The following is a 121,896-nucleotide window of genomic DNA, read 5'->3' as shown; positions in this document are numbered from 1 at the left end:
GATCAGAACAGATATATATCCATTTCTAGTTGCCATCATCCTAAGTGGAAATGCAACATTCCAAAGGGCCAACTACTTAGGATATGTCAGAATTGTAACCCACAGGATTTTGAATGACAGGCTGATTCACAGATTTCAGGAGAAGGGATACTCACATGACAATCTGATTAGGCTGAAGTTAGAGATCATGAATCTGGATAGAAACACCTTACTCAATAAAAAAATCAGGATGAAGAATGAAAGAAAGGAACTGGCGTTCATCACAGGGTTTAACAACCAATATACGGATGTGGAATGCATTATTAAAAGGTACTGGCCCATCCTGAAGGAGGGCCGTGTGCTAGCCAATATCCTCCCGGGAAAACCAAAGTTTGTGTATAGAAAAGCACCAACCCTTTGGAATCACCTTGTACACAATGCTATTGACCCCCCCTAAACAAGTCCAAATCTTTTCTGAGATGAAAGGCTTTTACAGATGCCGTAGATGCCTACCTTGTAGGGTCAGCAAACCCCAACCAAGAAAGAGGGAAATATTCAAATCCACAGTAGATCAGAAAGAATACCAGATTAGACAATTAATAACATGCCACAGCACCCATGTTACCTACATTATTGAATGTCCTTGCCATCTCCAATATGTGGGTAGAACCACACGCCCCCTCTGTGTTAGGATATGGGAACATATTACCAACATCAAGAAAGGGTTCCCTAAACATAACCTGTCATGTCACTTTGCCGAATTTTATCATAGGGACCCTAATGGACTTATCTTTTATGGTATCGATCAGGTTAAAGATCACTGGAGAGGGGGTAATAAATAGACACTCATCACCAAGAATGAAACGGGGTGGATATACCGGCTGAGGTCCCTGGCCCCTAGGGGCCTAAACCTGGATATAGACCTCAATTGCTTTATAGCTAACCCATAGAGGGAAGCAGTATTTACTCCTATGGAGGCCTTCGATCTGCCCCCTTAATAGTTAGGGGGTATCATAGTGTCTCCCCCAAATGATAGAATTACCTATGAGCCATTTAATATCGTTGGGCCTTACCAATGAATCATGGGGCTATGGGCCCTTAGACCCTTATAACTAGCGATCCTGTGTTCTAGTCTAAGCCTGTTTTTTTGGGTGATAATGACATGGTAAATTATAGAAGGACATCCTGAGGAGTGTATGACTGAGATCCCTGCATTTACCTGATCTATAGACATCCCATATATGACCATACCATTTTCAGGAATTATGCACAATTGTGATAATACATGTTTATTGTTGATTTCTGAATGTTTTGACCATACCTATACTATGGGAAGGATGGCTAATAGATGGTCGTGCACACATAACTATAGGGCATAGGGCCTGTGCTATAGGGATTAGTGTTCTGAAATGATTTGTAGATTGCAAAATGAAATATTTTATCTCCTCACATGTTCATTTTATTTGAACATATGAGGTGTTTATTGTAGGAGATCAGTATATACTTTTACATCTGTTTAGCCGCGGTAATATATATGTTATTAGTTACCATCACCCTGAGTATTATTTTTTCCACACATTTATTCATGCTCTGTTTTTTGGTTTTCATCCTAGTATTTACCCGACATGTGTACGCAGTTTATGGGGAATCTCCCTTACTCACTTGCAGCAGGCTTTCTGCATTGCCTTATGGTCGTGTTTATAACATGCAGGGTAATACCTGGCTTTACAGATACGAATTCCCCTTTCTTTCTCCTTTGGGGTTGTAATGATGTAACTCACCACTGGAGTGAGTTTCTTCGGGTTTAATACTAGCATGGGTATGGCTTTTATTTGTTTTTTTATTGGTTATTAATTATTAAATAATCATACTATTTTTAATGCTCTGTACTTACATTTAGAGTTGTATGATGCCTTTTTTATTTGACTAACTTATGTCTGTTATATGTATAGGTGAGCAGAGATGCATTGGTCCGATTTTGATATGTAATGGGATTATATCCTTTTTAGATGGGTGTTTCCCTTTATCCCCTTAGTTTCCATGGTGGCTGCTATATGGGGGTGGGTCTCTGGTGTGTAGTAACGCCCATTCTGCCCATTATGCTATTAGGAGGGGGAGGATCCTGCCTGTCCATCCACCTTATAAGCTGTGAGGTGTACTAAGATGGCGCTGCCTTTGAGAACGTCGATGATGAAACGCGTAAGGTAGGGCTACGCACTCACGTCATTCCGGTATGCAAGCAGGGAGCCTGGAATTCAGCTGGAGTGCATGCTGCGAGACCACTCTTCATGCTTTCATTTTTCACCATTACTGTAGTGTGTTTCTTACTTTTGTTTTTAATGTTTTAGATAAAAGTTTTTTACTTGAAACTACTACACTATGGAAGTTTTTATCTCTTCCAACGAGCATTTAAGCCATGAAGAGTAGTTGGATTACTCCTGAAGTGACAACGGAGGCTGAGCTGAGTGGATGATCGGTTTCTGATGCCCTACACTGTTTAGGTGGATCGGGTGGAAGCATGGATCTGTGACAGAGGCACCTAGAGGGACCATTCACTACTATCCATTCATGCCTATTACCCCTGCAGTGGTACAGGGAGCCGGTGAGTGGGGACCCATAGGGGGAGCACAAAAGTCACCTGTTCAGTTTTGAGCACAAGAATCACCAGACTGTTTGAACAATTTTTGCTATTCGGAACTTCACTTTTATTTTTATTTTTGGTTCACTATTTTTTGTGAATTTTTGTTTTTTGTTATTGTGTAATTTTGGATGTTGGTTTTGGGTTGTTTTTTGCTGGACTTGGCATGCTATTTCACTGCCGGACTTGGCACGATGCACATATATAGGTGAACAATATCTTATGCACTTATATATTTATATATTTTTTTATATATTCTTTTGAATGTGCTTGGTGCAATTTTTGGAATTCACGGGATTTTCAGCTTTGAGTTGACACATTAATGATCCAGTATTTTTCACATTTAGTATTTACGGTAATTTTTAGTCATAAAAATGGGTGTGATTAGACATACATATTTATTCGTTTAAATACACATATGCGATTTCATAGGGGGCTATTTGTATTATTAGTGGTAGATCACTTGCTCAATTTTTTTCACTTTGTTTTTTGTTTTTTCTGTTTATGGTTTCCCCCTCTAAGCATTATGGGTGCCTAAATGGAAAAAATTTACCCCCCAATTAGGGAGCGCCATTTACCCCATTTTCTGAATTAATTGCGGGTATATTACTCGCCGACTGCAGACCCAGTTCTTTAGGGTTGTGGGTGGCTGAGGAGCTTCTGTCACCTTTTCCCATCACTTTCCTGCTCGTCTGTGCCCTGTAGCTTATGAAAGCTGCTCCAGTGTGCAGGAAAGTTCTTCTCAAGCATCCATCTTAGAGCAGCACTAGACCATGCCACCTTGCCTTTCTATCATCTCAAACAAGTCTGCCCATTCTCCTCTGACCTCTGACACAACAAGGCATTTTTCGTCCACACAACTGCCCCTCACTGGATATTTTCTCTCTTTCGGACCATTCTCTGTAAACCCTAGAGATGGTTGTGCATGAAAATCCCAGTAGATCAGCAGTTTTAGAAATACGCAAACCAGCCTGTCTGGCACCAACAACCATACCATGTTCAAATTGACTTAAATCCCCTTTCTTCCCCATTCTGATGCTTGGTTTGAACTTTAACAAGTCGTCTTCACCACATCTGGATGCCTAAATGCTGCCATGTGGTTGGCTGATTAGCAATGTGTGTTATCAAGCAATTGAACAGGTGTACCTAATAAAGTGGTCACTGAGTGTAGAACACCATGATCCAGAAGAATAATGAATATTTGATGGAAGTACAAGAAGGCATAATGGTTTTGTATACACACATATTAATGCATCAAAAAAACTGCAAATGTTATAAAATCATATCTAATGGGATTCAATTCATAAGGCAGTATGGACCTCTATATCTTCAGTCAGGCCCCCTGGGGCCAGAATGTCCAGTGTATAAATCCAAAAAGTCTCCCATTCACAGAGCCATCTAAATCACTCTGCTCTAGGGAGACTGCAAGAGATGGATTCAATAACCCAAACTTTAAGGTCAGCAGAAGAATTTTAGTGAGAATCCAAGAAATTTTTGGGGACACTGAGCTTGTCTTTACCCTCTTCGACAGAGCGTCTGTGTTCCCCAAACCTCTTTTTAAGGGTTCTAGTAGTCCATCCCACATAGAGAATTATAGAACTCTTCCCATATATACTGTAGGCTTTGCCTTTGCTGGTGCATTCTCTTTGTCCATGCTGGATGTGCTTGCACGTGAGACACGTACATTTACTACACTGATTACAGAGTTAGTCAGGTTGAAAAAAAGACACAAGTCCATCTAGTTCAACCAATAAAAGAGAAAACAAAAAAAATCATACTATCCCATATACACAGTTGAGTCGGAGCAAGGCAAAAAACCCCAGCAAAGCATGATCCAATTTGCTACAGCAGGGGAAAAATTCCTTCCTGATCCCCTGAGAGGCATTCCGATATTCCCTGGATCAACTTTACCTAGTTATATTATGTACATTTAGGAAAGAATCCAGGCCTATTTTAAAGCAATCTACTGAGCTGGCCAGAACTAGCTCTTGAGGGAGTCTATTCCACATTTTCACAGCTCTTACTGTGGTATATGCCCTTAATAGCCAAAAGATTTAAAGAGGGACAAGCATGACCACTGGCCAGGATAATCCTGCTGGGGGCTTTCCTGCTCTTAACATTACAGGCTTTTCTGTAAGAATTGTTGGGCATATTAGTGAGGAAAGATTGGCCCAATATTTACGTATGATGTGTTTCATTTTCGGAAAATGTGTATAGAATTGGGTTGTGAACCTCAGGGGTTGGCTATTGAAATAAAAAGTAGACCAAGTGTCCCTGGTATTATTCTCACCCAAATAAATGGAAAAAGCTTTGTGAACTGGGGTAGAGGGATTTCCTTTTTCCAGAATTTTTTTTTGAGAAGGTCCCCATGTGACAAGTAGTCCTCATCACATAAATAGTTATGTCTCAATCTACATAAATGGCTTTTGTGTATGTTAGCCACCCACCTAGGATGGTGGCAGTTCTGAAAGTGCAATAGGGAATTGCCTGCTGTAGGTTTAATTTAATTTTTAGCATATATACTGTTGTAATTGTGACAAAGCTCCAGATAAAAAAAATATGGACAGAGATCAGACTACCTCTTGGAGGGATGCCAGGAGTAATTTTTGCAGACAACCCCAACCTGTTCAGGGTGTTTCCTTGCTTCCCCATGGTAGGCCTCATAGGCCCATATCATGTTCAACCAAACAGCTCACAGACCAAAGCCCCACAAACTCCAGCCTGAATGCTCAAATTTAACCAGCAAGGAGGGTAAGTCCAAGTCCTTCAGTACAGTACATTCATGCCCAGAACAATTGGTACCACTGAACTTAGTGGGCCATGGGTCACCACGACCCCTACTCACTCCACCCCCTGATCATCTATCTTAATCTTCACCTAGGATGGACAAATTATTGGCCGTCTTGAGGGATAGTGTCCCGAACCGCTGTGCATAGAAGTCATACTCTATGACAGTGACTTTAGATCCTGTGTTATTTAGGCACGGGACCCCTTGTCTATTAACGAGGGCATTCACCACTGGACTTGGCGTGACCATGGACTCTGGTTTGCTGGGACTTTGTGCTGACTGTCCTGGGGTCATCCCTCTGCCCTGGGAGCAACTAGTTAAATGGGTTGCATGTACTTGTGAATTTAGGCTGGCCACAGTTCTTGGCTACATGTCCAAATCAGCTGCACTTCTTGTCCTACTCCTGATACCTAGGTAATGAAATCTCGTCCTTAGAGGAGTGGGCGGAACCCTGTTTTAATGTGGACATTTTATTGATCAAAGAGCGAGTTCCCTGTATGGCCGACAGAGGTGAAGGGGACTCCCCTTTCAGGTGTATATCATACCTTTTTGTCAAAGCTACATTTGCTTCCGCATCTTCCTTTTCAAACGTGTCCACAACAGTGTCTTGAAAGGAGATGGCGGGTTGCATTTTGATTCTCTCCTGTAGGGCTTACCTGACTGGGCTGGCCTTCATTCCCACCACAAATTGATCCCTCCAGTTGGTGATTTGAGGCAGAGATATCGGCACAGCAATGTATATCCTTGCCCAAATGTTTCCTCAGATTCTGGAGTGCTACGACAAAGCGGGTGAGGCTTTCATCCTCCTGCTTCTTCCAGACAAAGAACATCCGTCTCAATTCTGGAACCATCACATTCTCTCGAAACATGCCCTCCATGCATGCTACAATCTGTTCCAGGCTGGCCTTGTCCTCTTTTGGTAGCACCATCACCACTCAGCGTCATCCTCCAGGGAGCTGATAGCCAGCCCTGTGATCATCCAGGGGTAACCTGATACAGGCACGCAGAACTCTCCAGTCTCTCCTCTCACTCAGCCAGGGAAATGTTGGAGCCATTAAACTTAGGCACCAGGGCCAAGGCCTATCCTATTGGTGCCATAATGGTTTCCACTCCTCCTTCTGCAAGAAGAGGCATATCCTGCAGACTGCTGCCAAGTGTGGGTAGGTGCACTGTGGTAAACACTCAGAGTCCAGAACTGTATTGAAATTGAAGTTCAGTAATGCACAATAAACCCAGCGGAAAGACAACTTGACTGCCCACACAGCATGGTCAGCGATCAGTAGTAGCAGTAGGTCCCAAGTGTGCTGACAGAGTCTGTCTCGAGGGGTCAAATGTGACCTGGGCGGTTTGTACCGAAGTGGGGAGGCTACCAGGAAGGATGGCATGTCCCTGCACTTTCCCTACTTGTCTGGAACCTCTCCCTGATGCTAAACACTATTCCTGATAGATTGATGACCTGTCTCTACTGTAGCCACACATAGCCTGGTTGGTCTGTGCCCAAGTGGGAAGGCTTCCAGGAAGGATGGCATGTCCCTGCACTTTCCCTACTCATCTGGAACCTCTCTTTGATGCTAATCACTATCCCCAACAGATGAGTGACCTGTCCCTACTCTAGCCACACATGCAATGCTCGCTAAATCCGGGAGCCATGTTCTTAAATAGACTCTGTCTGACCCAAGATAGCCACCACATTCACATCCGATGGATTGATTCAATTGGATGCTGTCTCTCTGTGATCATAAAGGAACTAGGTTACTCTCGATTTCCTCCCCCACCTGCATTGCCACTGCAGAGGAGCACCACCTACAGGTGTATTTCCAAGTGCTCCTAAAATTAATATGGGGGCTCATGAGATCAATGCAGGAGCACTTTAACTGGAAAAGGAAACCTGTCTTAAAGAGGATGGCTAATCCTGTCATTTTCTTGTGGTTGGAATCTAGGTGTATTTTAGAGTAGAGGCAATTAGTATCCTTCCTGTCTTATTAAGGCTGGTCTCCTGAACAAAGCCTATGTCATGCAAAATGTCTAAACAACACAACTCCCTAATACCAAACACGAACCTTCTAATTCTACATAATGCACTGATGCATATTTTAACTACTTGCCGCCTGTAGGATGTCCATGGACGTCCTCGGGTTTCAGTAGTTATACTGGGATGATGCCTGCACCTACAGGCATCATCCTGGTATGAATTTTTTCAGCAGGTCATTCCCAGTATGGCAGAAGTGTTACTATGTTACTCCTGCATGCATACAGTTTGTAAACAGTGATCGCACCACACATGTGAGGTATTGTCGCGAATGTTCGAGCGAGAGAAATAATTCTAGCACCAGATCTCCTGTGCAACTCTAAATTGGTAACCTGTAAAGGCGTTTAAAGCGGTGCCATTCCACAGGCAGATGCAATTTTAAAGCGTGACATTTTAGGTATCCATTAACTCAGTGTAACATCATCTTTTACATTATACGAAAACATTGGACTAACTTTAGTGTTTTTTTTTAAATTCGTGAAAGTTGTTTTTTTCCCCAAAAAAATGCATTTGAAAAAACGCTGCGCAAATACCATGTGACATAAATTGCAACACCCACCATTTTATTCTATAGAGCCTCTGCTAAAAATAAATATATATAATGTTTGGGGGTTCTAAGTAATTTTCTATTAAAAAAAAGTAGATTTTTACATGTAGGAGCGAAGTGTCAGAATTGGTCCATATATGAAGTAGTTAATAGTTAGGGTGTGGGCTATTTTGTCTTGGCAGGTAAAGAGATTTTTTTTTATTCAGCTCCTTATTTACTACTTAAGTAAACAGCTGGGGATTTTCTCATTTACTTTGTGAACAATAAAGACCTACATCTGGAGTTAAATATATGCACGCATAAAGGTATTGTACCTGTATATAGCTTTTAAATGATTAGTATTTATTGTTATTCATGATAATGTGGTTTTAAAATGCATTGCTTGTTTCATTGTTTGGTTTTATTTTTATTTATGTTTATTTCTACCTGCAAGAGTGATGTATATTAAGTTTACTATTTTTGCTAAAAAGACAATAAAGGACAGTGTGGTGATGTTAAAAATTGTAAGACTATAGGTTCTTTTAATTTTTTATGTGTGACTGTTTTACAAAAGACTATAGGATTACCAAACCAAGACCAAGAACATTTGTTCCTAAATTATAGCTATAACTAAAGCAAAACTTTTTTTTTTTTTTGCTAATTTGATGTGCAGATACTGTTTTTTTTTTTTTACAGATATTTTGTAACAACTGTTAGAAAATGTCTTCAGAAAACTACCTGATCAAATCAAATGCAAGTCTAAAAAATCAAAAACCCTTGCAAGATAAAGTGGCCATTGTGACTGGGTCATCATATGGGTATGTTAAAGAAATTGAAAAAATATCCAATCAGTTGGTTATTATTATAGGGGTGGCCTTCTCTTCATGTGAGCAGTCCCCCAGAAGCTGCTTCACTTTGCAACCTGGCAAGTCGCAGCTCTCTGATGTCCTCACATACAATGCAGGACCAGAAGTCCTGCATTGTAAGAAGGGCCCATCTACAAACAAATAAGGTAAGTTCTGTATTTTGTATTAGTGTTGGGAATCCACTACAGTGTTACATTCAAATGCAGCCTGGAGTTGGGCTTTAAAGTGGTTCTAATTTTTTACGTTAATGCATTCTCTGTATTAGGATAAAAAACTTTTGGAGTGCAGCTCCCCCCAGCCCCTCCTATACTTGTCTGAGCCTGATCTTGATCCAGTTCTGTGCACAAGAGCAGTGGCTCCCTCCGCTCTGTCTCTCCCCATTGGCTCAGAGACATCAGTGGAAGCCATTGGCTCCTCCTGCTGCTGTCAATTATAGCCAGTGAAGAGAAAGCTGGTTGGCAGGGTCAAGCAGCACTCTGTTTGTCAATGGACACACAGAAAGAGGCTCGCATAGCAGGAGATTGTAACCGGCTTTCTATGGTGAGCCTGTTCACACATCTCCGCAGCGGCTCCGGTGCGAATTGCACAGGAGCCCTGTGCGTCTTTTGGTCCGTGTCATGTCCGAATTCTGCCCAAAATTTGGGCTGAAATTGTACCTGAAACGGTGAATGGAGACTAGACATGTGCAATTTGTTTTTTGTCTAAATTCGACAAATTCGGTAATTCGGAAATATTCAAATTAACGCAAACCCGTTTACCAAGCTATTCCAAAATTCGGAAATGATAAAATCCGAAATTAAGAACGAAAATCCGAAAATTCAAAAGAACGAAAATCCGAAAATTTAAAAACCTGAAAATTAGAAAATCTAAAATAATAACTAACTAATAATAACTATTACTAACTATTCAGTTATAGGTATTGGAATTTCCTTTCAAATCTGGCTGTTAGTGAACGTAATGAATACGAATTTATTCGAAATAACGAATGCCGCATCTAAACGAATGGAACGTAATGAATGAATAAATAATAATACTAATAACAATATGAAAAACTTTTTATTATTATTAGTTATTATTATTACGTTCATTTGTTTAGATGCAGCATTCGTTATTTTGGATAATTCGGAACTTCAGATAAATTCTTATTCTTTACGTTCATTAATAGCCAAATTTGAAAGGAAATTCCAATACCTATAATCGAATAGTTATTTATTAGTAGTTAGTTATTATTTCGGATTTTCAGATTTTCGAATTTTCACATTTTTGAATTTTCTAATTTCCTAATTTACGAGTTTATTCAAAATAATGGATTTCATAATGAATGACCCGAAAAAAAAAAAACATAAAAAAACTAATGAAACTAAATCGAACACATTTTGTGGCAGTTCACATGTCTAATGGAGATGCACCGGACTCCTGCTGTGAGCCTGCTGCGTTCTCTAGTGTGAACCCAGCCCGAATAATAACCTGCATGAAGTTATTAGTTAACTGAAAATTTTTTTTGAAATGTTACTTTTGTATGAGCTTTAATATACACTATAGGGCCATATTCATAAAACAAAGAATATGACATTCACTAATCCTTCAGTGCAGGTGAACATTCCTGGTGCATGTGTTACAGTGGTGAATTCACCTGCAAGGTCACCTTCCCTCTCCTTATTTATTCACATTTAGGATCGGCTTTGCTATAGCAAGACGTTTGGCACAAGATGGGGCTCATGTGCTTTTATGTAGTCGTAAGACAGAAAATGTGGATAAAGCTGTCCAACAGCTGAAAGAAGAAGGTCTAAGCATTTCTGGAATTCAATGTCATGTGGGCAATGAAAAAGATCGGGAGAAACTAGTGGCAATGGTAAGAGAAATGCAAGGTAGAAAAATGTATGTATGTATGTATGTATGAAATATAAGAACTATATTTAATAGGCAATGTATTATATGTAATTGTATTCATTAATTATTTAATATAATTGGCTTATAACATTTAGCATTTTTGATAATATTTATTCACATGAGAGATTAGCAGCGCTGCACTTATCTTAAATAATTATTATACTATGGTAAATGTGCACTAATGCACTGCACTATACTGCCCAAACACACTTAACTATACTGCAGTAAACGTGCAGTAACGCACTTCAATATATCACAGTAAATGTGCACTAATACAAAAATTCATAAAAGACCCTTTTATGCAGCGAGCGCCAACCCCCCCCCCCCCCCCCAATATCCTCCCTCCCAAATATCAAGCCATGTAGATTCAGCATTAATAACGATGAGTATTGACTGACAACCAACTAAAATTATGATACAATAGCATTGGGAAACCTAAATGCCGGAGTGACATTAGAATCTCAAGCTGAAGCTGGTGGGTATCTGTCATTTAGAGGCAGTAGTGATACTGCTGCTAAATGACAGACTTCCAGCTGCATCAACAGGAGTTTCGAACAGGCAGGTGAATTGGCCAGATTTGGTAAGTTTGTTTGCCTGTTTGCTAAACTGCAAATAGGCTGCATTCTGGTCGAACTGATCTTCAATCTGAACCCAAAGCTTCTCCTTTTTTAATGTTCTCTCCATTGAACGGTCATGAAAAAAAATGTTTTTTTTTATTTTGTTGTTGTTGCATTGGTACAAGTCCCCCATGGAAGTTCCCAGCCACCCAACCATTCTTTTAACAAAATCTTGCAAACTTGCATTAAAAAAAAAAGAAAAAATAACAAGTGCTATGTTGGGGTATACTAGATTTTTTATGTGTATGAACCTTCTACTAATTTAAATTAGCCCAGTTTGCTCATTATTAGTGAACATAAATGTTTTACAACATAATATCCCTCTTTATTAAGGCACTTGTGACTTATGGGAAAATTGACATCCTTATCTGTAATGCTGCTGTGAATCCTTTTGTTGGTCCACTTTTTGAAACTACTGAGGAAGTGTGGAAAAAGGTGAGTGACAAGAAAAGGCACTGGGGCTATAATGGTAAAATGAAGATTAGTTCTTACATATTTTAGTTTGAATGTCTGGTATCACATCCAATTTGGCCTTCTAAAACCCATTTTAATTTGAGAACATTCTCTAGCTTGGATGTAAAGCTGAACTCCGGGCCACTCATTTCTTTGCACCAAACTTTTCCTTTTCCCATGTACAGGTGGTTATACTATATTCATTTTCCTTGTTCCTGAGCTGATATAATCTTATCTAAATCCCCAGTGACATCAGTATATGCCAGTAAAAAAAAGATCTACTATCTGGAAGCCAGGAGGAGAAATCCACAGGGCATCACTAAGTCACAGAGGGTGTAACAAATCGGTGTGCATTGCAGAACTACATTGGTGTTCAAGCAGGCACAAAACTGTGATAGTGTCCTCAACTCCTTAGCCACTAGGAGGTATGCATCTGAGAGGGGCAGCAGAGGGTCAGAGATAGATGAAGCAGAGCTGCCAGCAGCTGCGAGGATAGTGACAAGGAAAAAGTAAGTTTCCCTGTCATTGCTGACAGTAGCTGTTAGGGAAGAATTCCGAGAAGACTTGGCAAGTATGCCAATATCCAATATGGTCATGCTAATGCACGCATACACATTAGCGAACACCATACAGTGGCGAATCTTTGGGTACAATGGCGCATACAAAGCGTGCTAGTTGCCAGCATCCACTGGCCTATACAGTATCTCACAAAAGTGAGTACACCTCTCGCATTTTTGTAAATATTTTATTTTATTTTTTATTTATATATATTTTATTATATCTTTTCATGTGACAAAACTGAAGAAATTACACTTTGCTACAATGTAAAGTAGTGAGTGTACAGCTTGTATAACAGTGTAAATTTGCTGTCCCCTCAAAATAACTCAACACACAGCCATTAATGTCTAAACCACTGGCAACAAAAGTGAGTACAACCCTAAGTGAAAATGTCCAAATTGAGCCCAAAGTGTCAATATTTTGTGTGGCCACCATTATTTTTCAGCACTTCCTTAACCCTCTTGGACATGGAGTTCACCAGAGCTTCACAGGTTGCCAGTGAATTCCTCTTTCACTCCTCCATGACGAGATTACGGAGCTTGTGGATGTTAGAGACCTTGCGCTCCTCCACTTTCCATTTGAGGATACCCCACAGATGCTCAATAGGGTTTAGGTCTGGAGACATGCTTGGCCAGTCCATCACCTTTATCTTCAGCTTCTTTAGCAAGGCAGTGGTCATCTTGGAGGTGTGTTTGGGGTTGTTATCATGTTGGAATACTGCCCTGTGGCCCAGTCTCCGAAAGGAAGGGATCATGCTCTGCTTCAGTATGTCACAGTACATGTTGGCATTCATGGTTACCTCATTGAACTGTAGCTCCCCATTGCCGGCAGCACTCATGCAGCCCCAGACCATGACACTCCCACCACCATGCTTGACTGTAGGCAAGACACACTTGTCTTTGTACTCCTCACCTGGTTGCTGCCACACACGCTTGACACCATCTGAACCAAATACGTTTATCTTGGTCTCATCAGACTACAGAACATGGTTCCAGTAATCCATGTCCTTAGTCTGCTTGTCTTCAGCAAACTGTTTGTGGGCTTTTTTGTGCATCATCTTTAGAAGAGGCTTCCTTCTGGGACGACAGCCATGCAGACCAATTTGATGCAGTGTGCGACGTATGGTGTCTGAGCACTGACAGGCTGACCCCCCACCCCTTCAACCTCTGCAGCAATGCTGGCAGCACTCATACGTCTATTTCCCAAAGACAACCTCTGGATATGACGCTGAGCACGTGCACTCAACTTATTTGGTTGACCATAGAGAGGCCTGTTCTGAGTGGAACCTGTCCTGTTAAACCACTGTATGGTCTTGGCCACCGTGCTGCAGCTCAGTTTCAGGGTCTTGGCAATCTTCTTATAGCCTAGGCCATCTTTATGTAGAGCAACAATTCTTTTTTTCAGATCCTCAGAGAGTTCTTTGCCATGAGGTGCCATGTTGAACTTCCAGTGAGCAGTATGAGAGAGTGAGAGCGATAACACCAAATTTAACACACCTGCTCCCCATTCACACCTGAGACCTTGTAACACTAACGAGTCCAATGTGGACATTTTCACTTTTGTTGCCAGCGGTTTAGATTAATGGCTGTGTGTTGAGTTTTTTTGAGGGGACAGCAAATTTACACTGTTATACAATCTGTACACTCACTACTTTACATTGTAGCAAAGTGTCATTTCTTCAGTGTTGTCACATGAAAAGATATAATAAAATCTTTACAAAATTGTGAGGGGGTGTACTCACTTTTGTGAGATACTGCATCATTTAAACACTCCTCAGAAGACCAACATGCAAAAAATCAAGACATATTTGTTTGTATTTTGCCCAAAATACAGTGGAGTGGAAAAGGGTTTAAACCCCTTTTGAGTTGTACTGCCATCTCAGACCCATTAGAGATAATTGTGTCTTATTGTAACAGTGACAATGGTTTGAACAGACAGAAGGTAAGGGAAAATCTGCAACTCTAACTTAGAAATAAAAATGTTTCCATAATTGGGTATCAGAAGAAAGGAAACCCTATCAGCTTTGTACTGTTGTCTGTCTCCCTCTTACAGATTTTTCCTCAATTTCTGTTAAAAATGGTTGTCACTATGACATTCAGTAAGGGGAAATCTCTCTAATGGGGTCCATGATAACAGTGAGGCTCAACACGAGGTTATGATCTATCCCTTTTCTAACTAGAAATAAAAGCTTTTGTTTTTTTAAGCCCCATTCACATTGACTGCGTCTTTGAAATTGTGCGACTTCACCTGAAATCGCACAATTTCAAAGCTCCATCTCTGTGCGACTTTGAGTGCGACTTTGAAGACATCTGTGTGGCTTCATGCACAGATGTCTATTGAAGTTGCACCCTAAATCTCCAAAAGTAGTGCAGGTACTACTCTTTCAAATCCATGTGGCAACGCAAAGTCGGTGGCGAATCTATTTGAACACTGCCATTTCCGGCAATAGGATGCGACTTGACCTGTCCAATGTGAATGGGGCTTAATAAAATTACAGGGGCAGGTGGTGGTAGCGGGGGTTAAACCCTGGATTTCTACTTTAATATTGGGGCTATAAAAATAATTAGTATTGGTAAAGATTGCTGAATTTAAACATAATTCATGAAACAAAATGTACTGATAATTTCTCTGTATCATTTGCTAGGTTTTCGATGTCAATGTAATATCTACTTTCCTTTTAATAAAACTTGTTGTACCTCACATCCAGAAACAAGGGTAACAATTTTTCATTATTTTCTTTAATAATTCCATATGAAAACCAGTGGTTCACATATTTTGTTTTATTATTAGAATATATACATAGTAACTATTAAATACAACTGATTATCATATGATCATTATACTGTAATTCTCCAGTAAAATCATCCTCTCCCTTTATAACGTTAACTACAGTATATTTTTACAAATAACCTGTTTAAAAGAAATTAGCTTGTTATATTTAATTCAGTGCACGATTGCTTGGTCTGCCATTTTTATTTCTTTTGTAATATGAGTAGACATGGGAGGAACACTCCCCTGTTTAGGAGTTCTGCTGAAAACCGAACAGGGGAAATGCTTTAATCCCAATGGCGAACCCCATTTAAGTCTATAGGAGCCCAACAGCTCCTATTTTGAAGGCTTATAAAGTCTGGGTACTGCCCTGTATCAATAAAATAATATTTTTAAAAACTATTGTTTTTTTCAGGAGCAGTGGTTTCAATTGTGCATAAAGTGCAACAATAAACATGAAAAATTCCTTTAAATATATGAACTGAAAAATTCCTTTAAATATAGTGCCGGGGGGGGGGGTCCCCCTAATTTTCCTGTAAAGTGGCACATCTGTAGCATGCATAAAGCATGCTGCAGCAAACATGACATTTCCAAAGAAAAAAAAAATTGTCACTTGCCAGCACCTGGCTATTGAAAAAATAAAGAAAAAAAGGCGTAGAGTCCCACTCCAGTCCATACCAGACCGTTCGAGACTGGTATGGATTTGGAGGGAAACCCCACGCCAAAAAAAAAGGCCATGATGGATTTACATCGAGGGACACTATTTTTAAATTTTTTAATAAAGGAATTGTCAAAAACGTGTCTCTTGTGTTCATTACTTTTTAACACTTTTTTGGTGAATGGGTGGGGTTATTATGTACCTGATACTCATTCACAGAGGGCTTCTAGATTATGATAAGACCCCCGCCCATAGACCCCCACTATCACCAGCCATGGATGTGGGGATGAGGCCCTTGACAAGGTGCTCTGGGGTGACCTGGTGGCCTGACCTGCCAGGCTGCATGTCTGGATAAGGGTCTGGTATGGATTTTGAGGGGGGACCCACACCATTTTTTTTTTCTTAATTTTGGCTTTGACCCAAAGGGCCTGGTATGGACTGGGGCGGGGGGGAACCCCATGCCGTTTTCTTTTCTTTATTTTTTTACTGCCACTTTTTTTATTCTATTTTATTGTTCAGCTATCAGAAGAGAAACCCACTGACAGCTGATGACTCATTGGTTGGTAAGGACACCGCAGCTGGCTTCCCGGTGTTCTGCCGAGAAAGTTCCCCTCGGCGGATAAGGACCCCCCTCTACTGCGCAGGCGCAGCGCCTGCGCAGTAGGAGCCGGCGGAAATAGCCTAAGCGGAATAGTTGGAAATCAGCTGTACACGGCACCTGTAAGAGGGCCACTCGCGGGCTTGCTTCACTCACTACGCTTTGGGCACGGCCTCGCTTCGCTTGGCACTTTTATATTCTCCCTCTAGGTCCACTTGGATGGTGGGGCTTGAACCTGGACCCAGGGCGCAGGTGCCGTGTACAACTGATTGAAGATTTTCAGCTTCGGCTATCTTAGTAGTCGTACTCTCCTAGTAGTTCGTACTGCGCAAGCGCTGCGCCTGCGCAGTACGGGGGGGTCCTTATACGCCAGGGGAACTTTCTCGGCAAGACACCGGCCCTGCTCCTTAACTACCAGCCTACACTGCGCCCTGATTGGGCAAAGCTTTGCCCAATCAGGGCACAGAATGCACTGTGCAGCGCTCAGTGCATTGCAGAGTGTTCGTCGGGGTGAACACCCTGCAAATTAGGATGTTCAGAGAACGGCCAAAGATTGGGCCAAACCATCCCTAAATATGAGTCATTTTATTTAACCAATTATGCAAATATTTTTAACCAGTAACAAAGATTTATACATTTCTTAATAATCATACATTTGCAAACAGCGTTGCACATAATACTCTGTTTTATATCAATTAGGCGTGGATCAATAATAATCTGCTCTTCGTTCACTGGATACATACCTGAACCAGTAAGTTATTTAAGCAATATGCAAAAAATTGTGTATATTTCACTGTAATTGTACTTCGAAGGGAATGATTTAGAACTTTGTATACCCAAACATATGCAAGGGAGTGCATGCACAAGGAAAACATAAACAAAAATAGGATTTACCGTATTTCTTGTATATTACTGAATGATCAACTTTAAAGCAGAACTTTATCTATAACAACCTGATAAAGCATAATGTTTTTTAGCAAGGAACGTACAATCCACATTAATAATTATGTTACCAAATTTAGCCTGTTCTGTAAATTGCCTCCAGCATTGATCCGTTTTATCGTATTCCACAAGGAGCTTATATGTTAAGGAATTGCACAATGTGTAATAAAGGTATAGCGGGTGGTGAGAAAAATGATGGACACGCCACAGAAACATATGTATTGCTATAATGGAAGCTTAATGATTGATGATAGGCAGGGCATCCATACGCTGCAGACTTGTTAAAGCAATTTTCTAGATAGGGTGAATAAGCTTTCCATGTCATGGTAGACCAGGGGTAGGCAAACTTTTTTATGTTCTATGGTGCCAATGGTGAATCCTGATATGTTGGAGTGGGATCTGACATGTTCTGCTAAGGGTTCCATGATTAGGTTAAAGATGATCGGTGAGAGTGGACAACCTTGTCGGGTGCCATTACTGATGGGAAATAGCTTGGATAGCATCTCCGAGGTATATACCTGCCCTGATGGGGCGGAGTATAGGGCCATTATGGCCATCAGAATGGGACCTTGGAAGCCAAATTTGCCTAGGATTGCTTCAAGGTATTTCCAGTGAACTCTGTCGAACGCCTTCTCTGCATCCAAAGATAGGAGCAGAGAAGGCGTTCGAGACATCTCAGCATGGTGGATTATGTTGATAATTCTGCGAGTAGCATCAGTTATCTGTCTCCCTTTTGTGAGTATGTGTATTAGAAGGGGCATTTGGTTAAGTAATCTGTGGGCTATTAACTTGCCATAATTTTTTGTGTCCACATTGAGAAGAGATATGGGCTGAAAGTTTTGTGGAGAGGTAGGTTCTTTCCCTGGCTGCGGTAATGTAATGATTAGGGCATTCAGCATTTCTGGGGGGAGAGAGGAGGATGAAGCAACGTCATTGCACACCTTGGTCAGATAGGGTGCTAGTATAGTTCCGAATTGTTTGTAGTACTCTCCTGTAAGACCATCTGGTCCTGGAGATTTGTTAGTGGGTAGTGAGGAAATTATATTTCTGATTTCTAGATCTGTAAATGGGGTGTTCAGGGAGTCTAGTTGTTCTGCAGTTAGTTTGGGGAGGTTAATCTTGCTAAGGAATGCTTATATGTCAGGTAATGGCAGCTGGGTGACAGATGCCTCATCTTTTAGATTGTAAAGTGTATTGTAGTAGAAACTAAATGTGTCAGCAATAGCTTGTGGTTCTATCAATTTCTGCTTAGTAGCTGGGTGGAATAGATGGGTAATTTTAGTTTTGGAATAGTGACCTTTGATTCTGTTGGCCATTGCCTTTCCGGCTTTGTTGCCCGTGGAGTAGTGTTGTGCTCTAAAATGTTTGTGTGCTTTCTCGAAGGGCATTCCAAAGAACAGTGTCATTGCTAACAGTCCCTGTATTAGTATCAAAGTACTCTGTTAAACTATCCTTAATATAAGCAGAGTGGGCCGGTGAGTGGAGAATAGTAGCATTCACCAACCAAATCCGTGTTCGAGAAGTCTTCGGTGAATCTTCTATGGTCATTGTGATCGGGGCGTGATCCGACCATGTAATGGTCGATATCTCCGTGGAAGAGATTTTGGGCAGAGTCCATTTATCCACTAGGAAGTAGTCAATCCGAGTATAAGAGTTGTGTCTAGGGGAGAAATATGAATAATCCCTTTCGATGGTGTGATGGCATCTCCACACGTCAAAAAGATCGTGAGATCGGATAAACGGTCCCATAGGAGATGTGCATCTGCTAGAGTGGGAGGAAGAGTCGATGGAGTTGTCAGGTACTATATTAAAATCGCCACAGATGACAAGATGACCCTGTTTACAGCGATTGATTTTCTTCATCAATTTGGATAGAAAGTGGATCTGTTTCTTGTTGGGGGCGTATACTGATACAATGGTATATTGAACGTTATTTAATGAGTATTTCAATGCCAGATATCTTCCTGCAACATCTTGAAGACTGTCATGTAGGGTGAATGAACATGTATTTCTGATGGCTAACATGACTCCGTTTTTTTTGTCAGGGCCTGAGGCTCTAAAGATATTAGAGAAATTTTAGTTGGAGCATTGAGGTTCAGCATTTGTCTGAAAGTGTGTTTCCTGGATGTACATGACATCACAGTGGGAATCTTGGGCTGTTCGCCACATTGATGATCGTTTGGCATGATGATTAAGGCCTTTCACGTTCAGTGACAGAAATTTAGGCATTTTGAGGGTGGCGTGTAAATAAAGTGGAGTAATGTGTTACTTACAGTTCCACAGGTGGGTGAATTGCTCGAGGAGGTTGAGGTCAGCTATAAGTCCTGGATCCGATGTACTGGAGCTCCCGTGGATGAGGAAGGAAGGGAGAGAAACAATAGGGTGGTTAGTGGTAGACAAGAGGGTAGAGGAAAACAGGTGTCAGCAGTGTGTTAGGGACTGCTGAATGAAGATGAGGGTAAAGTTTGTAAACTAACTGCAACGAGCAGGCACTGAACAGTGCTTTCTGATATTATATTGACAGCATCACTGATCTGGAAATCATTTGTGGTGGTGAGGCGAATGACCGGAGTGTGAATTGTGGGTCACTGGGGTTGGAGTGTCACCATCAGGTATAATACCCCAATTTTTGAGCAATTGTATGCCTTCTTCTGCGGTGTGGATGTTGTGACGCACTCCATTTCTGGTAACCATCAGCTTGGTGGGGAAGCCCCATTGGTATGGAATCTTGTGATTGTTGAGGGGTTTTGTGATCGTTTGCAGTTGACGTCTCTGTTGCCAGGTGTATTGGGAGATGTCAGCAAAAAGTTGCAGCTTTGCGTATGGATGTGGGAACTGCCCCAGGCGTCTGGATTGTGTAAGGCGCATGTCCTTGGTGTGGTAGAAGTGGATGCGCATCAGAGTGTCGCATGGTACTTCTGCGGGTAGATCAGGAGGTTTTGGTAGATGGTGGATGCGATCGATGATCGTCTCGATCGGTGGGAGATCTGGGAGGAGTGTTGAGATCAATTTCCTAGCATAGGAATTTAGATCTGCAGGCAGGATAGTCTCAGGGATTCCTCTGATTTTAACATTTTGACGCCGTGAGCGATCCTCGAGATCCGCCATTTTGGCACGCACCCAGCGGTGCTCTTCTCTGGTATGATCATGTGCGTCTACTAGGTCATTAACTGTTTCTGTCATGACGCTCATTTGTTTTTCCATAATCCCCATTTTCTGCCCTGTGTGCAGCATTTCTGTTTTAAATGCTGTAAACATTGAGGAAATGTCAGATTGGAGGGAGCTGTGAAGGGACATCAGCATCTCTTTCATCATAGTGTCTATGACAGGCTGATTAGTAGTGGGGAAGGCTGCTATGGGGGAAGATGCAGGGGGATGTGTGAGGAGGTTTTCTAAGCAGGCCTTACCTCCTGTAGCTGATCAGTTGTATCCAGTCGCATCCTTGCTTTAGCAGGGCTGTTGGAGGTGGATGGGGGTCCGGAGGATAGCTGGGAGCCCGAGGAGTTATGCTGAGGTGAAATGGAGGGTTCTTCAGCATCAGGCAGGTCAGTGTAGGAATCATCTGTGTGCAGCACAGTGCCGCGGTGGCCATCTTGGATGTTATCTCCCTGAGGGAAGATGAGGAAATCTGTGATTTTCGTGAGAATCCTGTATTCTTTTCTTTTCCTAGAGGTTCCGGTCTGGTTCCCCAGGTTGTGGGGGTCTGAGGGCTGCAATTTTGAGGGTCAGATGCTGTGATTTGGGGTCCGTTTCTCTGTTCAGTGCAGGAGCTGTAAGATCAGGCTTCCATTCAGCTCGGCTGTTAGCCACGCCCCCCCCAGGGGTAGGCAAACTTTTGAGCACAGTGTGCCAAAAAATGTTTTCAAAGAAATTGTGTGTGCTGATTTTATAACAAGAAAATGTTAACTTCACACTCTTAAATCACAAATTTTTAAATGCTGTAAACTACTTAATAGTGACTAATTAACATCCTGCACGCTCATGCCTCAGATCAGCCCTTATTCCTGCACCTTCACACCTCAGATCATTGTACCTTCTGCAAATCTGTCCCCCCACTGTACCCCACTGCTCATCTGTCCCCTCACTGTACTACCCTGCATATCTGCCCCACCTCTGTACCCCCTGCTCATCTGTCCCACCACTGTAACCCCCTGCACATCTACTCCACCGCTGTACCCCCATGCTCTTCTGTCTCACTGCTAAACCACCTTCTCACCTGTCCTAACACCGAACCCATCTGCTCATCTGCCCGCCACTGTAACCCCCTTTCTCATCTGCCCCACCACTGTTCCCCCTGCTCTTCTGTCCCACCACTGTTCCCCCTGCTCTTCTGCCCCACCACTGTAACCCCCTGCTCATCTGTCCCACCAATGTATCTCCCTTTTAATCTTTTCCCGCCACTGTACCACCCTGCACATCTTCCCCACCTCTGTACCCCCCTTCTCTTTTGCCCCACCTCTGTACCCCCTGCTTATCTGCCCCACCTCTGTACCTCCGTGCTCTTCTGCCCCACCTCTGTACCTCCCTTCTCTTCTGCCCCACCTCTGTACCCCCCGGCTCTTCTGCCCCACCACTGTAACCCCCTGCTCATCTGTCCCACTAATGCATCTCCCTTTCACATCTGCCCCAACACTGAACCCTCCCTGCTTATCTTTTCCACCACTGTGACCCCCTTCTCATCTGGCACAACACTGAACACCCCCTGCTCATCTGCCCTATCATTGTACTGTACTGCACTCTTCTGTTTCACCGCTGAACCCCCTTCTCATCTCTCCCACCACTGTACCTCCTGCACTTCTGCCCAACCACTGTAACCCCCTGAACACCTGCCCCACCGCTGTACCCCCATTCTTCTGTGCCACCGCTGAACCCTATTCTCATTGCTCCCACCACTGTAACCCCCTTTCTCATCTGCCCCACGAGTTTACCTCTTGTACATCTGTCTCACCTCTGTACCCCTCTGCTCTTCTGCTCCACCTCTGTACCCCCTGCTCATCTGTTCCACCAATGTACCTCCTTTCTCCTCTGCCCTGCCAATGTTCCCCCCTGCATGACTGCCCCACCTCTGTACCCCCCTGCTCTTCTGCCCCACCAGTGTAACCCCCTACTCATCTGTACCACCACTGTAACCCCCTTCTCATCTGGCCCATCACTGAACCCCCCTGCTCCTCTGTCCTACCACTGTAACCCCTGCTCATCTGCCCCATCACTGTTAAGCCCCTTGCTCTTCTGTTCTGTCCCACAGCTGAACCCCCTTCTCATCTCTTCCACCACTGTACCTGCTGCATATCTGCCCCACCAGCATACCCTCCTGCTCTTCCATCCCACTGCTACCCCCTCCCCCCCGCTCATCTGCCCCACTGCTGTACCCTCCTACTCATCTGCTCCACTGCTGTATCCTCTTCTCATCTATTATATGCATGATATGCAGAGTGGTGCAAGGAAGCAGAGATGAGACACATCTACCTGTTCTGGCACACTCATCCCCGCTGATCCACCTCTTGCATCCAGCCCACGTGCTTGTATGTGATGTCACATACAAGTATCTGGAATGGATGCGCAATGATCAGCTCAGGGCAGGGGCATTTTCTGAATGCAGTGAACCTGTGTGGAAGATCAGGCCCTTGCATTTTCATTGCGCTGAATACTGGCTGTGGCTTAAAGGGACACAGAGTACAGAGGTAAGTGACGCAAAGTTCAGGGGTCAGGTGTTAGTGATGCAGAGTTCAGAGGTTGGGAGTAAATGATGTAGAGGTTGGTAGTAGTAGATGATGCAGAGCTGAGGGGTCAGCAGTAAGTGACACATACACACAAACACATAAGTATTTATAGTTGTGCTCATAAGTTTGCATACCCTGGCAGAATTTATGATATCCTGGCCATTTTTCAGAGAATATTAATGATGACACAAAAAACTTTTCTTTCACTCATGGTTAGTGTTTGGCTGAAGCCATTTATTATCAATCAACTGTGTTTACTCTTTTTAAATCATAATCACAACAGAAACTACCCAAATGACCCTGATCAAAAGTTTACATACCCCAGTTCTTAATACCGTGTATTGCCCCCTTTAATATCAATGACAGCTTGAAGTCTTTTGTGGTATTTGTGGATGAGGCTCTTTATCTTCTCAGATGGTAAAGCTGCCCATTCTTCTTGGCAAAAAAGCCTCCGGTTCCTGTAAATTCTTGGGCTGTCTTGCATGAACTGCACGTTAGAGATCTCCCCAGGGTGGCTCAATGATATTGAGGTCAGGAGACTGAGATGGCCACTCCAGAATCTTCACTTTATTCTGCTGTAGCCAATGACAGGTTGACTTGGCCTTGTCTTTTGGATCATTGTCATGTTGGAATGTCCAAGTACGTCCCATAAACAGCTTCCTGGCTGATGAATGAAAATGTTCCTCCAGTATTTTTTTGATAAAATACTGCATTCATCTTGCCATCAATTTTGACCAAATTTCCTATGTCTTTGTAGCTCACACATCCTCCAAAACATCAGTGATCCACCTCCGTGTTTTACAGTAGGAATGGTGAACCTTTCATCATTGGCCTTGTTGACTCCTCTCTAAATGTAGCGTGTATGGTTGTGGCCAAAAAGCTCAATTTTGGTCTCATCACTCCAAATGACTTTGTACCAGAAGGTTTGAGGCTTTTCTCCAATGTGCTGTTTGGCGTATTGTAAGCGGAATACTTTGTAGCATTTGAGTAGTAATGGCTTTCTTCTGGCAACTCAATCATGCAGCCCATCTTTCTTTAAGTGCCTCCTTATTGTGCATCTTGAAACAGCCACATGTTTTCAGAGACTCCTGTATTTCACCTGAAGTTATTTGTGGGTTTTTCTTTGCATCCCGAACAATTTTCCTGGCAGTTGTGGCTGAAATTTTAGTTGGTCTACCTGACCGTGGTTTGGTTTAATTTTCCACTTCTTGAATAAAGTTTGAACACTGCTGATTGGCATTCTCAATTCCTTGGATATCTTTTTATATCCCTTTCCTGTTTTATACAGTTCAACTACCTTTTCCCGCAGATCCTTTGACAATTCTTTTGCTTTCCCCATGACTCAGAATCCAGAAACATCAGTGCAGCACTGGATGAAAGATGCAAGGGTCTGCCAGGAGTCCAGAAACTCCTTTTATACAAACATACACTAATTACAAGCAAACAGATCACAGGTGAGGATGGTTACCTTTAATAGCCATTCAAACCCCTTTGTGTCAACTTGTGTGCATGTTTTCAGGCCAAAATCATCAGGGTATGTAAACTTTTGATCAGGATTATTTGAGTAGTTTCTGTTGTGATTATGATTTAAAAATACTAAACACAGTCCATTGATAAAAAATGGCCTCAGCCAAACACTAACCACGAGTAAAAAAAATTTTTGTGTTATTCATATTCTCTGAAAAATGGCCAAGAAATCATACATTCTGCCGGGGTATGTAAACTTATGAGCACAAATGTGTGCATATATATATATATATATATATATATATATATATATATATATTATATACAGTATCTCACAAAAGTGAGTACACCCCTCAAATTTTTGTAAATATTTTATTATATCTTTTCATGTGACAACACTGAAGAAATGACACTTTGCTACAATGTAAAGTAGTGAGTGTACAGCTTGTATAACAGTGTAAATGTGTTGTCCCCTCAAAATAACAACACACAGCCATTAATGTCTAAACTGCTGGCAACAAAAGTGAGTACACCCCTAAGTAAAAATGTCCAAATAGGGCCCAATGTGTCAATATTTTGTGTCACCACCATTATTTTCCAGCACAGCCTTAACCCTCTTGGGCATGGAGTTCACCAGAGCTTCACAGGCTGCTTCCACTCCTCCATGCGTTCCTCCACCTTCCATTTGAGGATGCTCCACAGATGCTCAATAGGGTTTAGGTCTGGAGACATTCTTGGCTAGTCCATCACCTTTACCTTCAGCTTCTTTCTTTGTCTTGGAGGTGTGTTTGGGGTTTTTATCATGTTGGAATACTGCCCTACGGCCCAGTCTCCGAAGGGAGGGGATCATGCTCTGCTTTAGTATGTCACAGTACATGTTGGCGTTCATGGTTCCCTAAATGAACTGTAGGTCCCCAGTGCCGGCAGCACTCATGCAGCCTTAGACCATGACCACCCCACCACCATGCTTGACTGTAGGCAAGACACACTTGTCTTTGTATTCCTCATCTGGTTGCCACCACATACTCTTGACACATCTGAATCCATTAAGTTTATCTTGGTCTCATTAGACCACAGGACATGGTTCCAGTAATCCATATTTTTAGTCTGTTTGTCTTCAGCCAACTGTTTGGAGGTTTTCTTGTGCATCATCTTTAGAAGAGGCTTCCTTCTGGGATGACAGCCATGCAGACCAATTTGATGCAGTGTGTGGCATATGGTCTGAGGACTGACAGGCTGACCCCCCCCCCCTTTAACCTCTGCAGCGATGCTGGCAGCACTCATACGTCTATCTCCCAAAGACAACCTCTGGATATGACGCTGAGGATGTGCAATCAACTTCTTTGGTTGACCATGGTGAGGCCTGTTCTGAGTGGAACCTGTCTTGTTAACCCACAGTATGGTCTTGGCCACTGTGCTGCAGCTCAGTTTCAGGGTCTTGGCAATTTTCCTAGGCCATCTTTATGTTGAGCAACACTTCTTTTTTTCAGATCCTCAGAGAGTTCTTTGCCATGAGGTGCCATGTTAAACTTCCAGTGACCATTATGAGAGAGATAACACTAAATTTAACATACTACTACTGACCTCTGTATACTGCCGTACATCCTACTGATATCACGTCCCTACATACTACCAACCTCTGTACATTGCCCTACATACTACTAACATCTGTACACTGCCCTACATACTACTGACCTTAGTACACTGCCCTACATCCTACTGACCTCTGTACACTTCCCTACAAACTACTTACACTGGTCAGAATTAAGAGCATACAGCCAGGCCTGCGAATAGTTGAGTAAATCAGCCTGCAATATCAGATGTTCTGCTTTCATGATGAACTCCAGCATCAGACTTGTGGGGGTAACCAATTACTCCCCAGACGTGAAAAAATTATGAATGAAAGTGAATGCCGATCTTCTCACGGAAGCAAAATTTTAAGGTAGACTGATTTAATATTTTTACAGTGACATAACTGTTATTAGATCTTTCTAAGTTTTCTTTTATATCGTCTTTATTTTTTATTGGTGGCTTGCTAGTGAAGTACTTTTTTTATTTTTTTAAGTGCGGCACCCGATGGTGATCTTTGATCTCTTCTATGTTGTCCAGGTAGATCTCAACCTCTCCAGGGTTGCCTACCCCTGCTCTAGGGTCTCTGCTGAAAAATATATATATAATGTTTGGGGGTTCTAAGTAATTTTCTAGCAAAAAATACAGATTTTTACATGTAGGAGAGAAATGTCAGAATTGGCCTTGGTGGGAACTGATTAACAAAGAGAAGTGGAGGGGAAGCTTTAGGGGAATGGCATTGCTGAGGATTAGAGAGAGCTGGATGACAGAGGCACCTAATCTGACCACGCTATCACGGATCAGCAGCCAAGATAAATGTAGTCAGTTCAAGCAGAGGAAGACAGGAACTGGCAGGGTCAGCCAGGTATTGTACGGCATAGAAAGGGACAATTGACATGGCAAAAGCACTATGTTATATCTTCTGCCTTAAAGGGACAGAAGTAAAGGAGTCACATCGCCGCAGCACGGATCAGGGCAGCAAATATTTGCTGAGCTGCGCATGCACGGCTCAAGGAACATGAAAGCTGACAGGCAGAAGGATGCATTTATGGCAAAAGAGACCAATAGGGTCTCTACTGTGATATATACCCTGCCTGTCAGCCATTTGTTTAAAAATCAACTTTACTTCTACTTTAATGGTTTTGTAATCTGTTTTTCATTAAATCGTTTACTGTATTTTTCTGCCCCTTGCAACATTCCTATGATACAGTAGGTGTCAGAAACCATGAATCAGACTGAGACAGAAGTACAGTTAAATCACACTTGTTTAATAATAATAATAAAAAAAAGGTAAACAGAGTAAACGTAGTCAAAACATAGCCAGAGTTCAGGAACCGGCACGGATAGTCAGACAAGCCAAAACGTCAGGGAGCCAGAGATAAGTCTAGTAGAACAGCAGGCAGGATCTGGAGCCAGAAGGAATGTCAGCCATACAAGTCTTTAACAGGAACACAGGAGAGCATCTTTAGAAATGTAAAGCAAATATATAAAAGCTGCGCATTAAAAAATGATCAATCAATTTTTTTTTTTCAAACAAAGTTTTTTATTTTGAATCAGATTACATACAAGTTGTGTTAATTGCATATACGCATACATGTATACATTCCACAGTGGTTGCACAATGATTAAAGATGTTTACATATGTCAATGTTCAGTTGTGAGTTTCTTCTGATGTTCTCCATTGTTTTATCATTTAATGTAAAATGTGGATACAATACTCTCAGTAAGGTAAGGTGTACTTCTGGTGTAAAAGGGATATATATCAATCATGTGCAAGTTTCCGCGTCCTGTAGCCATCGGTCCCATATTTTATTGAATTTGTCCGGGCATCCTCTATTGATGTGTATATAACCCGTTTATAGGGGAGTGTCCCGTTTATATCCGCTCTCCATTCTTTAATCTCGGGTGGTAAGGGACACATCCATTTCCTAGCTATCGTCTTCCTGCATGAGAAAAGAGCCTCCTGTAAGAATATCTTGGTGTATTTGTCCACTGGTTCTGGGAGTACACCCAGCAGACATTGCTTGGGGTCCAGTGTCACAGGTGAGCCCATGTTATCGTGCAGGAAGTTTACTATCTGTTTCCAGAGGCCCTGTATTTATGGACATGACCAAAGGAGATGTAAGAATGAACAGCTTGAGGACTTACACATTGGGCATAAGGCTGAGTAATCTTGCTTGTATCTGGCCACCCTAAGCGGGGTTAGGTATGCACGGTGTATTATGTACAACTGTGTCAACCTGTCTGACAGCTTAGGTGATACTGTACTTCTTTACATGTTTCTAATGCTTCTTCCCATTCCTCATCTCTTTCCCAGCGAGATTTGAGACTGTATGCTATTTTTGTGGCTACTGGAGTAGTGAGCATGGTGTAGAAACATGAGATCAGTTTTTTGGGGTCTGTGTCTTTTATGATTGCTATTAAAGGATTAGGAGATGAATGTGATGGGGGTTGTGAGAATTGTGCCTGTGTTGCGTGTCTCAATTGGAGGAATCTAAATAACATATTGTCAGGTAGATTGAACTCTGCTTTAAGGGTATTAAAGCTTTTGAGGGTTTTGTTTGACCATATATGGTGTAGGTAGAATATACCCCTCTCTATCCAAAGCTCAGGGTCTTGGATGCGGTGGAGTTCAGATAGGTCTTTATTGTACCAAAGGGGAGTAAAGTCATTATGTCTAGGTATGCTAAGTTTATTGTTGGCAAGCTCCCAGATACGTCTATACTGGTACATCAGGGACGTCTTATTTATGTTTCCTTCATTGGTCTTTGTGCCCATGGTGATGGCATATATTGAATCTAAGGTTTTTTGTGCCCATTGTGGGCAAAGTAGCATTCGAAATCTTTCACTATCCACCTTGTCTATATGGTAAAGTTGCGACAGTTGGGACGCAATGTAATAGTTATTAAAGTCTGGGAGTGCAGTATCTCCCATGTCTGTTGAGTTTTTGAGGGCTTGCCATGCTATCTTATGTCTATTTTTCCCCCACGCAAAGGGTTTGAGGAGGGACTCGATTATTTTAAAGTGTTTTAAGGGTATGTAGCTTGGGGCATGCCAAAGTATATACAAAATTTTAGGGAGTAATATCATCTTTATAAGGTTGATGCGGCCCCATATCCCTAAGGGTAATCAGGTCCAGGATTGAATTTTAGTTTTAATAAGGGAATATAGTGGCTTAATGTTGAGTGTTATATAATCTGCTGTATTTTTGGAGGTGGATATTCCTAGATATTTAATTGTGTCTACTCTTTGTAGCGGTAAGGTGGCTTGGAATTTTGTGAGTGGGAAGGTGTCTATTGGTAGAATTTGAGATTTCTCCCAATTTATTTTGAGGCCTGAGAATTTCCCAAATCGTTCGATTGTTTGGAAGGCTCGGTGGAGTGAAGGGCCCGGGTCAGCCAGATATAGTAATGTATCGTCAGCATACATGCTGATTTTTTCCATAAGGGGTCCAATCTTTAATCCTGTAATCTCTGGGTCTGTCCGAATAGAAATAGCCAATGGTTCCGCAGCCAGAGCATACAATAGTGGGAACAGCGCACAGCCCTGTCTCGTGCCTCTGTGGAGGTCAAACTTCTGAGACGGCCATCCGTTTGCCACCACTCTGGCTGTGGGATTTTGATATAGTAGTTGTACCCATTTAATGAAATTTGGACCAAAGCCATACCGTTCAAGACAACTCCAGAGATATCTCCACTCCACCGAGTCAAACCCTTTGGCTGTATCAAGGGTGGCTACTACTCTTGTACCTACATTTTCATGTGTAGCCTGCAGATTTATGAATAGTTTCCGGAGGTTAAAGGAGGTATTGCGCCCTGGCATGAAACCTGCCTGGTCAGCATGTATGAGGTTGAGTATCACTTGATTGAGTCTCATGGCTAGGATTTTGGCTAGAATTTTGATATCGACCTGCAATAATGAGATCGGGCGATAGGATTCCGGATAGCCCGGGTCTTTACCCGGCTTAGGAATAAGCACTATTGTGGCTTCTCCCATAGAGGGTGGTAAGGTAAATCGTTTGGACATATCATTATAAAGGGTAAGCAATTTGGGAGTGAGTATTTCATTGTAGTGTGAATAAAATTCTATGGGTAACCCATCTGAACCAGGGGATTTGGATTTGGCAAAGCTTGCTATTGCGATGTCTATTTCTTCTCTAGTCAGAGGGGCCTCTAGAAGCTCCCTTTGTTCAATCGTAAGCTGAGGGAATGCTACTTCTTCCAAAAAGGGAGCCATGTCATTGGGTCCCTCCTGGGTCCTAGAAGTATATAAATCCATAAAGAATTCCCTGAACTTAGATGACACATCAGGGGGATCTGAGATCTCCTTACCCTCTGGGCCCCGAAGTGTAATAACCACCGGAGGTTTGTCCTCATTTCGGGATAGAAACGCAAGAAGCTTTCCAGCCCTCTCACCTTGCTCAAAATACTTCTGCTTGGCAAAAAATAATTTTTGTCTCGCTTTTTCGTATTGCAACTGGTTTATAATCCTTGACTGTAATTTTAGGTGGGAGGCATTGGCCTGGGAGGGGTCAGCGTTGTATGTTTGTTCTATGTATGAGAGGTCGGCTTCCGCCTTAGCATAAGTTTCTGATGAGTTTGTTTTGATCCTGTTAATGCGAGTTATTAAAGAAGCCCTGGCGTGTATTTTAAAAGTTTCCCATACCGACAGGAAGGGGGCAGAATTGGTGTTATCCAGAAAAAAGTTTTCCCATTCGGCTGACAAGTTGTCATCCTCAGGCAACAGTGTCAACCAGAATGGATTGAGGTGCCATGAAGTTGGTGGCTTATCTGTGTGAAAATTGAGTGTGATCCAGTATGGAGCATGATCTGAAAGGAGTCTAGGACCGAAGTCTGTCTCTAGAAGATGTGTTGACAGATTTTGGGATACAAAAATGAAGTCAATTCTTGACATAGTATTGTGTGTTGCTGAGAAACAGGAGTATTTACGTGTGTGTGGAAATTTATGCCTCCAGGTGTCTATCAAGTGAAAGGGTGAGAAGAGTCTAGCAAGTTTAGTGTCTTTGGGGGTGTTCATGCTAAGTGGTGTTGGTGTTAATCTGTCTAGTTCTATGTTTAGTGTGTTGTTGAAATCCCCCATCCATATTATTTGAGCTGTTGGGTAATGCGCTATGAAGGAAATTCCTTCCAGCAGTATGGAGGTGGAAAATGGGGGAGGGACGTAGACAGCCAGAATTAAAAAAGGTTCCCCGTGGAGTTTAGAAGATATAAATATGTATCTACCTTGTGAATCTGTTTTCAACTCACATAGTTCAAAATGCACTGTTTTTGCGATGAGTACCGAGACACCTCTAGAATGTGTTGTGTGGGTCGAATGGAACACCCATCCCACCCATGGGCGACGGAGTGTCATCTGAAGCCTACCCTCTATATGTGTTTCAACCAGGGCAACCACATCCGCTCTTTGTTTTTTAAGAAATGTGAGAGCTGCCGCGCGCTTAATTTTATCACGCAGCCCCCTCACATTCCATATAAGGAACTTCAATGACAGTTGTGGCATTGTTGTTTGCAACTACATGATAGTATACTATTATAACATTTAACCCCCTCGTAATGGGTTGATGAGGATTGTTTAAACAAGGAGGATGAATGATACAACTCACTGTATTTATAAAGCAAACACCAGTTAAGCGTAAGGTATGCTAGTATTGTATGCATGAAAATTAAAATGCGTACATTTAAATTCAGCTTTTTGGTTTCCCCTTCCCCCTCCCCCCTCACTGCTTTGCATCTTCCCCAACTGATGCTAGCCTGCACCCAAAACAAAACTTTCTTTGCAGTCTCAGGCCTGACTGTATATTGAAAGGAAAAATAATAAAAAAACAAGAGTTGAAATAGGATGGGTCTCTGTGCACCAGGTCTAAAACCCTCTTTCCATAAAAGGAAAATAACAGACAGGGTTAGCCACTTAATGCTGAGGTGTGGTACTGATGCTTGCGCAATATCCATACCATGTGTATCAAGCAAACACCAGTTAAGCGTAAGGTATGTTAGTATTGTATGCATGAAAATTAACACAATGTCAGTACTGTATGTATCAAGTAAACACCAATTAAGCGTAAGGTATGTTGGTATTGTATGCATGAAAATTAAAGTGCGTTCATTTAAATTCAACTTTTTGGTTTCCCCTCCCCCCTCCACCCTCCCTGCTTTGCATCTTCCCCAACTGATGCTAGCATGCACCCAAAACAAAACTTTCTGTGCAGTCTCGGGCCTGATGGCATATTGAAAGGCAAAATAATAAAAAAATAATAATAATTGAAGTAGGATGGGTCTCTGTGCACCAGATCTAAAACCCTCTTTCCATAAAGGGAAAATAACAGATAGGGTTAGCTTCTTAATGCTCAGGTGTGTTGCTGATGTTTGCGCAATGTCAAGATTGATGCTGTTATGTCCATTTCTGCTTAGGCCGTCATCTCTAGACTTGCATGGGGGCATCTTATGCTGCACTCTACTTGTGGTTAATAGGACGCTGGCTATCCAGAGCTCCTCTGTGAGGTATAGCTTGGTAGTTAAATTTTGATCTCATAAGGAGTAGTCCCAGGAAAGTTCCAACATAATGCAACAACAATGATCCGCAATATTTAAACCGATTTTATGTCAGCAACGGGAGCACTCATGCAATCAGTTGTTCAATCTCTGCGGCCCCTTGCCCCCTTAGCTCTCTTCACAATGATAACAACTGGTGAAGTAAATGGGGGTGGGTTTTCAACTTGAGAGAATGTTAATAGAGTGCTGTTATGTCTAATCCAGGAGTTTGTATGTAAAAGCTTAAGGTATGATTACATACTCACAGTCACCTTAATCTGCCTTGTCCAGGGTAGCTCTGCATTCCATCCAGGCCATCAGCTCAGCAGGATCTTCAAAAAAAGATGCGCGGCCATCGTGTTCCACTCGGAGGCGCGCTGGAAACAGCATGGCATATTTCATGTTGAGGCTTCTAAGCTTTCGTTTAGCTTTCATGAAATTTTGCCTGCGTCGCTGGACCTCCGCAGAAAAGTCTGGAAACACCGCTATTTTTACATTGCCAAGGGGGATATTACTTCGCTCTCTTGCCAATCGCAGGGCTGCATCTCTGTCTCTATAGTTAAGCATTTTTGCTATAAAGGTACGTGGTGGGGCTCCCTGCGGTGGCGGTCTGGCAGGCATGCGGTGCGCTCTTTCAACTGCCAGCATGGGGGAGAAGGCCTCTCTACCATATGTCTTAATAAGAAGTTGCTCTAAGAAAAGCGTGGGGTCTTTACCTTCAGCTCCCTCTGGCAGTCCGATGAGGGTTACACCTCCTGCTTCTGTTCTCCAGGTCTTCTTGTTTGGAGAATAGCTGTTGGATTTGCTGTTTCATGTGGTGCACCTCCGTTCTCATTAGAGGGATGGTGTCCTCCTTGTCACTAATGCGGGTTTCGGTTTCCTTAACTCGATCCCGGAGTTTGTGAAAATCTTGTCTGATCAAGGAAATGTCTACCTTGACTTCTTCTATCTGTGAAGCGAGCGATGTTCGGCATAGAGTTATTGCTTCTAACAGTTTGTCTGTGTCTCCTGCTGTGTGCTCCTCGCCATGTGCATTGTCGCCGCCATTTTCCGCCTGATCTTCCTTCTCATGTCGGCGGTATTGGTCTAGCTTAGACGTGGCAGCTTTCTGAGCTTTTGATGACGACATGATGTCCAGGGGCTGGAGTATCCAGGGGGATGATTGCGGTGAAGAAATATTGCCTGGGGGATGCAGGATGCCGCGGATGGTAGGATAAATGTACGGAGCTGCTCGGAACACGTCCTACTCCATGTAGCTTCAGGCCACGCCCCAATGATCAATCAATTTGAATTATTATTGAATAGTCCTTGTGGTTAAATGTCCAATAAAGTGAGCAAAAATAAATAGTGAAAAAATAAATAGTGAAAAAAACTTTTAAAATAAAAAATTTTTTCAATATTCAGTGGTTGATAGTAGAAATTCAGGTAACACAATTCCTGTTAGATGAAATGCTTACCAGATAGCAAGCCAAATAAAACAGGTGGCTATAAACCCAGCCTGGTCCTTTGGGGAACCTTTCCGGATACGTCCTGGACAAATTGCACTCATAAGCCGAATCGGATCCACGAAGGTTGTACCCAAAAAAAATTTAGGATAACATAGCGTAATACTGACTCAAATGTAGTATTAAAAAAGCTATTTATATATGTATATATGTGACACTCCACCAGTGATAAATCATATAAATCATAAACTATCCAGTGCCTATAGGCACAAACGGGATAGTAAAGTGAGTGACATCAACCATGCATAACAGCGAAAAATCTCCTATATGGAGAACTAGTGCAGAAAAAACATCCAAAAAAGCCGCTTACCAGAGTTAAAACCAAAGAGGCATGTGATTGACCACCAGATGACAGATGGAAAAAAAACCTTTGTGGATCCGATTCGGCTTATGAGTGGAATTTGTCCAGGACGTATCCGGAAAGGTTCCCCAAAGGCCCAGGCTGGGTTTATAGCCACCTGTTTTATTTGGCTTGCTATCTGGTAAGCATTTCATCTAACAGGAATTGTGTTACCTGAATTTCTACTATCAACCACTGAATATTGAAAACAATTTTTTATTTTAAAAGTTTTTTTCACTATTTATTTTTTCACTATTTATTTTTGCTCACTTTATTGGACATTCAACCACAAGGACTATTCAATAATAATTCAAATTGATTGATCATTTTTTAATGCGCAGCTTTTATATATTTGCTTTACCATTGGTGTAGTTCACTTATAGCTGCAGCTTCACGTTTAGGTCTCTAGCGCAGATTTTTTCTTTTTTCTTATTGTTCCACTTGTTTATTACTGCAGCTGGGTGATTTTAGATCGAGTTCTAATTATCATGGATATTTTTGAATTTCGAGCCCAGAAAGTAGTGAATACTGATGGGGTTTTTGAATTATACAAAGAGGATGAAAATGATTTGGGGGGTTTATTTGTGAGGTTGAAAAACCTTATGATTTCTGAAACCTATACCCAATGGGACCTATACCCAATGGGACATCTTAAGACCTATATAAAAAATTCAATGGTCCCGAGAAGTCCAAGATGGGAAATTTCTCCTCAAAAGGGTGAAACTGAATTAGAGGAATGATTTAAATATTTTAATCAAGCAGGCCTATCACTCCTACAGTTTTTAATAGATAGGAAGACTGTCAAGTTAACCAAAATTGATACTGAGATTAAAGTCATTAACCACTTGAGCCCCGGACCATTATGCTGCCTAAGGACCAGAGGTCTTTTTCCAATTTGGCACTGCGTCGCTTTAACTGCTAATTGCGTGATCATGCAATGCTGTACCCAAACGAAATTTGCGTCCTTTTCTTCCCACAAATAGAGCTTTCTTTTGATGGTATTTGATCACCTCTGCAGTTTTTATTTTTTGCGCTATAAATGGAAAAAGACCGAAAATTTTGAAAAAAAATGATATTTTCTACTTTTTGTTATAAAAGAAATCCAATAAACTAAATTTTAGTCATACATTTAGGCCAAAATGTATTCGGCCACATGTCTTTGGTAAAAAAAATGTCAATAAGCGTATATTTATTGGTTTGCGCAAAAGTTATAGCGTCTACAAACTAGGGTACATTTTCTGTAATTTACACAGCTTTTAGTTTATGACTGCCTATGTCTTTTCTTGAGGTGCTAAAATGGCAGGGCAGTACAAAACCCCCCCAAATGACCCCATTTTGGAAAGTAGACACCCCAAGGAAATTGCTGAGAGGCATGTTGAACCCATTGAATATTTATTTTTTTTGTCCCAAGTGATTGAATAATGACAAAAAAAAAAAAAATATTTACAAAAAGTTGTCACTAAATGATATATTGCTCACACAGGCCATGGGCCTATGTGGAATTGCACCCCAAAATACATTCAGCTGCTTCTCCAGAGTATGGGGATACCACATGTGTGGGACTTTTTGGGAGCCTAGCCGCGTACGGGGCCCCAAAAACCAAGCACCGCCTTCAGGATTTCTAAGGGTGTAAATTTTTGATTTCACTCTTCACTGCCTATCACAGTTTCGGAGGCCATGGAATGCCCAGGTGGCACAAACCCCCCCCAAATGACCCCATTTTGGAAAGTAGACACCCCAAGCTATTTGCGGAGAGGCATATTGAGTCCATGGAATGTTTTATATTTTGACACAAGTTGCGGGAAAGTGACACTTTTTTTTTTTTGCACAAAGTTGTCACTAAATGATATATTGCTCACACAGGCCATGGGCATATGTGGAATTGCACCCCAAAATACATTTAGCTGCTTCTCCTGAGTATGGGGATACCACATGTGTGGGACTTTTTGGGAGCCTAGCCGCGTACGGGGCCCCGAAATCCAATCACCGCCTTCAGGATCTCTAAGGGTGAAAATTTTTGATTTCACTCTTCACTGCCTATCACAGTTTCGGAGGCCATGGAATGCCCAGGTGGCAAAAAAACCCCCCAAATGACCCCATTTTGGAAAGTAGACACCCCAAGCTATTTGCTGAGAGGCATGGTGAGTATTTTGCAGCTCTCATTTGTTTTGAAAATGAAGAAAGACAAGAAAAAACATTTTTTTTTTTCTTTTTTCAATTTTCAAAACTTTGTGACAAAAAGTGAGGTCTGCAAAATACTCACTATACCTCTCAGCAAATAGATTTGGGTGTCTACTTTCCAAAATGGGGTCATTTGGGGGGGTTTTGTGCCACCTGGGCTTTCCATGGCCTCCGAAACTGTGATAGGCAGTGAAGAGTGAAATCAAAAATTCACGCCCTTAGAAAGCCTGAAGGCGGTGCTTGGTTTTCGCGGTCCCGTACGCGGCTAGGCTCCCAAAAAGTCTCACACATGTGGTATCCCCGTACTCAGGAGAAGCAGCAGAATGTATTTTGGGGTGTAATTTCACATATTCCCATGGCATGTTTGAGCAATATATCATTTAGTGACAACTTTGTGCAAAAAAAAAAAAAAAATTTGTCTCTTTCCCGCAACTTGTGTCGCAATATAAAATATTCCATGGACTCGACATGCCTCTCAGCAAATAGCTTGGGGTGTCTACTTTCCAAAATGGGGTCATTTGGGGGGGTTTTGAACTGTCCTGGCATTTTATGCACAACATTTAGAAGCTTATGTCACACATCACTCACTCTTCTAACCACTTGAAGACAAAGCCCTTTCTGACACTCATTGTTTACATGAAAAAGTTATTTTTTTTTGCAAAAAAATTACTTTGAACCCCCAAACATTATATATTTTTTTAAAGCAAATGTCCTACAGATTAAAATGGTGGGTGTTTCATTTTTATTTTCACACAGTATTTGCGCAGCGATTTTTCAAACGCATTTTTGGGGGAAAAAACACACTTTTTTAAATTTTAATGCACTAAAACACACTATATTGCCCAAATGTTTGATGAAATAAAAAAGATGATCTTAGGCTGAGTACATGGATACCAAACATGACATGCTTTAAAATTGCGCACAAACGTGCAGTGGCAACAAAATAAATACATTTTTAAAAGCCTTTAAAAGCCTTTACAGGTTACCACTTTAGATTTACAGAGGAGGTCTACTGCAAAAATTACTGCCCTCGATCTGACCTTCGCGGCGATACCTCACATGCATGGTGCAATTGCTGTTTACGTTTGACGACAGACCGCACCTTGCGTTCGCCTTAGCGCGAGAGCAGGGGGCGACAGGGGTGCTTTTTTTTTTTTTTTTTTTTCTTTATTATTTTTTTGCTTTTTTATCTTATTTTTAAACTGTTCCTTTCATTTTTTTTTTCTTTAATCATTTTTATTGTTATCTCGGGGAATGTAAATATCCCCTATGATAGCAATAGGTAGTGACAGGTACTCTTTTTTGAAAAAATTGGGGTCTATTAGACCCTAGATCTCTCCTCTGCCCTCAAAGCATCTGACGACACCAAGATCGGTGTGATAAAATGCTTCCCCAATTTCCCAATGGCGCTATTTACATCCGGCGAAATCTAAGTCATAAAATGCTCTTAGCTTCCCGTTTCTTAGGCCATAGAGATGTTTGGAGCCACTCTGGTCTCTGATCAGCTCTATGGTCAGCTGGCTGAATCACCGGCTGCATTCTCAGGTTCCCTGTTGAGACAGGAGAGCCAGAGAAAAATACGGAAGATGGTGGGGGGGGGCATTCCCTCCCACGGCTTGTAAAAGCAGTCTAGAGGCTAATTAGCCGCTAGGATTGCTTTTACATGAAAGCCGACCGCTGGCTGAAAAGAATGATACCAAGATGATACCTAAACCTGCAGGCATCATTCTGGTATAACCATTCAAAGTCGTGAATGGCGTACCTGAAGACAAAAACATGGTTAACAATAAAGCACAGTAAACGGCAAAGTATAAAAAATTGCATACCTGAAAAGCAAACATGATAAAACATAATAACAATAAAACATTGCAGAATAGAATACAGTAAAAAAGAGCAGAACAATAGAGAGAGAGAATAGAGAGAGAGAGAACAATGAAACAACAACTATTTTTTTTTTATTTTATATATATTTATTTTTTTTACACTTTTTTTGTAACTAACTTTTATAACGGTAACCGGTTCCAGGTTCGGGTCTCTCAAAATGCAATGGCATCTTGGGAGACCCTGTGAAAGTGTGTCCTAGTCTGTGCAATGCTGTACCCTACGCTAATACTCAACTAGTGAATGGTAGCGTTCAAAACATTCACCAATGCAAAGACCAGGATTGTCAGGACAGGAGGGACAATAATAGCGGGTGTCACGCCTATATCCGCGCTTGTTGCAGACACGACATCTTTTTTGGGGGGGTTCGTTGGGTAGGGGTACTCGGGAGGACATAAAGAAAATGCCTCTCATGCAGCTGACTGCATTTGGTTGGGGATGTGAATGGGGGAAGTACGGGCGCTGCAGAAGCGGTGGGTTCCCAATTAGGATTGGCGAATGCAGCAGGAAGGGCACTATGGGCACGACGGGCCTGTGTTTGTCTTCTTGGTGGCAGCGCGACACTACTTGTGCTTGCCACCTCACCAGCTTGAACTGCACTTATGGGACTCGCCATGTCACCAAGTGTTACTGCAGTGCTGGTTTGACTACGACCGGGGTGTACTAGGCCGCTGGCGCTTGCCAGTTCAATAAAAAGCTACCAAAAAAACTGTTAGCGATCGCAGGGATCAGGCCTGACTCTGCGAACGCTGCAGTTATGCATTTAGTGTTTTGTAAGTGTCAATGATCGATCGATACTGCACTTGGGTGGGCTGGGCTGGGCCGGGCGGAGGGGCAAAACGCAGGTGCTAGCAGGTATCTGGGCTGATCCCGCTAACACTGCGTTTTTGGGAACCCTAAACTGCTGGGGACGCTAGTATAGATCTGATCGGATCAGATATTGATCCGATCAGATACTATACCACTAAGGGAGGATACGGTGCGTGCGTGGGTGTTAGCGGTACTGGCGCTAATCTGACGCTGCTTGGGGCTGGTGCTTGCCAGTTCACCAAAATGCTACCAAAAAAACTGTTAGCGATCGCAGGGATCAGGCCTGACTCTGCGAAGGCTGCAGTTATGCGTTTAGTGTTTTGTAAGTGACAGTGATCGATCGATACTGCACTTGGGTGGGCTGGGCGAAGGGGCAAAACACAGGTGCTATCAGGTATCTGGGCTGATCCCGCTAACACTGCGTTTTTGGGAACCCTAAACTGCTGGGGACGCTAGTATAGATCTGATCGGATCAGATATTGATCCGTTCAGATACTATACCACTAAGGGAGGCGTATGCTGCGTGCGTGGGTGTTAGCGGTACTGGCGCTAATCTGATGCTGCCTGGGGCGACGCATATCACCGCCGGGCGATCAGGGGGCTAAACCTTTATTCGGTAATAAACGGCGGGTGCCCTGACACTATAAAAAATAAACGAACTAACCAGCGTCAACCGTAACACTTATACGGTGATCAGTGGTGAAAGGGTTAACTAGGGGGCAATCAAGGGGTTAAAACCTTTATTAGGTAGTATATGGGGGTCCCTGTCACTATAAAACGCTGACGGCGAACCTAAATATTTACGTCCCTAACTAGCGTTACCAGCGACACTAATACAGCGATCAGAAAAATGATCGCTTAGCGACACTGGTGACTGGGGGTGATCAAGGGGTTAAAACTTTATTAGGGGGTGTTAGGGGGGTACCCTAGACCTAAAGGGGGCTAACACTAACTGCCCTAACGCTGTAACTGTCACAAACTGACACCAATACAGTAATCAGAAAAAAAAAAACCTGCTTGGTGTCAGTTTGTGATGGGGGGGTGATTGGGGGGCGATCGGGGGGGCGATCGGGGGGGGATCGGGGTGTTTTGTGTGCCTGGCATGTTCTACTGTGTTGTGTAGTGTGTTTTCACTCACAGTGATGTCTTCTCCCCTCGGCGCTGGAACGGAAACTACCGAGCCGAGGAGAGATGACATCATTTCCTTTGCTGCTGTTTAGCATACAGCAGCAAAGGAATGTTCCCATTGGCCGGCGGCGATCGCGAGGGGGGGGCCACGAACGGATGGCCTCCCCCTCACCTCCGATCACCGGGGAACAAAAGACGACCACCTCGGGCACCGGGGGAGGTCCGATTGGACCCCCCACCCGCGGAAGGCAAATCACGTACATGTACGTGATTTTGCCTGTCCGTGCCGCCTTGCCGACATACATCGGCGTGAGGCGGTCCTCAAGTGGTTAAAGATAAACTCAGTACCAATAGGGACAGTGATGAATACAGAGAGAGGTCACAGAATCTGTTAAAAATCCTTGAAAAAGAGGATAAGGATCAAAAATATAAGAAAAAGAAAAAATATAATCGGGATCTTAACCATTACTGTAACAATGTTGTTTTTGACTGGCAGAAGAAACTGCTTGAAGACTCGGCCGGTCAGACCAACACTGAAATGGAGGTATCTACACAAGGTTATGGTGAAAACCCTAACAGTCTCTTGAGACAATCTCAACCTCTCAAAACTAACAAAAAAGGCCCCCCCCCAATAAATCATTGAAGAATTTGGGCCCTCAAAATTATCAATCCCCTCAAAGACCATCAGGGTCTATTAAATCTACCAATGCCCCTTCCCATCATCCCTATAATGTAGGGCCTCCTAGATCAAATTATATCCAAAGGGGAAGTGGGTCACGTGGTATACAGCCACCTTCTTTTAGAGGAGGTAATTTCAACAGGAGCAGAGGACATGGCCAATTAAACTCCAATAGGGGTCGAGGCCATAATGGAGATTATCCAGAATGGTGGAGACCCAACCAAAATTATGACTCATTCCAAAAGCCACCATATCAAGATCCCTATGAAGCTATTTGGGAATATAATCTTCCTACACAAAATAAATTTTTTACAATAAGTGATATCAATCCTTGCGATGAAGGATTTGACCCGGTTGGAACATATGGACAGCAACATAATGTCCAGAGCCCACCTTTTTTCTACCCACCTCATGACATGGCTATGCCCAATCACACTGTCCCTTCTCTTAGTGGACCTGGGACTTGGGGTTTTTCCAGACCCGGCCAAGGTTTAAAAAGGCCAGTAGAAAGAAGCGAGGAACTAGAGGGGGGAGGCGCTTGCGAGCTAAAAAGAGCCAGAACATAATTGGTCAAGGTATTTTCAACTTGAGTTCCAAAGAACTGTCCCAATCTGAGAAGGCAGTTTTAGATAAAGGCCTCAAGTTTGCCCCCCCTAGGAGTTTAGATAGATTCCAAACATATATGGATGTCCACAAATTTGTCCGCAGGTTAAACATTAAGAGATATATGATTGGTAATCCCATCACAAGGAATTCTTCACCTGCCGATCAATTTGTGCATTCTGGTTTGGCTAATGCATCCCTTTTCAATCCCTCTGGAGTACTTGCTCCTACGCTTAAAGTGTTTAGAGATGTTATTCTAAGCGATCTAGAGATGTTGGAAATAAAAAAAGCTAAGAATTCTAAGATCATTCAGGAAGGTCTAGATTCTTTGTACAAAAATAGAGATCTTGTCATCCATCACGCTGACAAGGGGGGGGGGGATTGTGGTGCTTGACCGCAGGGATTACATGGCAGAAATGGCTAGGATCCTTAGCGATACTGATACCTATACCTCCCTCCCCTCTGACCCTAAGAATGGTTATTTAAGGGAGCTTAAGAAAATCATATCTAAGGGTTCCTCAATGGGCATTTTGAAAGACAAAGAGAGCCTATTTCTAATTCCCAAAGCTCCTAGGACACCGACTATATACTATTTGCCCAAAGTCCATAAGAACCCTATCTGCCCCCCGGGACGCCCTATTGTGAGTGGCATTGATTCAATCACATCCCGGGTGGGCAGATATATTGATTTTTATCTTCAGCCCCTGGTTCAGAAGATGCCTTCGTATATTAAGGATACACGGCATGTACTGAACCTTCTTTCAGATATTAATCGGGTCAGGTGTATGGATGGTGACCGCGGATGTCACCTCCTTATACACCATTATTCCCCATAATATGGGTTTGGAGGCAGTAGAGGGAGCCCTGGTTAGAGACTCTGGCCTTCCTGCTAGTCAGATTTCTTTTATTATGGAGCTTCTTGGCTATGCGGCCTCCCACAATTATTTTTGGTTTTCAAACAAATTCTATCGCCAAAGTTGTGGCGTTGCTATGGGGGCGAAATATGCCCCCAGCTTTGCCAACCTTTTTATGGCCAAGTGGGAGGAGGATGTCATCTATGCTCACAGGAGCCCCCATCTTATCCTGTGGGCCAGGTATATAGATGACATCCTCCTCCTGTGGGATGGTGATGGCCAGGAGCTTCATGAGTTTATGTTCTCCCTCAATGTAAATGATCGAGGGATTCATCTTAATTTTGAGATGAGCCAAACTCAGAGTCACTTTCTGGATCTTACTTTGACCATCAAAGGGGGTATTTAGTCTACATCCACTTTCTTTAAGGATACCAATCGCAATTCCTACATCTCATTGCAGAGTTGTCATCATAGGCCGTGGCTGAACTCAATATCTAAAAGCCAGTACATGAGATTGCGTAGGAATTGTTCGGATCCTGATACGTTCCTGGCCCAGAGCAACATTATCACTGACAGATTCTTAGAGAAAGGTTACACCAAGGAGAAATTGTTGCCTGTGCTTAAGGAAGTATATGACATGGACAGGGAAGTTTTGTTGCTGGATAAGTCACAGACCAACAGTTCAGGCCATGATTTTGGTATACCCTTTATAACTACCTATTCTCTCCAACATAAGAAAGTGAGACAACTAGTCTCCAAACATTGGCATATTATCACCAATGATAGGATTCTGACCCCAGTTTTACCATCCAAACCACAAATAGTGTTTAGAGGGGCCCCTTCTTTCAGGAATAGGTTGGCTCCCAACATATTAGATCCTCCGGTTAATAAGACCACATTTTTTGATCAATTAACGGGTTTTTATAAATGCAATAAATGTCGCGTTTGTTCTTTTAATAACTGTCCCAATAGGAGGACCCAGTCTTTTGTTTCGACCAGTACTGGTCTGACCCACTCTATTAACCCATTTATTACTTGTTCCACCTTTGGGGTGGTCTATTTATTGCAATGCCCTTGTGGCTTGCAATATATTGGGCGGACCAAACGTTCCCTACAAGTTAGGCTCAATGAGCATGTTACTAACATCTTGACAGGATTTAAGAATCACTCGGTTTCCAAACATTATCATCTGGTACACAATAGGGACCCCTCTAACACCCTTTTTTTAGGGATTGATAGATATAAACCCCATTGGCGTGGAAGTTCCATGGTGCGGGAAATTTCCAGGTCAGAAATGTCCTGGATCCATAGGGTTAAAACCTACACCCCCCATGGACTTAATATCGACGTAGATGTCAATGCCTCCATTGACAATTCCTGATCATTTTGTCATTTAGGCCTGACCAATAGTTTTCTTCATATTATTAATGTATTATTTATAGTATTTAATTTTTATTTAAACATAATTTTTGTTTTGATTATCATTTTATTTGGATTATTATTATCATTAGAATAGATATTAGGGATTTTTTGGGGATTTATATTAGTTTATGATTAATTTAATATTTAATTTATTGATGGGATAGTGATAGGAGCGTTTTGATTGCCTTACCGGTTTCTATTTCAATATATGATTTTGGGGTTATTAATGTTCAACAACCTTTAGGGTGATATTGTTTTTCTTTGTGGCCGTTTTGACATCATTGTTGGCCAAGCCCAAAGTTAAATGGTGTTTTGGAGCCCCTGTAAAGGCATTCAATGCGTTCCTTATTCTTTCCAACCATTGATATTATTGATTAGGGAAATTGGTTATATGCATTTATATTTGAATTTTTTCCCCCTGTTTTTAGTTGTTAAGGAGAGATGTATAAGGGCGGGTGGGTAACTATACTCCTTTTTGGAGCTACCTGGGTCCTTTCTCCCCTCTCCTAGAGCATAAATATTGTTTGTGCCCATATTCAAGATGGCTCTGTTACTCTCGCGGCGGGACTCAGAGCGATATTCCCCTTGGAGACTATACAAGAGTTGTGCCCATATCCAAGATTGCGCTCTATGATTCCCGCAGCGGGACTCAGAGCGAGGCTTGGGTTTTGTAAATCTAGTGGTGGTTCAGCACGCTGCCCGTTCCCCATTGAGAACGTCAGCCTATGCCAAAACGCGTCTGAGAGGGACGTGCTGACGTCACCACGTTGCCATATTGAGGACGGGAGTTTGTTTGTATGCCAGCCGGCATTTCGCTTTTATTTTGCTACACTGTAAGTGTTACTCTTTTATACACAATAAATAGTTTTTACGTATTACACTATTGCCATCATTCTTTACCATATGTGTACTGCGGAGCCCGAGTTATGGATGGTCTAATGGATCCCCGCAGCCCCATGCCAGAAAGCCGGTTCTGTGAACTAATCAGTCTGTCATTATAGAGTCTGCTATCTGGTAAGCAGGACTTTTATGCGGTTTGCTGCACCTTGGTATTTCTTTCCATTTATCCTCTGGTGGTCAATTTTATGTCCATTTTTACATAAATTCTGGTAAGCGGCCTTAGATTCCTTCCTTTTTTTCCATCTGTCATCTGGTGGTCGATCACATGCCTCTTTGGTTTTAACTCTGGTAAGCGGCTTTTTTTGATGTTTTTTCTGCACTAGTTCTCCATATAGGAGATTTTTCACTGTTATGCATGTTTGATGTCACTCACTTTACTATCCCGTTTGTGCCTATAGGCACTGGATGGTTTATGATTTATATGATTTATCACTGGTGGAGTGTCACATATATACATATATAAATAGCTTTTTTAACCACTAAGCCACCGCCCACCGTCATATGACGGCTGGACGAGGCTTCTGTTGTTCTGGGAGGACGTCATATGACGTCCTCGCCCTCCTGAGCCACTAGGGGGCGTGCCCGCTGCGTCACTTGGGACCCGGTGCACGTGCCCGGCGGCCGCGATGTCCGCCGGGCACCCGCGATTGCCGGGTAACAGAGCAGAAGCGTGGATCTGTGCATGTAAACACAGATCCACGTCCTGTCAGAGAGGAGAGGAGACCGATGGCGTGTCCCTTGTACATAGGGACAGCGATCGGTCACCTCCCCCAGTCAGTCCCCTCCACCCACAGTTAGAATCACCTCCTTAGGTCATACATTAACCCCTCGAGCGCCCCCTAGTGTTAACCCCTTCCCTGCCAGTCACATTTACACAGTAATCAATGCAATTTTATAGCATTGATCGCTGTATAAATGTGAATGGTCCCAAAAATGTGTCAAAAGTGTCCGATGTGTCCGCCGCAATATCGTAGTCACAATAAAAATTGCAGATCGCCGCCATTACTAGTAAAAAATAAATAAATAATAAAAATGCTATAAATCTATCCCCTATTTTGTAGACGCTATAACTTTTGCGCAAACCAATCAATATACGCTTATCGCAATTTTTTTTTACCAAAAATATGTAGAAGAATACGTAAACTGAGGAAAAAATTTGTTAAAAAAAAAAAAAAAATTGGATATTTATTATAGCAAAAAGTAAAAAATATTGTGTTTTTTCAAAATTGTCCCTCTTCTTTTGTTTATAGCGCAATAAATAAAAACCGCAGAGGTGATCAAATACCACCAAAAGAAAGCTCTATTTGTGGGGAAAAAAATGATAAAAATTTAATTAAGGTGCAGTGTAACATGACCGCGCAATTGTCATTCAAAGTGCAACAGCGCTGAAAACTGAAAAATGGCCTAGGCAGGAAGGGGGTGTAAGTGCCCTGTATTGAGGTGGTTAATACTACATTTGAGTCAGTATTACGCTATGTTATCCTAAAATTTTTTTGGGTACAACCTTCCTGGATCCGATTCGGCTTATGAGTCGAATTTGTCCAGGACGTATCCGGAAAGGTTCCCCAAAGGCCCAGGCTGGGTTTATAGCCACCTGTTTTATTTGGCTTGCTATCTGGTAAGTATTTTATCTAACAGGAATTGTGTTACCTGAATTTCTACTATCAATCACTGAATATTGAAAACAATTTTTTATTTTAAAAGTTTTTTTTCACTATTTATTTTTTCACTATTTATTTTTGCTCACTTTATTGGACATTCAACCACAAGGACTATTCAATAATAATTCAAATTGATTGATCATTTTTTAATGCACAGCTTTTATATATTTGCTTTACCATTGGTGTAGTTCACTTATAGCTGCAGCTTCACGTTTAGGTCTCTAGCGCAGTTTTTTCTTTTATCTTTAGAGATGTGACCAAGGTGAAGGCAGAGACCATCTGGACTGGATGGCTTAACCACTTCAGCCCCGGAAGGATTTACCCCCTTCCTGACCAGAGCACTTTTTACAATTTGGCACTGCGTCGCTTTAACTGCTAATTGCGCGGTCATGCAATGCTGTACCCAAACGAAATTTGCGTCCTTTTCTTCCCACAAATAGAGCTTTCTTTTGATGGTATTTGATCACCTCTGCCGTTTTTATTTTTTGCGCTATAAACGGAAAAAGACCGAAAATTTTGAAAAAAAATGATATTTTCTACTTTTTATTATAAAAAAAATCCAATAAACTCAATTTTAGTCATACATTTAGGCCAAAATGTATTCGGCCACATGTCTTTGGTAAAAAAAATGTCAATAAGCGTATATTTATTGGTTTGCGCAAAAGTTATAGCGTCTACAAACTAGGGTACATTTTCTGGAATTTACACAGCTTTTATTTTATGACTGCCTATGTCATTTCATGAGGTGCTAAAATGGCAGGGCAGTACAAAACTCCCCCAAATGACCCCATTTTGGAAAGTAGACACCCCAAGGAAATTGCTGAGAGGCATGTTGAACCCATTGAATATTTATTTTTTTTGTCCCAAGTGATTGAATAATGACAAAAAAAAAAAAAAAAATTACAAAAAGTTGTCACTAAATGATATATTGCTCACACAGGCCATGCGCATATGTGGAATTGCACCCCAAAATACATTTGGCTGCTTCTCCTGAGTACGGGGATACCACATGTGTGGGACTTTTTGGGAGCCTAGCCGCGTACGGGGCCCCGAAAACCAAGCACCGCCTTCAGGATTTCAAAGGGCATACATTTTTGATTTCACTCCTCACTACCTATCACAGTTTTGAAGGCCATAAAATGCCAAGATGGCACAAAACCCCCCCAAATGACCCCATTTTGGAAAGTAGACACCCCAAGCTATTTGCTGAGAGGCATGTTGAGTCCATGGAATATTTTATTTTTTGACACAAGTTGCGGGAATGTGACAATTTTTTTTTTTTTTGCACAAAGTTGTCACTAAATGATATATTGCTCACACAGGCCATGGGCATATGTGGAATTGCACCCCAAAATACATTCTGCTGATTCTCCTGAGTACGGGGATACCACATGTGTGGGACTTTTTGGGAGCCTAGCCGTGTACGGGGCCCCGAAAACCCAGCACCGCCTTCAGGATTTCTAAGGGCGTAAAGTTGTGATTTCACTCCTCACTACCTATCACATTTTTGAAGGCCACAAAATGCCCAGATGGAACAAACCCCCCCCAAATGACCCCATTTTGGAAAGTAGACACCCCAAGCTATTTGCTGAGAGGCATGTTGAGTCCATGGAATATTTTATATTTTGACACAAGTTGCGGGAAAGTGACAATTTTTTTTTTTTTTTTGCACAAAGTTGTCACAAAATGATATATTGCTCAAACATGCCATGGGCATATGTGGAATTACACCCCAAAATACATTCTGCTGCTTCTCCTGAGTACGGGGATACCACATGTGTGGGACTTTTTGGGAGCCTAGCCGCGTACGGAGCCCCGAAAACCAAGCACCGCCTTCAGGATTTCTAAGGGCATAAATTTTTGATTTCACTCCTCACTACCTATCACAGTTTTGAAGGCCATAAAATGCCAAGATGGCACAAAACCCCCCAAACGACCCCATTTTGGAAAGTAGACACCCCAAGCTATTTGCTGAGAGGCATGTTGAGTCCATGGAATATTTTATTTTTTGACACAAGTTGCAGGAAAGAAACAATTTTTTTTTTTTTTGCACAAAGTTGTCACTAAATGATATATTGCTCACACAGGCCATGGGCATATGTGGAATTGCACCCCAAAATACATTCTGCTGATTCTCCTGAGTACGGGGATACCACATGTGTGGGACTTTTTGGGAGCCTAGCCGCGTACGGGGCCCCGAAAACCCAGCACCGCCTTCAGGATTTCTAAGGGCGTAAAGTTGTGATTTCACTCCTCACTACCTATCACATTTTTGAAGGCCATAAAATGCCCAGATGGCACAAAACCCCCCCCCAAATGACCCCATTTTGGAAAGTAGACACCCCAAGCTATTTGCTGAGAGGCATGTTGAGTCCATGGAATATTTTATATTTTGACACAAGTTGCGGGAAAGTGAAAATCTTTTTTTTTTTTTTTTTTTTTTGCACAAAGTTGTCACAAAATGATATATTGCTCAAACATGCCATGGGCATATGTGGAATTACACCCCAAAATACATTCTGCTGCTTCTCCTGAGTACGGGGATACCACATGTTTGGGACTTTTTGGGAGCCTAGCCGCGTACGGAGCCCCGAAAACCAAGCACCGCCTTCAGGATTTCTAAGGGCATAAATTTTTGATTTCACTCCTCACTACCTATCACAGTTTTGAAGGCCATAAAATGCCAAGATGGCACAAAACCCCCCCAAATGACCCCATTTTGGAAAGTAGACACCCCAAGCTATTTGCTGAGAGGCTTGGTGAGTATTTTGCAGCTCTCATTTGTTTTTGAAAATGAAGAAAGACAAGAAAAACATATTTTTTTTTTCTTTTTTCAAATTTCAAAAGTTTGTGACAAAAAGTGAGGTCTGCAAAATACTCACTATACCTCTCAGCAAATAGCTTTGGGTGTCTATTTTCCAAAATGGGGTCATTTGGGGGGGGTTTGTGCCATCTGGGCATTCCATGGCCTCCGAAACTGTGATAGGCAGTGAAGAGTGAAATCAAAAATGTACGCCCTTAGAAAGCCTGAAGGCGGTGCTTGGTTTTCGGGGTCCCGTACGCCGCTAGGCTCCCAAAAAGTCTCACACATGTGGTATCCCCGTACTCAGGAGAAGCAACAGAATGCATTTTGGGGTGTAATTTCACATATTCCCATGGCATGTTTGAGCAATATATCATTTAGTGACAACTTTGTGCAAAAAAAAAAAAAAAAAAATTGTCTTTTTCCCGCAACTTGTGTCACAATATAAAATATTCCATGGACTCGACATGCCTCTCAGCAAATAGCTTGGGGTGTCTACTTTCCAAAATGGGGTCATTTGGGGGGGGTTTGAACTGTCCTGGCATTTTATGCACAACATTTAGAATCTTATGTCACACATCACCCACTCTTCTAACCACTTGAAGACAAAGCCCTTTCTGACACTTTTTGTTTACATGAAAAAATTATTTTTTTTTGCAAGAAAATTACTTTGAACCCCCAAACATTATATATATTTTTTAAAGCAAATGCCCTACAGATTAAAATGGTGGGTGTTTCATTTTTTTTTTTCACACAGTATTTGCGCAGCGATTTTTCAAACGCATTTTTTGGGGAAAAAACACACTTTTTAAAATTTTAATGCACTAAAACACACTATATTGCCCAAATGTTTGATGAAATAAAAAAGATGATCATAGGCCGAGTACATGGATACCAAACATGACATGCTTTAAATTTGCGCACAAACGTGCAGTGGCGACAAACTAAATACATTTTTAAAAGCCTTTAAAAGCCTTTACAGGTTACCACTTTAGATTTACAGAGGAGGTCTACTGCTAAAATTACTGCCCTCGATCTGACCTTCGCGGTGATACCTCACATGCATGGGGTAATTGCTGTTTACAATTGACGCCAGACCGACGCTTGCGTTCGCCTTTGCGCGAGAGCAGGGGGGGACAGGGGTGCTTTTTTTTTTTTTTTTTTTTTTTTCTTTATTAATTTTTAAATTTTTTTTCTTATTTTTAAACTGTTCCTTTCATTTTTATTTCTTTTTTTATCATTTTTATTGTTATCTCAGGGAATGTAAATATCCCCTATGATAGCAATAGGTAATGACAGGTACTCTTTTTTGAAAAAATTGGGGTCTATTAGACCCAGGATCTCTCCTCTGCCCTCAAAGCATCTGACCACACCAAGATCGGTGTGATAAAATGCTTTCCCAATTTCCCAATGGCGCTGTTTACATCCGGCGAAATCTAAGTCATGAAATGCTCGTAGCTTCCGGTTTCTTAGGCCATAGAGATGATTGGAGCCATTCTGGTCTCTGATCAGCTCTATGGTCAGCTGGCCGAATCACCGGCTGCATTCTCAGGTTCCCTGTTGGGCCAGGAGAGCCAGAGAAAACCATGGAAGACGGTGGGGGGGGGGATCCCTCCCACTGCTTGTAAAAGCAGTCTAGAGGCTAATTAGCCGCTAGGATTGCTTTTACATGAAAGCCGACCGCTGGCTGAAAAGAATGATACCAAGATGATACCTAAACCTGCAGGCATCATTCTGGTATAACCACTCAAAGTCCAGCAACATACCAGTACGTTGCTGGTCCTTGTATTGTAAACTTTTTTTTCATGCAGCCTGTGGGCTGAACGAAAAAAAGATATTGATCGGTGGGTATGCCCACCATTAGAATACCTCCCTTCATCCGCCCACTTCTAATGATGGGCATACATGCACCATTTATATATGCCGAAGCATGGGGGCATCCTCCCGCAAAAGGCAGGAGCAAATCGCTCCTCCACCCACTGCTGCCCCCACGCTTCGGCATATATGCTGAAGTATGTAACTGTGGTGGTGAAATCACCTCCAACAGCGCTGGAGTCACGGCTTTATATATCGTGGGAGCAAACGCTGTTGCTGTCAAGATAAATAGATCCGCGCTGCAACTGAATGGCGTACCTGCTAAGCAAATGATGGTTAACAAAAAACAAAGTAACATTACAGTATAACAGTAATACTTACCATACCTGCAAAGCAAATACAAAAAAAAACATAGTAAAAAATAAAACATTTAACGCAACCTGTGCCTACCTAAAATATATATATGCCGAAGCATGGGGGCATCCTCCCGCAAAAGGCAGGAGCAAATTGCTCCTCCACCCACTGCTGCCCCCACGCTTCGGCATATATGCTGAAGTATGTAACTGTGGTGGTGAAATCACCTCCGACAGCGCTGGAGTCACGGCTTTATATATCGTGGGAGCAAACGCTGTTGCTGTCAAGATAAATAAATCCGTGCTGCAACTGAATGGCGTACCTGCTAAGCAAATGATGGTTAACAAAAAAACAAAGTAACATTACAGTATAACAGTAATACTTACCATACCTGCAAAGCAAATACAAAAAAAAACATAGTAAAAAATAAAACATTTAACGCAACCTGTGCCTACCTAAAATATATATATGCCGAAGCATGGGGGCATCCTCCCGCAAAAGGCAGGAGCAAATTGCTCCTCCACCCACTGCTGCCCCCACGCTTCGGCATATATGCTGAAGTATGTAACTGTGGTGGTGAAATCACCTCCGACAGCGCTGGAGTCACGGCTTTATATATCGTGGGAGCAAACGCTGTTGCTGTCAAGATAAATAAATCCGCTCTGCAGCTGAATGGCGTACCTGAAAACAAAAAAGTGGTTAACAATAAAAAAACAAAGTATAAAAAAATTGCATACCTATAAAGCAAACATGATAAAAACATAACAATAAAACATTGCAGTATAGAATGCAGAACAATAGAGAGAGAATAGAGAGAGAGAACAATAAAACAACTATTTTTGTTTTTTTTTATTTTATATTTTTTTTGTATTTTTATTTTTTTATTTATTTATTTTTTTTTTTAAACACTTTTTTTAGTAACTTTAACTTTTAACTGTAACTGTACCAGGTTTGGGTCTCTCAAAATGCGATGGCATCTTGGGAGACCCTGTGTTAGTGTGCCTAGTCTGTGCCGTGCTGAACCCTACGCTAATACTCCACTAGTGTATGATAGCGTTCAAAACATTCACCAATGCATAGACCAGGATTGCCAGGACAGGAGGGACAATAATACCGGGTGTCACGCCTAAATCCGCGCTTGCTGCAGACACGACATCTTTTTTGGGGGGCTCGTTGGGTAGGGGTACTCGGGAGGACATAAGGAAAATGCCTCCCATGCAGCCGGCTTACTGCATCTGGTTGGGGAAGGTGAGGTGGAGCACCGTCTGGATACAGAAGGGCTCTGACGATCTCTTCCTGGAATTTAAGGAAGGATCCAATCCATCCTGAAGCTCTGTATAGCACATGAGCATTCAGCAAAGCCAATTGAAATAAATAAACAGACACTTTTTTGTACCAGCGTCTGGCCTTACGGGCAATTAGGTACGGCGCCAACAACTGGTCGTTGAGGTCCACCCCTCCCATATTAAGGTTGTATTCGTGGACACAGAGGGGTTTCTCCACAACACCAGTCGCCGTAGTAATTTGGGTCGTCGTGTCTGCATGAAGGGAGGTAAGAACGAAAACATTCTTATTGTCCCTCCACTTCATAGCGAGCAAATTATTATACTGCAAGCAGGCTCTCTCCCCCAGCCTAAGACGGGACTCTACAAGCCGCTGGGGAAAGCCCCGGCGATTAGGTCGCACGGTGCCACATGCTCCAATCTGATGATCAAACAAGTGACTAAAAAGTGGCACGCTCGTATAATAATTGTCCACGTACAAGTGGTACCCCTTTCCGAATAAGGGTGACACCAAGTCCCACACTATCTTGCCAGCGCTTCCTATGTAGTCAGGGCAGTTTATCGGCTCTACGTGACTATCTTTGCCCTCGTAAACCATAAATCTACATGTATAGCCTGTGGCCCTGTCACAGAGCTTATACATCTTGACCCCGTATCTGGCACGCTTGCTGGGAAGGTACTGTTTGAAGGACAAGCGGCCAGAAAACTTAATCAGGGACTCATCAACGCAGACAACTTGATGGGGGGTAAACAAGTCTGCAAAACGTTGGTTGAAGTGGTTTACGAGGGGCCGAATTTTGTAGAGCCGATCGTATGCAGGGTCTCCACGAGGACGACAGAGTTCATTGTCGTTGAAGTGCATGAACCGCAAAATCTGCTCGTATCGTGCCCTGGCCATGGAGGCAGAGAACACGGGCATATGGTGAATTGGGTCAGTGGACCAATATGACCGCAACTCACTCTTTTTGGTTATGCCCATGAGGAGGGAAAGGCCCAGAAAGATCTTAAATTCGGAGACCGTAATTGGTCTCCAATCTCTGGCAAGGGAGGACTGGGGAATAGTGGCGATGTGTTGACCAGCGTACAAATTGCTTTGGTCCACAATAGATCTATAGAGATCTTCGGTGAAAAACAGCGAATAAAAATCCAGTGGCGTAAAGTCAACTGTTTCCACCTGAATTCCGGGTTGGCCAGTGAAAGGGGGAAGTACGGGTGCTGCAGAAGTGGTGGGTTCCCAATTCGGATTGGCGAATGCAGCAGGAAGGGCACTATGGGCACGACGGGCCTGTGTTCGTCTTCTTGGTGGCAGCGGGACGCTACTTGTGCTTGCCACCTCGCCAGCTTGAACTGCACTTATGGGACTCGCCATGTCACCACGTGATACTGCAGTGCTGGATGTACGACCAGAGTGTACTAGGCCGCTGGTGCTTGCCAGTTCACCAGAAGGAGTAGCGGCACTAGTACTTCTCTGCTCCATACGAGAGCCCTGCGGTTCTTGCACTTCAAGGACAGAAGAAGTTCGGGGTCTGGTACGCCTGACCCTAGCAGGGACCACAACTCCGTCGTCAGAGCTATCTGTCATGGAGCCGCTGTCCTCTACAGGTTCGTATTCTGAGCCCGAACTTGACAGATGAGTGACTTCCTCTTCACTATCTGTCATGCTCAGAAACGTGTAGGCCTCTTCACTAGTGTACCTTCGATTTGCCATTTTGGCCTCTAAATTTAGGGGTACACTAGTGAGACTCACAGGCAAAAAAGCTCCTGACTGTTAGCGACTGATTCAAAACGCTACCAAAAAACTGTTAGTGATCGCAGGGATCAGGCCTGACTCTGCGAACGCTGCAGTTATGTGTGCTTAGTGTTTTGTAAGTGTCAGTTATCGATCGATACTGCACTTGGGTGGGCTGGGCAGGGCTGGGCTGAGGAGCAAAACGCAGGTGCTAGCAGGTATCTGGGCTGATCCCGCTAACACTGCGTTTCAGGGAACCCTAAACTGCTGGGGAGTATAGATCTGATCGGATCAGATATCGATCCGTTCAGATACTATAGCACTAAGGGAAGTGTATGCTGCGTGCGTGGGTTTTAGCGGTACTGGCGCTAACCTGACGCTGCCTGGGGCGACGCAGACCTAAGCTGACCCTAAAAATGTAATTTATATCACCGCCGGGCAATTAGGGGGTTAAACCTTTATAGGGTAATAAACGGCGGGTGCCCTAAAACTATAATAAACTGTAATAAACTGTAATAAACTACAAAAAACAAACTAGCTAACCAGCGTCACCCGTAACACTTATACGGTGATCGCTGGTGAAAGGGTTAACTAGGGGGCAATCAAGGGGTTAAAACCTTTAGCGGGTAGTATATGGGGGTCCCTGTCGCTATAAAACACTGACAGCGAACCTATATACTTACCTCCCTAACTAACGTCACCTGTGTCACTAATACAGCGATCAGAAAAACGATCGCTTAGCGACACTGGCGACGGGGGGTAATCAAGGGGTTAACTTTTATTAGGGGGGGGTTAGGGGGGTACCCTGGACCTAAGGGGGGGTACCCTAGACCTAAAGGGGGCTAACCTAACTGCCCTAACACTTCTAACTGACACAAACTGACACCAATGCAAAAAAAAAAAAACTGCTATTGGTGACAGAGTGACAGGGGGTACAGGGGGGTGATCGGGGGGTGATCGGGGGGTGACAGGGGGGTGAAAAGTGTGCCTGCGTGTTCTACTGTAAGTGTAGTGTTGGTGCACTTACTTGGATGTCTTCTCTCCTCGGCGTCGGATCAAAAAGACCGACTCGAGGAGAGATGACATCACTTCCTTTCCCTCTGTTTACATTACAGAGGGAAAGGAAGCATTTTCATTCGCCGGGAGCGATCGGGAGGGGGTGGCCAACAATGGATGGCCTCCCCCTCACCTCTCATCGCCCGCGAACGAGAGCCGACCGCCTATGGCACCGGGGGGGGGTCCGATCGGACCCCCCACCCGCAGGAGGCAGATCACGTACAGGTACGTGATTCTGCCTGCCCGTGCCATTCTGCCGCCGTATATATGCGTTAGGCGGTCGGCAAGTGGTTAAGTAGGCAGGAATGACAAGCAGGATATCATTAACAGCTGAGTCACTGTGGAGAGATAGGAGCTGGCAATTAGCCGACAGCTGAGCGGCCAGCTTTGAGAAGGAAGGGCTGAGCCTAGCCCTGACAGTAGGATCAGGGAGAAGGAATGTAGCCACACTGATCGCAGCAGCCCAAGAAAAAAATGTGATGATTCGGAAGAGATAGAGCGCTACTTTTTTAATTAAGAATGCATACTTGAATAGATTTTATTTTATTTATTTTTTTTTTTTTTTTGAATTGAGTTTAAGTGGTTGTAAAGGCAGGAGGTGCAGCAGCCCCTCTCAGCTTCCCCATTACTTACCTGAGCCCATCTCTATCCAGCGATGTTGCAGGAGAGACTCAGCTGCCTGGGACTCTCCCTCCTCATTGGCTGAGACAGCAGCGGAGAGCCACTGGCTCCCGCTGCTGTCAATCAAAGTCAGCGAGTCAATGAGGAAAGAGAGGGGACGGGCCAGGCCATGGCTTTGTGTCTGAATGGATACACAAAGCTGTGGCTCGGCTCGGGTGCTTGCTATGGGGGCACTCAGCAGGAGGGAGGGGCCAGGAGCGCTGGCAAGGGACCCGAGAAGAGGAGGATCAGGGCTGCTCTGTACAAAACCACTGTACAGGACAGGTAAGTATAACATGTTTGTTATTTTTAATCACAAAAAAAATTTACTTTAGTGTCACTTTCACTTTATTTGCTAAGCTCTGAGGGAAATTCCCTTGCAAAGTGCAACTTACATTGCAAGTGAACAGTCTATTTCCCTTTATTAAATCAACTCCACAGGGGAATTTTATCAAACTTATGGACCCCTACCCATTTGGCTATGTGCGTGCGGACTAAACCCCTTTTTTAACGCCTACTGTTAGGTCAATTTGGTTGTCTGCAAGCTGGTGGTAAGTAGACTTTGGCTTTTTCCTGGGCATTCCCCAGAAACTTGTTGGTATCATTTGGCTATGTGTCACTATATTCTCAGAATCCCCTCCAGGAATTGCAGAATTCTTGTTAAATCTTTCAGAACTCCTTCCAGGATTCCCAAAACCCCTGCCAGAGCTTTCAACAGATCCTGCATAATCCCTGCCAAGATCTTTGGTTAATAATCTCTGAATTACTGTCAGAACTTTGTGTACTTTGTATATACATTAACACCAGTAGTTTTTAAATTATAACTAATACACTTTTTTTTACTATTTTTTTTTTTATTTTAATTATAATATACACAGAAAAATAGTTTTGAACAATACCTCCAGGGAAAGCATTGCTTGTTGAATAATTTGGGTAAAATAAATAATGGTACAACTATTGCTGAATCAATAAGCACATGGTTGAAATGTAAAAGTTTGAAGTTTTGCTCTCCTATTGTTCCCAAATAAAGTACAATGCTGAATTCATCATATCAAGTTACCTTTTTTTTTTTAATTAACAAAGTAGTCTTTATTGAGATTTTATAATAGGAACACAAATAACAATAAACAAATGAGTTCACAGTTGAAAAGTAGTACACATAAGCTCATAGTACACATGCGATATTTAAATAACATTGGTAATTATTCCGTAAATTATAAGATGGTCTGTCAGACTAATGCCCCGTACACACGGTCAGATTTTCCGATGGACAATGTCCGATCGGAGCGTGTTGTCGGAAATTCCGACCGTGTGTGGGCGCCATCGGACATTTTCCATCGGATTTTCTGACACACAAAGTTGGAGAGCAGGAGATAAAATTTTCCGACAACAAAATCCGATCGCGTCAATTTCCGACCGTGTGTGGCCTGTTCCGACGCACAAAGTGCCACGCATGCTCAGAAGAAATTCCGAGACGGGACAGCTCGTTCTGGTAAACTTAGCGTTCGCAATGGATACAGCACTTTTGACACGCTGCAATGTTAAAAATGGTTTAATACAGCGCACTCTCTTCTTCTTTATAATGTGACAAGAATTAAGTAGTATTGCTGCTCATATTCACACACACTTCTCACAAACTTTTATTTGTGTTTTTTTAGTGGGATTCCCTGAATATATTGTTATTAGTTGTCACATCTGACAGTTTTATCTTTTTTAATTTTTTTTTTTTTTGGATTTTAAGCCTTTTTTTTTCTTTAATGTTTGGATTTTTTCCAAGGCTGATCTTTGTTCAATGTTATTTTTATTTTTACTCCAGAATATTTTTGTGTGTGTTTTGTGTGTCAAGTTACCCCAACACCATTGATATCTTTTATTATTTAATCTCAAGGAGATTGTTTGTTGTTGGTGTCCCTTGTTCATTTCACATTGTATATTTGAAATGTACCTGAATCCTCACAAAAAAAACTGTCCTTTTTGAAGTAAAACACATAGAAGAGTATAATTCAAAACAAAAATCCTTTATTAAGGGATCAGAACCAAAGAAGAAGGCAACACTGGATCAACAGGAGAAATTAGCGAAGCCTGGGACCCCCACGGCAGACAACAATTCTTCAACATCAAAATTGGTGGCCTGAGGAGTCCATATCTAAGGGAGGGCAGTCTGGTCCAGGATTCGCAGAGATCTGGATAGCAGCAGATGACATCTGTGTCCCCAGGCCGATATGAGGGTCTCACACATGGCTTTTTGGCCCTCCTCCATCCTCTGCATTTTATAGGCTATGAAGGCAGCAATGTTCTCCTGCATGGTGTGGGGTGCTCCCAGGACCTCTGTAGCCCTCCAAAAGAATGCTATAGCAGCCTCCTCTAGGGTACTCCTCCTACTGCCACTTTCTATTTTCAGGGGGGGTGGAGGGACCTTGATATCAGCCAGCCGGCTCGGCCTGGCCACCTCCTGGCTGAGACTTCCCTGTGTATGAAAAAGGGACATGGTTTTAGTTTTTGCATCATCAATCACAATCCTAAATTAGCACTCCCAACTAACATCTAGGTAACACCATTGATTGGACAAGCAGAAATATTTAGAGTAATGCTATACCTGGCTCAATCTGGGCTCCTCCACATAACGTCTGGAAGGCCCAGGTTGGGCGTCAGAAGCCTCAGCCAGGGGGAAAGGAAGCGTGGAAGGAAGACCGGAGAGGGATGGCCTGGGTTCAGTCTGGCCTGCCAGAAAGTGCAGCCTGTCGTAGTACAACATCCTGGGGACATAGATGTCATCTGCTGCTCCGGATCTCTGCAAATCATGGACTTTCTTGCGCTCCCTCAGATATGTGCTCTTCAGGCCACCAATGAAGATCTTTAAATAGGTGATGTCTGCCGTGGGGATCACCTGCTTCACAATTTCACACAATTGCTCCAGTGCTGCCTTCCTCTTTGCTTGGTTCTTGAAATGGGGGTGGGTAATCTCCCACAGACAGGGCAGCTCACTTAGCATCTCTATGAATACTGACATGAAGTCATTGTCTTTCATTAAGATATCCATGTTCACTGCAAGACACAACACAAGACAAAGCCTAATGTCAGACAAAACTCTCCTAAAAAATCCAGCATGCATGAGGACAAAGGGCACATTCACTGCATATTACAATCATGGTAATTAGGAAATGAGGAAAGAAATACAAGATATTAGCAAACATTCAATACAATAAAATGTGATATAAAAGGAAAAAAATCTTACCTTCGTATACTCCTTCTGCAGGACCTGGATGATGGCAGAACAGGTCTCTGGGATGATGATACCCAGATCCTGGGGGGAGATGCCTGTCGAGAACTTGAGGTCCTGCAGGCTTCTCCCTGTGGCCAAATACCGCAAGGTAGCGACCAACCTCTGCTCCGCAGTGATGGCTTGCCTCATGCAGGTATCCTGCCTGCTGATATAGGGGGTGAGCGAAGCCAGCAGACGGTGAAATACGGGGTCCGTCATCCGGAGAAAGTTCCTGAAATCATCAGGATTATTCTCACGGATCTCACGGAGCAAAGGCATATGACAGAACTGGTCACGCTGAAGCAACCAATTCTTGGTCCATGAACTCCTCCCCACCCTGTTCATGGACTGGACTTGTGTCAAGGTCAGGACCCCAACACCAAGCCCCCGCACAGCACAAACTCTACGAGGAGTACGCATACGAAACATGGCTAGAAAACGGTCGGCTGCTCAGAACGAAGTAACAGAACGCACTGAAGAACAGCAAGGCCTGTGAAGAGCGACCTGAAAACCAGTAACGAACGAACAAGAATACAATGACTACTTAAAGTCACGCGGAACTTGCTTGCACGCACTGAAGAGCAGATACAAACCCACAAGCACAAACTGAACGGCAGAAAACGATCTGAAAGCCACAAGTCTGAAAAAGCGCGAATCGTCTCTCACCAAACTTTTACTAACACGAGATTAGCAAAAGGAGCCCAAAGGGTGCCGCGCTTGGTTCTGAACCGGCCTTTTCTAGTCTCGTCGTACGTGGTGTACGTGACCGCGTGGTTGTCGATCGGAAATTCCGACAACTTTGTGCGACCGTGTGTAGGCAAAACAAGTTTGAGCCAACATCCGTCTGAAAAAATCCTAGGATTTTGTTGTTGGAATGTCCGAACAAAGTCCGACCGTGTGTACGGGGCATAATGGTAGAAGCGTGAACTCAATAAAAGGGCAAGAAAGGGAGGAAGGGATAAGGCAGGGGAAGAGAGGACAGGGGAAAAAGGGAAGAGCAACAAAGTACCTGTCATAGTATAATGCAAACATGGCATACTCCATTTATAGGTGAGCTATCAGAAGGACACTGTACAGTTTGGATTAAGCAAACAAGTAGACCACAGGTACATAAATTTGGGGTAAGTAAGGTTTTTCAGGTCAAATCTCCGCTCGATGTCAAATTGATGGTTAAGACCCTTGATTGTTTCAGATAGAGATGGTATATTAGGGGATTTCCACAAATTAGTGATAGTTAGTTTCAGATATTCGGATATTCGAATAGTTTTGTTAACTATTCCAATATGTAGTAAAGCCAGTTTTGGGTTTTGGAGTGATCGTGTTATGACTGATTTCTGATTAGAACTCTAAAATAAAGTTAAAGGGGTTGTAAAGGTATTTTTTATTTTTTTTAAAAATAACAAACATGTTATACTTACCTTCACTGTGCAGCTCGTTCTGCACAGAGTGGCCCCGAACCTGGTCTTCTGGGGTCCCTCGGCGGCTGTTTCAGCTCCTCCCCGCAAGCATTTACCACCTTAATGCGAGCTCCCTCGCATGGTGGTGAGTGCTTGCGGGCGCGCTCCCGTGATACAGCCGGCGGCTATAGCCGCTCGCTGTATCACTCGGCCCCGCCCCCCGGCGCGCCGCGTCATCGGATGTGATTGACAGCAGCGCGAGCCAATGGCTGCGCTGCTTTCAATCCATCCACTGCAGCCAATCAGCGACCAGGCTGAGCTGCAATGAAGATGACGAGGACGAGCAGCGAAGATTCGAGGCGTCAGGTAAGTAAAACGGGGGGGCTGGGGGCGGCGGTACTGTCAAAAGTTTTTTCACCTTAATGCATAGAATGCATTAAGGTGGAAAAATTTTTACCTTTACAACCCCTTTAATACTGCAGCTGCAGGAACAGATTCACAGGACTCAATCACTGTGTTTAAAATGTCCGTTCAGTGTCAAAATGTATTATTACATGTTATTTTATACATAGATAAGAAAGGGGTGGTGTGAGATGTTATTAAAAACTAACAAATAGAAATAGAGGTTAGTTGACTCTGAACGTTATGGAAAAAGGGGAGGGGTATGGGTAATGTTCTAAACAGGTACAGTAGTCTGGGAAGTACAAACATTTTAACAGCTGTGATCCGATCCAGTTTTGACATACCAAAGGTACGGAACAATAATAGATTTTTAGGTAGAGATAGTAGGAATGGTTTATGGTTGTACTAGAACAATTGTGTAGTGGAAGGGGTCAGGTTGAAGCCCAGGTAGGGGATGGAGATTTTTGCCCAAACAAATGGAAACATTTTACTTAGAGTGGCCTGTGTTTTAGAAGGCATATGGAGGGTTAAGATCAAGGATTTCAATTTGTTTAGTTTGTAGTAGGAGACTTCAGCAAATTGGGTTAGGATAGATTGAATGGAGTGGAGGAATTGGGAAGGGTTAGTGACCATTAGAATTATATCGTCTGCAAAGAGACTGATCTTGTGTTCAGTCCCTTGATACAAAATGCCCGATATTAGGGGCTCTGATCTAATTTTGGCAGCTAGGGATTCGATAAGGAGTGCAAATATAATGGGAGATAGAGGGCACCCTGTCTGGTACCATTGGTAATATCAAATGGTTTAGAGAATCAAGTTACTTTTTAAAGCAAATATGACATTTTGGTAAAATGAAAGTGGCACTAGCCCATGCTCTAAAAGCGTTTTGCAGTGGATTGCTTTTCATAATGCGGCTAAGGAGCCACTGTCACGAATGCAGCCTCTCTAATACCTGCTTTTTTTTGGCCAAATGGCATTTTATAATGGGGCCAATGTGCTGTAAATGCGAGCCAAGCATTTGGCTTTCAATTGTGGCACAGTCAATTAACTTGAATGGCTGAGTTTGACAGGTGGTGTCGTCTGTCAACTCCGCAAGCCACATGAAATTTTCTGCACTTGGAACAAAAAGCATTGCCTCATGCCATGTGAACAGCTTCCCCTAGTTTCATTTTAGATTTTAGATGGGTGGTCAGTGTGGTAAAACCCTGGCTCCACTACCTGTTTTTACCACCCCCTGGCCACCTGGGTGAAAAAGGGCTAAAAGCTTTAGGCTGCTTTCACACCTGAGCGTTGCAAAGTCATGCACTTTTACTGCGATTTTGCCGCATTTTTTACTACGATTTTGCCACATTTTTGCCATGATTTTGTTCAGGTCACCAATGTAAAAGGCAGAAAAATGCCTGTAATCTGCCCCAAAGAAGCTCATTTCCTTTTTTGAGATTAGGGCATTTTTCAGGTGATTTGCGTCAAGTGACAAAATGCTCAGATGTGAACAGGTGCCATTGAAATTAATGGGATTTTGCTTGTTGGGTGTTTTTCAGGTGTTTTTTCGGGCGTTTTATGAGCGTTTTATGAGCTGAAAATGCTCAGGTGTGAATGCCTTAATAAATTACTTTAAAAACCTGTGTAATGTGTTTTATTTTTGGCATTTTTTTTAGGTGAATGGGTAGGGGTACAATGTACCCCATACCCATTCACATAGGGTTAGGGGCCGGGATCTGGGGGCCCCCTCGTTAAAGGGGGCTTCCAGATTCCGATAAGCCCCCTGCTCGCAGACCCCAACAACCAATGGCCAGGGTTGTCCGGAAGAGGCTCTTGTCCTCATCAACATAGGGACAAGGTGCTTTGGGGCAGGGGGGGCGCAGGGCCCCCCTGCCCCAAAGAACCCACCCCCCCATGTTGAGGGCATGCGGCCTAGTACAGTTCAGGAGGGGGGGCTGCTCACTTGCCCCACCCCCTTTCCTGACCTGCTGAGCTGTGTGCTTGGATAAGGGTCTGGTATGGATTTTGGGAGGACCCTAACGCAGTTTTTTTCGACGTGGGGGTACCCCTGAAAATCCCTACCAGACCAAAGGGCCTGGTATGCTCTTGGAGGGGGAACCCATGCTGTTTTTTTTTACATTGTGCGTGGAGTATCCCCTAAAGATTCATACCAGACACCGTGCCTGGTATTGTCGGGGATCAAAGTCGGATCCCTGTTCACTGAAGTCGGATGCATGTCAGACTTCAAGTCGCTGGGTAAAGTCGGATCCAGAGTGGTATGACTGCCGTGTCGTACCAGTGTGAACCCGGCTTAAAGGTCTGAGGACCAAACACTGTAATTAGTTACAATGTGTTGTTTTGCTTGCGTCTATCTAGCAAGGTTCCTCTGTGGAAACAATGGAATGTTGCAAATTGAATACAAAAATGGTATCTACGTACCACTGTCTAATCAAGCCAACACCTGACAGCAATCTAACAGTCATCCTTTCAGTTTGAGAGCTGAAAGAACCTCAGGCAAGTACATTTCTTACTTGTTTACTGTAGCTATAGAGACAATAGCCTGTTAATTGAACTGTCAATTGAATACAACAATGATATTTCCCCCCACTGTATAAAACAGCATTTGTTTGAGAAATCTACTCAAGCCAAAAAACTGACAATATCTCTATGACCAACCACTATTGTGTAATGTTATGTCCCATGTATCGTAAGTCTGATTAATAAAAAAATCATATTGTAACAAACGCAATACATTCCACCGTAGATTTTTTTTTCCTTTGAGACTCCATACAGAAAATCACTTCATTATTATGAAAAACTCATTTTAAACATTCATTTTCCTTGAATGCAACACCTCCCATATTTCTGTCATTGAGAAGGTGTCTAAAAAAGTTCATTAGAAAGTCCATTCTAAAGTTCTTTAGAAAGTCCAGGCTTGTAATTCATCAAAGGCCTTGCTCTCCACAGCTCTTGCGATCTTCCGTCATTTTTTCCATCATGTCCTATGGATCAATTCGGAGACAGCCTGTGGAGTGGAAAACAAAGCGGATTATCTGTTCCTTCTAATAATACATAAACAGTAGATCCAAGCCCTTCAGCTACAATCTCTCCTCTAAATGGCTTCTTGCCTGGATATCTGACTAACACTTTGCCCCCTGCCTGTACCCACTTCTGACCCCCCCAAAGAACATCAATAGGGAGGAGAGGAAATATGCTGATATTTCCCAGAAGTTCATTGCTGTTTATTTTGGAAGGTTTGCTGTTATGTAGCCTCACTTTCCACTCTGCTGAGAAGTATCCACTAACCAGTCAGAGTCCCAGCCACTGTCTTGAAGCTCATCTGTCAATGCAAATGTAACTTCAAACCTTCCTGCCAGATTCCCTCTCATTCCTAGAGAGGCTTCAGCTTCAGATACGTCACTCTTGGTTTCTATGTCATGGGAAGCAGTAACATGGTATCCGTATAGTCCTGTTCTTTCAGGAACCTTACATAAATACTGAACTCTGCACTCCAGCTGCGGAATCTGTGCCCAGCCCCTACCATCCTCTCATATGGTGTGCTTTTGGCTATTGGCCTAGAATTTAACAACATGACTGCCTGTGTGAGGACTCGATCCCACCCCCTTAGTGTATGTTTGGGTGTAAGTTTGCGTATCTGGTCCTTCAATAGCCCGTTGTATCTTTCAATCAAACCAGCTGCCTGTGGATGGTATGGGATGTGGCACAACCAGTACACTCCAGAATCTTTGGCCCACTGCTGTACTGTTGATCCGGTGAAGTGTGAGCCGTTATCACTTTGGACTTGTTTGGGACAACCATAAGCAACGACAAGTTTCTGGAGCAGTTGAAGTATTGTGGCTTGATCTGCACGTTTGCAAGGATGAACAAGTCCTGAATAGGTGTCCACTACAGTGCAACAATATCTCAGTCCATTGTTTCCCCAGGGCAGGGGACCGATGAAATTGATCTGCCAGATCTCTGCAGGCCTCTCACCCCTCTTAATCGACCCAGTGGAGTCTTTATCATGTCCATGGATATATGCAATCCTCTTTGCTGTGCCCATTCATATGTTGCTTTCTGCCCCAAATGTCCAGATTGCTTGTGAGCCCAGTTGGCCAAGTTCATCAAGACAGGATCAATTGGCACAACTGCCTTCACTTTGGCGATTTCATCTGCAACGCTGTTATAGTTCTCAAAGTCTGGGACTAGGGGCACATGTGCATCAACATGCACCACTTTTATGGTGCGGGAGTGAGCTTCCTTCCAGATGTAGTCCCAGACTTCCTTGCCTCCCACACCACCTTTCCATGAATCATTCATTCATTGGACTTCCACATGGGCATCCAAGTTGTCAGTCCTTTAAAAACTGCCCAGCTGTCAGTGTAGATAGTGACATGGGAAGAAGGATCCTCCTGAAGAGTCATCACCACAGCTTTCAACTCTGCATACTGACTGGACCCTCAAATTCCGGTCTCCTGCAGGACTGTGTCTGTACTTGGGTTGTAGGCTGCTGCTGTCCATATACGTCCAGACGAGGTGACTATGGCTGAACCATCAGTGAACCACGCTGACTCCTTCATGTCTTCTGACAGAGACTCAAAGGGTGGAGCCTCTTGAATGGGGGATGACTGCAGCACAGGAATTTCTTCTTCTGGCCGGGTGCTGGTAAAAGTGACAAGCCCAGCCAACTGTTTTGAAATGTCTCTAACATCCCCAGCTGCAATACCCCCTCTTTCTGGAAGGTACCACTTCCATTTCATCAGTGTCTGGTTCTGGGCTACAGCTACCCTAGTGGTCAGTCCATTATCTCTCACCCATCCTGCTATTGGCAATGCAGTATGGATGGTGACTGTGTCCTTTCCTGTAATGGTCTCTACATGTTGAAGTGCTGTGTAGGCCCCAAACAGGTACTTCTCTAGGGGCGTGTATCTCTTCTGTGCCCCTGTCAGTTGTTTGGACCAAAATCCAATGGGTATTGCTCTCAGTCCTTTCTTTTCATTTGGCTGCCACAGACTCCAAGATATGGTACCATTCTGCTCCACTACGTCCAGCTGAAATGGCACTCCTTGTCTCATGGGTCCTAATCCCTGATGCTGCAAAATAGCTTCTTTAGCAGCCAGGAATGCAGTCCGCTGCTCTGAACCCCATGAGTCTTTTTTCTGGTGACATTATATATAGGCCTTAGAATCAGTCCAAGATGTGGGATGATCTCCAGAACCCCACAACTCCAATGAAGTTCTGTGCCTCCTTTTTGGTAGTAGGGGGCGACAGTGCCTGGATAGTTTGCACAACTGTCTCTGGAATTTTCCTCTGCGGCCCAGTCCACATCATTCCCAGGAATTTCACTTCTGTGGCAGGTCCTTGGACTTTGTCTCTATTGATAACCCACCCTCTGTTTTCCAAGTGCTCTATCAGCAGGTGCAGTGCTTCAGTTACATCTTCTTTTGTCCCAGAGATCATGATGTCATCAATGTAGTGAAACACAGCAACTTTTAAACTCAGGGTACTTAAATCTCGGGCAATCAGTCCATGAAAAATCGTTGGAGAATGAGCATACTCTTCAGGAAGCACGGTGAAAGTGTACTGGCGGCTGTCCCACACCATAGCAAACTGGTCTTGACTCTCTGGGTCTATCAAAATCGAAAAGAAAGCATTAGCCAGGTCTATCACAGCATGATATTCTCCTGCATCTTTAGCAATTTTCTCAACAATTGAGATCATATCTGGTACAGCTGACTTCAATGGAGGTGCCACTTTGTTTAGACCTCTGTAATCCACAGTCATTCTATATGTCCCATCAGGTTTCTTTACTGGAAACACCAGAGAGGAGAAAGGACTTACAGCAGGTCTAAGGATCCCTACTCTCAAATATTCTTGAATGGTCTCCCCAATTTCTTTGTGGCCTCCAGGAAGTCTGTACTGCTTGAGACAGACTGGCTTCTCTGGTGGAGAAATGTAGACAGGGGTCTATTTCGCATGACCTCTGACCACAGCTTTCACCGCCCTAACCAGATACGCTTTATCAGGATACCCGAATGTGAATGTACCTCTTTCAGTCTGAATTGACTGACCTTGAAGTACATTGAACCCAAGAATATTTTTGGATAACTCTGACATTTGTCATAAATCCTGATCCCTTGCCAATAGCCAATTTCACCCGTATCCTAACTGCTGGTGTAGTTTGCCCTCCCAAACCTTCTACATAAATCAATTCTCCTTTGTGATGGGAAGGATTTCCTTGCAAAAGTGTAACTTTGGCTCCGCTATCAACTAAAGCCATTACATGTGTAGGAGAAGATGACTTCCCCCACCATACAGTGACAGGTGCATATGGGCGTTGGTCTCCTGCTGTCACTGCCCTCATGGCTATTACAGGAGACTCACCTTCCCTTCATAAAGGATAAGGAACCTCCCAATCCCCTTTTCTGATTCTCTCTAATTTCTCCCCAGGATAAAGGGATTTAGGTTTGGGTTCATGTTCAGTTTTGGGAATTGGTTTGGGGCTAACAGGAGGGGTCTGTTCTGTTTCCTCTAAGTCTAGGCTGATGTTATCTTCACTAGGAGTAGTGTTTCTAACCCTGACAGTTTTCCCTACTAAATGTTTCCACCTCTTCAGCATTTCTGCAGTAGAAATCCCATCTCATCTTTAGGTACTCCTGCCTTTAATAGGTCCACCCACATTTTTTTCCTAGAAATAACAAGCCTGGTTTTCTCTTCACCTCCTGTCTTCTCTACCCCATTCCCTTTCTTCTCTGTTCTTTTCTGCTTGTATTCTTCCTGTCTGGGCTTGACCTTATCTACTTCCCTGACAGGTTTTGTTTTAGTCTCCTCTAGCTCCCCCAACTGGCTTAAAAGGGTTGTGGCTTCATGAATCTTGCTGTTTAATCCCAAGCCTCCCAACAAGGACAATAATGGATCCCTGAGATTAAATGGCGCAGACTTTATCAGCTTAGAGTGCAGAGCAGACGTAAAGGGTTCCATATCTGGACCCATCCATTCAGGAAACGTATTTAATCCGGTTATACAACCCATCTCACATAACCTGGAAATACCCTCTCCTATTACTCTCCATGAGCAGGTATTTTCCAGGTCAGTAGGACTAGCGTATACTCGGATTATTCCTTCTCTCACGAGGTCTAACAGTGAAAAATTCACGCTAAACTCTCGGGCTTTTCGCATTGCCTGACGCAATTGTGGATCATGGGTTAACACTCCCATAGTCACTGCTTCCTCACCTGACAAAACAACACTGTCCGCCCCTTCATCCCATAAGCGTAGGAGCCAGGTCAATAGGGGCTTCCCAGACCTTTGTTTGTATTGTTTTGCCAGCTCATGGAGTTCAGTTTGTGTAAACTCCCGTACTTCTTCAAATTCAACATCTCTGGGGTTGCGATAATGCACCTCCCCATCTGCCATATCCTCTCTATCATGTTGCCGTTTCCTATGCTTAGTAATGAGAGGTCTGGCATACTTTTTCTTTCGCACTAGCAGATCATCATGCGAAATAGCAAACTCTATCTCCTCATCCTCACTATCATTTGCGGAGAGCACATCCTCACAATCCCAATTTTGGGATGTGACAATGGCACATACCCTGGCTTTACTAACAGGTTTATGGCCCTTCCTTTTCCTTAAGGCATTAATTGATTTGGTCATGAGGGCTGTACACCGCTCTTGCAAATCATCAGCCCGACTAGCAGTTGAACGCACACACTCTAAAGGAACTGCTAGCTGGTCTTTTAATACCTTAACTTCTGCCTCTGCCTTCTCCCTTCTCTGTGATTCAGTGTAAATAGCATTAAGGAAATACCAGCCCACTGTGGACACTGTCCCCTTCTCTTTTTTACTTAAATCCAACCCCTTAAGGCTAAAATCTACAAAATGATCTGAGACTTTATCACCCCAAGTCAGCTTCAAGGGAGAAGCATATTTCACAAATTCTTTAGCAAGAGGCTCCCACTCATTGTCTCTGGCCCAGATAGGTAAGCTGCACACTTCCTTCTGGCCACCAGAACCCTCTGCAGCCTTGCTTTTCCTAAACAGCTTACACAGCATTTTACCTAGCACAAGCTACACAACACACTACAGAAAAACAGGTCTGCTTCAGTTGAATTATAGCACAGATCGTGGCACGAGCCCCCAGATGTTTTGCTTGCGTCTATCTAGCAAGGCTCCTCTGTGGTAGGAACCTCTGTGGTAATAAAAAAATCATATTGTAACAAAAGAAACACATGTGTAGACTCTCCTCTGTCTCTCTATCTCTCTGTATAGAAATACATACAGAAATATCTATTTATAAAGAATTTGTAATATTTATTTTCCAGCATTTTGGTCCATATGCAATAACTAAGACAACGTTATTTGGATTAACCAATATTTTGGCACAAGCTTTGCGTTTCATGAACATCAGAGTAAATGGCCTGGCGCTGGGTGTAATCAATACCAATTTCAGCAAAGTGGTAAGTCAAAAATATTTCATGGTAATAATGTTATAATTCATACACTGAATAAACCAATTTGGGTTAACAGGGAAAGAGCAATTCATGTTTGTTTAAAGGATGTTACTCAGAAAAGATTAATGTTAATGCATGTAACAAGTTAGAGAACATGGGGGGGGTCACTGAAGCGACAAGGCCAGCCTCTACTGACAAGAAGAAAGGGCCCCTGGGGATAGACCCTAGGTACCATCCAAGAGGTTCCCACCTGTCATCCCATCTGTCATTGAATCCATCCTCCTAAAATTAGGAATTAAATCTCAGTGATGGATAGCTACCATAAGAGAGAACATATATAGGTAACACATAGAGGAGATATCAAATCCATTCCTAAAAGGGTAAGCACCAGTATGGGGTGAACCATGGTAGAGGGAAGATCCTGGTTGAAAGGTCTGTGCTTGCGCTGGCCAATAAAGTTGATTTACCCCTTTGGAAGTGGAGTGCGGCTCCAGGGCTTTGCTGAATTTTGTTTATATAAGTTTGGTGTTATGCTTACTCTTTTTTACTAATCATTAACAGGCACTAAAAGTGAAATCATGACAAGGATTAGGTGCAATGTAGATGCTTGTGCAAATTTTCCAAAGCTTTCATATATTAATTTAAAATTATTTCTAAAAACCATTATTGGGCTTAGTCAATAAACGATGTAATTGTGATATAAGCCACTCAAAATCTATGTTTTACTTGACTGGTCTCAACCCCTCCCCTTTTTTCTTTTTTTCTTCTTTTCCTCTTCCTTTGGGTGGAACTGGCAAGATAGTGGTTAGTAGGTATCTCGGGCTTTACCCCTTAACATGGTAAAATAAAAAATTCACAATAATGGACGGCCTCACCACAAAAGCACAATATTTGATGTTTTGGGATAGGGGAGAGTATTGGGGTGTGTTTTTTATTAAATTTTTTTGTTCTCTCTCTCTCTCTCTTTCTCTCCCCCTCTCCCTTTCCCCCTGGGAGAGTCCCGGAATTATTTATCTACATTTTGAGGGGTCTCAAAATGTAGATAAGGAGTACTGTATATGTATATGTACATGTGGAATGTGATAATTTGTCTTGTATTGTTTTCTCTTTTCTTCTTTTAAGTTTGTTTTGTAATGATGTTTCTCTTTTTTCAAAATTAATTAAAAAAAAAGAATTAATAAAAACTCAAATATGATTGGATGAAATTTTTTTGGCTTGCAAGGGTAGAGGAGAGATTTGGGGTCTTTTAGACCCCAGATCTCTCCATAAAGAGCACCTGTCATGTTGTATTGTTATCGCAAGGGATGCTTACATTCCTTGCAATAGCAATAAAAGTGATCAATTTTTTTTTTTTTTACTACAGTGTAAAAATTAAAAAATATGATCAAAATAAAAAAAAAAATATATATATATAAATATATATATATTTTTAACTACTTAAGGACCAGCCGCCATCATTATACATCGCTATTGTGATGTTAAATACCATTGTTATGGCAGCAGCTAGCTGCCATAACCCCGGTATTTAAAAAAATGGCGGACTATCCTCTTTAAGATGAAAGTGGTCTCAATGGCGGATTCACCGCAAGATCATGTTTATCGGGGATGGGAGAGGCCCCCCCACGTCGCTCCGGTCATCTCCGCCGCTTACTGGAGCCGTCGGTAGCGACGGAGACAATTGCATTCGCTCCCCTCACTGTCTGGATGCCGAGTGAGGGAAAGATGGCCCCCGCTCGGCTCCATAGCATTGGAGGGCAGAAGCGACGTCAAACGTCACTGCCGCCCAATGCTCTTAAAGGGGATATTTTTTTTAATGCATTTTAGTGTATAGATGAGATCTGAGGTCTTTTGACCCCAGATCTTACATTTGCCATGCTTTTTTTCTATTACAAGGGATGTTTATATTCCTTGTAATAGGAATAAAAGTGACCCAATTTATTTTTTTTTTAAAAAGAACAGTGTAAAAATAAAAAAGTAAAATAAATAATAAAAAAATATATATATTTAAAGCGCCCCATCTCGCCAAGCTCGCGCGCAGAAGCGAACGCATATGTAAGTTGTGCCCGCATATGAAAATGGTGTTCAAACCACATATGTGAGGTATCGGCGCGATCGTTAGAGTGAGAGCAATAATTCTAGCCCTAGACCTCCTCTGACTCTAAAACATGTAACCTGTAGACATTTTTAAACGTCGCCTATGGAGATTTTTAAGGGTAAAAGTTTGTCACCATTCCACGAGCAGGTGCAATTTTGAAGCATGACATGTTGGGTATCAATTTACTGGGCGTATTATCTTTCACAGTATAAAAAAATTGGGCTAACTTTACTGTTGTCTTATTGTTTTAAGTCAAAAAAGTGTATTTCTTTATCGTACATCAAAGGACACAGAGCCTCAAGTAATTACTTGGTGGGTTATGGGCCTACCTTCAGTTGTTGACACTGGTATAACCAATACAGGAAGTTGACTCCCCTATATAACCCCTCCTCCTTCCAGGAGTCCTCAGTTTTTTCGCCAGTGTCTAAGGTGTTGGTCACAAGTGAAGATGTGCTCTGAGGAGCTCCAGGGAGGGATCTATGCTGGATTTAAAAAACCTCCACAAATGGATCCATCCTCGCCACTGAGGCCATAGGATGGTACCTGGGCCTCGCATTGAAGAACGAGGTTTTGCCTGTAAGCTTCTCTTTGAGAGCTGGACAATAGGAACCAGGACTCTTTTTGGTTTTTCATATTACCTAAAGTTGTTCCTGAGGGGTGCTATACAGGTCCAAAGGAGTGGAACCCCTATTAAAAGGGCCCCAGTCTTTGAAGGTTTAACTACGCTGCCCGCCATGATGGGTGAAAGTTCGACCTGCCTGTTAAATCAGCAGTATCCTGCAGCGAGGATAAGGTAAGGGGAGAAGCCTAGGAACTGTAAAAAGTCCACCTATGCCTTTTTCTCCAAAAAAATACACATATATATATATATATATTTTTATATATATATATATATATATATATATATATATATATATATATAAAATGTATAACTGTATGCCTTAAAATGTCTCCTCTAGAGGGAGTATATTACACTTACCTAGTACGATGCTTTTTCAGCAGCTCTGTGTATGTCTATAGCAGCGGGTGTGGTCCCTGCAGCCAGAGGGGAGTTCTTAATTGAACAGATGGTGTTCCTCTTCTGAGGGATCTAAAGGGGTTACAGCAGTAGTTTATGAACATACAAAACCAGCCATTTGCATTTTTTTGTATAAAGTCTTCCTTTAAAACTAGGAGCTTAACAAACACTGCTGATAAAAATTCCCCTCCCCCTCCCCTCTCCTCCTGGAGAGGTGCGGTAACAGCTGACACTTATGTGTAATCAGGTTCTCACCTGAGGCTCTCAGTTCATATGCTGAAGACAGAAGTCTGTCACACTAAGACACAGGAGCGCTGGGCATGTAAAGGTGTGTAAACAGGCATTTCCAGTAGGGATGAGCTTCGAGTTCGAGTCGAACTCATGTTCGACTCGAACATTGGCTGTTCGCAAGTTCACCGAACAGCGAACAATTTGGGGTGTTCGCGGCAAATTCGAATGCCGAGGAACACCCTTTAAAAGTCTATGGGAGAAATCAAAAGTGCTAATTTTAAAGGCTAATATGCAAGTTATTGTCATAAAAAGTGTTTGGGGACCTGGGTCCTGCCCCAGGGGACATGGATCAATGCAAAAAAAAGTTTTAAAAACGGCCATTTTTTCAGGAGCAGTGATTTTAATAATGCTTAAAGTCAATCAATAAAAGTGTAATATCCCTTTAAATTTCGTACCTGGGGGGTGTCTATAGTGTGCCTGTAAAGGGGCGCATGTTTCCTGTGTTTAGAACAGTCTGACAGCAAAATGACATTTTGAAGGAAAAAACTCATTTAAAACTACTCGCGGCTATTGCATTGCCGACAATACACATAGAAGTTCATTGATAAAAACGGCATGGGAATTCCCCAAAGGGGAACCCCGAACCAAAATTAAAAAAAAAAAATGACGTGGGAGTCCCCCTAAATTCCATACCAGGCCCTTCAGGTCTGGTATGGATATTAAGGGGAACCCCGGCCAAAATTTAAAAAAAAAAATGACGTGGGGTTCCCCCTAAATTCCATACCAGACCCTTCAGGTCTGGTATGGATTTTAAGGGGAACCCCGCGCCAAAAAAAAAAAAAAAAAACGGCGTGGGGTCCCCCCAAAAATCCATACCAGACCCTTATCCGAGCACGCAACCTGGCAGGCCGCAGGAAAAGAGGGGGGGACGAGAGTGCGGCCCCCCCTCCCTCCTGAACCGTACCAGGCCACATGCCCTCAACATTGGGAGGGTGCTTTGGGGTAGCCCCCCAAAACACCTTGTCCCCATGTTGATGAGGACAAGGGCCTCATCCCCACAACCCTGGCCGGTGGTTGTGGGGGTCTGCGGGCGGAGGGCTTATCGGAATCTGGAAGCCCCCTTTAACAAGGTGACCCCCAGATCCCGGCCCCCCCCCTGTGTGAAATGGTAAGGGGGTACATAAGTACCCCTACCATTTCACGAAGAAAGTGTCAAAAATGTTAAAAATGACAAGAGACAGTTTTTGACAATTCCTTTATTTAAATGCTTCTTCTTTCTTCTATCTTCCTTCATCTTCTGGTTCTTCTGGTTCTTCTGGCTCTTCTGGTTCTTCCTCCGGCGTTCTCGTCCAACATCTCCTCCGCGGCGTCTTCTATCTTCTTCTCCTCGGGCCGCTCCGCACCCATGGTATGGGGGGGAGGCTCCCGCTCTTCTCTTCTTCTTTTCTTCTCTTCTTCTCTTCTTCTTTTCTTCTTTTCTTCTCCGGGCCGCTCCGCAATCCATGCTGGCATGGAGGGAGGCTCCCGCTGTGTGACGGCGCTCCTCGTCTGACAGTTCTTAAATAACGGGGGGGCGGGGCCACCCGGTGACCCCGCCCCCCTCTGACGCACGGTGACTTGACGGGACTTCCCTGTGACGTCACGGGGAATGCCACAGGGAAGTCCCGTCAAGTCACCGTGCGTCAGAGGGGGGCGGGGTCACCGGGTGGCCCCCCCCCCGTTATTTAAGAACTGTCAGACGAGGAGCACCGTCACACAGCGGGAGCCTCCCTCCATGCCAGCATGGATTGCGGAGCGGCCCGGAGAAGAAAAGAAGAAAAGAAGAAGAGAAGAAGAGAGGAAAAGAAGAAGAGAAGAGCGGGAGCCTCCCCCCCATGCCATGGGTGCGGAGCGGCCCGAGGAGAAGAAGACAGAAGACGCCGCGGAGGAGATGCTGGACGAGAACGCCGGAGGAAGAACCAGAAGAGCCAGAAGAACCAGAAGAACCAGAAGATGAAGGAAGATAGAAGAAAGAAGAAGCATTTAAATAAAGGAATTGTCAAAAACTGTCTCTTGTCATTTTTAACATTTTTGACACTTTCTTCGTGAAATGGTAGGGGTACTTATGTACCCCCTTACCATTTCACACAGGGGGGGGCCGGGATCTGGGGGTCACCTTGTTAAAGGGGGCTTCCAGATTCCGATAAGCCCCCCGCCCGCAGACCCCCACAACCACCGGCCAGGGTTGTGGGGATGAGGCTCTTGTCCTCATCAACATGGGGACAAGGTGTTTTGGGGGGCTACCCCAAAGCACCCTCCCAATGTTGAGGGCATGTGGCCTGGTACGGTTCAGGAGGGAGGGGGGGCCGCACTCTCGTCCCCCCCTCTTTTCCTGCGGCCTGCCAGGTTGCGTGCTCGGATAAGGGTCTGGTATGGATTTTTGGGGGGACCCCACGCCGTTTTTTTTTTTTTTTTGGCGCGGGGTTCCCCTTAAAATCCATACCAGACCTGAAGGGTCTGGTATGGAATTTAGGGGGAACCCCACGTCATTTTTTTTTTTAATTTTGGCCGGGGTTCCCCTTAATATCCATACCAGACCTGAAGGGCCTGGTATGGAATTTAGGAGGACTCCCACGTCATTTTTTTTTTTTAATTTTGGTTCGGGGTTCCCCTTTGGGGAATTCCCATGCCATTTTTATCAATGAACTTCTATGTGTATTGTCGGCAATGCAATAGCCGCGAGTAGTTTTAAATGAGTTTTTTCCTTCAAAATGTCATTTTGCTGTCAGACTGTTCTAAACACAGGAAACATGCGCCCCTTTACAGGCATACTATAGACACCCCCCAGGTACGAAATTTAAAGGGATATTACACTTTTATTGTTTGACTTTAAGCATTATTAAAATCACTGCTCCTGAAAAAACGGCCGTTTTTAAAACTTTTTTTTGCATTGATCCATGTCCCCTGGGGCAGGACCCAGGTCCCCAAACACTTTTTATGACAATAACTTTCATATAAGCCTTTAAAATTAGCACTTTTGATTATTCATGTTCGTGTCCCATAGACTTTAACGGTGTTCACATGTTCGAACGAACTTTTTTCCTGTTCGCATGTTCTGGTGCGAACCGAACAGGGGGGTGTTCGGCTCATCCCTAATTTCCAGCACAGGAAATATTATGGTACTCAGCATCAAAGGCTGATCCTTATGGTGACATTGTTTTCTTTTGCTAAAACTATTGTTCAGCAAATACCATAATTTGTTAAAGTGCTTCTGCTGTTGTGCTTAGCACATTTGATTTCCAGTGTACCACAAAGGTACCAAGGATTCCACCCCCAGGCGCTGGGAACTCCAGTCATGCCTCCACACTGTCATCCTCTCCGGAGATACCTGACATGGCAAGCTAGGGTGAATCATTGGAAGCAATTGATGGTGCAACTGCTTCTCACACTTCAGCCCCTGTGTATGTGACTGAAGATGCATTCTCCTCTGCCCTGTTGGGCTTAGAAGGAAGATTAGCGGCTTTAATCGCATTCTCCATCCAAGAGGATAGGAAGCATGCTAGATCCCCCCTCCCCCACCTCAAACCCCTTTTTCCAAGGGAACAGTGGGCACAGGATGAGGTGTTATCCTCAGGTGATCATGGGGAAAAACAAGCCAAATTTTCCTCTGCGAAGGAAACAACAGTTGATGAACCTTGTGCAACCTCACAATCTGAGAGATTGATGGTGCAAACTCTTATAGAGATGGTTCATTCCACTTTTTATACTACTGCTAACAGAGTAAGCTGAAAGTCCAGGTCCCTTCTTTGTTTTTTTTTTTAAAAAAAACCTTTTACAGCGCTTATTTATGCTGAATGGGATCATCTGGATAAGCATTTTTTCCCTCCAAAGAGTTTCTCAGTTCTCTATCATGGAGGAAAAATTCACAAAGGTTGGAAAATACCAGCAGTAGACGCTGCGATTTCCAGCATCAATAAAGATGCATAATTGCTTAAGCATCTAACAGATAAGGAGTTGGAATTTTTTTGTTAAAATCCTCCTACCAATGGCGCTATGTTTCGCCATAGATGCCATAAAAGACCCTATCCACCAGGCGTGTCGCCTTGCTCTTGTGCTAAAACACATGCTTAGGACCCTGTGGTTAAAAGGGTTGGTCAGCCAAAACAACTTGCAAAAAAGGGTGTCTGACTAGTTTCCCTTTTCATTGGGGAAGGTTTGGTGAAATAAATCCAAATGATTTCTAGCAGTAAAGCTCTTTTGTCCAGTAGAAAGTATAAATGCCCTTTTATTTAAAGTGAAGCCACAACAGCTCACAGGTTAAGTACTCTGACGGCCAGTACAGCCATGGGAGACTTCCTGACATACAGACATGGGTTCAGATCCACATGTCGGCGTTAACCTGTGAGGAGTGTCTCCTTCATTAGTGAACTACTCTGATGGCCAGTGTAGCCATGGGAGGCTTCCTGAAAGACGTGGGACCTCATCCTCACGTTGGCTCCTTGTGATCTTGGACAAGTCACTTAAACAGGTTCCTTCCCCTATGCAGGGGCAGCTGCCTCTAGGCAGCGGTGATGGCCTCCACTGTCAAACTCTGGGGAATGATTTCCAAAAAATACTGTTCAGATTTGTGCGACTTCAAGGTAGTCCCTGCACTACTTTGGTACCACTTTGATGCGACTTGAGGTCCTTAAACCTCTAGAATACACAGGATTTGTTTCCTGTCGCATCAAAATCGCACCCCGACGTATTCTCGGCGGCAAAGGATCACAATAAAATCACGCAACTTTGGGGTTGCAATAGTGGAAACTAAGCCTAAGAGGAGAAAATATTCAGCCCCTGTATACATGATTGAAGATGTGTTTTTCCTCCGCCCTGCAGGGCCTAGAAGGAAAATTAGCGATTTTAATCGCATCCGCTATCCAAGGATGAGAAGCGTGTTAGATCCCCCTCCCCCACCTGAGATCCCTTATCAAGGGAACAGTGGGTAGAGGATGAAGGATTACCCTCAGGTAATCGGAAAGAAAGGCAAACCGAGTACTCCTCTGCAGAGGAGACAACTAGAGTTTAACTTTTTTTCAGCCTCGCAATCTGAGAAATTGCTGGTGCAAACCTCTTACAGAGATGATTTGTGTCTCTTTCAAGCTACCTCTAGTAGAGTCATCTGATAGTTCTCTTTTTTCTTAGGTTCCTTGGAACCTTCACTGCCTTTTTCATGTGTTTCCTGTACATGTACAGAGCCACGCAGAAATTCAACAGATCCATTCTAGATCTAAAAGAATCTAAATCAGTTCCTGAAGATCCGCTCCTTTTTATGGAGTCGATCAAGTCAGTAGTTTCTATCCTGCAAGGAGGAAAACTTCTGGCGCCTATCGGCATCAGGGATGCATATCTGCATGTCCATATATTTCCCGCTCACCAAAGGTTTCTGTGGTTCGAAGTAGAACAGCAGCATTTCAGTTTATAGCCTTGCTCTTCGGGCTGGCTACACCTCGAGTGTTCACAAAGGTGCTAGCCCCACCTGTAGCCAGGTCAAGGGCACAGGACTTAAACAGTCTTGGCATACCTAGACGATCAATTGCTAATAGACCAATCGCTGTTCGGAGTAAGGTGTACGCATTACAACCAGTTACCTGGAAAGGTCTGGGTTGCATTCTCAACCTAGTAAAGTCTCCATTAAAATCGCTAAAAAAGGGCTGCAGTATTTGGGTCTAATCATAGATACAGCCCAGAAAAAGGGTCTTCTTGCCCAGAGAAAAAAAAAAAAAAAAAAACACCACTCTATAAAAGAGTTGGTGTGGATGGTCAGGTCAAAAGGAGGTCCCTCCATTCACCTTTGCATGAGGTTGTTAGAAAGGATGGTGGCTTCATTCGAAGCAGTTCCCTTTGCCCAGTTCCATTCGAAACTGTTGCAAAACAGTATTCTATTTTCTTGGTACAAAACGATCCAAGCTTTGGACCTGCCAATGCGGCTGTCCCCAAGGGTGTCCCAAAAGCCTCAATTGGTGGTTACTAAAGAATGTCCTAAAGGGTAAATACTTCAAACCACTTTTCTGGAAAGTGGTAATGACAGAGAAAACAACTGTCCAAGGACAGTGTTCAAGAACTGGAAGAGCCTTGCCCATCAACATCCTAGAGATTCGGGCAGTGCGTCTGGCTCTAAAAGCCTGGACTTCCAGGTTAAGGGATTGTCCCGACAGGATCCAATCCATCAATGCCACGGCTGTGGCCTATATCAATCACCAAAAGGGGCACCAAGAATCTCTCAGTGCAGAGAGAAGTGAACCATATTCTAACTTGGGCAGAAAGAAATATTCCGTGCAGTCTTCATTCCGGGAATAGAGAACTGGCTTGCGCACTACATGTGCCGCCAGCAGATTATTCCCAGGGGAATGGTCTATTCACCCCGACATGTTTCGGGCTGTTTGTCAAGGATGGGGGACTCCGGATGTAGATCTTCTAGCATCCAGTGCAACATAGAGTTAGTCAACTTTGTGTCCACAACAAAGGATCCATTCGCAAGCAGAACAGACGCGTTGATGATACTGTGGGATCAGCTTTTACTGATCTATGCATTTCCTCCTATTCAGTTGCTGCCTTGACTTCTTTGCAGGATCAAGCTGGAAAGAAAACAGGTAATTCTGGCAGCACCAGCATGGCCCAGAAGGTCATGGTATGCAGAGGTCGTAAAGATGGCAGTGGAGGATCTGTGGTCCCTTCCACTAAGGCCAGACCTGCTCTCACAGGGGCCGATATTCCATCCTACTTTACGAATGCTAAATTTAATGGCCTGGCTATTGAGACCCACATTCTGAAAAGACGTGGGCTTTCCAGTGCAGTTATTTCTACTTTAATTAATGCTAGGAAGCCAGCTTCTAGAGCTATATATTATAGAGTCTGGAAAGCTTATGTTTCCTGGTGTGAATCCAAGGGTTGGCACCCTCGGAGATATATTAGAGGCCGAATTCTTGCCTTTCTACAAGTAGGCGTAGAGATGAAGTTGGCCCTGAGTACTATTAAGGGCCAAGTCTCAGCCTTATCAATTTTATTTCAAAGACCACTTGCTATGCATTCTTTAGTCCGGGGTTTCATGCAAGGAGTGATGCGGATTAATCCGCCAGTGAAATCACCCTTAAGCCCTTGGGACTTGAATTTAGTTTTGTCAGTGTTACAAAAACCGCCATTCGAACCATTACAGATGTTCCCTTAGTCCTTCTGACTAGGAAGCTGATATTTTTGGTTGCTATATCCTCAGCAAGGAGGGTTTCAGAATTGGCTGCTCTTTCCTGTAAAGAGCCATATTTGATTATTCATGAGGACAGAGTGGTGTTACGCCCTCGTCCAGGCTTTTTGCCAAAAGTGGTTTCAGGCTTTCATCTGAATGAAGATATTGTGCTGCCATCATTTTTTACAAAACTATGTTCCAAGGAAGAAAAGTCACTACATTATCTTGATGTGGTGAGAGCAGTGAAGATCTATTTAAAGAAAAATGCTCAGATTCGTAAGACTGACATCTTATTTGTTCTGCCAGAGGGTCCTAAAAAAGGACAGGCAGCGTCAAAATCCACTGTGGCTAAGTGGATTCAGCAAATTATAATTCGAACTTATGATTTAAAGGGAGAGATTCCCCCTTTTCAAGTTAAGGCGCACTCTACCAGAGCGATTGTTGCTTCTTGGGCAGTGCGTCACCAGGCCTCCATGTCTCAGATCTGCAAGGCCGCAACTTGGTCTTTAGTGCATACATTTACAAAATTTTATCAAGTAGATGTAAAATGGAATGAGGATATCGCCTTTGGGCGCAGTGTGCTGCAAGCAGCAGTATAATTCCTCAAGGTCTGGGGGTGCCCTACGGGTTGTGTCTCCCTCCCCTCAAGTAGTATTGCTATGGGACATCCCACCAAGTAATTACTTGAGGCCCTGTGTCCTATGATGTACGATAAAGAAAATAGGATTTTTAAAACAGCTTACCTGTAAAATCCTTTTCTTGGAGTACATCATAGGACACAGAGCTCCCGCCCCTCTGTTTTATGGGGTGAGAGTATATTGCTTATATTGCTTGGCTACAAAAACTGAGGACTCCTGGAAGGAGGAGGGGTTATATAGGGGAGTCAACTTCCTGTATTGGTTATACCAGTGTCAACACCTGAAGGTAGGCCCATAACCCACTAAGTAATTACTTGAGGCTCTGTGTCCTATGATGTACTCCAAGAAAAGGATTTTACAGGTTAGCTGTTTTAAAAATCCTATTTTTTTCCCAAAAAATTACGCTTGTAAGACCGCTGCGCCAATACGGTGTGACATAAAGTATTGCAATGACCGCCATTTTATTCTCTAGGGTGTCTGGAAAAAAAAAAATATATATATAATGTTTGGGGGTTCTAAGTAATTTTCTAGCAAAAAAAAATTATTTTAACTTGTAAACACGTCTCTGCATGCTCACTCACAGTAGTGAATGCATACATAGGTCACGCCCATATATGCAAATGGCTGTTTGCACTACACATGTGAGGTATCGCCACAAACGCCTGAGTGAGAGCAATAATTCTAGCACTAGACCTCCTCTTTAACCCTAAACTGGTAACCTGTATACATTTTTAAAGTGACGCCTCTGGAGATTTTTTATTGTACCATAGTTTGGCGCCATTCCACGAGCAAGTGCAATTTTTTTTTCTTATCAATAGATTTTTTATTGAAAATTTTTTGGTGATACAGATGTGAAATCAGGTATATGCATGGCAATAAGCAATACAGATAACTTTGCATAACATTAATTTGCATTGCCAAGGGTACGCACATAACAGGGTGCGTTGTTGCTGTTTTAAACTATAGTAACAACAGTCAATGGTAAGTATAGAAACAAAAGTAGGATATATACTACTTTGGAGAGTAGGAGGAGGAGGGAGAGTAGGGAAGGAAGAAGGGGGTAGGAAGAGAGAGAGAGGGAGGGAGAGAAAGAGCAAAGAGAGAGCACAACATGTTAAATTTACTGTAATAAGTGATCATCTAATGATTTGGGTTTTCACAATATCTAAATATAACGTTTTACATACCAATGTTCCCAAGGGAGCCATAATTCATGAAGTCGGGAGTGTAAGGGTTTACCACGCGAAAGTAGTTTCATATGTGTAGTGTGTTTGCACTAGAGCAATTACATCTGCAATTTGGGGAACATCTTTTGTCTTCAATCTTCTAGTTATTAGGAGTATTGTTGCCAGCAGTATTTGAGGGTGATTGGAAGATGTAGTACTTTTTGTAGCATGTTTTCTACCTCTTTCTTCAGTGGTGGACATGACCACAAAGTATGTAAAAGAGTGCCCATTTGCTTGCATTCACTCCAACAGTTAGATGAGGAGTGTGTCTGAAATTTAGCCAATCTCTGTGGTGTCAAGTACAATCTCATCGTGGTTTTTTTGTGTTAGTTCCCATAAGGAAGTGCAGTTAGTTGTTCTATATATTGATTTTATAGCTGTTTGCCATTGTTGTTCGGTGAACTGTGTTTGTAAATCTTCTTCCCAATCACTAATGGGTTTGGATTTGTGAAACAGTCTTTTCTTGTAGTGTAGAGTAAAATGGGGAGATTCCTTTGGAATCAATGTTTTCGGTGAAAAGGAAGTTCTGAATCTTTGTAGGCAGTGTTCCTTCTAAAAGGAGATGCGCTAATAGACATTGTTGCAATCTGTAATATGTGAAGTAGTCTTTGGTGGGTGCATTGTAGTCTCTTTGAATTTGTGTGAAGGGTTTGCTTGTCACCTTGGTGCAGAGTTCTGATATGTGGTTCGCCTGTTCTGAAAACCAGGCGGGTATGTTCAGGTCCTGAGATAGGAATTGTATCATGTGCAAGGGTATTTGGATGGTTTTGTTCAAGAGTTGTGACCATTTAGTGTAGTGTAATGTTTTCCATGCTTTGATGGATGCTCGGATGGTTGGGGAATAGTGGGTCAAGTGGATCCTTCTAGTGGGAGTGCTAAGTAACCAATTTTTAAGGTTGTTCCCTGGTGTCATGTTGTTTTCTATATCACCCCAGAGTGTGGTGGGTGTTGTGTTCATCCAGTCTTTCAGTTGTGATAGTATGGTAGCTAGACAGTAGTCTTTCAGGTCAATGTAGCCCATCCCATCTGCGATTCTGTGTTTAATAAGTTTTGTGTGGTTGCTCCTGGGTTTTTTCCCTTGCCACACGTAGTGGCTTAGGATGGATTGGAGAGAGTGGAGGTATGAGTGTGAAAGTGGCAGCTACAATGTTTGGAATAGATAGAGCAATTTGGGCAGGACTAACATCTTGAATGCTGCCAGTCGTCCTGACCATGAGTTCATGTTTGGAGAGTTTGGCTGTTTCTCTTGTAAGCATTTGTTTGGCTTCAGTATAATTATTGGCGCATAGACCTCTTGTAGATTTAGTAAGGGTGATTCCTAGATAGGATATTCCAGTGTCTGCCCATGGATATGTGAGGCAGTTTCTAAGTAAGTTGCTGGTCACAGCATCTAATCCTAGGTCTAATGCCGCGTACACATGGCCGAACTTGCCAACGGGCTAAACTCCGTTGGCATTTCCGACGGAAAGATTTAGAACATGTTCTATATCTGAGTCCGTCGGAAATGACAACAGAAAAAGTCTGATGGGGCATACACACGGTAGAAATGTCCGACCAAAATCTCCCATTAGACTTTTTCTGTCGGGAAGTCCGGCCGTTGTACGGGGCATAATATGTAGGATTTATTTTCATTTACCTTATAGTAGGATATGGTACTGAATCTTTGTAGCAACAGGTGTACCGAAGCCAGGGAAGCAAGGGGGTTGGCAATCATTATTATCACAATAGGTTAATTTTGTCTTCTATGGTGCCGATTTCAAATCCCGTGATTGTAGTGTTCGATCTTATGTGTTCTGCTAGGGGTTGAGGTTAAAGATAAGTGGTGATAAGGGGCATCCTTGTCAGGTGCCATTAGTAATTTGGAATGGTTTGGATAGCATCTCAGAGGTGTAAACTTGGGCAGTTGGAGCTGAGTATAACGCTTGTATAGCAGACAGAATGGGTCTCTGAAATCCAAATTTGCAAAGGTTCGCTTTTAGGTAAGACTAGTGGACCCAGTCAAATGTCTTCTCTGCATCCAGAGATAGGAGCAGAGAAGACGTTCGAGTTCTCTCAGCAGTGTGAATTATGTTGATAAGTCTGCATGTTGCATCGAATGTTTGCCTCCCTTTTGTAAACTCTGATGAGTCTTGATTAATCAATATGGGCATTAAGTTTATCAGTCTTGTGGCTATGAGTTTTGCGTGTATTTTTGTATCTAAATTGAGAAGCGGGTCGGAAGTTTTGTGGTGAGGTAGGGTCCTTCCCTGGCTTTGGCAACATTATAATCAATGCATTCAACATTTCTGGTAGGAGAGAGGAGGAAGAGGCAGCGTTGTTACAGAATTTTGACAAAAAGGGTGCTAGCACTGTTCAAAACTGCTTGTAGTACTCGCCAGTGAAGCCATCTGGTCCTGGGGATTTATTAGATGGTAGAGCAGAGATTATATTCATAATTTCTGGTGGTGAGAATGGTGCATTTAGTGTAGTGAGTTGTTCCTTTGACAATTTAGGGAGATTTATTTCTTGTAAGAATGCTTCTATGTCCTGTGTAGATGGTTGTGTGACAGAGGGGTCATCTTTTAGGTTGTACAGTGTACTATAATAGTGGCTGAATGCATCTGCAGTAGCTTGTGGTTCTAATAATTTCTTTTGTGTGGTAGGGTGGTATAGAATAATGATTTTAGTTTTAGCATAGTGCCATTTTAATCTGGTGGTCATAGCCTTCCTTGCCTTATTGCCTGTGGAATAATGTGTAGCCTTGAAACGTGTTTGAGCTTTTTCAAATGAGTCTAATATATGTGTTCTCAGTTCTTGCCTAAGAGGACCTATTTCAGCTTTTAATGTAGAGTCAGCATTGGTTTGGTTTTGCATTTCTAAAGCTTTAATACTAGATGTGAGGGTGTCTACCCGTTGTAAGCTCTTCCTCCTCTCTCTGGCACTCACTTGAATAATGATACCCCTTATGAATGCTTTATGAGCATTCCAAAGAGTAGTATTATCAGAGACAGTTCCCTAGTTTTGAGTAAAAAATTCTTCCAAGCGTTCCTTAATGTAAGCTGAATGGACTGGTGAGTGTATGATCAAGGGATTGGCTCTCCAAATCCGTGTGTGAGGAGTAGACAGTGAGTCATCCGTAGTCATTGTGACAGGTGTGTGGTTGGACCAGGTTGTGGTTGATATAGCCGATTCGATCACTTTGGGTAAGATCCATTTATCTACCAAAAATAATCAATCCGTGTGTACGAGATGTGGCAATGGAAAAAGAAGGAGTAGTCTCGTTTGGTGGGATGGTGGCACCTCCATATATCATAGAGGTTATTGTTCCTTATGAAGGATCCCATAGGTGACATGAGTCTGCTGGTACGGGAAGAGGTGTCAAGAGAGTTGTCCGGTACAATATTGAAGTCTCCACATATAATGAGGTGGCCTTGGCTGAAACCATTACTTTTCTTCATCAGTTTAGTTAGGAATCTTATTTGTTTAGAGTTGGGTGCGTAGATATTTACTATCATATATCTGGTGTTGTTTAGGGTACAGTCAAGTGTGAGGGATCTGCTTTCTGTGTCCACAAGAGTTGTGTAGGTTGAAGGTGATTGTATTCCTAATGGCTATCATGACTCCATTTTTCTTCGAGGGACCAGATGCTTGGAATATTTGGGGGAAGTATTTATTGGTGGATAAGGGTTCTGCAGTTAGTTAAAAGTGAGTCTCTTGAATGCATAAGACTTCGCTGTGAGAGTCCCATGCTGTACGTCACATGGACGTTCTTTTAGCTGGGTGGTTCAGCCCTTTTGCATTAAGCGATAAGAATTTTGCCATCTTGGGTAGTAGGATGCTGAAGTTCAGTTAAGTATGCGATACTTACAGTTAGGTGGGTATGCAGTTCAGTCTAGTAGATGTTGAACCTGTTCTTCCTTAGGGTAGGCGCGTTTGTTGCGCTGTTGCTGTTGGTAGATCTTAGCTGGGCTTCCTCTTGTGCTCTTAGAGAGGAAGGTGGGTAAGGAGGTAAACGATAAGTCTGTGGTTAAGACAAAAGTAACAGTAGGGGTAAGGGGTAACAAGGATCAGCAGTCGTCTAAGAGAACTGGCAGGCACAGAGATGGAGTGCAACATTGGTATAAATGTATTGACACCACTAACCTGGTACTGACTTGGCATTAGTTGTATGACGGCTGTGGACGGAGGCTCGCTCCTTCTCCTTGAGGATTGGCCGTGCTAATGTCACCTCGTCAGGTATGATTCCCCAGGTGCAAAGCAAATGTATGCCCTCTTCAACTATATTTATATTGTGTTTCACTCCATTTTTGGTTACTATAAGTTTGGTTGAGAATCTCCATTGCTATGGGATTTTGTGGTTGTTGAGAGGTTTAGTGATGGTGCTCAGTTGTCGTCGCTGTTGACGAGTGTACTGGGGAAGATCTGCATATAGTTGTAACTTCATGTATGGTGTTGGTAACTGCCCAAGATGTCTTAAGTTCACATAAAATATGTGGCGCTACTCTATCATCCAGTACCAAACCAGCAATTCTGATCCAATCAGTGATCTCCTATAACCAAAGATAAAGGGATAAGCAATGTGCCTAGCGGTAACTCCACAATACTAATTTCTAACAAAAAAATAAACTCTGAACTGATAATTGCCCCAGGCTGAAGTCCATCAAAAAACAAATCATCAGTGCCAATTATATGTAAAATGTGTGAGTGAATGTCACCTATTAAAGTGCCAAGTGCAAAGTGAGATGCCTGATGTATTGGCCACCACGCATAAAAAGGAGAAAGTGACACTAATATAAATATATACAAAACTAGATAATAGCCCCCCGAAATGACTGAGAAGCAAATAATAATTCCTGATGCTAAAAAAGTGAAAAAATGTCAAATAAACAACTCTTATAGCCAATAATAATGTTCTAGATAGCAAAAATATCCCACTGTGCATGAAAAATAACAAAACATATGAACTGTGATACAAGATGCGAGAAGGATCCCCGCATCAATATGGATCCACAATAACTAAATCAAAAATCAAACAATTGAATCATGATATGGAACTGAAAGATAAAGAAACAGCTGCACGAAAAAGAAAAAAATACCAGAGGGATATAAAAGATTTTAATGATGATCTGGTGTTTAAGTGGCAAAATAAAATTGAAGAGGCAATTATAAACTCAAACAATAGTACTCCGATAAAAGAAGTAAAAATGATGGAGAATTTAAACGAAAGAAAAAATGAAGAGCCTCTACCCGCTATTAGAAGTCAGGGTAACTATAATATTTATAATACCCCCCAACAAAAACAAAGGTGGAAAGGTAATAATTGGTATAAACCGTTCTGGAAAAATAATGGAAATCCGAATAACTACCAAGGAAGATCCCACCATCAGTCCCCATGGGATAGAAGATCCCCCTATCGGAGGTGGAAAAACTATGAGAATAATGGAGAAAGAAACAACTACCACTCAGATAGAACAAGAAGGGAAGAAAGACCTTTGAGAGATGAGAGATATCCTCAATATGAAAAGAGAAGAAGGGACTCTCCTCCACGATTTGATCATTATGCTGTTCCAATATATAATAGATATGAACAGTTGCAAAGGTATGATGATGGAGGGAGATCACCCTGGTATCAAAAACAGCAATCAGTGAGGTATGAACGAGAGAGAACACCATATCGTTTTTTAGACCAACGCCATTGAGTGTCTCCGAGACGCCATTATCGCGAGGATCCCCCACGGAGACAGGACAGACGTACCCCGAATCCCAGCCCGGACAGGAGAACAAGGAGGAGAGAAGATAGGAAACAAGAAGGACAGAGGGATCAAGACAGGGGGGAATATCAAAGAAACACCCCAAGAAGATCTGTAGAAAGAAAGAAAGGAAAAAACGAAAAACGAGAAGAGGATGCCGAGCAGGAATCAAAAAACAAAAGAAAAAGAGAACAGTAGGGGAAGGCATTATTAACATTAGTGGGGTAGAACTAACACCGGAAGAAATTAAAGTACTTGACAAGGGATTAAAGTTCGCCCCAAGGAAGAATCTTAACAAATTTAATGCATATGTGGATATTAATAAGTTTATCAGGAGTCTTAGGATAAAAAAATACATGATCAGTAATCCATTAGAAAGAAGAGGAAAAATTACACCAGAGAATAATGGTATTGTATTCAGTAATTTGAAGAATAAATCTCTTTTTAATCCACCTGCTGGGAAAGATGGACACATTGAAGTTTTTAAAAGAATGATTTTAAAAGATTTACAAGAACTAAAAGTGAAAAATGTGCGGGATTCAAGAAGCATAAAGAATGGTATAAGGAAATTGGAAACAAGAAATGACATTGTAATCAGGCAGGCCGATAAAGGAGGAGCCATTGTCATCCAATCCAAGGATGACTATAACGAAGAGCTGAATAGACAAGTTAATGATAAAGATACCTACCAGTTATTATTAAGTAACCCAACGTTAAGATACAAAAAAGAGTTGACAAAGGTTATTCAGAAAGGAGCAGATAAAGGCCTCCTAAATAAAAAAGAAGCTCTATACCTACAGCCGAAAACTTGCAAGATACCTGTAATCTATACACTACCAAAGATTCACAAGGATAAGCATAAACCCCCAGGGAGGCCTATAGTGAATGGGATCAACTCGGTTGGTGCAAGAATTGGTGAATACATTGACTGGTTTTTACAGTGAAGATGATGAAATCATATCTGAGAGACACTAAACATCTTATTCAACTCCTCAATGATGTTACCTTGAGTGATGGCCCTATATATCTGGCAACTGCCGATGTCTCGTCTCTGTACACAATCATCAATCACGATGAAGCCATACAGGCAACCAAATGGGCCTTGAGAAAGTTCAGTAGTTTGAAATGTAAACAGAGAAGATTCCTACTAGATTGCTTAAAATATAGTCTTGATTCCAACTACTTCTGGCATAATAATAATTACTACAAGCAAATATGTGGAATTGCGATGGGCGCTAAATACGCCCCCAGTGTGGCTAACCTGTACATGTCAGAGTGGGAAGAAGAAGTACTGTACAGTAATCGACCACATCAGCTATTAGTATATAAACGCTTTATTGATGATATTTTTATTATCTGGAGTGGAAACAGAGAAAGCCTTAGTGATTTTTGTTTTTATCTTAATACTAACAACAAAAACATAAAATTGACCTGGGAGATCAGCAACGAGAAAATAAACTTTTTGGATCTCGAAATTAAGAAAGAAGGAATAAAACTATGTACCCAGGCGTATTTTAAGGCAGTGGACAGGTATAGTTATTTACCTCTAGATAGTTGTCACCACTCATTGTGGTTGGGCAATATACCTAAGAGCCAGTTGGTAAGACTAAGGCGAAATTGTACGAAGAAAGAAACTTTTTTGGAACAGGCCAAAATGATTGGAGAAAGATTTATCCAGAAAGGATATGATGCCAAATTTATCGAAGAAAAAATTAATGATGTCATACTAATGGATAGAGAAAAACTAATACAGGATGGGGAAAAAAATCCAGTTCAACAAGATAATGTACCCATCATTATGGACTACAACATCCAATACAAACAAATTGAAAAAAATTGTTAAAAAATATTGGGACATCATCAAAACGGATCAACATCTGGGCCCCATCCTATCGAATACACCAAAATTTGTGTATAGGAGGGCCCCGACACTGAGGGATCGCTTGGCAAAAAACGTTCTAGACCCCCCCAAAAAAGAAAAAATTCTCCTTCTTTGAAGGTAAGGGGTTTTATCCATGTAAAAACTGCTATGCTTGCAGACACACAAGAGAAGATAAGAAGAAAAAATCAAGCTTTACGTCCACTGTCACAGCACGAAATTATGAGATAGAGGACTTTATCTCGTGTAGGAGTGAAGGAGTTGTTTATCTGTTGGAGTGCCCCTGCCGTATCCAATATGTTGGCAGAACCAAGAGGGCATTGTGGATCAGACTAAAAGAGCATGTACAGAATATTAAAAAAAGCTTTGACAAACATAGTCTATCCAGACACTATGCAGAACATCACAATAGTGACCCTTCATCACTGAGAATATGTGGGATTGAAAAGTATAAACCCCATTGGAGGGGCGATAATAAAATTATTAGAATTAGTCAGGCAGAATTACAGACTTTATCGCCCTTAGGACACAACGTGGAATTTGATTTAAATTGTTTTATCTCCAATTTTTAATGGTACTAGAACACTATTCACACGTAGATTTATTATGCATTCGTTTAATTTAGTATTTTAATAAGTGTGTTTTCCTTTTTTTTTGATCCAATTCCAAAAAAACTATTTTTTCTACTTCCCTATCTGATCTATTAGTCTTATAAAATACCTTGGGCATAGTTCCTATCTAGTTCATTGTATGTTAGGCTATTTCATATTTTAGATTTTTACTATTTCATATGGTATAAATTATTATGTGTATTCCATTTCAGCCTAGATGAGAAGATTTTTTCTTTCTAACTATTTTCCAGATGTCTAGAATAACTTCTGTGTACCTGGATTTGATCATATAAGCTGGTCATTAGTATTGTTAGGTTTAGAGGTCGACCGATATGGGTTTTTTTCTGGCCGATGCCGATGCCGATATTTAGAAATCGCGGTGGCCGATGGCCGATATATGATGCCGATTTTTTTGGGCCGATATATTAGGCCGATTTTTTTTTTTTTTTTCTTTTTTTTCCCCCCTTCATCTCATAAAATCTAACAGTTAGACCCCTTTCACACTGGGGCATTTTTTTAGGCTAAAAATAGCGCCTGTAAAGTGCCAGTAAAACGGCTCCCCTCCAGTCTCAGTGTGATATCCCGAGTGCTTTCACACTGAGGCGATGCGCTGGCAGGATGTAAAAAAAAAGTCCTGCAAGCGGCATCTTTGGAGCGGTGTATACCGCTGCTCCACCACTCCTGCCCATTAAAATGAATGCGCAACGCTGCCGAAGCACCTGCATAACGTTTTGGCAGCAGCACTTCAGGGGCGCATTTAACCCCTTCCTCGGCCGCTAGCTGGGTTATAAGCGCCCCGCTAGCAGCCGAATAGCGCCGCTAAAATGACGGTAAAGCGCCGCTAAAACTAACAGCGTTTTACCGTCAACGCATGCCCGCTCCAGTGTGAAAGCAATCTTAAGTAATAAGTGATACAGAAAATTTTTTACATTTAAACATTTATTGAACAAAACAAACCTCCAATCAGTTCACTTGTATGTAGAATTTAGATTAAAAAAAAACTATATCTTAAATATTAAATACACAAAAACAGGTAATCAAAACTTTTGGACGAAAAAAAAAAAATGGGCTAACTTTACTGTTTTATTTATTTTTTTTTTAATTAGTGTATTTTTAAAAAAAAAATTGCGTTTGAAAGACCGCTGCGCAAATACCGTGTGACATAAAATATTGCAACAACCGCTATTTTATTCCCTAGGGTCTCTGCTAAAAAAAATATATATAATGTTTGGGGGTTCTAAGTGATTTTCTAGCAGAAAATACAGGATTTTTACTTGTAAGCAACAAATGTCAAAAAAGATTTAGTCTTTAAATGGTTAAACTGAAAACTTCTCCACGGAGTTCAGTCTATTGATAAAAAGAACCCGAAGAGATACAAATGTATCTTCTTATCAGACTTGGCTGTCCAGAGGAGGAGAGAAAACAAACTTCAAACAGCTTGCAATTGACTTCTATTACAGAAGTCATTTGCAAGTCCCGCTGAAGTTATAATCGGCTTTTTTTCCTTGTCAAAAGAAGTTTATTGAGTATACAATGTTATAAAGATACATAAAGTAAGTTTACAAGGATCTATAAAGTAAGCTCATTGTTTTACAGTAGGGTTTATATAGGTAAATATCATGAAATTTCAAATATTAAACATTGGGTTCACGTAAACCTAAATTAAAGATATATATCATTTCCTTAGTTACTTTTGTAGGTATTTAAATGATTTATACCTAGTATACATATTGTTTACAAGTAGAGTGTATATAGGTCAAATAAATTCTGATAATGAGCTTTAATCGTAAGGTGGAGAAAAGGAAAGAGAAAGAAGAAAAAGGGTTGAAAGGTAGAGGTATGGTCCACAAGATTGTCCCGCTCGTCAGTTTATTATTCTTTTTAGTTCTCTTTGAAGCCTTAGAATGGGTGTCTCTGTAAGTCATTTAATCTGTTACCATGGCAACAGGACAGAGTCATTGAAGTTTGACAGGAACTGTTGTTTTATCCAAGGATGCCAAAGTTTTTCAAATTTTGGAATTTGATTTTGATCGATGGCAACCATCTTAGCATGGGACATTGTATTATTCATTCTGTGAATTGTTTCTGCTAGTACCAATGTAGGAGATTTCCATGCCTTGGCCACTGTTTGTTTTGCAGCCGTTATTAGTTGGATCATAAGTTTGAATTGAGAGAGTGTTAACCATTCCGGTTTTAGATTAAGTAAAGTTAAATATGGATCTGGTTGTATTATTTTTTTAAATATTTTAGATGCAATCACGAAGACTTCCTTCCAGAAGGTTTGGATTACTGGGCACGTCCACCATATGTGTAAATATGTGCCTATTTCTGGGCATCCTCGAAAACAAAGAGCTGAGGTATTAGGTGAATATTTTGCCACTCTAGCGGGGACAAGGTACCAGCGAGTTAGGACTTTATAATTTGTCTCCAGTGCTAAGATGTTGGGTGAAGATGACATAGATGTGAGCCATATGTTAGACCAGTCCGTTTCTTCTAAAGTTCGTCCCAGGTCCTCCTCCCACCTCTGAACGTAAGAGGGTCTATTAAGATTTGCTACTCCATATAATTGATTATAAAGTGATGAAATTGTACCTTTAGCAAATGGATCTTTTGTACAGATTGATTCAAAAATGGATAATTGGGATAATGGTGTATCCCCCTTTAGGAATGGTGTATAGAAATTTTTGATTTGGAGATATCTAAATATCTCAGAGTTTGGTAGATCATATTTTTCTCTAAGGGATGGGAATGAAAGGAATGATTTAGATGCTATGAAGTCATTTAGTGTCTGAATGCCTGATGTTGTCCAAGCTTTAAAAGAATTTGGGTAGATCCATGCCGGATAAAAGGCCGGATTTCTGATAAAAGAAAGGAGAGGATTGTGTGGAGATTGTAACTGATATTTGGTTTTTAGTTTATCCCAGAGAGATAAGAAGTGTTTAGTTATGGGATTATGAATTTTAAAGCGGTCTTTAGGATCAAGCCATAATAAATTTGATATTAATAGAGGGTCATTTTCTGAAGCCTCTATAAATACCCATAATGGGATTTCCTGTTTTGCATGGTATTTGGACAGACTGGCCAAATGTGCTGCTCTGTAGTAGTTAGTAAAATTTGGGTATCCTAGGCCTCCTTTATTTTTGGGAAGATGTAGTGTGTGTATAGGTATACGTGGTTTAGAAGAGCCCCATATAAACGAAGTTGCTCTTTTTTGTACTATTCTCAAAAAATAGGAAGGAATTGGAATAGGGAGGACTCTGAATAGATAAAGCAATTTGGGTAGAATAGTCATTTTGATTGCATTAATCTTCCCTATCCAGGATAAAGGAAGTTGCGACCATTGTTTTATTAGATTTGTGATCTGTCTTAGTACAGGAGGATAATTGGTTGAGAATAAGTCAGAATGAGATGCTGTTAAATGAATTCCAAGATATGGGATTGATTTTTCTGCCCATGTGAATGGGAGTGCAGCCCTAGCCGGGATCAATTCCATGTTTGTGAGTGAAATATTAAGCACTAGGCATTTCTTAGGATTAATCATAAGGCCGGATAGAGCTGCAAATCCATCAAGAGCTGGTATTAAGTTAGGACCAGAGACCTGTGGTGATGATAGAAAAAGTAATATATCGTCTGCAAATATACATAATTTGTGTGTAATACCTCCTACTTCAATGCCAGTTATAGTTAGGTTTGTTCTGATGTATTGGGCCATGGGTTCGAGTATAAGGGCAAATAATAAGGGAGATAATGGGCAACCCTGTCGGGTACCTCTTTCGATATTAAAGGCTTCAGATTTGTATCCAGCATATTTTATATAGGCTTTGGGTTTATTATATAATGCTTTGATCCATGTTAAAAAGTGGGGTCCAAAACCCCATTTTTGTAATGAATATTGCATATATTGCCAGGATACTGTGTCAAATGCCCTCTTAATATCGAGAGATAGAAAACATAAAGGGATTTTCCGTTTTTTAGCAATATGTGCCAATAACACTGCCCTGCGTATATTATCGCCTGCCTGTCTATTTGGCATGAAGCCTACTTGATCTCTATGTATTAATTTTCCTATAATGCTATTGAGGCGTTTTGCTATTATTTTTGCTAATAATTTAATATCGAGGTTTAACAGAGAGATAGGCCGATAATTCACACAGGAAGTATCATCAGAAAGGGGTTTTGGGATCATACAAACAATTGCCATTAGTGTTTCTTGCCGAAAAGAATGTCCATCTAGAAGTTTGTTAAAAGTTTCAGTGAGAATGGGAGAGAGTATTTCTGAGAATATTTTATAGTATAAAGCCGAGTAGCCGTCTGGGCCTGGTCTTTTGTTAAGTTTTAGGTCTTTTATGGCGTTAGCAACTTCATCTATAGTTATAGGCTCATCCAAACTGCTTTTTTGATTCTGAGATAACTCAGGTAAGGTTATTTTTGAGAAGAAGGATTCAGCCTCTGTAGGATTAAATTCATTGTTTGTCTTGTATAAAGTTGCGAGATGTGAGTGAAATTTATGGACTATTTTAACTGGATTACAAGTGTAAACATTTTTTGATAATTTCAAACGTATTGGTTTGAAAGATTTGTTAGTTGAATTTAATGCCCGAGCCAAATATGTACCTGGTTTGTTTGTATTCATGTAGAAATTGTGTTTGGAGCGTTTGAGGGATTTATCAACTGACTCAGTGAGAAATAGATCGTATTCCAATCTAGATTTTTCCAGATGAGATTTTGTACTCTGAGATGGATTATCTTGAAATGATATGTAGGCTGCATTAAAATTGAGTTCTAGTTTTTTTGCTAGATTTTTGCGTTCCCGTTTAAATAGTGCCATTTGTCTTTGTATTGTACCACGCAAGACAGGCTTATGAGCTTCCCACAGTGTTATTGGGGAGATGTCTGTTGTATTATTAATTGATATGTATTCCTTTAAAGCTTGTTCAATGGCCATCTGATGTAGTGGGTGTTTGAGCATTATGTCCGGTAAGTACCACGTTGGGTCATGCGCTTTTGGTATGGCTGAGGCTATAGTAGTGTATACTGCATTATGGTCAGACCACGGAATCGGAATTATATCTGATGCAATAATTTCTGGTATCATTCCTATTGTTAGAAAAATATGATCTATTCTGGTGAAGGTTTGATGAGGGTGCGAGAAATAAGTGAATTTCTTTTTCATTGGGTTACTTTCTCTCCACGAATCTACCAGATTGTATTTGGAAAGAAGTTGAGAAAAAGGTAATCTAGAGGTTATTTTGGATGGTGTAAAAGGTGATTTATCTAGAAATGGGAGGAGGACCTGGTTTGAATCCCCACACATTATCACTGTTCCTATTTTGTGTGTATTAATCACTTGTAATATATGTGAGAGGAATGGTGTAGGTTGTTTGTTAGGAGCGTAGTAGGAAATCACCGTGATTGCTGTATCCATTATATAACCCATGAGTATCAGGTATCTACCTTCTGGGTCTTTAATTTCTGATGATAAGGTGAATGGTGTGGATCGGTGAAATGCAATTAGAGTTCCCCTTTGCTTGGTACAGGCAGAAGCCGTGTAAATTTGTTGATAAAAAGGAGAAATATATTTTGGAGTAGAATCTTTGGTGAAGTGTGTTTCTTGGAGGCATACTATGTGAGCCTTCTTGTTATGGAAAGTACGGAAGGCTTTGGTCCTTTTTTGAGGGACATTTATTCCCTGAACATTCAGGGAAAGTATATTCAGTGGTGCCATGGCAACAGATCAAATAGTTTTGACTTACTTTTTGTTCTGCAGAGCTGACTGCGCAGATCAACCTGTGTGGACTGAAGAGATGAATAGATAGAAAAGAAACCAGTGAATTCTGGAGTAAAGAGTAAACAAAAAACATATGAGATTAGATGATACATTGTATAAATTATTTTTTGCAAGTAATCACAATTTACCCGTGAAAGAGAATAAATATCTCTCTCAGGGGAATAAGTGCCTTCGTCACACTCCCACATAATATGGTTGGGAGAATGAGGAGGGCTAATGGGGGTACACGGATCTTCCGCTTACAGGAGAGAAGTGCTATGTCAAAAGACATCAAAATGATGTTTCATTAATTGGAGTGCAGAATATAGTTTTTGTTGAAATTATTTATTCCAGGGTGGTTGTATATGGTTAGTCTTGCCCTAGGCTAAATAATTCAGTTAGAAAGGTACTGTTAATAACTTTGGTATTGATGAAGATAGTTTGAATTATTTTGGGATTTTAACCCTTTTAGAGTAAACAATTACATATTTTATTCATATGTAACTGTTTAGATATGTTAACTCATAAAATTGAGGTTGTATTGCTTCAGATTAGAATAAACAAAAACATAATTCTAGGAACTAGTTAGGTAATAATATATTTGTTTTAAGAAAAGAAAGAAAAAGCTTCCATTACTTCTGGGTTATTGAACATATTTGTCTTAAAAAGTAATAAATCTATTGTTATTACCTGATAATATATAACTGAACAAGAATTTCCTTATTTCACTTATATATTCTAAGGCTATATGCATCAGAAGTAATAAGAAATATAACTGGAATGTAACATGATCCCACACAGTGTGTGACTATCAGAATGCAGTTACATTCAGTTATAAATATAGGTTTTTTTATAGAGAACCATCTCTTAGTATAATAAATGAAGAGATATCAGGAATTAGGATGTCAGTCCATTGAATCTTCTTGGTGCATGGATGATGTGGCATAACGGCCTCTTTTGTGAGAATGATGCTTCCCATTTTGTTCTGAAATTTTCTGGGTGCTGCCTGAAGGTGAAGATGATGCCATTCTTCTGCGTGTGGGAGTGTTGCTGCTTGTGGGTTCTGTCAGATTTAATTTTAAAAGGGTTTGTTGTAGTTCATCTGCTGATCTGCTTCTGTAAATTGTACCTTGGTAGTTAAATCTGACTGAAAAGGGGAAGCCCCATTGATACATAATGTTGTGGCGTTGCAGTTCCATTAGTTGGGGTTTCATGGATCGTCTTTTAGTAATAGTAAGTTGGGATAGGTCAGCAAAAATTTGATAATTGTGTCCTTGAAAATTAAGTTCCTTTTTTTCTCTTGCAGCAATCAGTATTTGTTCTTTCGTTCTGTAATAATGAAATTTTGTGATTATATCACGTGGGGGTCCATCTTTCTTTTTGGCTGTGAGGGCTCTGTGTACTCTGTCCAGTTCTAAACGTTCAATAGGGATATCTGGCTTTAGTTCTTGTAATAGAGCAGTAATAGTAGATTGCAGGTCTGTCACAGTTTCAGGTATTCCCCTTATGCGCAAGTTTGAACGTCTGGCTCTATTTTCGTAATCTTCGAGCTTAGTTTGAAGTATTAAATTCTCTTTTTTTAATTGTTCCAATTCTGTTATATTTTCTTGGGTTGTAATTTCAATTTCATCCATTTTTATTTCTAAGGCTGCGGTGCGGTTTCCCAGCTCTCTTATTTCTTTGGTTAGGCTTTTTGTTATTTGGTCTGAGGTTTGTTTTAAAGCCTTATGAAGCATCTTTTCAAATTGTAATAATATTATTGGGGATGCTGAGGAGTCTTGTGGAGAAGTTTGTGAGAGGATTTGTTCTGTATCTGACTCAAATGGAGAGTCTTGCTGTGACATTTTCTGTCTGTGAGAGCGCCCTGATGCTGTATCTTGTGAGGTAACTGGAGCTGCTTCAGCTGCAGTGAGTGCCTGTGAGCTCTTTGTGAGGTGATTTTTATTTCTGCCACGGTTTCCTCCTAGTACCATATTTCCTGCCCAAACTTTCACAGTTTGTTCCCTGGGGCAAAAAGGTTCAAATGGATACCTTTTGAGCCTGCAGGCTCCGCTTTGTCCTTCTCTTCTCTCCTCAGCGGTGTGGAGCTCTAACAATGCATGTCTGCTCTGCTAGGCTCCGCCTCCTGCCCCCCATAATCGGCTTTTTTTATCAGCACAATCGGCCGATGCCGATTAAGTAAAAAAAGCCAAATATCGGCCGATATATCGGTCGACCTCTAGTTAGGTTCTTGTACATTGACCAGTGTTCTGGATAAAATATGTTTTTTCCAGTCCCCTCTTTTTTTGTTTTTAATATAGATTTGGGATAGATATTCTTAATCACCACTAGATGGCGATGGTGGCACAAGTTTTGTAGGAATCAATAATGCTTATTGCAGAAAACTTTTTAAGGCTAATTGTTTTATAATGAATATTTTTTTATATATATTTTTAACTTTCATCCACTGAGAGGAGATGAGGTTTACTGATCATGTTTTTATTAGTATATTTCAATGAATCATCCATACCTTCCCTGTAGCGCGGCATCATGCACGGAGGTTTGGTTTTAATTGTTTGTTTAGCCGTTGCCATGTCAACGGCGCGTATTTAAATTGACTAGCTGGCACCGGACTCCTCATCCCTTTGATAAAGTCACGTGGTGTAACGCAACGCGTCAGGGTAGGAGGAGTCAGGTGCCGACGCTTCTCGGGGACGGCCGAACCCGGAAGCTTACATTATCATCCATTGATCGCTGTTTATTTTATGTAAGTTACTACGTTTTTTTAATAAACTTACTCGGGAGGAGAGTTAGAGAGCCGGATCCACGGATATCGTTCCAGGAAACCCATCCTCTCTACCCCAGGATTATCTATCTGCTTTACTTGGCCCACTGGGGGCCGCTGCTGGAGGTGAGAGGCTGGGGGAAACACTTGGCTTGTGCACCAGAATTTAAATAGAAGAACAGCACCAGTCACTATATATCTGCACTTTATTTAAAGACTGCTTGTGTGGACACTACCTATCACAGTTGCACTTTTTATACATTTTGTTGATTCAATTGCACTACTGTCACTTTGGGACGACACCTCTGCACTCTGGATGTGGGGTGTCTGTCTATATATTTATGTATTTTATTGTATAGCGCATTAATGCGTTGATGATGGCATGATTGCACAAGTATCACTGTTTGATTTTTGATTTAGTTATTGTGGATCCATATTGATGCGGGGATCCTTCTCGCATCTTGTATCACAGTTCATATGTTTTGTTATTTTTCATGCACAGTGGTATATTTTTGCTATCTAGAACATTATTATTTGCTATAAGAGTTGTTTATTTGACATTTTTTTACTTTTTTAGCACCAGGAATTATTATTTGCTTCTCAGTCATTTCGGGGGGCTATTATCTAGTTTTGTATATATTTATATTACAAATTATATCACTTTCTCCTTTTTATGCGTGGTGGCCAGTACATCAGGCATCTCACTTTGCACTTGGCACTTTAATAGGTGACGTTCACTCACACATTTTACATATAATTGGCACTGATGATTTGTTTTTTGATGGACTTCAGCTTGGGGCAATTATCAGTTCAGAGTTTATTTTTTTGTTAGAAATTAGTATTGTGGAGTTACCGCTAGGCACATTGCTTATCCCTTTATCTTTGGTTATAGGAGATCACTGATTGGATCAGAATTGCTGGTTTGATACTGGATGATAGAGTAGCGCCACATATTTTATGTGAACTTATTGCTTTTCTTTGGGGGTGCTGAGTGGACCCTTCTATGTTGGCAGCTCTTTACCTGGTACCATAGTGGTAGTCTTAGATTGGATATTTCCAGTTTAGATTGTGGTCTTTTGCGCATTAGTCCCCATACATCTATGCCCAAGATGTCTTGCTTTGGCCAGGAGTAGGTCCTTTGTGTGGTAAAAGTGGATTCTCATCAAAACATCCCGTGGGGTCCCTGTGGGGAGGTGTGGCAAGGCGCGTATGCGGTCTATGATGGTTTCCATTGGTGTCAGGTCATATAAGTTGAGGTCAGATGGCAGGATTTATTCAGGTATGCCCCTTATTTTTACATTATTTTGTCTTGACCAGTCCTCCAGGTCCGCCATCTTAGCTCTAACTCATTGTTGTTCCTCGTGGGTATGGTCGTGGGCATCTACTAAATCATTTACAGTTTCAGTCATGACAGTCATTTATTGTTCAAGATGACATACTTTCTGATCCATAAAGTTCATTTCTGATTTGTGAACATAGAGGATATGTCATTATGAAGCGAGCTGTGCAGAAACATAAGCATCTCCTTCACAGTGGTATTGTCAGGGCTGGGCACAGCCCTTCCTTCTCTGAGCTGGCTGCTCAGCTGTCGGCTAATTGCCAGCTCCCATCTCTCTCCACAGTTGTCCAGCTGTTGCTGATTCTGCTTGTCAGTCCTGCCTACTTAAAGTCGTCCAGCTCACTTGATCTCTGCCTTCGCCTTTTGTCATCATCACAGAGACTTTCTCCTGCGCTCCTGTTGAAGACTTGCTTGGCTGACATTCCTTCTGGCTCCTGATCCTACTTGCTGTACTACTATGTTTATATCTGGCTCTCTAACATTTGCTTGGCTGACTACCTGATCCAGTTACTGAACTCTGGCTTGTTTTGACTACGCTTACTCTGCTTACCTTATTATTGCTATTATTATTATTATTAAACAAGTGTGATTTAACTATACTTCTGGCTCGGTCTGATTCATGGTTCCTGATAGGTATCTAGGACTGGTTGATTAGAAGTGGGAAACACTGCTATGGGGGGTGGCTGGACCTGCTGTGTAATGAGAGTTTCCAAAGCAGGGCTTACCTCATGAGGCTGTGTGCCAGAATCCAGGCACATCCATGCCTTAGCAGGGCTGTTGCTGACAGAGGACAGTTGTGGTGTTGAAGGGGAGTTTGGAGATTCATCTGATGGGGATATTTCGGATAATTCTGCATCAGGGAGGTCAGTATAAGCGGCGACACTGTGCTGTGAGGAGCCGCGGGCGCCATCTTGGATTTGGCCTCCGGGCGGCACTGTGAAGAAACCTGTTAATTTCTTCGGTTGCCGGTATTCTTTTCGTTTGCCGGATGATCCGGGTTGGTGACCCAGTGTGTGGGGTCCGTGGATGTCATCTTTGGTTAGTGGGTTAGTGGTGCTGCTGATTGTAACGATATTTAGTACGGGACATGAAAAGCTGTAGCTAGCTGCCATCTTGTGTGGAAGTAGCCATGACAGTTTGGCTAACCATGTAACCTCACAGAGAACTCTGAACTCCCTCCTTCCCCACCTTAGGAATTCAAAGCTTTTTAAGTTCAACAGAAAAGGTTATCTCAACAGAGAAAACAGAACCAGGTTAGGTCAGTAGAAAACATTTGTTGTAAGGGCAGTGTTCAGGCCTGTCGTAAAACTGTCACCCTCCCCATTCAGAGACCTAACAGGCCTCGGTTGTAAATTTGTCTGAATACACCTCAGTAGAATAAGTATGAAATTTCAGCATGTTTCATAACTTCTGACTTAGTAATAGCACAGCCATAATCTGGACATATTTAGCTTCCTCAGATAATATGGAACGTTTCAAGTCCAGACGCCCCTATGTCAGGTCATATGGGAAACCCCTGGGACCACTTATTCCTCCAAAGCAGGCTATACGTTATAGATATGGCATGTTTAGACTTGTTTTGAAGGAAATCTCAAGTTGAATAATAATATGGATATTTGGAGTCTGTAAACCCTATAGATGCAGATATATGAATATGTATTAAAAAATCTACCTGGGACGTGGTCATGAGTGTAGACACCTCCCAGCAACCAACCCCTAAAACAGGATGACCAGATGATTGGTTACTGGTCGCTGTCAACACCCCCTTTGATTTGACAGAAAAGAGGAGATGCCAAGACAATGGGCAGTTCTCCTTTTACCATCCAAGAAGAAACATCTGCCAAGTCGAGAACCGATTACCTAGCTCATCGATCGAACTCTGAGCAACCCTCGGACATTAATTGCAAGTATTATTCCTTCCCAATTCTACCTTATTGCTTTGTGGCCGTATATTGTCTTTATCTTTTTGAAACATCTTTTTTCTGTAAATATTTTATTTGCACCAACTTTGACCTTTTCATAATAAACCCTTATGTTGAAAAGTGTTAACCTTGTCTCTAAAGCTCTTAATGCAAGCTATAAACGAACCTGCCTCTTGAAGGGCGCTACTGTTGTAGAGTAAGACTCTGAGCAGACCTGTCTGTGGTGGCAGTGTGTGTGGCAGACGCTTATTCTAAAATTATAATTGGTATTGCAAAATTACGAGTCTCCCCCGGCTCGGTCTTTTAAACGGGGGTGGTGGCAGTTAAAGGGTTAATTGTGTAATTAGCCCAGTGACAATCACTCTCAGGCTGCTCGCACCTAGATTGTGGTCCCGCAAGCTGGAAAATCTTTGTGCTGGGCGCAGCTGAGAGTGGCATTGTTACGTAAGTGACAGCGTGGTGTGAGGTTGGCCGGTCCTTTGTCGCGAGTTAGCGAGGAGGGCAGGGATCTGACACCCGCGTTCGTCACACTGATCATTTCTCCGTTCGGCGCTGGAGCTGTGGGTTTAGGCTTCCATACTTCTCGGCGATTAGCCACGCCCCCCGAGCAAGTGCAATTTTAAATCATGATACGTTAGGTATCTATTTACTCTGCGTAATGTCATCTTTCATACTATACAAAAAAAATTGGGTATATATATATATATATATATTTTTTTTAAATTCATTAAAGTGTATTTTCTCCCAAAAAATTGCGTTTGAAAAGCCACTGCACAAAAACCATATACAGTATCTCACAAAAGTGAGTACACCCCTCACATTTTTGTGAATACTTTATTATATCTTTTCATGTGACAACACTGAAGAAATGATACTTTGCTACAATGTAAAGTAGTGAGTGTACAGTGTAAATTTGCTGTCCACTCAAAAAAACTCAACAAACAGCCATTAATGCTTAAACCGCTGGCAACAAAATTGAGTAAAAATGTCCAAATTGGGCACAAAGTGTCAATATTTTGTGTGGCCACCATTATTTTCCAGCACTGCCTTAACCCTCTTGGGCATGGAGTTCACTAGAGCTTCAAAAGATTGCCACTGGAGTCCTCTTCCACTCCTCAATGAAGACATCACCGAGCTGGTGGATGCTAGAGACCTTGCGCTCCTCCACTTCCCATTTGAGGATGCCTCACAGATGCTCAATAGGGTTTAGGTCTGGAGACATGCTTGGCTAGTCCATCATTTTTACCCTCAGCTTCTTTAGCAAGGCATTGGTCATCTTAGAGGTGTGTTTGGGGTTGTTTTGGAATACTGCCCTGTGGCCCAGTCTCCAAAGGGAGGGGATCATGCTCTGCTCCAGTATGTCACAGTACATGTTGGCATTCATAGTTCCCTCAATGAACTGTAGCTCCCCAGTGCCGGTAATATTCATGCAGCCCCAGACCATGACACTCCCACCACCATGCTTGACTGTAGGCAAGACACAATTGTCCTAGTACCCCTCACCTCGTTGCCGCCACATACGCTTGAAACCATCTGAACAAAAATAAGTTTATCTTGATCTCATCAGACCACAGGACATGGTTCCAGTAATCCATGTCCTTCCTTAGTCTGTTTGCCTTCAGCAAACTGTTTGTGGGCTTTCTTGTGCATCATATTTAGAAGAAGCTTTCTTTCGTATTTCCCAAAGACATCTGGATGTGACGCTGGGCACATGCACTCAACTTCTTTGGCCGACCATGGCGAGGCCTGTTCTAAGTAGAACCTGTTCTGTTAAACCGTGGTATGGTCACATTCACACCTGAGACCTTGTAACACTAATGAGCCATATGACACCGGGGAGGGAAAATGGCTAATTGGGTCCAATTTGGACATTTTCACTTGTGGGTGTATTCACTTTTGTTGCCAGTGGTTTAGACATTAATGGTTGTATATTCAAGAGGTGGGGGAAAGGTCAGCACCAAAGAGAGAACACAGTATAAGAAAGTACCAACATCCCTGTAGATAGTGAAGCGAGAAAATTTGAGAGAATGGGACTTTAAAGGTACATCATATACAAAACACAAAATGGTAATATAAAAATATAAATCATTTATTAGAAAAAGGCAAGATAAAAGTAAGGACTGCAGTTACAATCATTTTTTAAATAATTTAATAATTTTATTTCTTTTTATTTTATTTTTTATTTTCCACCACACACATATATGTATTTTTCCCCAATTTTACATCTGCTTCACCTGCACCCATTCTGGTTCTTGTCATTAGATTCCCGTACGGACGCCCAAGGGTGTGCACTAGGACTAGCAATCTGCCCCTATGGGTGATGCTGTCCCGTTGCAGGCCCGTCTTCCACGGCTTTCTGGCAACGCTTTACATTCTTTTCAGACTGCAGATTAGGTTTGCTTTCTGGCACTGTCTGCATGGCCTGAACTGGCCGTATCAGACTGTATATGGGATACTGTCATCATTTCCGGCTTCCGGGCGTCAGTCCATGGTGCGTGGACCTCCCTCTTTGCGTCCGCGGGGCGTCATTGCGGCATGATGTCACACGCTGTATTTTGGCGCCATGGGGAGGGATATTTAAACCCCACATGATGCAGATACGTTTGAACCACCTGGGAGCTCATGAATTACACGGATGGAACTTCAGGTACTTATTCGACTTGAAGTAAGGCTGGCTGCAATTTTATATGGGACTCTTGATGGACTTTGAATGATGATGCCCTGCATATATACTTTCTCTGTTATATAGATCGATCCTAGCCATCTTTCCCCCTCTGTGAGTGTGGCTTTGTGGCTTTGTGGCTTTTTGCTACTCCTATGCTACTCCTATGGACCTTCTTGGCGTCTAGGGGAGACTGGAGCAGTCCTATAGTAAGACACACTGAGGTGAGAAGCTTATTTTGAAAGTATGAGGATAGGTTTGAGACTTTCTCTTATTACAAAGTATTTGACAGGTGTTTACATGTCTCTCTAGATTTCTTAGATGGGTGTGTTTGTTTTATATATAGAGGATATGTCAATATCCTCCTCAGCTTTCCCGTTTGCATGAGCTCCCAGCATAGACATTACTTTATTAATAAAGCAACAGGATTGTGGTGAATACAGTTCATTTATGAGCTTTTTATGGACTTGTGCTCTCTCCATCCTCAGAATGATGCACTTTTACTTTGATGTATAACATATATTGCAGATATTGCTGCACTCTCATCTGATGGTCTAAACCATAAAAATCACATCCCTCCCTACAGGAGATCTGACAATTTTTGGACTGGTCCTTGGATGCAGGTCTTTGGGGCTTTTTTGGGACTCTCCCAATTGTGCTCACTCCAAGACTCATCATTGAGGTATGGAGTTTGGACATCTTTTGGGGTGTTTATGTGTGTGGGGGAGGGGTTTTGAGTGCGTTGGGGCAGGGCTTGGGGTTTTTTTTCTTCTCTCCTTTGGGTTGTGGGGGGTTTCCTTTGCTTGGAGGATGCTGTGGAGTCACACAGGTGCAGTGTTATATTGTGTTAACCTTTTGTATTGTAATGTATTAATTTGTGTGTTTTCTCCTTTTACACACTGAAGGTTGTGCATATTTGACTTCAGTTCTCTCAGTGGTCAGGGTTAGGATATGTGTGTATACCCAGGACTATGATTGTAACTGCAGTCCTTACATTTATCTTGCCTTTTTCTAATAAACTATTTATATTTTTATATTACCATTTTGTGTTTTGTGTATGATGTACCTTTAAAGTCCCATTCTCTCAAATTTTCTCGCTTCATTAATGGTTGTACAGTGGGGACGGAAAGTATTCAGACCCCCTTAAATTTTTCACTCTTTGTTATATTGCAGCCATTTGCTAAAATCATTTAAGTTCATTATTTTCCTCATTAATGTACACACAGCACCCCATATTGACAGAAAAAAAACACAGAATTGTTGACATTTTTGCAGATTTATTAAAAAATAAAAACTGAAATATCACATGGTCCTAAGTATTCAGACCCTTTGCTGCGGTATATTTAACTCAGGTGCTGTCCATTTCTTCTGATCATCCTTGAGATGGTTCTACACCTTCATTTGAATTTGATTACACTGATTGGACTTGATTAGGAAAGCCACACACCTGTCTATATAAGACTTTACAGCTCACAGTGCATGTCAGAGCAAATGAGAATCATGAGGTCAAAGGAACTGCCTGAAGAGCTCAGAGACAGAATTGTGGCAAGGCACAGATCTGGCCAAGGTTACAAAAACATTTCTGCTGCACTTAAGGTTCCTAAGAGCACAGTGGTCTCCATAATCCTAAAATGGAAGACGTTTGGAATGACCAGAAGCCTTCCTAGAGCATGCCATCCGGCCAAACTGAGCTATCGGGGAGAAGAGCCTCGATGAGAGAGGTAAAGAAGAACTCAAAGATCACTGTGGATGAGCTCCGGAGATGCAGTCGGGAGATGGGAGAAAGTTGTAGAAAGTCAACCATCACTGCAGCCCTCCACCAATCAGGGCTTTATGGCAGAGTGGCCCAACGGAAGCCTCTCCTCAGTGCAAGACACATGAAAGCCCACATGGAGTTTGCTAAAAAACACCTGAAGGACTCCAAGATGGTGAGAAATAAGATTCTCTGGTCTGATGAGACCAAGATAGAACTTTTTGGCCTTAATTCTAAGCGGTATGTGTGGAGAAAACCAGGCACTGCTCATCACCTGTCCAATACAGTCCCAACAGTGAAGCATGGTGGTGGCAGCATCATGCTGTGGGGGTGTTTTTCAGCTGCAGGGACAGGACGATTGGTTGCAATCAAGGGAAAGATGAATGCGGCCAAGTACAGGGATATCCTGGACGAAAACCTTCTCCAGAGTGCTCAGGACCTCAGACTGGGCCGAAGGTTTACCTTCCAACAAGACAATGACCCTAAGCACACAGCTAAAATAATGAAGGAGTGGCTTCACAACAACTCCGTGACTGTTCTTGAATGGCCCAGCCAGAACCCTGACTTAAACCCAATTGAGCATCTCTGGAGAGACCTAAAAATGGCTGTCCACCAACGTTTACCATCCAACCTGACAGGACTGGAGAGGATCTGCAAGGAGGAATGGCAGAGGATCCCCAAATCCAGGTGTGAAAAACTTGTTGCATCTTTCCCAAAAAGACTCATGGCTGTATTAGATCAAAAGGGGCTTCTACTAAATACCGAGCAAAGGGTCTGAATACTTAAGACCATGTAATATTTCAGTTTTTCTTTTTTTAATAAATCTGCAAAAGTGTCAACAATTCTGTGTTTTTCTGTCAATATGGGGTGCTGTGTGTACATTAATGAGGAAAAAAATGAACTTAAATGATTTTAGCAAATGGCTGCAATATAACAAAGAGTGAAAAATTTAAGGGGGTCTGAATACTTTCCGTTCCCACTGTATGTTGAGTTATTTTGAGGGGACAGAAAATTTACCCTGTTATACAAGCTGTACTCTTAGTACTTTACATTGTGACAAAGTGTCATTTCTTCAGTGTTGTCACATGAAAAGATATAATAAAATATTTACAAAAATGTGAGGGATGTACTCACTTTTGTGAGCTACTGTATATAATGTTTGAGAGTTCTAAGTAACTTTCTAGCAAAAAATACTGATTTCGATTTGTAAAAAACAAATGTCAGAAAAGGGCCTGGTCCTTAAGTGGTTAATGATATCTAATGATAGTTACCTCTTATACAAGCAACATGCGAAAAGATTACTTTTGCTAAACAGCTGCTTAACATTTACAGATACTAAAGACTCCAGAATTAAAGTCAAAACTGATTCCTCTTGGGGTTCACAGGTATGTATATTTTTTATATAATAACTAAATAATGTCTAATAGAAAAGAAGTCCTAACACCAGCTTCAGCGTGAAAGTGAATGCACTCAGCACCACCGTGATAAAACCAAGCAGCTTACCAGACAAGGTAGACCCTCAAATTATAGAGTGGTCACAAAGTGACTTATAGTTGATTTCCATCCACTCCACCATTAATTTGGGACTGGATTTAAACCCAGGATCTCTGCTGTGTCAGGCAATGTCTAGCCACCTGGAATGCTAGACAGTTCTGTGAACAATTCCTTGGATGATCCTGACTTAAACTTTGTTTGTCTTGAACCTTGAACTCTTTGCTCCTCCTATGAACTTCCTGATTTAAGCACTGTCTTTGCACTTCCTGTTTGCTAGATTAGTGTGCTCTCTTCAGCCAGTATCTCACTCTTGTCTTCCCTACTGCCATCCATATTTTCCACTACTTGTTATCGACCCTTGGCTTGTTTACTGACTACACTTCTGTTTGATCCTTACTGCTATATTCATTACTGGACTCCGGCTTGCTCACCTCCTGGTGGGGCAATCCTGAGGACCGCATCCTGGTAATAACATGCAGCAAAATCCATCTCCACCATAAGGACCTCTGGTGAACACTGGTTAGTACTTAGACTCCGCACTTCAGGTGAGCCCATGCAATCCACCAGGGTGACAGCCAATGTACCTATCCTGCTGGTCGGTGGTAGTCCAGCTACTGCATAGCAACTGGCCTTTGAGTCTGACCCCCGATTGTGACAATTAAACTTGCTGACATCTCAGATTCCAGTGATTATGGACAGGATTCAGGAAAGCTGTGCCTTTAAACTGAATCACCATGGGCTCTACATACCATCCTCACAACAAATCTGTGGGGAATACTAACACAAGTGTATCAGACTATTCCTCATGGAATCATAAGCAGAAAAGCTCCCATAGTGTAGCAAATTATTTAAAAATACATACTTTATTTAGTAACACACTAACATGTACAACAGATGAAAAAAGTGCTAGTATCAAACCAACAAGTTGGCAGCGGCGTCCAGCATGCTGACGTTATACGTCACAAGTCCCACCGAACGCTTTTCATCACAAGCTGCCATCATCAGGGGTGTGATAAAAGGACGGCAGCATGCTATAAATACCAGAGAAACCGGATATTGGCCTGCATTCCGCACACCAGAAAAGGAAGAGGCATCAGTGATAACAACTGATGTGCTCCAACACCCAGAAGCTGAACAAGCCAGGACCAAGGAAAACAGAACATATATTAAAATAGAAAAACTAATTTTTTTCCGGATACCGGAGGTGGAGGGGGTTACCCTCCAGGTAACCAGCCACCCTCCAGCTACCAGAAAGCAAACTAATTAGAAACTTTTATACTCACTTGTCTAATATAGTGCCATCTTATGTATAATTTAAAAATTACATCCCAATAAAATTAACTATATTAAAAAAATGGTGAAAAACAATGTAGTGTAAATCTACACAATCACAGTAGCACAAAAGAACAATAAAAAATATCAAAAGTGTCCATAATAAATTCAAAAATACCGGTAATTGTCCATCATAAATTAATTAATTCAAATATCAAAAAAGAATCAATTATAGTGCCACTATTCATAAAGTGGAAAATTTTGAACACTGTAGATCCTTCACCAAAGTGCCATTCCACACCCCTATAGAATGAGGCTGACCAGATTGTAGATTTCATTCGCATGTGTGATTAAATCACTTTAAGCTTTATGCAGATTATCAGCCCAATCTCCACTCTGATCTCCTCAGATTCAAATGGATGACAGCTCTCTCTAAATATAGAGATAAAGTCAACACAAAGCCTTCAATAGTGTAAAAACCTCTTGGGTAACAATTTTAATGAAAAAGTAATGCGCATCACAAATAAAAAAAAATCGCCTTTGGTATATGTTAGTTACATGCCAGGTGCCTGTGTCCTGCGTCTCCAACCCCTCCTCGCTCGCACTCACAGATAACACTCTCAGCGTCAAGATTCAGTTGCCGTGTAGCCACGCCCCTAACATGTTTTATTACTTCCAACTTGATCACAGGGGATAGCTGCATGGCACAGCAACTTTCTTTCTTAGAGAGTTCCCTAACCCTGTTTGAACCCCTCTATGCAGGGAGAACTCTCTCCACTAGGGATGGTCCCAATGTTCGAGTCGAAAGTAAGTTGGACTCGAATATCGGTATTCGCCTGTTCGCTGAATAGCGAACAATTTGGGGTGTTCGCAGCAAATTCGAAAGAACACCCTTTAAAAGTCTATGGAAGAAATCAAAAGTGCTAATTTTAAAGGCTTATATGCATGGTATTGTCATAAAAAGTGTTTGGGGACCTGGGTTCTGCCCCAGGGGACATGTATCAATGCAAAAAAAAGTTTTAAAAACGGACGTTTTTTCAGGAGCAGTGATTTTAATAATGCTTAAAGTGAAACAATAAAAGTGTAATATTCCTTTAAATTCCTTTAAATTTCATACCTGGGGGGGGGTGTCTATAGTATGCCTGTAAAGTGGAGCATGTTTCCCGTGTTTACAACAGTCCCAGAGCAAAATGACATTTCTAAAGGAAAAAAAGTAATTTAAAAACACTCTATACGGCTATAATGAATTGTTGGTCCCGACTCCCGGCAATACACATAAAAATTCATTGATAAAAACGGCATAGGAATCCCCCACAGCGGAACCCCGACACAAAATTAAAAAAAAAATTGCGTGGGGGTCCCCCCAAATTCCATACCAGGTCCTTCAGCTCTGGTATGGATATTAAGGGGAACCCCGTGCCAAAATGTAAAAAAAAATGGCGTGGGGGTCCCCCTCAAAATCCATACCAGACCCTTCAGGTCTGGTATGGATTTTAAGGGGAACCCCACGCCAACATTTTTTTAAAAAATGGCGTGGGGTCCCCCCAAAAATCCATACCGGACCCTTATCCAAGCATGCAACCTGGCAGAGGGGGGGACGAGAGAGCACCCCCCCTGAACCGTTCCAGGCCACATGCCCTCAACATTGGGAGGGTGCTCCATGTTGATGGGGAGAAGGTCCTCATCCCCACAACACTTGCCCGGTAGTTGTGGGGGTCTGCGGGTGGGGGGCTTATTGGAATCTGAAAGCCCCCTTTAACAAGGGGACCCCCAGACCCCCCCCTGTGTGAAATGGTATGTACCCCTACCATTTCACAAAAAATGTGTGAAAATGGTAAAAAAAAAACACAATTCACACCTTGGGACAAGTACTTTATTAAAAAAATAAAAAAATAAAACTGTCCCACGGTGTCTTCTTCTTCTTCTCGTGCTTGGAGGCACCCACCGTAATGACCGGCTGCTCTCAGGTGACAGCTCTTTTATGACTGAGGCAGGGCCACACGATGACGTCACCAGGTGACCCCGCCCCCTATGACACACAGGGACATCCCTATGGCTTCCCCGTAGCATCAGAGGGGGCCGGGTCACTTGGTTACGTAACTGGGTGGTCCCTCCCCCTCTGACGCTACGGGGAAGGTATAGGGATGTCCCTGTGCATCAGAGGGGGGCAGACCGGGTGGCCCGTCCCACTCTGATGCTACAGGAAAGCCATAGGGATGTCCCAGTGTTCAGAGGGGGCGGGGTCACCCGGTGACATCATAGTGTGGCCCCACCCTCAGGTATAAAAGAGCTGTCACCTGAGAGCAGCCGGTCATTATGGCAGGTGCCTCCCATTGAGGCAGATCTTAGGCAACGTGTGGCTTTTTTAAATTTCTTTTTCGGTCCGTCGGAGCGCGAGAAGAAGAAGAAGAAGACTCCGTGGGACAGTTTTTTTAAATTAAGAACTTGTCCCAAGGTGTGTATTGTGGGGTTTTTTTACCATTTTAACAAATTTTTTGTGAAATGGTAGGGGTACATTTGTACCCTGTTACCATTTCACACAGGGGGGGCCGGGATCTAGGGGTCCCCTTGTTAAAGGGGGCTTCCAGATTCTGATAAGCCCCTCACCCACAGACCCCCACAACCACTGGGCAAGGGTTGTGGGGATGAGGCCCTTCTCCCCATCAACAAACAAGGTGCTTTGGAGGGCTACCCTAAAGCACCCCCCAATGTTGAGGGCATGTGGCCTGGTACGGTTCAGGAGGGGGGACGCTCTCTCATCCCCCCTCTTTTCCTGCAGCCTGCCACGTTGCGTGCCCAGATAAGGGTCTGGATTTTGAGGGGGACCCCCACGCCATTTTTTTTTTACATTTTGGCACAGGGTTCTCCTTAATATCCATACCAGACCTGAAGGGCCTGGTATAGAATTTGGGGGGACCCCATGCATTTTTTTTTTTAATTTTGGTTCGGGGTTCCCCTGTGGGGGAATCCCATGCCTTTTTTATCAATGAACTTTTATGTGTATTGCCGGGAATCATGACCGACAATTCATTATAGCCATGAGTATTTTTAAATGACTATTTTTCCTTTATTATTTGCTCTCGCAATGTTGTAAACATGGGAAACATGCGCCACTTTACAGGAATACTATAGACACCCCCCAGGTACGAAATTTAAAGGAATATTACACTTTTATTGTTTCACTTTCAGCATTATTAAAATCACTGCTCCCAAAAAAAGTCTGTTTTTAAAACTTTTTTTTGCATTGATACGTGTCCCCTGGGGCAGGACCCGGGTCCCCAAACACTTTTTAAGACAATACCATGCATATAAGCCTTTAAAATGAGCACTTTTGATTTTTCATGTTTTCGGTGTTCGAACTAATTTTTTGCCTGTTCGCATGTTCTGGTGCGAACCGAACCGGGGGGTGTTTGGCCCATCCCTACTCTCCACCCCCCAAAACTGGAGTGAAGAAGGATCCCCCCATGGAAGCATCTATAGTTTCTGATACACTGTGATATTTATATCCCTTAATGATGTTAGGCACATGTTCACCAATCCTCACTTTTAAACTTCTTTTAGTACGTCCTGTATACATTAGTCCGCAAGGGCAGACCAATGCATACACAATGTGCGTGATGTCACACGTGATGAGATCTTTAATCTCATATTTACGAACGATGTTATTAGACATAAATGTAGTACGTCTTCTCATATTGTTTCCTTTGTGACGACAAGCCTTACATTTTCGACAGGCTAAAAAACCTTTTCTTTCTGGCCAGAATGTGAGTTTCAATGGAAGATTAATCATTTTTTGTACAATATTGTGTCCAAAATTAGGTGCTTTTCTGTAAATGAAGGATGGTTTCACAGGGAGCAACATTTTCAAAGCCCTGTCCATCATTAAGATGTGCCAATTCTTGGAAAATAAAATTTCCACCTCCTTATACTCACAATTAAAGTCAGAAATAAAAAAACATTGTTTGTTCTCATCACTCACTCTTTGTGTGTTATTAACCAAATAGTGTTCTCTAGGTTTGGTAAGCATTTTCTGAATCTTGCCATCTATTAGTTTCCCTGGATACCCTTTCTGTACAGCGTGCATCATGCTTCAAAAAGCTATGTCCAGGGAACCCAAGCCCAATATTAGCTATATGTTCCTTTAGTCTGTATAATTTTGCCTCTTGCCATAGTTGAGGGATAATTTAATAGGGACAAAAGTTTGCCCTCACCATGAAATATTATCCTTTTTAGCATATGTAAGCCATTCAGCGTCAGAGAGATGATTTTCCTCCATTTAATTGAATAATTAAAGCAAACACAGGATGGCCAACTTAACTTTAATGTACTTTACATGCAGATTGTGATTCTTTCAGTATTTCAGGATACCTTTGCTGAGGAAATCTCATCATTGTCAATGTTCCCTGCCAGCATTACATAGTGTTTTTAAATTCTCTCTAATAATAGTAATTTAAATCCATAACACTCACTAAAACTCAAATCATACAATTATTACAAACATGTTACTTTTATACTTTAACCACTTCAGCCCCAGGCCTATTCTGAAACTTCTCACATGTACAGTGCCTTGAAAAAGTATTCATACTCCTTGAAATTTTCCACATTTTGTCACGTTACAACCAAAAACGTAAATGTATTTTATTGGGATTTTATGTGATTGATCAACACAAAGTGGCACATAATTGTTAAGTGGAAGGACAATGATAAATGGTTTTCAATTTTTTTTTACAAATAAATATGTGAAAAGTGTGGCGTGCATTTGTATTCAGACCCCTTTACTCTGATACCCCTAACTAAAATCTAGTGGAACCAATTGCCTTCAGAAGTCACCTAATTAGTAAATAGAGTCTTCCTGCATGTAAATTAATTTCAGTATAAATACAGCTGTTCTGTGAAGCCCTCATAGGTTTGTTAGAGAACCTTAGTGAACAAACAGCATCATGAAGGCCAAGGAACACACCAGGCAGGTCAGGGATAAAGTTGTTGAGAAGTTTAAAGCAAGGTTAGATTATAAAAAAAATATCTCAAGCTTTGAACATCTCTCGGAGCATCTGAAAATGGAAAGAATATGGCACAACTGCAAGCCTACTGTCAGAAACCATGAATCAGACCGAGACAGAAGTGCAGTAAAAATCACACTTGTTTAATATTAATAATAATAGTAAAAGGTAAACAGCAAACATAGTCAAAACATAGCCAGGGTTCGGTAACCGGAATGGATAGTAAAAAAAAGCCAGGACGTCAGGGAGCCAGGGATCAGCCTACTTCAGGACAAGCCAGGAAATCAGGAAACAGGAGAATCAGCATAGTGGAACAGCAAGCAGGATCAGGAACCAGAAGGGACGTCAGCCAAGCAAGTCTTTAACAGGTACACAGGAGAGAGTCTCTGATATGTTGACCAAGGCTAAGGCAGAGAAGATCTGAACTGAACAGCTTAAGTAACCAGCAGGACTGATGAGCAGGATATCATCATCAGTTGAGTCACTGTGGAAAAAGATTGGAGCTGGCAATTAACTGAAAGCTGAGCTCTGAGAAGGAAGGGCTGAGCCCAGCCCTGACAGTACCCCCTCCTCAATGACCCTTCCCCCTCTGGGGACCACTAGGTTTGAGGGCAAAATGTCTATGAAAAGCACGGAGGAGGACAGGGGCATGTACGTCCGAGGATGAGACCCAAGAGCATTCCTCTGGACCATACCCTTTCCAATGCACCAGGTACTGGATGAGCCCACGGAACCTATGGGAGTCAACAATGAACTGTAATTAATACTCCTCATGGTTCTCAACCTGTACTGGGTGAGGACGTGGCACAGAGGTGGTAAGGTAGTTGCAGACCAAAGGTTTTAATAAGGAGACATGGAATGCATTTGAGATACGCATATTAGAAGAAAGGTCTAATGCATAAGCCACTGGGTTAATCCTGTGGAGAATACGGAAAGGCTCAATAAACTGAGGTGCCAACTTTAGTGAGGGAACACTGAGTCAGAGGTTGCGAGCTGACAGCCAGACCCTGTCCCCAACCTGGTAGGAAGGCTTATGCAGGCGTCTGCGGTCAGCATGGAGCCTGTACCTATCATTGGCATGTCGCAAAGCCTCCTGGACTTGTGCCCAAGTGGTACGAAGACCAAGGAGATGCTCCTCTAACGCAGGAATGCTCTGCGGAACAAATGAGTCAGGCAACATGGAAGGTTGAAAACCATAGTTCGTCATAAACAGGGACAATCAAGAAACAGAATTCAAGGCACTATTTTGAGCAAAACTCCGCCCAAGGTAAGAGGTCTGACCAGTTGTTATGATGATCAGAAATATAGCAACATAGAAACTGCTCCAAGGACTGGTTGGCTCGTTCTGCGGCCCCATTAGACTGTGGTTGATACTCTGAGCACACACGGAACAAGCAGCTACGAAGGCGGCTACCTCAGCGCATAGACTAGGCCAACAGAATTGTTGAGAAATGGCCCAAAAGAGTTGATCCTTTCTTGGGTAACCAGCAGCCTTGGGAGAATGGTAAGTCTGGAGCACGGCAGTATGAAGACTCTCAGGGACAAAGCAACAGTCACAAGGTTTCTCAGGAGGAGCATGGCTCTGAGCGGCAAGAATCTTGTCAGCCAAAGGAGAAGTGAGACTGGTGTGAACCATAGCCAAAATACGATCAGGAGGAATCACTGGAACAGGGACCGATTCCAACTTGGCAATGGAGAAAAATTGTCGCGACAAAGCATCAGCCTTTACATTCTTAGTACCGGGTAAGAATGAGACTATGTAATTGAAGCTTGGCAAGAAAAGAGCCCATCGCGCTGGGAGAGAGGCATTAAGCCTCAGACAAGAATGTGAGATTCTTATGGTCAATAAGAATGAGAACCGGAACAGTGGTACCTTCAAGGAGATGCCTCCATTCCTTAAGGGCTAAAATGATCACTAACAACTCTCTGTCCCCATCTCATAATTGCATTCCACAGGTGACAATTTCTTTGAAAAGTAGCCACACGGATGCATAGTGATCTCAGAGGTAGGACGTTGAGACAACGTTGGCGTTGGACGTTGGTGCCAACTCCAGTCTCAGGAGCATCAAACCTCAAGGATAAAGGGTAACGTAGGATCAGGATGTGCCAGCACAGGATCAGAAACAAAGGCAGCCTTGAGACTCTCAAAGGCCTTAACGGAGTCCAGAGACCAACTCTGTGGGTTACCGTCCTTTCTGGTCATATCAGTCAGGGGTTTGACCAGGGAGGAGAAGTTATGAATAAACTTCCAATAATAATTGGCAAATACAAGAAAACGTTGTAGAGGACGTATACCCATGGGTCTGGGCCACTGTAGGACTGCAGAAAGTTTCTCTAGGTCCATCGAAAAACCAGCAGTGGAAATGACATAACTCAGGAATTGAACCTGTTCGCGATGGAACTTGCACTTCTCCAATTTACAATAGAGATTGTTCTCTCTCAGCTTCTGAAGCACACGACAGATGTCTGTGTGGTGGCTCTCTAGGGACTTGGAAAATATGAGGCTATCGTCAAGATAAACCACCACACATAGCTGCAACAAATTTCTGAGGACATCGTTGATAAATTCCTGGAGAACTGCCAGGGCATTGCAAAGGACAAATGGCATTATCAGGTACTCAAAATGGCCTGTTCTGGTATTAAATGCAGTTTTACATTCGTCGCCCTCCTTAATCCTCACAAGATTGTATGCCCCTCTCAAATCAAGCTTTGTGAAAACAGTTGCTCCCTTGAGGCAGTCAAATAACCAACGTAAATGAATAAGCATTCTTGATCGTGAAACGATTGAGACCCCTACAATCAATACAAGGTCTCAGTTCACCACTCTTCTTCACAAAGAAGAAACCAGCACCAGCAGCAGACGAGGATTAGAGGATGAATCCTCGAGAAAGTGCGTCTGCAACATACTCCTCCATGACCTTATCCTCCGAGACTGACAAATGGTAAAGCCAGCCATGAGGGGGTATGACATCAGGTTGAAGGTCAATTGCGCAATCATACGACCGGTGTGGAGGCAAACTATGGGCTTGACCGTTGTTAAAGACATCGCTAAAATCGCGGTACTCCTCCGGCAGGGAGGAGAGTGAAGAGGTGCACAGGACCTTAGCTACCTTCTGAAAACATGTATTGCTGCATTGTGGAGACCAGGAAAGAACCTCAGCACAAAGCCAATCAAAAGAGGGGTTGTGCCTCTGTAACCAAGGATAACCAATAACCACCGGAAAATTAGGTGAGGAAATGACTTGGCAAGCTTTCAAACTTTGTGTGTCGGAAATTCCTATGGAAAATGTGTGATGGAGCCTACACAGGGCATAACAGTTTTAAAACAACAAACTCAATAACCAATCATAAAATACCTTGGCAATATTGTTTGTTGTTCATCACTTCTTATGTGTGTATAAAGGAGACGACATATCAGCAAATTGGAAAACAATTTAAAAAACAATCACAGTAATTCATAAAAAGTGTCTGTGACACTCTTTGGAATTCCATTATGACATGAAGAGACAGATTCATGTACCTTTTGGAAGCAGATACATAAATTTGGGGCAAGCACCACATGTGGAGGTACACTGATGCTGGAGTGTCCATAGAAACACTCCATCCTCAGATCAGCTATGGCCAATGGGGTTTGTCAATGGGTGGGCGGAGCCTGATTAGGATTTGGAAACAGTAGATTTCTATCACTTCTGCTCCCCTTGTGGTTGACAGCAGACAGTAGTTGGATCCATATCAATAGACAGCCTGCTATTGGCTGTAGAATCCTCCCACTGCCAGCTGTCACTCATAAGGAGAGAGGGGAGCTGACAGAGAACTAGGACCTGAGCTTCCCCATCACGTTCCACCCGCTGTCAGCATCACTGGCCACTAGGAGGCAAACATGCTACTCTGCTACACAGCATTTGTGAGAGACAGGCACTCTACCTCTGTACTCTAATTTAGAGTTGGTTTTAATCACTGTCATCTTCAAACTGAGGCTAATTCTTTTTGTAATTTAGTGAAGTCATAGTTCTACTTTTTATAGTAGTGCTATTAAGAACAACCTGAATCTGCCTCATATGTCTCTAAAGCTACTGAAATTGGTTACAGGGATTATTTAATCTGCCTCAGGTCATTTTAAAGAGGCCATACCACCAGAAAAGTGTCATACATGCTTTATTGCATTCCCCCCAGTATTTACTATTCATGAACCCCAAAGCTTCAGGACAGTGAAGTGAGAGGGGTCAGTGCTTTGCAAATTGTGCACAGCCCAAAAATTATACTAAATCACAATTTTCAAAACTGGTATTTTTTGTGACAGATTACTTTTAACTGGTTATCTGTATTATGTGTTTTCATCATTTGTTTTTCAGGCTTGGAGAACCAGAGGAGTGCGCAGGGATTGCCTCATTTTTATGCTCTGAAGATGCTTCCTACATCAATGGGGAAAATATTGGCGTTACTGGTGGCATGCTTGGAAGGCTTTAAACCTTGTTTTTTTAGGGAAAATGATGAAGCAATAAAAAATATTTAACCTGTATTTGCCTGACTTTGTAAAAAAATAAATAACATAACATATCTATTACATCATATAAAGAAAACGAAAAACATCAGTATTACATTTTGTTGAACTATATAGATTTAGTATATTGCTGCAGAGGCTAGACTGATATGCACATCTTCTCATTGCAATTTGAGAGATTAGGGGGTTTATTTACTAAAGACCTGATCACGGATGTGGAAATACGGGGCAATTTAGGTAACAGCGATCACAGGTCAATTGGCTTCAGTATAAATCACGCAAATAGGAAACATAAGGGGAATGCAGAGACACTAAATTTCAAAAGAGCCAACTTCCCTAAACTACAAACCTTGCTAGAAGGCATAAACTGGGATAAAATCTTAGGAACAAAGAACACGGAGGAGAGATGAGTTTGCTTTAAGAGCATATTAAATAAGGGCATTAGCCAATGCATCCCATTGAGTAATAAATTTAAAAGAGCGAACAAAAGTCCTGGATAGCTTAACTCCAATGTAAAAATGCATATAAAAGCAAAGGAGAAGACCTTCAAAAAATACAAAGTTGAGGGATCATCCTCAACATTCAGACTTTATTAGGAAAGCAACAAGAAATGTAAGGGTGCAATAAGGACAGCTAAGACAGAACATGAAAGATGCATAGCGGAGGAGAGCAAAAAAAATCCCAAAGTATGTAAACAGTAAAAAAGGGAGGACAGACCATATTGGCCCCATAAAGAATGAGGAAGGACAAAAGATGGGGAGATGGTGAAGGTATTGAATTTATTCTTCTCCTCAGTCTTCACGAGGGAACTGAGTGGCTTCAGTAACCAAAACTGCAGTGTTTATCCTCATGACACATCACAGGAAGCACCTCCATGGTTAACAAAGGACAGAATTAAAATTAGACTTGAGAAACTTAACAGATGGCTTGGACCCGAGGGTACTTAGGGAACTCAGTCAAGTAATTGCCAAACCATTGTTCCTAACTTTTACTGACAGTCTACTGACTAGAATGGTACCAGCTAATTGGAGAAAAGCCAATGTAGCACCAATATTTAAAAAGGGCCCAAAATACATCCCTGGGAATTACAGACCAGTTAGCCTAACATCAATAGTATGTAAACTCTTGGAGGGGATGATAAGGGACTATATACAAGATTTTAGTAATGAGGACGGTATCATTAGCAGTAATCAGCATGGATTCATGAAGATTCGTTCTTGCAAAACCAATCTATTAACCTTCAATGAGGAGGTGAGTTACCATCTAGATAAAGGAAGGCCCAAAGACGTGGTGTATCTGGATTTTGCAAAAGCATTTGACACAGTTCCCCATAAACATTTACTGTACAAAATAAGGTCCGTTGGTATGTACCATAGGGTGAGTTCATGGATTGAAAACTGGCTACAAGGGCGAGTTCAGAGGGTTGTGATAAATGGGGAGTACTCGGAATGGTCAGGGGTGGATAGTGGGGTCCCCCAGGGTTCTGTGCTGGGACCAATCCTGTTTAATTTGTTCATAAACGACCTGGAGGATGGGGTAAACAGTTCAATCTCTGTATTTGCGGATGATTCTAAGCTAAGCAGGGAAATAACATCTCTGCAGGATGTGGAAACCTTGCAAAAAGATCTGAACAAATTAATGGGGTGCGCAACTACATAGCAAATGAGGTTCAATGTAGAAAAATGTAAAAATGCATTTGGGTGGCAAAAATATGAATGCAATCTATACACTGGGGGGGGACCTCTGGGGGGATCTAGGATGGAAAAGGACCTGGGGGTCTTAGTAGATGATAGGCTCAGCAATGGCATGCAATGCCAAGCTGCTGCTAACAAAGCAAACAGAATATTGGCATGCATTAAAAAGGGGATTAACTCCAGAGATAAACCGATAATTCTCCCGCTCTACAAGACTCTGGTCCGGCCGCACCTAGAGTATGCTGTCCAGTTCTGGGCACCAGTCCTCAGGAAGTATGTACTGGAAATGGAGCGAGTACAAAGAAGGGCAACAAAGCTAATAAAGGGTCTGGAGGATATTATTTATGAGGAAAGGTTGAGAGCACTGAACTTATTCTCTCTGGAGAAGAGACGCTTGAGAGGGGATATGATTTCAATATACAAATACCATACTGGTGACTAGGGATGAGCTTCGTGTTCGAGTCGAACCCATGTTCGACTCGAACATCGGCTGTTCGCCCGTTCGCCGAATTGCGAACGATATGGGCCGTTCGCGCCAAATTCGTGTGGCGCGTCACGGACCATAATTCACTGCGGCATGGCAGTGCATTGCTTGCTGATGATTGGCCAAGCATGCACTATGACCCGCATGCTTGGCCAATCACAGCGCCGCCTGAACAGAGAGCCATAATTGGCCAAAGCCAAGGAGGCTTTGGCCAATTATGGCTCAGGGGATTTAGTACACGCCCCACACTATATAAGGCCGCCTGCACGGCGGCCCTGTGTAGTGTGTGTTCCGGCGTTCATTGAGAGAGAGAGAGAGACAGACAGTGTCATTTGATTTGAGTTAGATAGATTAGGCAGAACAGTCAGTCAGTTAGCTGCACTTACAGTGTATTGTGTATATATATGCATCCCAGGTGTTGCATATATATATATATATATACACTGTATTCAGTTTAGCTAGATCCGTTCCTGTTATCTTCTAGACTATTTACATTTAGTGCAGTGCGTCCTGCTCACAGTGTTCAGCTAGATCCGTTCCTGTTATCTTCCTACTGACAGGCAGGCTTGTCTGGTTACAGTATATAAAGCTACCTGAAGAAAATTACTGGTGTTCTATTTGATCCTATTAGTACCACGGTCAGGCAGCTAGACTATTTACATTTAGTACAGTGCGTCCTGCTCACAGTGTTCAGCTAGATCCGTTCCTGTTATCTTCCTACTGACAGGCAGGCTTGTCTGGTTACAGTATATAAAGCTACCTGAAGAAAATTACTGGTGTTCTATTTGATCCTATTAGTACCACGGTCAGGCAGCTAGACTATTTACATTTAGTACAGTGC

The 121,896-nt window shown here is 42.3% G+C and overlaps 1 protein-coding gene across 1 annotated transcript; it reads left to right on the top strand.

Moving 5' to 3' along the window:
- The first annotated feature begins 8,181 nt into the window (after nucleotides 1-8,181).
- LOC141143765 (dehydrogenase/reductase SDR family member 4-like) lies at nucleotides 8,182-118,851 on the top strand. The gene is made up of 9 exons (XM_073629353.1): nucleotides 8,182-8,286; nucleotides 8,657-8,778; nucleotides 10,501-10,678; nucleotides 11,667-11,768; nucleotides 14,989-15,059; nucleotides 17,069-17,120; nucleotides 69,647-69,781; nucleotides 107,943-107,995; nucleotides 118,729-118,851. Exons 2-9 carry the CDS (start codon nucleotides 8,681-8,683, stop codon nucleotides 118,841-118,843), a joined length of 804 nt encoding a protein of 267 aa, XP_073485454.1. The 5' UTR covers nucleotides 8,182-8,286; nucleotides 8,657-8,680; the 3' UTR covers nucleotides 118,844-118,851.
- Nucleotides 118,852-121,896: the final 3,045 nt, after the last annotated feature.

The sequence above is a fragment of the Aquarana catesbeiana genome, linkage group LG01 (genome assembly GCF_042186555.1).
Source record: "Aquarana catesbeiana isolate 2022-GZ linkage group LG01, ASM4218655v1, whole genome shotgun sequence".
Taxonomy (NCBI): Eukaryota; Metazoa; Chordata; class Amphibia; order Anura; family Ranidae; genus Aquarana; species Aquarana catesbeiana.
Note: the sequence above shows the minus strand (reverse complement) of the source record. Positions and strands in the feature narration are given on the sequence as shown.

Bases quoted from the DNA above. Each gene is read 5' to 3' on its own strand.
- LOC141143765 (XM_073629353.1), top strand. From the start codon at position 8,681: ATGTCTTCAGAAAACTACCTGATCAAATCAAATGCAAGTCTAAAAAAT. The intron at 8,779-10,500 runs GTATGTTAAAGA...ATTCACATTTAG, and splicing joins GTGACTGGGTCATCATATGG to GATCGGCTTTGCTATAGCAA. The intron at 11,769-14,988 runs GTGAGTGACAAG...ATCATTTGCTAG, and splicing joins CTGAGGAAGTGTGGAAAAAG to GTTTTCGATGTCAATGTAAT.